The 123,991-nt window shown below is 38.1% G+C and overlaps 12 protein-coding genes across 12 annotated transcripts; 7 read left to right on the plus strand and 5 right to left on the minus strand.

The window, feature by feature from the left end:
• Positions 1-2,066: 2,066 nt before the first annotated feature.
• Positions 2,067-7,328, minus strand: mylpfa (myosin light chain, phosphorylatable, fast skeletal muscle a). Its single transcript, XM_053338538.1, has 7 exons — positions 7,256-7,328; positions 6,586-6,684; positions 5,155-5,230; positions 4,962-5,066; positions 3,839-3,917; positions 3,695-3,743; positions 2,067-2,502 (listed from the first exon to the last, which is right to left on the minus strand). The coding sequence occupies exons 1-7, from the start codon at positions 7,256-7,258 to the stop codon at positions 2,401-2,403; spliced, it is 513 nt and encodes a 170-aa protein (XP_053194513.1). The 5' UTR covers positions 7,259-7,328; the 3' UTR covers positions 2,067-2,400.
• Positions 7,329-12,766: 5,438 nt separating this feature from the next.
• pheta2 (PH domain containing endocytic trafficking adaptor 2) lies at positions 12,767-15,215 on the minus strand. The gene is made up of 3 exons (XM_053338532.1): positions 15,135-15,215; positions 14,758-15,061; positions 12,767-13,549 (listed from the first exon to the last, which is right to left on the minus strand). The coding sequence occupies exons 1-3, from the start codon at positions 15,213-15,215 to the stop codon at positions 13,134-13,136; spliced, it is 801 nt and encodes a 266-aa protein (XP_053194507.1). The 3' UTR covers positions 12,767-13,133.
• Positions 15,216-19,597: 4,382 nt separating this feature from the next.
• On the plus strand, positions 19,598-23,584 carry cd2bp2 (CD2 (cytoplasmic tail) binding protein 2). The gene is made up of 7 exons (XM_053338518.1): positions 19,598-19,640; positions 19,933-20,011; positions 21,099-21,228; positions 21,317-21,474; positions 21,562-22,150; positions 22,243-22,328; positions 23,332-23,584. Exons 2-7 carry the CDS (start codon positions 19,937-19,939, stop codon positions 23,440-23,442), a joined length of 1,149 nt encoding a protein of 382 aa, XP_053194493.1. The 5' UTR covers positions 19,598-19,640; positions 19,933-19,936; the 3' UTR covers positions 23,443-23,584.
• A 1,743-nt stretch (positions 23,585-25,327) lies between these two features.
• Positions 25,328-39,780, plus strand: prr14 (proline rich 14). The gene is made up of 11 exons (XM_053338486.1): positions 25,328-25,427; positions 27,117-27,145; positions 27,307-27,416; positions 28,622-28,793; positions 28,893-28,952; positions 29,585-29,625; positions 30,197-33,097; positions 33,198-33,342; positions 35,099-35,208; positions 37,034-37,102; positions 38,529-39,780. Exons 3-11 carry the CDS (start codon positions 27,319-27,321, stop codon positions 38,821-38,823), a joined length of 3,891 nt encoding a protein of 1,296 aa, XP_053194461.1. The 5' UTR covers positions 25,328-25,427; positions 27,117-27,145; positions 27,307-27,318; the 3' UTR covers positions 38,824-39,780.
• A 672-nt stretch (positions 39,781-40,452) lies between these two features.
• On the minus strand, positions 40,453-45,182 carry LOC128378953 (transmembrane protein 265-like). Its single transcript, XM_053338542.1, has 3 exons — positions 45,098-45,182; positions 42,273-42,505; positions 40,453-40,641 (listed from the first exon to the last, which is right to left on the minus strand). The coding sequence occupies exons 2-3, from the start codon at positions 42,501-42,503 to the stop codon at positions 40,489-40,491; spliced, it is 384 nt and encodes a 127-aa protein (XP_053194517.1). The 5' UTR covers positions 42,504-42,505; positions 45,098-45,182; the 3' UTR covers positions 40,453-40,488.
• A 4,282-nt stretch (positions 45,183-49,464) lies between these two features.
• rusf1 (RUS family member 1) lies at positions 49,465-55,221 on the plus strand. The gene is made up of 14 exons (XM_053338510.1): positions 49,465-49,694; positions 49,790-49,867; positions 51,149-51,263; positions 51,643-51,688; positions 52,152-52,184; positions 52,270-52,375; positions 53,209-53,310; positions 53,552-53,622; positions 53,720-53,904; positions 54,414-54,471; positions 54,555-54,619; positions 54,706-54,816; positions 54,909-54,974; positions 55,058-55,221. Exons 1-14 carry the CDS (start codon positions 49,545-49,547, stop codon positions 55,141-55,143), a joined length of 1,272 nt encoding a protein of 423 aa, XP_053194485.1. The 5' UTR covers positions 49,465-49,544; the 3' UTR covers positions 55,144-55,221.
• A 784-nt stretch (positions 55,222-56,005) lies between these two features.
• zgc:153292 (uncharacterized protein LOC100003014 homolog) lies at positions 56,006-61,178 on the plus strand. Its single transcript, XM_053338521.1, has 12 exons — positions 56,006-56,138; positions 57,263-57,464; positions 57,579-57,611; positions 57,981-58,099; positions 58,522-58,630; positions 58,904-58,936; positions 59,041-59,073; positions 59,174-59,407; positions 59,611-59,714; positions 59,851-60,016; positions 60,299-60,361; positions 60,552-61,178. Exons 1-11 carry the CDS (start codon positions 56,074-56,076, stop codon positions 60,341-60,343), a joined length of 1,143 nt encoding a protein of 380 aa, XP_053194496.1. The 5' UTR covers positions 56,006-56,073; the 3' UTR covers positions 60,344-60,361; positions 60,552-61,178.
• A 975-nt stretch (positions 61,179-62,153) lies between these two features.
• elob (elongin B) lies at positions 62,154-69,508 on the plus strand. The gene is made up of 4 exons (XM_053338543.1): positions 62,154-62,243; positions 65,254-65,388; positions 67,425-67,533; positions 67,741-69,508. The coding sequence occupies exons 1-4, from the start codon at positions 62,241-62,243 to the stop codon at positions 67,851-67,853; spliced, it is 360 nt and encodes a 119-aa protein (XP_053194518.1). The 5' UTR covers positions 62,154-62,240; the 3' UTR covers positions 67,854-69,508.
• A 1,528-nt stretch (positions 69,509-71,036) lies between these two features.
• Positions 71,037-73,324, plus strand: LOC128378924 (uncharacterized). Its single transcript, XM_053338509.1, has 3 exons — positions 71,037-71,444; positions 72,197-72,428; positions 72,554-73,324. Exons 1-3 carry the CDS (start codon positions 71,100-71,102, stop codon positions 73,294-73,296), a joined length of 1,320 nt encoding a protein of 439 aa, XP_053194484.1. The 5' UTR covers positions 71,037-71,099; the 3' UTR covers positions 73,297-73,324.
• A 2,187-nt stretch (positions 73,325-75,511) lies between these two features.
• si:dkey-66i24.7 (uncharacterized) lies at positions 75,512-77,374 on the minus strand. The gene is made up of 2 exons (XM_053338537.1): positions 77,238-77,374; positions 75,512-76,203 (listed from the first exon to the last, which is right to left on the minus strand). Exons 1-2 carry the CDS (start codon positions 77,329-77,331, stop codon positions 75,599-75,601), a joined length of 699 nt encoding a protein of 232 aa, XP_053194512.1. The 5' UTR covers positions 77,332-77,374; the 3' UTR covers positions 75,512-75,598.
• A 366-nt stretch (positions 77,375-77,740) lies between these two features.
• armc5 (armadillo repeat containing 5) lies at positions 77,741-86,501 on the plus strand. The gene is made up of 7 exons (XM_053338487.1): positions 77,741-78,658; positions 78,743-78,773; positions 78,890-79,000; positions 81,421-82,315; positions 82,423-83,189; positions 84,054-84,186; positions 84,435-86,501. Exons 1-7 carry the CDS (start codon positions 78,275-78,277, stop codon positions 85,834-85,836), a joined length of 3,723 nt encoding a protein of 1,240 aa, XP_053194462.1. The 5' UTR covers positions 77,741-78,274; the 3' UTR covers positions 85,837-86,501.
• Positions 86,502-87,984: 1,483 nt separating this feature from the next.
• LOC128378956 (cytochrome c oxidase subunit 6A, mitochondrial) lies at positions 87,985-89,492 on the minus strand. The gene is made up of 4 exons (XM_053338544.1): positions 89,337-89,492; positions 88,844-88,913; positions 88,343-88,485; positions 87,985-88,222 (listed from the first exon to the last, which is right to left on the minus strand). Exons 2-4 carry the CDS (start codon positions 88,911-88,913, stop codon positions 88,133-88,135), a joined length of 303 nt encoding a protein of 100 aa, XP_053194519.1. The 5' UTR covers positions 89,337-89,492; the 3' UTR covers positions 87,985-88,132.
• Positions 89,493-123,991: the final 34,499 nt, after the last annotated feature.

The following is a 123,991-nucleotide window of genomic DNA, read 5'->3' on the forward strand; positions in this document are numbered from 1 at the left end:
AATATAACACACAGTGACACTTCAGTATGTAGAAGTAGTGTATTTATAGTTATTAAAAGGTTTGTAACATAATCAAATGGTTGTAAATAGACAATCAATAAATCACACTTGATTTATATAGCACCTTTCATAAAGACTAGTGTAGAACAGATCAAGTGACAAAATTAAAAAAAGAATAACAAAGAACAAATTAAAGACCAAAATTGAGACCAATGCACACAAGAGAAAATAAGAATGTAGTAAACATATATGTATATATATATTATATAAAAGATGAAGTTTAATAAAAGCTGCACTAAATCTAGGTTAAGAAAGAGAATACAAAGACAGAAATGGTATAATAATAATATTAATAAAAAGCCATGACCTACTTTGATAATCAATTAATCACCAAATTCTCTGATTTGTAGCTTCTGAACTTTTTCTTAAATGACCGTTTGAATGCAGACTTTGACATGAAATTATGGAGCATTTTTATACACTATATTTGCTCAAGTTGATATCTCTTTATTATTGCTGCTTCTTCTTGAGGTCGTGTGTGTCTGATTATACAATAACATTTGATCATGTGACTGCTGATCATATTTATGGAGTCATTGTTATACATTAAATACAGTACTATGCAAAAGTCTGAGGCCTTAAGTACAATTTTAAGGTAATTTACTTGATTTTTTAAACTTCCACTCCTATACAAACTACATTTATTTCATTTTTAGAGTCACCTGATGGTAATTAAGCACATAAGTTTACTCCTTTTGTTGTTGTTTTTCATGTTTATTAATAAAATAGGGTCACTCTCTTAGCATCTTCATGTACTAATATATTCAATTTATTATCATTTTAGGGCAAGAAAAAACATATTTAAGCAGCTAAAACCATCATGTGTGGCATTCTGCTTGGAAATTGACTTAAATAATGAAAACATATTTGATGATAAGTGTGATATAATTGACCTGATGGCAATTAAGCACATTAGTTTACTCCTTTAGTTGTTATTTTTCATGTTCATTAATAAAATAGTGTCACTGTTAACATCTTTGTGTATTGTTGTACTACTCTTCTGACAAAAGATGGAAATATATTCAATTTATTATCATTTTAGGGCAAGAAAAATGAGCATATTCAACAATTTAAGCAGCTAAAAGCATCATTTGCTGCACTCTGCTTGGAAATTGACTTAAATTATGAATGAATGACCAAAATATGTGATATAATAAGTGTTAATATTCAACCCTGCAGGCTCTTGTTCCTACATGGAGGTGTAACAAGAAGCTCCACTAGATGTCGCTATATGTATATATATATATATGTGTGTGTGTGTGTGTGTGTGTGTGTGTGTTTTGGTTTTAGAGTGTGACTGTGTTTCCTCCCTTTAACCCCGCACAGAGCCACTGAACAGAGACGCTATTGTACAAAAAGGAAAAAAGAGATTTTATTCACAGTTTGTCCCTTTTTTTATTCTTTACAGAGGAAAGGCGAGGAAGAGTGGACACAGCTTATATAGAGAATAATAAAATAAAAATAAAAAGAGGTGATTTAACGGAGTCAGGAAGGAGAAGAGGGAAAGAAATCCGAAGAGTTGAATGTTTTCTTTCGGCTCTTTCCTCTCCTCCTCTCCTTCCTTATCTTTTTCTTTCTTTCTTTTTTTTAAAACTTTTCAATAGAAAAAAAGCTGTCGTCGCTTTAAGGAGACAACTTTTAAACTTTTAACCCCTCTCTCTCTCTTTCTCTCTCTCTCTCTTTCTCTCTCCATCTTTCTCTCTAACTTTGCAAATACTCTCCCTCCTCTCACCTCTTCTACACTTAAAAAAGAGGACATCTTCAGAATATGGAATGAAGCCCTCCTCATGTTTTCTGTCTTTATCTCTTCCTCTTCCTCCTCCTCCTCTTCCTCCTCTTCCTCGGATAATATTAATGATTGATGATGATGAAGAGAAGGAGAAGGAGGAAGAGGAGGAGGAGAGTTTTCAGTCACACAAACACCTCAGAGGTTGAAGTGATGAGGTCTCAAACAAGCAGACAGATATGCAGAGGAGGATGAAGAAAGAGGGAACAAAAGAAAAAGAAAGATAAAAGAAGAAGAAGAAAGAGAGAGCGGGAGAGAGGTGCTATGAGAAAAGTTTGTGGATAGAGATGATGTTACAGGATTTTTATTGAAAAACCATCGCTATATATTCCCCATAAGCAAACATAGAGCATCGGGCCTCGCGCGCGTGTCATTATGACACAGTCTCTGGTTCGAACGTGAGGCCGAGCACACGGAGGAGGGGGGAGAAGGGGGGGGCGCGTGGGGGGGTTTACACAGGAGGGTTGAGCATAGTGGAAGGAGGGGAGGGGGCAAAGGGGGAAGACAGAATAGCAAAAGGGATTTGATGTCTTTCTTTGTCTTCTTCTTTCTCTTTACTCCTCCTTCTCCTCTCCGTGTGTGATGACGTAGCAGATGTTCTTGTAGTCTACGTTGCCGGCGACATCTGGGGGGAAGGCGGCCCACATGTTCTTGATCTGAGGGAGAAGATGATGAAGGGGGTTATTATTTATTGGATATTGATCTATTGGTCAAGTTTTTATTCCCTTATTGTTAAAAGAAAGGTTCACAATTTTTCGAGACTGTCTTAAAACAACAGTCAGGAGCCCAAATGATCACTGACAGGTGGTTTTCTTCTTCCTCCTGTTCATATAAACCTTTAGATGATTCCTTCATAATGCACTTATGCATTACAAAAATGTATCTGATCCTAATATGAAGCTTCAGCCAACCATCTTTTTAGTGCCAAAGATTCTCTTTTTGTTACTATACTTCCACCACAGCTCAACAGGTAATCTGTTACCAGATCAAAGATCTACCTACTCTTAAAGAACAGGAAGAACAACAGTCAGGAGCCCAAATGAACATTGAAACATATGTTCTCTTGCTGTAATCATTCCTCCTGTTCATACTGACCATTAGAAGATCTCTTCATAATTAATTTACAGTTGTAAATGATGGAGGACAAAACCCAGTCCTCCTGCGCAAAAATGTATTTAAAAGTTTAATCTAATGCAGCTCAACAGGGAAACACTAAGAGGGAATTTGATGCTAAAAGGACTGTAAATGTGTCAGATATCCACTTGATATGATTAACTCACACTGCTGAAGCCTCATATAAGCTTCAGGTCAAGTTTTTTTTTTCTCAGTTCAACAATGTTTGGGCACCTGACTGTTATCTTAAGACACACTTAACAAACTGTGAACCTTTAGAAAACTCACTTCTAAGGCAGCTTATGTAACTAACTTAATCTTAATAAAAGTTCTGGCAACTAATAATCTTTATTTTAGATAATATACTGGAGAAGAAAAGTAGTATGTGATGTGCAAAACTGACATTTTTACTGAGGAATGAGGGCAAAACCTTTCACATTATCTTTACTCCAACATCAAGGAAGCTTTCATATTTAGATCCAAGAACAAAACTGACATAAAGACTAAGAAATTCACTTTATATCCTACTTAATTTCTCCTCCTTTTTGTAAAATATATTTAAAATCTTACAAATAAAAACTAGTCTGAGCTGCACATACTAAGAAATAAATCAATAAACTCATTCTGTATTTCTAAGCTTGTTAAATAAACTCATAACAGTAAATCTGCTCTATGTGTTGCAGTATATGTTGAATATTTCTTTGTATTTGTCCTTTAACAGCTGGGTGAGTTTACCTCCTCAGGGGTGAACCTGTCACACTGAGTGGTCAGAAGCTCCTCGAGGCTGGAAGAGAGCACACACATTTATGGAGTCAGTATCAAACTCATCCTACTTGGATATAGAGACCACATAAAATATGCTAAAAATAAAACGCTCACAATTCCTTCTTGATGGAACCGGTGGCCTCGGGGTCCAGGACCTTGAAGGCGCTAAGAATAACGTCCTCGGGATCAGCACCTGACGATGACGGAGGGACGAGGTAAATTAGCCATTACACAGACTGAGAAGTATTCAAAATAAGTAAAAATACTCCATTATATTTTATATTAATAAGTTAAAGTACTCAACATACAGATGAGTCACAATAAGTGCTGCATTATTATATTATTGGATCATTATTATTGATTTATTGATATATTTTAACTACTTTATGTTGTTCTTTGTATGTTATGTATATTAAAATGATTATAATAAACTGTCATGTAGCACTTTTTATACCCAAAGTTTAGATACAATTTTTGAAAATAGCTGGAAATTTACATCTGATTTAAGATTTCAAAGATTTAAGATCATATATAAACTTAAATAGTTTAAAATAAAGTCAAAAATATTGAATTACTGTTAAAGTAAAACATTAGTATTGAATATATATGTATTGTATATACTGTAACCTAATCTGTAACTTTTGCTGTAAATAAATATAATAAAATAAAATAAAAATACAACACTAAAAGTATAAAGTAGTATAAAATAAAAAGTATTGTATCTGTTTTGTTTATTTACAGCTATAAGTGTATTTTGTGTGTTTTTATGCTACTTTATACTTATATTACATTATAACATTACATTTTTTATATTTTCTTGTGTACTTTATTATATTTATTTACAGCTATAGGTGTATTTTATGTACATATTTTATGCTACTTTTCACTTTTATTACATTTCAGGGGGTTGTAATGTATTTTTGTTGTATTTTATTATATTTATTTATAGCTATAAGTATATTTGTACACTTGTGGTTGTACTTAGTTACTTTCCACAACTGCTGACTATCACTATCAGTACTTTTGTATTATAATCTATATTTTATTCTACATTTAATTCATTTAAAAAGAAAGGTTATTGTATCTAAATGTATTCAGACTCTCACTCAGCTGCTGCATCATCTACATTTCCTCCACGCTGAGTGTTATCTTATCCTGTCTTCAGCGGTTGATGTATGATGTAAGTAATTCAAAACAAATCCGAGCAATGAGAGCTGCTGAAAAGTGAGACACCCACCCTTCAGCTTCTCGCCGAACATGGTGAGGAAGACGGTGAAGTTGATGGGTCCGCTGGCCTCCTTGATCATGGCGTCCAGCTCCTCATTCTTCACGTTCAACTGGCCTGAATTCAAAAGACAGAGGGAGGGGAAGATCAGAAAAATGATAACACTGTGCTCTTCCTTGTGTTCTTTAATTGGTCTAAAACTCACCCATTGATGCCAGCACGTCCCTCAAGTCATCTTTGCTGATGATACCGTCTCTGTTCTGGTCAATGATTGTGAAAGCCTGAAGAGAAGGGAAGAGACGCCAGCAGCTGGGTTAATCACTTGAAGGATGCTTTTGGGATAAATGGAGGCATGCGGGCGTTTTTTTGGTCTACTAACGCAGCAGCTGCTTGTGGGTATCTTTAACACAGCGCTGTGCAAATGTTGTCAGAGGATATTGTGCAAGAAAGAGGCTGCACCCTAAAAGTCGGCCCTGGATTGTAGTGTCCTTGAGATGAATAAGGGGGCGAGCAGGGGAGCTGTGGAGGGGGGGTGCAAGTCTTTTCTTACATGTTAATTTGGGAAACTACATTAGGGAGCAGCTGTGTGATCTACCCCTGAAACTTACGTCTATGAAACTTAAGATAACCTCTTTGACTTGAGCTTGAACTCAAGTCTCTGACCTTTCCTGCCCACCTACTCACCCACCCATCATCCTGGCATTCAGTCGCTCACACACATATGCACACACACACATACATTTACCTCCCTCCAAGAGACACAAACACATTCCCCCCGCCGGCTATATTTCCATCTGTGCAAAGTGCTAAGATCACCCTAATCATCGTGTCATGCATTCCCTAAGTGGCACTCAAGACGCCTGTATCGCTTAACGCGGGAGGAATGTTTCCTCTATTCACAGTATACTATATCCCTTGGCTACGCTCTGATAACACACAGACACCATCATTATCCAATCTCTTGACAGCATGGCGGTATAAAATCAAAATTTCCTGACCTTTCTGAACTCTGGCACACACACACACACCGCTTTCAATTTATGCGTTTGGCTCTTTCTTTCTCTTCCTGTCAAACGTTCAGAGCGCACTTAGAGATAAAATGTCAGCTTTGGGAGCATGAAATGTATAAAAACTCCCCCTTCTCCCCTTCTCCCCTTCATATTCTTGTTTCTGTGTCACATGATCCCTTTGAAGTGTAGTTTGGACTGTCCCTGCTCCTCTGTGACAGCTGGAGGAGGTCAGAGGTGACAAAAATGTGGAGAGAGTTTCAGATGGTGTCAAAGATTTTTAGAGCTCCCCTCCTAATGACATTCTCATACTTATTAAATTGAGGAGATGAGAAGGAGTCGGGCAGGGTAGAGGAGGGGGAGTACGTTAAAATAGCAACGGTTGTGAAAATGGATCCAACCAAACCAAGAGCCACTTAACCAAACTCTAATTACGGTGACGGTATCCAAGATATTAAAACTAAAATTACACCCGGTTCTGAGGATCTACATCAGATCTCTCTACGTTTAACGATGCCGTGAATGATGCTCGTGTAGTAGACAAAAAAAAAAGGGGTGGTGTGTGGGAGGAGGTCTCCTGCAATGGAGCAATGGATGGAAGTGTTGCTGTTTTTCCAGAAAAACCTCACCTCCTTGTACTCCTGAATCTGGCTCTGCTCAAACATGGAGAACACATTGGAGGAGCCACCCTCTCCTGCTGCTGCCCTCCTCTTTGCCTTCTTTGGTGCCTGAGAGACGAAAACAAGGGGATAAAAACTTATGGTCAGCTTTGGCATCATTGTTGGATTAATTACACAAAGATTACAGAAGAATCTGGAGGAAATTAGTATGAATTTTGTGCAGCAAGGTAATGTTTAGCTTCTTTCCTGTACTATTAATCATCCCGTGATCCCTTTAGATTTTATCTTGTGATTTTTTGAGGAGGTCTTGACCCCCAAGTAGGGACTCTACCAGATCCCACAAGTTCAGGTGCAATCTTCAGGTGATATCACTACAAATATACAGGGGATCTTTTTGCATCTTTTACTCCAATCTGGCCCTGCAGATACTTGAATTATGCATGCAATCTCCTAATCTTCTAGACATTACCAGTTAATATCAATAATACATTACCCAACCCTAACCCTAACCCTAACCCCAAGCATCCTCAAAGAAATGCAGTAAATCCATGTTTTTAAAAATGTCCCAAAAGACTACTGGAAGTGATGATTTTTTAATGTCAAGCATGAAAAAAAAGTTTAATCCAATGAGGATGGTTTGATTCCAGTAGATGGATGCATGGGAACCCCCGGTACTCACCATCTTGAGACGGTTGAGGTTCGGATGGAAGGATCAAGAAAGAGAAGACAGTGTGAAGCCGCGTTAGACATACATCCCCGGGGGCTTATATACCCTCCTGCAAGCGGCCCAATCTAACTTTAGCCACAGCCTCAAGTTTGGATGGGAATAAAAAAGAGAGAGAGAGAGAGGGGAGAGAGAGAGAGAGAGAGAGAGAGAGAGAGAGAGAGAGAGAGAGAGAGAGAGAGAGAGAGAGAGAGAGAGAGGGAGGGAGAGAGAGAGGATGGTCAAGGATGATCTGATGGCAAAAGTGAAGGAGACAGAATGGTGGGAGCGGTGTATCACCTTACAGGAGATCAGAAATAGACCCAGGAGTCTTGGAATTAAGTAAACCTGATAGCTGAGGGACCACGCAGGAGGTTTTGCAGTCCCACGTGGACTAATAAGGACATTCAGGACATAGATGCTTGTTGGACCACTGGACAGTGTCTCTCCTTCTGTCCACCTCCGACCACAGCAGCCACTTGCACTTTATTTTTGGTTTGTGATGCCCATTGATGCAGCTTTTTTACCCTGTATGTGCACGGCTCAGCTCGCTTATTCCGAGTGTAAAGTTGTGACAAAGTGATGATGGTAATATCAAATTTGGCAGTTTCCCCTCGATGTAATGATGGAAGACGCTCTGAGGGAACATCATGTAAAAATGGAGTGAAAATCCTCCAAATCTCTTTACAGTATGGAAGAAAAAGCGGTTTGTTTGTTTTTATTAACTGGGTTAAAATAATAAATTTGTGCATGCTCACACAAATTTCTGTGTACATATATGTGTATATCTCTCGTGTCTTCTGTGATGCATTGATATAAATCAGGGGCGATTTATTAGACCCTTTTTTAGACCCTTGTCAGGGTTGCTCTAGCACCCCTAAATCTGATCTCAGTGCCCCTAAAAATAAACAATTATTGTATTTCTTTAACACTTCATATTCTGACTTTTAAGACAATTCTCATTAGGAGCTGAGCCCCCCTAAAGGTCTGATCCTACAATCTCCCCTGATATAAATGATTAATTTATTTATTAATTTTAATTTTTCTTTTCTTTTTTGTTTCATTTCTCTAATTATACTTCTCTTGTTCTACTCTATCATGATGATTTAGGAGTTATGTACCTATTACTTAACTAAATTAATGAAATAAAGTATAAAAACTAAGAAAATAACTATAATTTTACTTAAGGTTGCTTGAAAAAGTCAAAGTTTAAAGAAACCATTACTTAACTAAATTAATAAAATAAAGCATAAGAAATAACAATTTTACTTGTGGTTGCTTGAAAAAGTTAAAGTAAAAATACAGCTTTAAAGAAACTGTTGATACTTTTTAAGCCTTTAATTAACTGAATGATTTAAAAAAAATCTCTTCTATTACACCTGTTAAAAAAACTACTGCTCATCTTCATCATCATCATCATCATCATCATCATCAATAATGACTGATTTTAAGTTCATCATCCTTTATTGTGACTCAAAAAGTAAACTTTAAAAAAGAAGAATAATCAATCAATAAGTCAAACTTTATTTATATAGCACCTTACATACAGACAAGCATAGCTCAAAGTGCTTTACAGTTAGTTGACTGACAAGCTCATAATAATAAAGAACAAGTGACAAAATAAAAAAATACATAAGATAAATAAAAAAGGATTAAAAACAAGCCAAGAATAAGATTCAAAATAAATGAAAATTAAAATAAGAGTAAACTATTAATTAAATAAATATAAATATTAAAAAGAACTACTTTAGAAAATAGTCCACATAACATAAAACAGATCAAATCAATGTCATTTAGAATATATAATATATAAAGATAACACAGTTTTCCACAGATTCAATCTCTCAAATGTCAAAATGTTTTTTTTTCAAACTCAGACTGGTGAATATTATAATAAATACATATAATAAAGTCCTATTTTCTTATTTCTGTGTCCTATTTACAGTAGTAGTTTTCTCTCCTACTTTTTCACGTGAGGACAGGAGGCTGTCATCGTTAAATCAAAGACAGCATGCCAGACGAGTAAAAGCACCGTTAACCTCTGGCTACAAAGGTGTGTGTGTTTAGTGACTCTCAGTTATGTACATTTTCCCACCTGTTAACCCCCCCCCCCCCCCTTCCTCCTCCCTCCCTCCCTTCAACCCCCCTGCTTGCCCCCCCTCAACTCTCTTAAATATAAGGGGATTACTTGGCAGGGTGATGGCAGCAGGAATTCCCAGGAGAACTTAAAGGGGACAGCTGAGCTCGACCAAAATAGCTAAATAAACTGGACAGTCTGCCAGCGCGTCGGGGCCCTCGGAGCAAAATGCTTCCCTTCCTTTGTTTTTTCAGGTTTTTATATCCAAATTTAGCCCCCAGTTAATCTGTTTCATTAACAACTTTGTTAATCTTGTCTCATCTCGTCTCTCTTGGCTCTCCGGTCGTCACTGTTTGTGTTTCCACTGATCTCGTTCGCTCTGAAGGCCTCATGAGTCACGTCTCCCCCCTTTACTGGTTTCCACCCGAGCGGTAATTTGGATTAGACAGAGTTTTGTTTGTCTTAGGCGTCCTGGACATCCAGACCCCCCCCCCCCCCCCACACACACACACACGCCACCCACCCACCATCCGTCTGTTCCTGTTGACCTTTGACCCCTTGCTTTACTTGACTATCACCACCTCGTTGCTGCAGGAATGATATGTGTCTTTAAGGAAGAGCTTGTTTGCTCCTTGATGACATTTTGCAATTTTACTGTCATTTAAACTTCTCATATCAACATTAAGGTTTAAAGTATGTGTGTGAGCAATGGCTTTAAAGGGTAAAGCAACTAATTTTAACCTTTAACTCATCATATTCAAACACTAAATGTTGCTTCTGCTCCTTTGCCTAGCTTCCACATGAATGATTCAGTGGTTTAAACTATTAATTTAAAGGTTTATTTAAGCAGTCTGTCCCCTAATTTGGGAAATTAGTGCAAAGGTTTTGCATAAGAATTAAAAATGAATGAAATGAAAGAGATGATTATGACATTTTCTAAATTTTTATTGCATGTTTAAATGCAGTGGTGGAAGAAGTATTGAGATCCTTTACTTAAGTAAAAATACTTAAAGCAAAAAAAGTCAAAGTCCTGCATGAAAAAACCTATTTAACTAAAAGTGCATGAGTATTAGCAGCAAAATGTACCAAAAGTATTATCATCGTCTTTTGAACATTTATTAAAATGAAACCATGTGAGAAGTTTAGAGGGAAAAATCACTATTTGGTGGAGCTGTTAACAACTCAAAGACATCTGAAATGTGAGTCTGACTACACACTGCTTTTTGTAAAGACGTCAAAAGACATAAAGGTTGGAAAGCACTGGTTTCATCTTTAAAAGCTTGTTATATTATCCATTGTGTCAAATCTTCACCTGAAAAGTAACTAAAGCTGTCAGTAGAATATTTGAATAAATGTACTCAGCTAGTCCGCCACTGTTTAAATGCACCACACGCTCTTATGGGAGATTCGCTCCACTTATTTTCTATTCCTGTTATGAGTGACAAGTGATTCCTTAAAAGTATGAGAGCAAGCTGCGACATCTCAAACTCTTCACAGGTGTTTCAGCTGCTGCAGAATTTACAAGACAGTTGTAAAAAATTCCCAAAATGGTTTCACTTCACAATGTGTTTACAGGCTGCTATCATGAGCGTAAGTGCTTCCATACAGATGTGTGTACATTTCAGGGTCCGCTGCTGTAATGTGATAGGTCGTGCCACGCTCCTCTGAAGCCATCTATCACTTTTTAGATGATTGGTATGTCTGTCTGTAGGCTTGGGAATGTGGAGAAGCTCCCAGCTTGACCTACAGGAGGAGTTTCGGAAGTCACCCTTCAAGGAACTGACATGACACGGGAGATGTCAGAGTGTGTAACATATACTCTGGTATGTGTGATTACCTATACTACCATCAGGTTGCCCTGTTTTGTCATTCGATCCCTTCGAGGATAGGTTACATTGATCAACGTACAGTAAATTTACAGTTTAAAGGCCGATCAGATATCACCTTTTACTTTTGTCTGGCGCTGACAGATTGGGATTTAAATTGAAGGATAAAAGCTGCATGAACAATTTAATTATGAAGCTCATTACACTGAATTACAGTTTGTCACTGATTGTGTTGCTTTGTCTAATTAGCTCTGTAGAAATGAGACATATTGTAAAAACTCAAGCAAATGTGAGAGTAACTCAATTAAAGGCGCCTCGTTTTCTCAATCAGCGTGTCAGTTCTGACTCCAGCCGCATTCCTTTTGTCTCTCGCATACTTCCATCAATCACAGAGCTATTTCTGACTGAATCACACTGCTAAGATTACACTCTGTGAATCAGATCGCCCCGGCTCAGTTTCAGCTCACTTGTGCTCGCAGCGCCCTCTGCTGTTTACCATCCTCCACTGACCGACAGAGGAAGAGGCTGATGAGAGGCAGTGTGGAGCTACCAACATGACAAAAAAAACACTTCAAAAATGTGTAAATTCACAGGCATTTCATTGTTTTATGAAAAAAAGGAAAAATATATAAAATAAAACAGAACATTTCATGTAAAATTACACTTTTTTTATAGTGCATGAAGCAGTATTGCAGCATGATAAAGCAATATACTGTATTGTGACGCTTTATAAAGATCCTTTTCATGCTATAACAAGATATTTTTCAAGTTATTCTGAGATATTTGCTTATAATAATAATCTTCAACACAGCACTTCATCTCTTTATATCGCAAAACTTTCTTGTTATTTCACAAAATGAATTTTTTTTCTCGTTGGAAATTGATAAGTTGTTCAAAAAGAAACTTCTTTATGCCATTAAAACAATAAAAGGTTCCAATTAATACGTAACAAGAGATGATATTGTTGTTCTTGTTATTGTGTTCATCCGCTAGAAAAAGTGAAAAGTACTCTTTTTAACTTATACAGTCAATTAATATAATCAAATATGAGGAAGTTTTGTGATATAACAGGATTAACTGATGTGTTTTTACTTAGAATATGTTACACCTGCTAAACATCAGCATGTAAGCCTGCTCACATGACTCTTATTTGGCACCAGAGACGTCAACTAATGTGATAAATATGCCACATAATTGATTATAAGACAGTTTATGTCAACAGACTGATTTTATTTTTTCATGCAATGAAAAATATATAATACTCTTTACTTAATACTGCATCATAAAGCTTTCTTATGCCATATAGATTAAATTGTTTTTACACCACATCTGAATACAAAAGGGAATGCAATGCAATTAGCAGCAGGTATGCAGGTTCCAGTTAGCAGAGACTACATGAGAACAACAAACAGCTTTTTTTAAAACATTTTGACATGTCAGAGTATGACATTTTGATGTAGCTGCTTCAGTTTCAGATCCTGGTATTGTGCATTCTGGCTCACAGTGACGATTAAATAAAATGGAGCCATTGTTAATGTGATAAGAAACACTTGTGCTTTCACTATGACGAGTCCAAATGCTGTGACAAAAAGGCCTTTCTGCACACTATTTATTGTCTGAAGACCTCGTGTGCAAAAAGCGCAACACACCAGAGACACCAGCACTTCTCTATCTGCACTTCTGCACCTTTATGTGGAGATTTTTGTATCCCGTGGACTCTGTAAGGCCGTCTTGGCTCAAGCATATCAGTTTCTTTGTGAAATAAATCTAACATATGATGAAACTGAAACGGATTGTATGCAATGGGGGAATATTTAGCACATTTACAGATGTCTGGGTTTAGAAATCTGCGTTCTTAAATACAGTTTAACTCACAACAGAACAGGTTAAGTTCCCTTTTGACATACGTGAACCGCACCATTTCAGTTCCTCTTGAAACTGGCTGTTTTTTTCACCCCAGGTCGATGAGATCTCCATCACTCTGCTGCTCCTCTGTTTGTCGACTCTTCAACCACTCCTCTCTGGCTTTCTTCACTTCCTGGCCATAATATTCATGAAGTTTGCTGAACTCCTCAAGTGGATTAAAACCAACCAGAGGCCACTCGCCGTACAAAGGCGCCGGACCATTAAGTGGTGTGACATGAGCATTTCTCCTGTGCCACAGTTTGGGGGATTTTTTAGCAACCACCTTAGAGGGAATTGAACGTGGTTGTAAAACAGTGCTGGCGCTGAAGCTTCGCCCCTCCCTCACCACTGCTGTCGGCCCCTGCAAAGGGAGGAAGAGGCCCTGGTTCACCTGGGTTGTGGACTGTTTGAGGGTGCTGAGTGCAGAACTGGGACAAGATTCACCGTGTAGCTGTTTAGCTTCTGGAAAACAAGAGAAAAACACACATAATAATATATAATAAATATTATTTATACAGCACCTTTCATAAATAGTATGTATAAAGTAATACAATATAGAAAGAACAATTCCTAATGCAGGTAATAAGATAAAAAAGTAAAAGTAAACACATAAGAAACAGATTCAGAATATTCTAAGAAAAATGAGAGACAAAAACATGAGACCAAAGTTATTAAAAGCAGTGATGTGATGTGCATCCACAGTGAATATGATTATTACAATGGAGGTCAGCCACCACATCCTTAGAGAAATCTCATTTCCCATCACTGAGTATTTTACATCAAGCAGTGATCCCTTTCTCTATTGTTTGAACGTAACCTAAGTACATTTACTAACATACTGTAATTAAGTACCAATCTGAGTTTCCATTTCCATTGAGTATTTCCATTTTAAACTACTTGATATTTCTTCTGCTACATTTCTGAGGGAAATATTGTACTTATCCACCACTGCATTTTACAGCTTTTGTTACTTTTCCTTTGAAAATATTACATAAATGAACACATGATACGCTTATAAGAAATACAGCCTTTTTGTTGTGATCCCTTCTATTAAATCAGTGTGTATTTGTGGCCATGAGTTGTTAACATTTCCACCAAATAGTGTTTTTTCCCCTCTAAACTTCTCACATGGTTTCATTTCAACACATGTTTAAATGATCCAATATTTCAGCAGAAATCTAAGATTAGAGAAAAAGTCCAAAAACTGAAAACAGGTTTGTGTATCAGAACTTTGATTTTTTTTTCTTTCCCCTCCCATTTATCATCTCACCAGCCCTCACATTTATCTGCTGACCCTTTGGAGGGGCCCCACCCCTAGGTTGGGAACCACTGGATTAAACTAGCTAACTGTATATAAAGTAGTATAAACTAGCTAACTGTATATAAGTAGTGTAAACTAGCTAACTGTATATAAAGTAGTATAAACTAGCTAACTGTATATAAAGTAGTATAAACTAGCTAACTGTATATAAAGTAGTGTAAACTAGCTCCACCTCCAGCAGCTACAACAGTAACATGCTGCTCTAACACTGATGCTTCACTATTAATAATCTAATGATGTCATATATAATAATATATCAGTCAGAGGGACCAAACCACTACTTTTACTGTAATACTGCATACTACATCAGGCTCATAATTCAAAATCACAAAAATCTCTGTTAACACACCTTCATACTGCCTCCCCAGGTCTTTCATCAGCAGGGAGAGGTAACAGTGGCTGGCTGAGAGCAAAGCTTTCTCCCAGCTCTCTTGAGACTGGCGATCCACGGCAGCAAATCTGTATGTTTTGAGTCCAGGCCCTTCAAACACCAGGGAGAAGGAAAACTGTCCGTCAGTCTCCGAGCGTCGGACTGCACACCCTTCCAGGACGATGACCCCAAGCAGGTGTCGGTCAGCCGGTCGCTCCTGGTAGAAAAGCAGGTTTGCCTTCAGGACAAACCACCGCCGCTGGTAGGTGGCATTTCGCTCTTTCTGTGAAGCAACACGGCAGGATTATTACATTTTCTATCACATGAACGATTTCAAACTCCGTGTTTTTCCTCACCTTTTTAAAGAGATATCCTTCTTTATCTACTGGAGAGGTGCATGAAAGGTAATGGGTCAAAATCTTCTCATGGATCTTCATACCAACACCTGAAGAGAGAAATTCATCGTCAGCAAAAGATTGAAGAAACCTGTTTTTAAAAGATAACATCACAATTATTTGCACTTTGAGTCTCCTCCACTACATTTTAGAGAGACATACTATATGTTTTACTTTTACAGGTATAATGACAACACTTTTCAGAGTCAGACTTTGCAATAAAAAACATATGATACAGGCTTGATCTGGAAAGATAAAGTGTGGAGCACACAGTGACAATAAGAGCTTTTTAATAAGGTGTGGAAACTAATCTTTCCTTATAAAGTATGTCTTCATTAGAGCAAAAGGTATTATTTAGCTAATACGATAAGCTTATAAAACACAATGCATTGTTAAAGATGAATACAGCGGTTCCCATCTTTTACAGCTTTCTATAGTATCTGGGCCACCTTGTTACGTTTTGGATGTTCGTAAGTTGTTAGCAGGTCCACCAAAGAGAGATTTCCCCTTTTTAAAATCCTCAGATGGCTTCTCTTAATTAAATATTTGAAACCCAGACAGGTTTAATTATCCAAAAGTTTACAAAAACAGAGATATGTTTTATACATATTTATGTAGCAAAACTGTGTAGAAAGTTGTTTAAATCAACTCACCTTGACCAGCTTTAGAACTGAAATGCTTTATATATATTGATCAATCAGTATTAATGATCAAATAATGAAAATAATATACTTACATACTGTACATAAGTACAATTTTGAGGCAGTTATACTTTAAGTATTTCCATTTTATGCTACTTGATATTTTACTACTACCTTTCAGCTTTAGTTACTTTCATTTTTAAAAATACTACATAAAATAAGACACAATATATATCAGTAAATAACAGAATATATCAGTGACCATTTTCCAGCAAAATAAGTGCTTTTACTTTTGGTACTTTTTTGGCTGAAAATTGTTCCATTTTGTCTTGTTCGTTTGTTCGTCTGGTGAATGTGTGGAAAAGTGTACAAGATTTTAAATACAGACTGAATTAACAGAATTAAAACACAAATATTACAAGCTATATCTATAAATAAGCTATATGCAAACATGACAGCAATAAATCTTAGCAGCTAATACCAATTGAAACCTGCGTCATTCTGAATTTAGTACCCATATCATGAAGTTCTTGTGTAGTGACAGAACAGACAACAGTGACTCAGACTTACCTCTGCCAATCCTGAATCTCTCACAGGGTCACTTTACCCTCCCTAACACACAACATTACATCACATTATTATATTTCTTTTTGGTCCTCAAAACGTGAAGCCAATTGTTCTCTCTCTCTCTGTGGGGTTTCGACACATCCAGAACCAGACAATGTTTGAATCTATAGTTTCAGGTTACTACCACGGCTTCTCCCTTGGGTAGAAGAGGACGGACGAGTGTTGAAATATAAATAACTCGCCCCACTTCCTGGTAACAAAACCCTGACACATTATATTCTCTCTCCTCTACGCTTGAGTCTACCTTGAAGCTTGTGAATCGCACAGGGCCTTTACAGAGCAGTCGAAACCAACCCCCCCCCCCCCCCCCCCGCCTCCTCCCCAACAAGAATTTAGTGCTACCTGGAAGTGAGATGCTAAATGCTGACATTATCTAATTGCATCTGCCTTTCACTTCTGCATTTCTTGTTACTTTTCTTGATTTTACACAGGTTTTATTTTAACTTCTCATGGTGTGTAGTGCAAATGGCAGACGGTAGGCACCTCTCTTGAGATATAAACTTGTAAATATATATCTATAACAGCATAAGGTGCTGCTTTTTGTAGTATACTTGTGCACAGCTCTGCTCATGCTTCTCAAGAATAATGTTTGCATTAATACATTAAAAATATGTTCTTCTTCTTAACTCATGCCAGACCAGAGTGAAGTTACACGATCTCTTGCATGCTCCTCCGTTTCTTGGCTTATGTCTATTCCTGACGGTGTTTATCTTTTTAATCCAAATGGACCTCAAGGAATTTCTGATCTAAAAGAGTCCAAAGTGTAAAGACGCAGCCACAGGATCTTACCGTATATACTATAGGGCCCCTGGTACACAACATGTCCTTACAAGTGCTGATGTTAAACATAGATCAATTTAAGGCCTTATTCTAAAATGTAATTTTAGGTATTGCTGAAGTAATAACACTCATTACATATCATTAGAAATGTCTTAATGTCTTTTTTTGAAGATGAGCCAATTCTAACTAGGGCTGCATCTTCTGATTATTTTCATTGTCCATCAATCTGCTGATTATTTTTATTGATTGATCAATTGTTTAGTTGATAAGATGTAAAAATTTAAAGAAAGTGGGAAAATGCCCCATTGCAATTCCCATGACGTCCTCAAATTACCAGTTTCTTCCAACCAACAGTCCAGAAACACCAATATTTAATTTAGATTAATAAACAGAGAAAATCAGCAAATTCTCACACATGAGAAGCTGGAACTAAAGAACATTTTTGGCACTTTTGCTGAAAAAATGAATCGATTATCAAAAATGGTTGCTGACTATTTATCTGTTGATCAACAAATCAATTAATTGACTAATTGTTTCAGCTTGACTTAGGAAAAAAACATTCAGAAGTAGATATTCCTGAATTTACAGCATCATAGTTGAAATTTCAGCATTACTTAGACAGTTTTGAAAATTTTAGGACTGTGGAGGGTTTGCAACGTTCCTCCTCCAGCTGCAGAAAATTAAATTCACGTTTAGAGGATCAACAGACTCTTTCTACAACAGGTGGGACCCTTTTCATAATCAATCAGGATCATCTTTACTGGCCAAATATATTTAGACTGACAGGGAATTTGATTCCAGTAAACAAAATGACACAATAATCTTCAGAAGTAGACATAAATAAAGATTAAACACACGTGAAACTGTTTCTATGAACTGTAAATAGGATACAAATAGAGCAAAGAAGTGAGCAATACACAAACTAATGAGATAAATATTAAATGCCTTAAGAAATGATGTTATTTTGTATACATACAAGTATAGTAGGTGGTTATGTACAGTATATACAGCCTGTTCAGATATACCATAATGTGAAATGTATTGCACATTTTGTATTTAGTAATAAGTAAGTGCATAAGTAATGTGTAGGTACAGTGAGTATTATAGTGTTTCAGTGTTATTGCTCAGGACCACAGTGAGTTAACTGTTAATAAGTGTAACTGTGAGGGGGAGGAAACTGTTCCTGTGTCTGGTGGTTTTTGGTGTACAGTGGATCTGCAGCGCCTACCAGAGGGGAGAAGGTGGAACAGGTTATGTCCAGGGTGTCTGCAGTGATTTTCTCTGCCCGTCTCCTGACTCTGGAGGTGTACGGATCCTGGATGATCTTTTCAGTAGATCCGACTGTCCGATGTAGTCTCTAGTCGATCCAGAACCAGACAGCAGTGATGGATGTGCAGAGAACAGACTCGATGACTGCAGAGTAAAATTGGATCAGTAGCTCAGCTCCTGAGGCAGGTTGTACTTCCTGAGCTGCCGCAGGAAGTAGATCCTCCTGCTGAGCCTTTTTTTGATGACTATGTTGATACTTGACTCCCACATCATGTCCTGGTAGACTGTAGATCCTAGAAACCTGAAGGACTCCACAGCCGATACAGTGCTGATGAGTATGGCGGGGGGCTCCTACTGACGTCCGCTGTAATCTCCACAGTTTTTTTAAATCATCTTCAGCTCCTGTTCTATCACAGTTTGTAATCAATTATAGTTTTATCTATAGCCCTGATTTTACCTAGCTACAGTAGGCTAATATACATTATCTGTGGTTGGCCTGGAGATGCATCACTCAAAAAAACAGTCAGCCAATCACAGGAGGAGAGGAATGAGCAGTCACAAAACATCCCATCCCAGGCTGAGTGAGACAGAGAGGCAGCATCCACAGCTTTTACAGCTGTGACTAAGTGCTTTTTGACTATAGAATATGTAAATGATCATAAATAAACCACAAAAATTGGTCTTTGTCTGTTTATTAGAGATATTGGCCTATAACAGATATATTGGTATCTGTGTTCATGCCATCTGACATGTGCTGATAGTTTGGCTCTGGAGTCCAGGCTCTCTGTATGCAAGTGGTTGATATAAGTTGTTTTTATTTGACAAATTATTTGTTGTCCAATTTTTATTTGTTTTTGTTTTGTAACTGTGTTTGCTGCTGTCTTGGCCAGGTCTCCCTTGTAAACGAGATCTATAATCTCAATGGGACAAACCTGGTTAAATAAAGGCTAAATAAAATACATAAATAAAAAAATGTAAAGAAATTGGTCAAATTTGACCCTGAGCAGTATGTCAGGGTTAAAAGCCTGCATGTTAAAATCCTGCAGTCCCTCCACACACCACTTGATGGCGGTAAAGAGCCACGACGCCAAATAAAATACAGAAGAAGAATAACAAGCGAAGAAGAAACGAAAAACGGCCGTCGCTTTCAGTATGTTTTTCCCGCTATTTACGTTTTTATAAATATTATCGTATTAGTATAGCATAGTTTACACTCAAAAACAGCGTATAAAAGTTGTGTTGTAGTAGTTAACCAAACGTTATCTGGATTATTTAAATAAAAGCTCCACATGTCCTGCACGCTGCTGCTGAATGCTAACGTTTTTAGCCACAAAGCTAACGTGGTTTCTGTGTAAATATTCACAACATTAGAAATAAACCTGAAGATTTACGATTGCAGCTGACCTTATTTTGGATTGTGTCTCCCGTCTTTTTTTCTGTAGCACCATGCCGAAAAGAAAAGTGACATTTGAGGACGGTGCCGGTGATCTGGACCTGGAGGAAGAAGTCCCAAACAAGAAGGTAAACACTGCTCCACTGAGAGATAGTTGTTTATTAAAGAGAAATGGAGAACTGTGGAGCATCAGGAGAACATGTTGTGTTGTTAGTAGGATTAATGAGAGGTTATAGCTTCTAAAAAACCCCAAACCATGCCGTTTTATAGCAGCTTTCTGTCTTGTTTACTACTTAATTGACCTTTGCATAGTGTTCAGGGTCACATTTATTAACAAATGAGAGCTGTAAAAACACAATTTAAACGTGTTGTATTTATCATATTCTACAAAAATAATCTGTTAGATCATAAAATAGTGATTGTGGACGTCTTATTTTTCCGTAAGATAAATCAAACTGAAGGATTAATCAAACATTTTTTTTCTCAGCCATAATCATTCCTTCTGTTCATGCCGTGTTGGGGGAAATTAATTAGGATTTTTCTTCTTTCTTGTCCCTCAGATTTACCTTGCAGACTCTTGATAATGAGGGCTAAAATACAGGTTGCACCTTGTGGGAAACAGAGGCATAAAGAGCTAGTGGCATGTGTAAAAATGTGTGTTTTAGTGGTAATGGGACCTGCCATTAAAGAACGCGCCCAAATGAATACTGAAACAGGTTTTTCTTGCTGTAATCATTCTTCCTGTTCATACTGACCATTAGAAGATGCCCTCGTAATGCACTTTCAATGTAAGTGATGGGGGACAAAATCCACAGTCTCCTGTCTGTGAAAAAATGTGCTTAAAAGTTGATCTGAAGCCAAATGGGTCAAATCAAGTAGATATGTTTCAACGTTACAGTCTTTTAGTGCCAAAGTCCCTCTTTGTGTTACTATACTTCCACAACAGGGAAACACAAAGAGGGAATTTGATGCTAAAAAGACTGTAAATGTGGCAGATATCTTCTTGATGTGACTAACTCAGACTGTTGAAGCCTCATATAAGCTTCAGGTCAACTTTTCAATGCATTTTTAAACAAAATGACTGTGACCTGAGGCAGATTCTTGTCACATCATATTGTCACACATTGTCAATTACATGTTCTAGTTGCGTGCTTTGAACAGGTGCAGGATTGGACTCTTAACATTCTGCTTGTCTTTCTCTTCCTGTTGAACCAGACTTGTGAGGCTGTGAGCGGACCAGGCTCCAGGTTCAAGGGCAAACATTCCCTTGATAGTGACGAAGAGGATGAAGGCGAGGAAACACAGACCAGCAAATATGATATTTTGGCCAGTGATGATGTGGAAGGTATGCCCTGATATGAAGCATTATTTCTTGTGCACATATGATTTTTAATGTTCAAATTGTTTTGCCTAATACCAAACTTTTCCTCCAGGCCAAGAGGGGGCAACAATCGACTTTGACGAGGGAGTCTCTATTACACCTTTCAATCTTGATGAGGAGATGCAGGAAGGACACTTTGACTCAGAGGGAAACTATTTTGTCAAAAAGGAAGAACAGATTAGAGACAACTGGCTTGACAACATTGACTGGGTAAATTGCATTTTAAGGACTTTTTACTCCATATATGAACATTTTGTTCAAAACAATGTGGTATAATGTAAGTCTCCTTTTTTCCAGGTGAGAATAAAAGAGCAACCCTTCAAACAAAAGAAGAAAGGTCTTGGAGCCAAAAGGACGCGCAGAGCAGGTGATGAGGATGAAGCTGAGGAAGAGAAACAGAGAGAAGAGAAGCTGGCGAACAAAGATGATGAAGAAGAAGAGGAGGAGGAGGAGGAGATGGAGCCTGCAGAGGACCCCCTGGCATCCTACACACAGGATCAGCTCACCGAAGCTTTGATTGAACTGTTGCAACCTGGAGAGACGGTCACAGCGGCGCTCCGTCGGTTGGGAGGCCTCAGAGTACGGAAGAAGGGAAAGCTGAGGGAAGAGAGCAAACCCACAGAGGAGATGAAAAGGGATACAGAAAAGCTTGATAGGCTCACATCACTCGCTGACAGACTGGTTGCATCTGGGGTGTTTGGGATCTATCAGCAAACGTATGAAAAGCTGGCCTATTCACTGAAGAACAAGAGCAGCAAGAAGAAGAAGAAGGAGAAGAAATCCGGCGATGGTGAAGAACAAGATGAACTTGACATGTTTGGAGAGGAATTTGATGAGAAGTACACCGACACAGCGGAGGATAATGAGGACGAGGACGACGACAGAGGTTTCTGATTGTTACCTGTATTCCTGTTGTGGAGTCTTTTTTAAAATATCAAATATGTCTTTTTTTTAAATCCAATTTTGTCTTTTTCTCAGTGACCGAAGAAGTGATGTGGGAGTACAGATGGGAGAACGAGGATAAATCAGAAATCTACGGCCCCTTCACCAGCCAGCAGATGCAGGTATTGCCCTACAACAATTTAAAAAATCAGTTCTTTGAGTTTGTAGGTGACTTTTGTGAGATTTTGTCTGGGAATGCATGCATGCAAACTGTGGCTGTAAAAAGGGCAATCTACTATATTGTTGTTGTTTCAGCCTTCTAGTTTGGTAAGCAAATGTTAAAAATCACATGAAAGTGATATCCATCAGGGTGAAAGCAGCTAGTGGTGGACGTACTGGACTAATAAGAACTGAGTGTGTATTTTCTGTATAGAGACACAGTAAATCCACACTGTTGAACCAGTATAAGAGGAAGGGATTTACTGTCCTTGTACAGTAAATCCCTTCCTCATAAATTGGTCTCAGTTGAATTAACTGAGTTAAAACAGGAGCGTGATTGATGTGATCATTGTGTTCAAATGTGCACAAAATGTACCAAACCTATGATTAGCTTATGTGACAGTGTCGTCATAACAGCAGCACATTCAGAAACTAATCAAATACAAATCAAAGTTGTATTTAATTATTTTATTTAATGATTTTCTATGATGAATTTCAAGTGACCATAATATACTGTAATAATTTAAATCTGTACTGTAAATATTATTATTAATTTACTTTAATTATTACCTACATTGATTAAAAGTTATGTTTTATCACTGGGTGACACCTAAAAAAAAAAAAAGTTGTCATCACTATGTAGCGAGGAAGCAAGATGACAATAAATAAAGACATTTAGCAAATTCAGCAGTGGCCACTTTGATCATACTTAATTATGGCTGTTTTAAAACTGTGAGCACACTATAGATTCAAACAGAAAATAATAACTGTTATAGTAATTTTATTGGGTAATTTACACCATTTTGGATTTATAATGCGAATAAAATGTACCTGTAAAGTAAATCCCCCTCTGCTCCCATTACTAGTTGGTTTCAATTATTGCTGGGTTGCAGAAGGGGGGGGATTTTACCTTTTAACCTCAATCTCACCAGGTTGGTTTTAATCTTCTTACTGTCTGTTCTGCAGGGTTGGGTGGACGAAGGCTATTTCAGCAGTGGTGTTTACTGCAGGAGGTTAGACCAGGAGGGATCTCAGTTCTACAGCTCCAAGAGATTAGACTTTGAGCTCTACACATGATCGATAACCAGCATCGATTAAATGAATCATAATCATCACTTTGTCAGCATTCATGTTTCTCCTGTCTTCGTCTTTCCTGCCAAATCTATCATTTTCTGTACATTGTTTTTAAATAAATAAGTCATGTATGTGGTGTTGATTTAAGCCATTCTCCTTTCATTTTACTTTGAAGCTTAATTGCAGACTTGCACAGTGATAATACTTGTTTTACTGATTGCTGATTATACTTAAGCCATTATTTTATATACAGGCATTTATGACAGCGCTTCGGATCAGGTTTTACTGGCTTGGTTGGTTGATACCACTGGGTAATAGCTACTTTACATATACACACACTGATACACCAGTATTATCTCCCAGCACTTTTAAAAGGAAACAGCTATGCAATCCAATACGGCAGCTCTTCCTTACATTAAGACCTCATCAAAAAGTGAAAATATATAAGCTTCATAAAAACATTTCATAGCAGAGCTGTGTTGGGTTATGTTAGATTGCACAGGTGTTCCCAATAAGGTACTCGATGGGTGTGTTTTGTTATTTTAGAGTGTTTTGCATATACTCTAAATCTGGCTGAAGATAAACATCCACAATATAAACTGGACATAGTTGTAAGTGTTAAATATGGTTAGAGGTGACAAGGAAAATGCTGCTGTCTGTCTGCTGTCTCCACAGCTCAATATGCAAATATCCAACCATATTTAACTGTGAAATTGTGTACAGTGATGAAAGAAGCAATTCTTTCTTTTACTTAAGCAAAAGAAATACTGCATTATAAAAATACTCCTTTACAAGGAGTATCCCTGCTTAGGTAAAAATAGAGTAATGGTTGCAAAATTTATGTCAAATATTATGAGTATAAGTACTAAAATATGCAAAGAGTCTACATTATATTTACGGATACGGATACCAATTGAATACTTCATTTGACACCCATCATGTGAATAGGAGCATTACATTTCATAAAATGCCACCACTCCTCCACATCTTAATGTTTAGTCTTCAGATGAGTAACACTTTCAGACAATCACATGTCACCCTAAATGAAGAACACTTGCGTTGATGGGCTGATTGGTTGTGCGCAAGTCCATACAAATAGTCATATTTTCTAGCTCTGGGTGCACAAAGGATTGATTACAGGTATCATTTGACGAGAGGCGTTTTGATACTAATAGGTATAAATTTATTTCAGTGGATACCTTAAAGGTATTGAGTACCCAAACCAAGCCTTACACAGGGCCCCAAATTTCTGGTGCCACCCTTGGGTTGTGGGGCTGGACTGTGTGCATGCATACTGATATGAAACAAAACTGTGTGTGTGCAAAAAAGCAGAAAATAAATAGAGGTATAAAGACTGAACATGCAAAAAGACAGAATATATACTCACTGGACTCCTTATTAGGTGCACCTGTGCAATCTAATTCAATCCAATACAACAGCTCTGCTATAAATTCTTTATAGCTATAAATGCTTTATGTTTATTATCAAGGTCGTTGTAAATAAAAAATAAAAAAGTATTCACCCCTCTTGGTATTTTGCTTGTTTTATAGTTTTACAATATTGAATCAAAGAAGATTTAATGTGACTTTTTTTTTTAACAGTCAAGTAAAAGTACAAGTTCTCAGTAAACTGTACTTTCCACCACTGACGTCACACCCTTCGTTTAGCTGAAACCAACGTGGGGTCATTCGAGGATAAAAGAACGCGATGAAGCTCCGCCCTTCCTATTGGCTGGGCCGCTCACCATAACCTCATCGATGTCTTCTGTGATTGGATGGATTCTTCCAACGCTTTTCCGAGCGGTAAACTAACTCGGGCTGTGATTGGCCGAGGCGTCTCTCCGTCAGTTTGGATTTGTAGAAACCTAAACGGGTGCATATGCGGGTCGCTGCTGCTGTAGGGCGCCGTCCGTCCGTCCGGCGTGTCTTGTTTATTACGGTGAGGTCGGAATACAAACCCCCCCCCCACAGCCGGGCTAAACGCTTCTGGTAAGTTCGTTTAACATTATATAACTACAATAGCATCATTTGACCAAACTATAAGCTGACGAGGTGTTTAGTTTCTACTCAAAGACAGCGTTTAACCGTTAGGAAATATGACAGCTCCCGGCTACGACTACTACCTGGTGCACCACTGTAATGATACACACACTCGCCTTGTGTATGAATGTCGGCAAAACCTTAACGTTGTCCCAGTTACAGTAAAGCTCAAAATGTTAAAGTCACCCTCAGGTTTTTTTTTTATGGTAGCGTTTATACGAGTACGGACGTGTTAATATTGCTCGGCTAATATTTTATTTTCTCGTATAAAAGTTTGGATTTTAGGTGTTCATTCCAGCAAGTAAACGCCACCTTGTTTTTTTTGTTTTTTTTACACTCGATTGGAAAAAAAACATTTGCTATAAAATGTACACCTTTTCATTTTAAATCCCCCCCTTTTTAATGAGCTATCTTTAGCAGCGGTTTCTATGGTTATACGATGTAGCTAACTTTCCGTAAAATGTGACTGTAGCTCTGAGCAATACTGAAAAAAAATGGATAAAAACGATAATTGCTTGAAGATTGGAGACCAAGTGGCCTTTAGCCTTTTTTAAACCCTAAATCTGATCTCAGCACCCCTAAAAATAAATAAATAAATAAATAATAATTGTATTTATTTCCTAAAAAAATAAATATTATAATAATTATAATAAATTTGCCATGCATCATACAGCTTTAATTATTTTGTGAGCCTGTCTGTTAGACATAGGACAAACACTTATGCTTCAGGTTCAAATGGTTTTTATTTTAACAGGTTTAATGTATTTTGGATCGTTCTGTCATTAATATTGTTTCCCCCCAGGGTTCATTAACTATTCTCAGGCTCCTCTCTGTAGAAATCTGTGATTTTTTTTTTTTATTCTGAACCATTATTATTATACACTATAGTAGACTACTCAACTTAGTATTAATATTTATTGCTGTAATTTCTGTTATCCAGTCAAATGTGTAATTTAGCAGGGGGGGTTGAACACTTGCAGGGCATTGTATGTCATTGTATGTCTTATTCTTCTAGAATCGTCCCTGTTGGAGACAAAGGTGTTACGAATTTGTCTCTGAGCTAAGAATAATAATAATAATAATGATATAATGTTAGTTGTGATATTGTATTTATGAAAGTGGTTTCTTCAATTTACATGTGCATCATCGTTTCGACAGTGATTTATTTATTTTTTAAAAACAACAACAAAAAACGATTTATTCTCATTAGCAAATATTTTCTGGATGAATCAACTATTTGTTTGATCTACAAAAAGTCATAATATGGTTAAACATGACACATACAAACATAAAACCAGAAAAAATTAACATATAAGAAGCTTTAATCAGAGAATTTGGACTTCTTAACCCACATTAACTCAGAAAATGAGGTATAGTTTCATTTTAATGAAGATTGCTGACCATAATATATAATATCCATATGGGTAAAAATACGTGGTTAGAAGTTGGAATAATGTTGGATTAAAAAGTATAACACAGAATTGGGTGATGATTTATACCTTATGCTTTATAAACAGTCAATTTTGACCGAGGAGGACAGGAAGATAACAGGGAGGGTTAATTTATATAGTTGATATCTAATTAATTGACTAATTGTTGTAGCTTTAAATAACCAATAACTGTTATTCTTTATTGCAGAGTAAACCCCGTCCTCAAGAATAAAAAAAGTAAGTGAAGATTTAATTATTTTCAAAGGCTTATTTTAAAGTGTTTAATACTGATATGATATCCGGCATGTTTGTTCTTTTTTCCACTGTTATTTACAGAGAGAGAGAGACAGAGAAAGGGAAAGGGGATGTTGACTTATTCCTCTGACTTGCTCCCTCAGATAGTTTGCCCAATGGATGAAGATGCTATCCCCCCAAACCCTTTCTATAGTGCACCCCCCCACAGTGAACCTCCACCACCTCTCCTCTCCCTTTCCTCCATCACTCCCAGGTATAGTTCTCCTGGCACCATTTTTTTTTGTTGTGGTTCTTGCTTTTGGTCTATTTTTTCCCCCTCCTTGCTTTTTTTTGGCACAGACTTTTATTTTTTCTATCTTTTTATTTTTATGAGCTGTCTGATGCGTTGTTGAGGACTTGCAGACATTTTAGCCGACACCAGACCAGATATTAGTAAAAGAAAATTCTGTCATCGCAACAGCTTCAGGGGTCTAGTTTCATCAGGTGGAGTTGATCAAATATGATGTTGTCATCATGCATGGTGCAGATGTCTAATAACACTTAGTTCCTGTCCTGATATATAACAATAGCTTTAGTGTGTCCTGTCGCCAGCTGGAACGAGCAACATAAACTCTCTGACCTGCGATGTAGAAACCATTTAACATTCATTTTTAAATACTGGTAACATGTTTAAACAGCAAAAAGTTTCACTATGTTAAATGGATGCACCTGCACCCTTTAGTCACCTCAAAACCTTTGTAATAAATTCACAGAACATTTGGCAACAACTCGTAATGAGGGTGCAAAATTAACTCTTTAGTCCACTGACCAAATGTTGCAGAAACTCAATAGATTACCATTGTTTTATTTTATTTCGTTTTTTAGTAGGATAAACCCTTGAGATGTACCATCTCGTTTTCAATAGTGCCCTTAACAAAATATAACAAGGCAAAAACATTTAACAAAAAACTGTTGACAAAACAAACACATAATATCATAAAGACCAACAGAATATATTCAAAGAAACAAAACAAAATACAGCAAAAGCACAACAAACATACAGATACAGACAAGACAATAAAACCAGAAATAAACAATAGTAAAGCCTACAATTACAGCATAATAGACAGCAGGGACAAAAGATCATTCAGTATATAGTGTAAGTTTGGCTGGTGAGTGAATCCATTTGCATAATTTCAAACCAGCTTTTGCTTTGTGGCTTGTGCTGATTTTGTTCCCTGCTCTTAATGATCAGATTTAAGCAGATTTGGTGATCAGAAGTCTTATTTTAATCATGTATATTCCTGATTATGTTGCACCAGTATACAGTATGTTAGATATTGGTTCCAGTGCAAATATATTTCTATGATTCAAGACTGACGGTGTATATTTTCTTCTCTTCACTGTATCTGAAACAAAAATGCTGCTGCTGCTACTTTTGGGCTGATTGTTTTTCTGACATTTTGAAACGTTTCACAGCTGTGTGAATGATGGAATATCTGGCGGCGGCAGCAGAAAAAGAAGTCGTGTTCAAGGGATCAGAGCTCAGACTCCTAAAAAGAAGAGCGACAAGGACAGTAGCGCAGCTCAGAAACCAACCAGACAGGATTCGTCCCCCACAAAGAGACAGAGGGAGAGTGGGAACAGCATGGTAGTGGAGTGTAACTTTTAATGATATTGTTTAGACATTCATGAGTAATGAAATGAGTCACCGCTCACGCAAGCGTCTGTGCATCTGTCTGACTTGTAGGTGCAAGTACCACAGCCCAAGCAGCCGCGAGTTGAAAGCGCAAACTCACATGAAAAACAGGTCAGTCTTTTTTCTTTTCTTTTTTTTATTGCATTAAATATTCTCTGACGTCTGTCTGTCTGTCATCTCTCTTTGACCGCCTGTCTTCACGTCCTTGCTGGTGTGTGTTTTGTTTTTTTTCATGCAAGTTAAAGCTCTTGGTGTCTAATCTGTGCAGCAGCTGTACTGTACGAGTGTGTATGCCAACATTGAAGACCTGTACATTGAGCGGGGCGTGCGGGTTAATTGAGTGATTTAATCCTCCTTCACGGTCTGCTGCATCTGACACAGACAAGCAATCGAGTGTCTTAATATGACCCACTAAAGCTTTACAGTACGCTATTAATCTTTTATTGTTCCCTCTTTTTCTTTTATCATGCTAAATTGTAGAGGTGAACAAGTGCAAGTGGTATAGAATGCATAAGACTCAATGGGTGATCATGTTAATTGAGTGTCACTCATTTTAACTTCACTCACTGTAAATAAAAATGATTTTTAAAATCTTAATCTATTGGATAAAAGTCTTATTTTTGCAAGAGGGGAATGAATTAAATTGAGAAAAAATGGGAGTGGATAAATATGCAAAAATGCAGATTAATCATGAATGTGTGCTGCTTTATTTATTGAAATATTTATGCTTTTTTTTTTTGCAGGATGGATTTGATATTGGTGCAGCAGAAGATTGCCAAAATAAGTAAGTTTGATTGCTGTTTTTTTGCTCATTTAACCCTCACATACTGTTCATATTAGTCTCTACACACCATTAGTCATTAATAAATGTTTAATTTATCCACAATGAAGTGTATACTAGTTATAAAATATATAATTTTGCATTTTATTTTTGTATATTCAAAAATCAGTCACATTAGGAAAAGTCCACATAGAGGAAATGTGTATAAGGTGCTCAAATGTACAAATGGGTCAAAACAGTATGTAAGGGTTAATAATTTAGTTTGATATAAACGTTTCTGATTTAAACATTTTTAGTTATCTGGAAGAAACTGAAACTTTAGAATTTTGCAAACTTCAATTGTATTATCATATAAGGTTTAAAAGCAGATTAAATAAGGTTGACATAATGTGGTGAATTTTTTAAAGGTGTATTTAAAGTGCAGTCATGTTTCAGATCACATGTAATAGCAAACAATGAATGGAGGATATATATTTCAGCATTTCATATTCTTTTGAATTTGAGATAGTGACAGTTTCAGTTTTGTAATTCACTTACCCGAAAGGCTCATTTTCATTTTCTGTTTTCATTTTAGGCAAAATGATCAGAAAACCCCAAGAAAGATCCCGGACATAGTTGAGCAGTTAGCCGACAATACGACGCTGAATCACGACGCTACTAAATCTGACATAGACACAAGCGACGGACTGACTGAACAGACTGTTCTAAATACATCTGCTGCCAAAGGTTGGGTGATCGGCCCCTTGTTTCAGTCATTCAAATCAAAGATGGCCAGCTTCACAGAGATAGTTTTGACTCCAGTTAAGCTCTTCAGGGCTAATAGTCCTCCACCGTCCATGGAGCATCAACACAAACTGGAGGACTTTGTTGAGCCACAGACAGACATGCAGTCTGGAGGTGAAAGTTCAAAGCCAAGCAACACTTTTGTGCCAGAAGGACAAAATGAAAATGGAAATCTGGACCATAAAGTAAATCCGGAGAGTGCTTTATCTCAAACGAGGCTCTGTGATGGAGAAGGTGAACAAAAAAACAAGACTGTTGCTCTTTTACATTCTAGGAAATTAGCATTTGATGATGAATGTGCAATAACTGAGAATGAGACAAACTCTGTGCCTTTGCAACACAGTCCCTTAACCTGCCTTGTATCTGAGCAGGTGTCAGAACCTGTTGGGTCCGTTATTAGGTCCTCTTTCCTGTTACAGCCCTCCGTTGATGCAAGTGCCTCACATGAATCCCAGTTGGAAAGTGTTGTGGAGGAACAGAAAAGCACACTGCCTGCCCGGGTTAAACCACTGCCTAGAAGACGCGCAGGAAACAGATCTGAGTTTAAGAAAGTTGCCTCTAAGACTCTTATACTCGAAGTCACAAAGGAAGAGTCGGAGACTGGGGGGGAGCAGCTATTGCACCTTAATTCAGACAAATCTGATTCCGGTGATATCGATAAGACTTTGTCGTTATGTTCCTCGGCCTGTTACGCTCAGCCAGACACAGACTGGCTTCACCAGGACTCTGAGAAAACAGAGAGCGGCCGTTTAGTTCGACAAAGCCTCCGACAAAACCGCCAGAGTACCTTAAATAATTATGCTAATGAAGGCACTCTAACAAATCCCACTTTGGACACGCAACACCTCAACAACCTCGAATGTCAGCGTAGCACTGAAAGTTACCCAGCCACAGGTTTGGGGGGAACGAAGAGAACGGTGAAAGTGGACTGTCAATACCAAGACATGACGAAGAGGAAAAGGTTGACAGAGGACAAAAGAAATGGAGAGTTATTAAACGTGGCTTCAGACGCTGGCGAGGAGGAAATGCTGAAACCCGTTAGGAAAAGACAGGCAGCTACAACAAGAGGAAGTAGGAAAGGTAAAAATGGGCAAGAAACACTCGGTGCATTAAATGAAAAAGTATTACCCATGCAGACTGAATGTGTCTCTGATGCTGCAACTGTGTGCTCGCTGGTTAAAAGCAGTGAGAGCAATCAGAAAGGCGGCAGCAGCAGCAAGGCTAAACCAAGTGCTTCATGCAAAAGACCGAAGACAAAAACTGGTCTTGGTAAACCTGACGTAGACCTCGATGACAGAATGGATGTGGAAACCGCAGCGGGAGTCGCTTCTACAAAACAAGCCGAGCAGAAGCAGCTATCAGAAGTTGACGACCGTCTTTCGGATCTAAAAACACTCGAGAAATTAAACAAGTGCAGGAATATAAACAAGAAGCCACGGAAACAGAAATCACCGATCCAAGCAGCTACGACGACGTCAGACAGCGCTACCTCATCAGAACTGCCAGTGGAGTCGCTAGAGGTCACACTTGCAGATGTTAACGCCTCCCGGGACATCGAAAGAGACGAGACCTGGAAAACGGAGTCGAACCAGCCCACTAAGAGACTCCGAACAGATCGGAGAAGTCCGGCTACATTTTCTAGGTCACGTGGGGCCGAAGAGGCAAAGCAATGTAGCGATAGCCTTCACGTCCTAACCAAAGAGAGCCAGCCTAATGATGACAAAGTTAAAGTTTCTACAGACCCTGTTTATTTTGAAATGACGCCTTTTGAAAGTAATCAACCAGCTCTTTCACCCTCCGAAAGTAATTTAAACTGTTTTGTGAAATTAGAAAAATCACAGAATGTCGAAGATGGAAAAGAAATGAGTCCTGAACCCTCTAGCGTCTCTAGGTTAAGGTCCAGTGCGAGAAGGGTGAACAGTAAGCCGAGGAGAGTGGATAACCAAAGGAGGAAATGCAGGGTTTTATATAGCAGGACACGTGTAGGTGAAGAGGCGACAAACTCAGTCACCATGGAGGACGCAGACCTCTCTACGTCAGGTCTGCGACCGTCTGAAAAAACCAACAGCAGCTTTTCTAGGAGGTTGTTACGCAGCTACTCCTGCCCCGAAATCCCCTCACTCCGTTCCCATGACACACCGTGGATATCCCATCTTCACTCGCCGCAGCACAACAAGACTCACACATCGCACCATCACCACCACAATCATCATCATCACCATCATCATAACCACAACAACCACCATCACCAGTCCAGCACACACACTCCTTTCGTCCCTCACACTCACAAATCTCTGCAGCGGGCTCGTCGACACACCGTCTGCAGCGTGGAGGTGGAGCGGGAGATTGCCCCTCTCTGCCTTCGTAAGGAGGTGTACCCGTCCAGGAGATCCGCCCCATACGACGGCGTCTCCCAACACCTCTCTCCCAGTATCGCACTTTCTCCCAGCACTTCGTTCGCAGCTCTTGCTTCCTGTTTCCTTTCGAGCCCCCTGGCGTTCCTCTCCAAGAAAATCGATAACAGAGGAGCCGCAGCGAGCCCCGGCACTTCCACTCATACTATTTCCTCTCCCGCTGCCTCTGCCTCCTCCTCCTCTTCTTTGGCGTCTCCGCTGAGCTCCTCCACGTGGCACCATCCAGGATTCTTCCAAAGAGGCGACTCCTCTGGTGCCGCCATGGAATCAAGTAGCAGGTAACCCCTCTTTCTTCTTCTACCTGTAATAAAAAGGTGTTTTTAACTCATTGAAATGTGTCAGTGATGTGCTCATGTGAAGTCTTGGTTTGTTTTGCAGCAGGAGTCCGCTGGAGTGTAAGATCGAGAGACGACAACCGCTCGAGGAGGAGGAGGATGACGGCGAGGACACAAGCTCGTCCAGTCAGGAGTTTGAAGATGTCGGGATGAGAGAAGAAAAAGCTCTGTCCGATTCTGAAATCAAGGTATACATTATTTCACATAAAAACATCTCATACGACAGGTGTAACAAAACCTTAAATATATTTTACTTTTTTTAAAAAAAAGCTCATACAACTTTTTTTGTGTAATCTGCAATGAAGTGCACCAAAATGATTGCACTTTTACATTAGGTGTGATGTACATAATTTTATATATACCCTCTTTTGATTGTTTATTAGTCTAAAGAAGCAGTTCATTTAATGACATAAAAGCAGGGCTGCAACACACCATTATTTTCATTATCAATTAATCTGCAGATTATTTTCCCGATTAGTTTTTAGTCTCTGAGTTGTCAGAAAATAGTATGAAATGTGCATGATAATCTCCCACAGCTGAAGGAGACGTATTACAACAGTCAAAAACTCAGATATTTAATTTATTGTGACACATACAAGAGACAAAGCTTCACATTTGAAAAGCTGGAACCTGAGAACTTTTGGCATTTCTGTTTCAACCCTTAAACAGACAGCAGTAGAAAATGATATGTAAAAAATATAATTTGATGTTACCAGTTATCTCATTTGCAACTAAAGTATTGATATATTTAGGATTTTATGAGTTGTATCTGTATATAAGGTATAAAAATGGTCATAATGCTAAAAACTATTGAATGTTTTACTTGATAAAGTGATAAGTAGTGATACACTCTTGCTTTCCCTGATCATTAATATGACTTATACTAATTTCTAAACTGATTTTTATTATTTCTATCAAAGTATTGACCTAACACAATCTACCAATTCAAGGCACATACAATTAAACAACCACCTAAACCAGTCATGCTCCTAACAGGGTGTTAAAGATTATCAAAATAGTTGCTGATCAATGAGTTTCTTCTCATTAACTGACTAATTCATGCCGCTCTTAATTTTTATTGGTTTCAGTTGACTAACTCAGTCTAATAGAACAGCTCTACAATAAATCCCACCAGCGCTTATCATCTCATTTATATCAGTGAGAGCGAGTTAAACATTAGTAATATACTGCTCAATACTGTTTGTAGATTACTGAGATGAATCATATTGTTATGTTTGATGTGACACCAAATATGTAATTATGGGTCTTATGAATAAAACTGTCATGCATCACTTTTATTATAATGGGTGTTCCCACACACAGAGTTATAGTAGTACCGTAGTCTTGCAGTGTAATGAACAAACAATGAGGGCGATCGTTCTTGTTAAGGTCCTGTGATCTCGTTCGAGACGCATCGAAGAGAAACCTGAGACTGCAATGATCAGCTTTCTTTTTTTTACAGCTATCTTTTAAAGTTATTTCACAGAAACTCTCTGCTTCAGTTTCCACAGGAATAAAAAAAATGCGACTGCTTGTTGTCTGGTTCTTGCTTGCATATTTGTGTTATTTTTTTAACCGGGAACTGAATCTCTCGGGCTCAGTCAGGGGGTCGCTGGGGGGTCGCTGGGCAGTAAAGTCAGCTCTCATTCATAAGTTTTAGTCCATCGAGTCTCTGTGTTGAACACTTTTGTCATACTTTTTTGTCAATTATAAAAATATTAGGAACAAAGTGCTTTATTATATTCTGCAGCTTGAAATAAAAGCTTAATTAAACATTGTAAATCATTCATAGATTATATTTCAGCCTCTTAAAAAAATCTGATATTTCCATTTCCCAGATGGATCCAGGTTTCTATCACCTGGATTATACATCACTATACTATTTGTAGTTTGGTTATTACTATATGCTTTAATATAGTTAATTCACTTTTTTCATCATCTCAGGTGGTGAAAAAGCACGAAGAACGAGGAAAAGTGTCGTCCATCAGAATTCGGAAAACTTTACCCAAACCTCAGAACAACCTGACGCCGATGGGCCTCCCCAAGCCCATCAGGTACGTTTTCTTTCAGCGTGGAGGTTCAGTGCTAAAAGATCCACTCATTAGCTTTTCTGAGGTTTCAACCATATTTCATGGTCTTCATCAGCAACTGCACATGATATTATTTATACATTTATTTCTTTTGTGTGTTCCTACTATATTTCATTGAATCAATTGCTATTACTTATTCACTTACTGCTCATAAATGGGTCTATACTTCGTTATTTCTGTCTTATTGTAAACATATAAAAAATCAACATGTCAACTGATTATTTTTATTATCAATTTAAAGTTGTTGGTTATTTTATCGATTAATTGGTTAGTTGTTTGGTCTTTAAAATGCCAGAAAATGGTGAGTCTGCCCTACAACTCAATGATATTATTATACAAAAAAAAGAGAAATTACTCAGATTTGAGGAGCTTGAACCAGAGAATTTTGGCACTTTTCTTCCTAAAAACCCCAAAAGAAAAACAGGATTAGATCGAGGATAGTTGGTAAATGTAACTCTGTAAACCAGGTATACATGGCGAGTAACCACGATAAACTACCATAATTCCTTTGCTGCCATAAGGCTGAATAATAATGTCAAACTGAATATATTCTTTAGCACAAGAGGACAAACCAGTACAATGAGAGACATAACTATGATAGATAGATAGATAGATAGATAGATAGATAGATAGATACTTTTGTAGCAGTCCTTGGATTGAAAACAATAGAGTGTCTCGACTGGTGCGTTAGGTTTTCTTTTATTAAATCCACCAAATAGCAGGTGGACGTCAAGCAGCAACTTTAATTCATCGAGTCCTTACCGCACCGTGGAAACTGTATTGAAAACATACAACAACAAACATTTCACACACATGTTTTCACAGCGCACATCAATATTACATGAATGAAAGTTGATCTTTCACAGGAAATAGCTAGAGCTACATCCACACTTAAGACAACATAACACATAACACATCTCTAACTATCCAAAAGTAATTACTAAAAATACCCCCAAATTGTACTAAAGACAAATATATATGTAATGAATAATAATAAAATACTCCTGTGTGCAAAAAGTGCCTTGCAGTATCTAAAAAATATATGTATGTTATTCTATAGCCTATTTTTTAATACATGTTAGATAATATTCATATTGTTGGTTACCGAGTTTCTAAAAGGAGCTTTTCAGGTTGCTCGGAGATTCGGTAGATCACTATCTCTCACTCTGTGCAGCTGGGTCTGGGTGTGAACTCACTCTGCCATCGTTAACCACATTCACTCGTTTCAGTTTGACCTACTTTTCATTTTCAGTGAAAGTGACATTTCTGTGTCTCCTATCTGTCATGTAGCGACACCGACACGGACACATACAAGAACTCTCTTTTTTTAACAATTTAGATTATTATCTGTAGATAGCCTGAGCTCTGAATCAAGTATTGGTTTACTTTAGCAAGTTCACAGGAGATGTGAAGCAGCTGTTATCTGTTAGTGTCACCTGTGTGGCTGATAATTAACACTGGGATAAGTTACATAGATATGAGGTTAATAAGGTCTTTATAGATTTAACCTCTTGTCTCTTTGAGCCTTCAAATAAACAAACTCCTGCACTGATATTTAAATTAAGATATACCAGTTTATAATCAATAATCAGATCATTAATAAAAAAAGTCTTGTGCCTCTCGTTTGTAAGTAGGACAGTTTCTATCGGGTCACACTCTGACCTACCACTGAACGTGAATATATGTTGAAGTCAATAAACGTCTGTGATCTATAACACTCTGATCAATATACAGATTGATTGTAACTGTGTGTTGTGTTTTTTTCTCTCCTCTTTATGTTAAACGACAGGCTGAAAAAGAAGGAGTTCAGTTTGGAGGAAATTTACACCAATAAGAATTTCAGCAAACCCCCCGAAAGGTAAGTTTAATATTAAGCAACTTTTTTTTTTTTTCTTTCCCCTCTTTTTTAAAGAAATCTGCATTCACAAAATAATTGCACTTGTAAAATAAAGAATGAAATAACATATGAAATAACATTAAGAACAAATATACAACAGAACATGAAACAAGAATGTAATAAATGCATAAATAAAATAAAACAGAAGAAATAAAATAAGAAGAAAAAATGTAAAGATATATTTTTGACTAAGCTGTTTACAAGTCAACCAGATCAAACAGTTACTATTTATAACTTTAAGATGTTAAATGGTGCATATAGACACACAGACAGACACAAGGTATTTTGAAAACTCACAAATCTTTAACAAATATAAATACAGTCAAACAACATCATCATCACAGCTCCGTCACCTTTTCCCTTAAAGACTTTACAACAATAAAACATCTCTGACTTTGCACTGAGTCGTACATTTAAATCTTATTACAGGTCAGAGCTATATGTGGCTTTAAAAAGAAGTCAGAAAAACTTATTGCACTTTATTGCCCTTATAGATTATCAATACTATATTTATGTCTTCATTTGTTTTTAATTGTCTTAAATGTTCTTATGGCTCAGGGAGTGCTATCTTTATGTTGTTATATTGTTGTCTGACCTTCAATAAAATGACAATAAAGCTACTACTACTACTACTACTACTACTACTACTACTGTATTATTACTACTACTACTACTACTACTCTACTACTACTGTACTACTACTACTACTACTACTGTACTACTACTACTACTACTACTACTACTACTACTGTACTACTACTACTACTGTATTACTACACTGTACTACTACTACTGTACTACTACTACTGTACTACTACTACTGTACTACTACTACTACTACTACTACTACTACTACTACTACTAGTACTACTATATAAAGAGAGTCACAAACAAGACTAAAGGAAACTGTAGACACACAAGCACTGACACAGTACTTATAAAATATTGTGTTTTCATTTAAATTGTTGCTGCTAGTAGTGAAAAGAAAAATAAAGTTTGTCCAGAGGAAAGAAAATGTTTTTAAACTACATAAATCAAAAGCAGCTGCATCAGTTCACTTTTTTTCCTGTAAGTGCACAACAAGTCAAAATGATTCATCTGCAGGTGAATTTTTTTACTAGAAGATGACACCAGAGGAAAATGTTTTTACCTAAATACCTTCACTTTTTTTTACTGTTATTACACAAGAAGTACACCTCAAATTGTTACTGCTATTGTTTAAAAAAATTGATGCATCCAATAGCTCAAAAACTGCTGATATATTTAGATTTCTGGACTTTGTATTTGAATGAAAAAGTGATATTGGCGCATAATTAATAATCCATATCATAATAGACTTAATTAAATCACTGAAGTCATTGATTTTAATTTGTTTCTCGTGTTTCAGTCGCCTGGAGACGATATTCGAGGTGCCGCTCAGTCGCCGCAACGGCTCCGAGTCGTGGTTCAGCCAGAGGCGCGTCAAACGATTTCTGGAGTTCCTTGAAGTCGGCGAGGTCAGAAAACCAAAGAAGCCGCTCGTCGGTGTCGGAAAAACAGGGCTGTCGTCGACGTCCAGGACGAGACGAGGAGCTTTCCCGAAAGACGAGCGGTCCCTCATCGCACAAGACGTGGACTCGCTTCTCTGTGCCAAACTCGATCAGCTGAATTTGTGGTTGATGCACGATCAGAAAGACAGCTGACATTTGCCTCTCTCTCATGTGGCGACTATAAGGTAGCCATTAAAAAGAAAAAGAAAGAAAGAAAGAAAAACACTGCAAGAAATCATGCTGTCCGTCTGTTTGTATGACTTTCTTTTCTTTTCTTTTTTTTTCTAATGTATTTCCAACATGAAGATTCACACGTTTGAGTCTTCCAGCTCTTTGTCTCGGTCAGCACAATCAGTATATTTAAATGTTGTGGTGACAAGTTATTATTATTATTATTATTATTATTATTGAAGAATTACACTTTTTACTCTGTAGCATTTGTAGCCTGCAAGTTGAAGAACAATGCAACATTAATCCATACAACATAAATGTAAAGTTGATTCTAAAAAAAACAAACAGACACACAAACATGATGGTAAAGTCATGTCAAGTTTTTTTTTTTTTTTTTATTCACTATCAAACCTCAAACTTCTGCCGTCCATTTTCTTCTCCTCCCTCCTTCCCTCCTTCCCTCACTCGGACATTTTCAATCCGCAATAGCTGAAACAATCTAGAAACAAGTTGGCATTCATTTAACTAATTGTACAGGGTCATAACATTATTTTTTTGGTATATTCTCCGTTTCTTATCTCTCTCTCAAAAACTACCTAGAGTGTTTTTTTAAACAAAAACAAAAACGCACAATATCCCTGCAAATCAGCGGGATACTGCACCATTTATTTTTTTGATTTCAATCAAATGATGCAGAAATACAAATAATCATTTCTTTTGCACAGGTTTCATGTGAAAGAAAGAAATTCACATGAATATTAATGACCTTGCAGCATCATTGCAACTCATTTTTTTCTCTCTCTCTCTCTAAATATAAAGGCAGCTATTTTGTATTAAATGCTGAATTTAACTTAAAAACATGCCAGCAGGAGATTTTTGTAAATTCATTCACTTAACAAAAAAAAAAAAAAAAAAAACAACCATAAGAAAAAGTTTCTGTCCTTCGTAGCACAACGAACTGTCAGTTTATACTCCGCTCGGGACAGAGGCTTTTTAAATATCTGTTTATTTGTAACTTTCTAAGGCTGAAGAGGTTTTTTCTTTTTTGTTGTTGTTGTATGAAATGTATTAAAAATGTAATAGAAAGTATTTCTAATCAAGCGTGGAAGTGTCCAGAATCCACTTTTTCTTGTTGGTTTTTTTTACTACCTGTGGTTCTCATTGTGGTGTCAATATTTGTGCTTTTTTTGGGGAGTCATACCAAATTGTTAATGATGTTGCCTTAACTGTAAGATTTTTTTAAATGGATGTTTTGTAATTGGCGTAATTTGTAATCTATAATCTTTGCCGTTTTTTGTTTTTTTTGTTCATGTCGAGATGCTTCAAACAAACTCAGAGCACAAAAAGATGTTTTTTTTGTCATTTTATTATAAAAATGTTTTGTATAAAAGCACCATACATTTGACATTAATAAAGATAATATAGTAACGATACAAAATAATGCTTAACGTTTAAGAAGACATCGAGAACTGTAAACTTGGGGATAGCAGTCTTTTTTCTTTTTTTTTCTTCTTGTCTTTCATGTAACTTCCAGCCTCTCTTCTTGTCTTCACGGTTTGTGCAGCAGCTGATCGTCTCCAACAAACATCCGCAATCAGAAGCTACTGGTTGTGTTTCTAGTGTTTAGTTTTTCTTTTAAAGTCAGGCTCAGTCTTTAAAAGTGAGGAGGTACGAGATCAGCATCAGTAACAAGGGCGCTGAGACCAGAATGGAGATCCACACCACGATGGAGATGATGCCAAACTTTTTCGCCTGTTGTGAATACCTCTCAGCTAATGTTTTATCTCTTGTCGTCTTAGCCTGTAGAAGTAAGAAAAAAGACAATATATTGAGTTATTAGGGTTAAATAGTGCATTGATTAGTGATTGGTGATTGGTAGAACTGGTTGGTAGTCACTTTTTTTTTTAACTTTATTTAAATTCCTCCTAAGCTGTATCTTGAATAGAGGTTTCCCTTTCAATGGATAACGGAAACCTAAAGTGTCCGATAAGAATAGAGGTGGTCTTAAGCCAGGTTTATAGTACTGCGTCAACTCAACGTTATCGTGAACCTTTAGAACAGGGGTGTCAAACATGCAGCCCGTGGGCCAGAACTGGCCACCAAGGGGTCCAATTCGGCCCACTTTTCTTCCGGTCTTACTTCCTTCCTTCCATCTTTCCTTCCTTCCTTCCTTCCTTATTTCTGTCCTGTCTTCTTTTCCTACTTCTTGACTTCTCTTCCTTCCTTCCATCTGTCTTTCTTCCATCTTTCCTTCCTTCCATTTTTCTGTCCTGTCTTCTTTTCCTACTTCCTTCCTTCCTCCCTCCCTTCTTTTCTTCTTTTTTCAATCCACCTGTCTTTCTTCCCTTTCTTCCATCTTTCCTTCCTGTCTTGTTTTTTTCCATCCTTCCTTCCTTCTTGTTAATAATCCGGCCCACATCAGATCAAATTAGGCTGTATGTGGCCCTTGAATGAAAATGAGTTTGACACCTCTGCTTTAGAAGTTCTGCGTCGGGGTTTAATGACACTGCAATTCTTCACCAAACCACTAGGGGGTGTGCGGTTCCTGAAAGATTTATCGTGAAAGTCGAAACTGGAAAAGCCAAAATGCTGGAAATGATGCAGTGTGGACCAATCACAGCATGAATTGGACTCGGGATAAAATACGTCTTATAAATATTGGAACTCTGTAGCGCCTCCAATAGCTCAAAAGTAATAGAAACGTAAAAATGACAGATAGGAATGAAGTGGTCTTACTCTTCTTTAGTGGATTGTGATGTGTGGAGACCGTCAAATATGTCATATGCACTTGTGACAACCGTCCCCATCGTGGGGTTGATTGTCCCGTTGTTATTTTAATGGAGAAACTAAAACAATGGAGGCTATTCTTAAATACAACAACCTAACATATCAATAATATCATTTATCGCGATCATTTCTGGGACAGTATATCGTCCATCATAACCTAGTTATCGTGACAGGCCGAATGACCAACTTTTCTTTTTTGGATATCAATGGAGGTCTACAGCCCGGAGAAATAAAATATATAGGCCTAAGGATCTGCATAAACACACAGTACACAGTACTGACTGTAAGTAAACGTTTCCTTTAATACTTTAGAGATTTTTGGTTACAGATCTCCAGAATGACAAACGACCACGACCTGCCAGGAGTGCGTCAACTAAAGGTTAAATATCAGACACCATACGCAGTCCTACAATAAAAAAGTTTTAATAATATCATTTATCGCGATTATTTCTGAGACAACGTATCGTCCGATAAAAGTAGTTGAAAGTCTCATCTCACTCAAATTCAGAATATTTCAATACTGACCCTTTTTAACGGCGCCGTTTAGGGACCGACACCTAGTGAATGAATGCGACAACCAACCCTGTTCTCCACCGCATTTTAATTGACAGGTAAAAGAGGAAAAATCTGTAAAATAAATATACCTTTACTGAGTTTATTAAAGCTTTGATTCCGATGCAGGAGCATCCGCAGATGATGCTGCAGATGGCCAGTTTCCTGTGATGTTTGTCTTCGCAGCAGGACGCAGGGAAGCATGAAGGCATCCTGATCACTTGATGACGGGTATCGTTATTTTGTGCTTCGCCTGATTCAGCAACAATTTGCAACGGGACCTGTTCCTCCATCGCTACCTTTATCTGAGGTGAGTCTGACATTTCTGGGAAAAACAAAAAGACAAAGAAAGAGAGAGCAATTAATCTTAGAGTTTTTGTATATTTTGGTGTAAATGATCACCTATTTCTGTGTTAGACCCTTTTAGCAAACTTATTAACGAAGGTTTTACATTTATATTTAGAATTTATAGTCAATAAGCCCGATTTAAATGAAACTATTCTAAATTATTCCAGTGATTAATTATAAAGAAAGAGAGAGAGAGAGACAGTGCTCAAACTTAATGCCTTCCCGCCAAACGTGCAATTTATGTAAGTTTTTAATGACTTACTTAAAATGATGTCAGTGATTTATTTTAAAAAATGTCTCTTGATAGAGTTGTAAAGCTTTATGGGTATCTGAGCTGCTGATATATGGTCTTAACTTGGTTCACAGACTTGATAGGTTTGTTTGTTTTTTAAGATAAAGGGACTTTAATGAACTGGTTTCAACCTTTTATGGACAAACCCTGCTTTAGTCAATGTTTAGTTTATTGCAATTTAGGGTTACAGGTGAGTGTGATAACCAACTTTCTTGTGTGTTTTGTGTGGTCTTTTCAGGATTATGCAGAGATGGACGATCTCACAGTTGTTTTAAACTTTTCTGACTTCATCATATTGACATTGTGTCTGTTCATGCTCCTGCTGGCACACTCTTGGTATGATACCTCCTGCCAAAACAACACTGTGAACCTCGTTTTTCTTGTTTACACATATGAGCTAATCCTGATTGTGATTAAGCAGCTACGAAATAAAACTCACACCCAGAGTCATTGTTTGCTGAGGGTGTATAAGTATTGAAAAATGACCCTGAGTAAAAAAACCTGATCAGCTCGCACACATTTTCAACTCAAGTCTTAAAACAACAGTCAGGTGAACAACAACACTTTTTCCTCATTGTAATCATTCCTCCTGTTCATGCTGGCTATTAAAAGATCTCCTTCAAATGTGCTTTTCATCAGATTCATCATCAGATTATTAACAGTGAAGCATCAGTGTTAGAGCAGCATGTTACTGTTGTAGCTGCTGGAGGTGGAGCTAGTTTATACTACTTTATATACAGTTAGCTAGTTTATACTACTTTATATACAGTTAGCTAGTTTACACTACTTTATATACAGTTAGCTAGTTTATACTACTTTATATACAGTTAGCTAGTTTACACTACTTTATATACAGTTAGCTAGTTTAGTCCAGTGGTTCCCAACCTGGGGGTGAGGCCCCTCCAAAGGGTCAGCAGATAAATGTGAGGGGCGGTCAGATGAATAATGGGAGAGGAAAGAAGACACATTTTTTTGTCTAATCTTTGATTCTTGCTGAAAAATCACTATTTAGTGGAGCTGTTAACAACTCATAGACATCTGAAATGTGAGCCTGACTACACACTGCTTTTTGTAAAGATGTCAAAAAACAAAAAAGTTGACAATCTATAGTGTCAATGTTCATCTGAAAAGTAACTGAAGCTGTCAAATAAGTGTAGTGGTCGTAGAAAGTACAATATTTCCCTCTGAAATATAGAGGAGTGGAAGTATAAAGTAGCATCACATGGAAATACTCAAGTAAAGTACAAAAGTACCTCAAAACTGTACCGAAGTCAGTGTTCATTTGGACATCTGACTGAAGTTTTAGGACAGACGAGTAGAAGACCTTTAAATCTGACACTTTCATTATGACGATATACACTGGAATCAACCCGAGTTATATTTGGATGCCAATTCTGGTGTAAAAGGAAGTCTCCAGCCAATTGAAACTGATCTTCTTGTGTAATTTACTGTACACAATGCTGCTGCTGTGATTTATGGCGACAGATAGACAATCCCCCCTCAGTGCCTTTTGTTAAGTTTGTATTAATAGCTGATAAAAAGGTTTTTGTCTGAGCTGTACCTGCTACCATAATGTCTACAGCTCCCAGTTTTGTTTTTTTAAAATAATTGTCGCCTACTTGTCTTAACATGTTGAAGGAAATACTCAGATGTTTTCAGTCTTGCATGGGAACGTCAGTGTTTGGGGGTTTTTACAACATGAAACAGAAAGCACCCATTGAATGGCGTAGCATATGACACAATTTCAATTATTTCCTGTTGACTACAGAAAAGAAAAGAAAGCATTAGACACAATGTAATGTGTCCCCAGTGAACTCTACAAGAGATTAAAAAAAGAAAAAAAAGAGATCACACCCAAAAACCCCCTGCTTGTGAATTGATAGTTTTTTGGCAAGTTGTCACAAGGAAATAGTCTAATCTCTTGTTTTGATCAAAGAGCGGTATGCAACATACCAGCATATTCTCAATTGTTTGTCACTGTGAAAGCGTAACCAACAGAGAGTTTTGGAGACCGGGTGAAACCAGCCTTCAGTGTTTGGTGTTAGTTTCGTTGTGTAATATTAACACAAGTGGCCTGTGAATCATTTGTAGTGAAAACAACCTGAACGTGTCCTCAGATGTAGGAGCGTGTGAAAACATTAAATGTGTGATAAAACAAACAAAAAAGAAGAAATCTCACTCTTCTTATATTTGAATGAGCCAATAAAACCCAGATGTGACTCTTTAAACACAATTAAACCACATTTCAGAGTCGGATTCTTGATTAAAAGTACAAACCTGACACAAATGATCCAAATTTAAAGGCTTCTTTTGTATGGACTCCTCAGTTTCAACACACTCCAACAGGTGTCTTCTTCTTCTTCTTCTTCTTCTTCTTCTTTCTTTCTTTCTTTCTGTCTTTTTTAAAAACAGGATTACACTTTAAAACTTCTTCTTTTTTTATATGTGAAAGAGATTTCCTTCACGTGGTCAAATCCAAATACACACACACACACACTCTTCTGTCCTTGTAGTTGTAAGAGTCCAAACTGATAACAGATCCACAGCCAGCCTGTTTCTCCTTGAGCTATAAAAGTTGTTGAATGACATGACTGAGAGCGAGTAAGGGAGTTAAACTTGTGCAGAAACCTCCACGCCCATTTACTCTCCTCCTCCTCCTTTTCTCACTTCTCGCACCCTCCCACACATTTACCTAAAAAAAACCCAACTCTTAGGTCACTCGGTTACAGTAGTTCTCATATTCTCTTCCTTGGCAGGTTTCTTCATATCTTCATGAGTCACTGTGTCACAGACAGTGTTACAACCCCTTTTTTTTTTTTTTTTCACTGCTGTCCTGTTTCATGAGCCACATTCCTGAGAACTTGGGAAAGGTGTGTTAGCACTTGTCTCGCCTCGGGGGTTGAAACAGTCAAATCAGTAAACATGTTTTTGTTTTTTTATGCCTTTTAATCAGCTAATGTTGTGAATCCTTACTATTCTTCTCTGTGTCCAAGTGTTTCTATTCTCATACCACCTCTTTGCTCTATGACCCACTGATAAGAGATATTTGCCCCTCCATAGCTCAGTAATTGATCATTTTCTGCTCGCCTCCCTCCCCCACCCAGCTGACGTCACCCAACCAGCTGGATCTTTCCTCGTGACGACACAGAGCCTAGGAGGGATCGGCTGTGACTTCAATCCCATCGTCACGTCTTATTTCTAAATATGGGCAACAATAAACCGCACCTGTTTGGCATCACGGTTTCAAAGCTATAACCAGGGTTGGGAAGGTTGTTTTGGAAATGTAATTGGTTACAGATTACTAGTTAGCCTATTTAAAATGTAATAAGTAATCTAACTATTTCAATTACTTAATCAAAGTAATGTTATTTATTACATTTGATTACTTTTCTAATTTTCTAACCAATGTTTTCAGCTGTTAGGGTAAATGTTCCCATTAAGCACCAAAATCTAAGTTCAGGTGTTTTTCATGGATACTGACATGATTTAAAAGGGAGATCATTTCTTATAAAGCAACATTTATCTCATTTAAAATGAATTCATTAGTTCATGTAGATTTTGGAATATAAAATAAAGATATTTAATGAAAAAAGTCAAAAGTCTGTCATGGGCTTAATTGGTACTGTGACACCATTTAAGCCCATGTCTGCTCCAAATAAGCCCACATCATGATTTATTTATGATATATATATAAAAAATATTGATTTAAAAGAAATAAAGCAGCAATATATGTATTCAGTAACATGTTAAATATTAAAAAATGAGGAAAAAACCCTCCTGAGCAAAATCTTAAAGGTCTGACTTCAGATGTAACCCCCTTTGTAATCATCAACATTTTCATCAGTAACTGTAAATGAATTATTTCTCAGGAAATGTAATGGCTCACAGTTACATTTATTTGTAAATTACGTAATGTCATTATATGTAACTAGTTATTCCCCAACGCTGGTTATAATATAAACACTTCCTCATCCTCACTCAGCACGGTTTTAAATGATTTGTCTGTGAAGAGTCAGGACGAGTCAGAGCAAGACTGCGGAAAGGTCTTTTGATTTGTATCTGAACTCGGAGGCCGAAACAAAACAACCACAGCTATCAGATAAGACTCAGAGTCTGCACAGTAACAAAGTGATATGCATACCTCACCTTCATTCACACATATTAACCCTCCTGAGGAGGAAGGAGAGAAGGAAGGAAGGACAGGAGGATGGAATGAGGAAGGAAGGAAGAAAAGAGGTAGCTTAAAAGTAACGTAATAGGCTATTTTTGATACATCTATCTTTTTATTTACACCGGATTTCTATCTAATATTGTTCTCTAATTAAAATTGTACATTTTACAGTATTATTATGCTTTATTGTACATGTTGTTACTTTTATATTGTTATTTGTATTTATCTGTTGGTTCTGATATCCGATTGGAGATGAAGCTGCAGTTTTGTTCACAGAAACAATGACAGATATTCATAAGTGAGTTTATAATGATGCTATTTCCTCTTGATGTGTTACTCTAACATTTGTATCTGTAGTTTGTATGTGTGGCTGTTTAACATCATAGTTTCTTGTACAATACACTTTATTATAGGACACATATACAGTGAGTTTACAGCACCTCGTGTATATAACTGGTCTATAAACACACCAGGATGAAAAGCAGATGTAATGAAAGTTGTAATAAAGTGTCTACATTCAAGATAAAGAAGAAATATATTGACTGATAAGAACAATTGGTTTTGAAAAAGTTTTGATTTTTGATTTGTGAATATAACATTTGGTCAAAAATAATAGACAAACTAATTGAATATTTAGTGAATCCAAACAATAGATTTTTAAAGTTATGTAAAAAGAGGATATATATCAGCAGTAAAAACGTGATGGTTTACTCTACAGTTGTGTTTATACAATTTATTTATTATTTTGCCATTTAAAATATGTATGAGGGGAGAAATTATGCCTGTATAGAGACCATGATAAAAAAAAAAAAAAACAGCTTCATTTGGTCAATGTTGCTTTTATGCTCTTTTTTTAAATTAAAGGAAGCATACGTGAAAGCTATCACGTTATAACATGACATGCATCACGTTATAAGGTGCAACTCGTGTTTGAATGAGGAAGCTGTGTGCAGATCTCATTTCACACAATTGTGTTTAACCTTTAAACAGCCAGGAGTGGAAAATGACATCTAATATATATATATATATATATATTTACTTTGATGTTACTAGTTATTTCATTTCCACCTAAGTAAATATTTCCACAAATAATTTAAAAATATTTTGTATATTTTGGATTTTATGAGTGTATCTCCACCAGGATACGTTGCCCCTTATTAAGGTATAAAAAAAATTATGTCACGATTATTTTTATTACACATTTTTACTATTATTGTTCTGATTGTCTTTCTACTTATTATTTATTGTTCTTTATTCTTTTCTTATTGCTGCTCTTATATTCTATTTTGCTGTCCACTTGCTGCTGTAACAATGCAAATGTCTCCATTGTGGGACTAATAAAAGGAATATCTTATCTGATCTTATTTTAAGGCTGGATTAGTACCTCCAGGGGCAATTAATTATGAGCTGGGAGCAGGTACACTGCAATCAACCAAGTGCTGAAATACTGTCATTTCATCTCAAGGCGAGGTATGGCTCATGTATGGTAATATCAGATATAGACCTGTATATCACACACAACACATAATATTACTAAATGCACAGACAGAGTAATAGTTTTTACCCTTTACAGGTTCATCTTTCTTGCCTTTTTCTTGGCAAAGTCAGACATCAGGTGCTAAAAGTCACAAACTCAGACTTGAGCCATCAAAGAGAGCACAGAAATCCTCCTTAATGCAAATACGACTTTATTCGGTTACAGTCTGCGCTGTAACAAACTAACCACAGCACATTGTGACCTGTTGACCAATCGTCACCCAGCCGTCAAATTGACAAATATCAAGTCTTATGTCAAATCATAAGACTTGATTTTCTTAGAAATAGCTTTAAAAAAAAGTTTTCCATTTGAATCTCGTTTCCTGTATTTCTACATTTAGTGACAGCGGTGATACAAAATCCAGGCAATAATGAAGTTGGTTATAATGGTATTTTCTGCTAGAAAGTATAGTGTCACCTACCTAGACTGGACTGGATTATCTCAGAGAGGCCAAAGTATCTTTGAAACACAGTTTAAGTAATGTGAAAGCTGATTATTATTGGTGAAAATGCAATAAAGGCAGATTTCAGAGTTTTTTCATATGTGGACCACTTTAGACCATGCAGGAATAGATAGAAAACCAGTGATTGTCTGTGAAGAGAAGGCCATGCGGTTAAAAACTAATAAATAAAAACAAATTGAAAGTGGGGAGGAGACACAAAGTGGAAATGACGCCCCAGACTAACAGCATGTTATAACCACATATAGAGCCTCACTTCTAACAGATTAAAAGAAAAAATAATCACATCAGATAAAGGACATGATGTGTGCCCCTCTCCACACACCTGTAGCGGACCATTTCACGATATAGTGGTATTTGGAGCGCCTCTTTGTGACGCAATCATAGCCCCGCCTTCGAATCCCAGCGCACCAATCAGGACGCTCCAAGCCATGAAGGCGGAAAAACAACCCGGAAAAACAAAACAGAGGAGGACACGTCGGCTGTTTGCAGTAACACGCTCTCCTCAAACCAAATGGACTTTAACTGAATAATTCATATATAATTCAGCCCCGACATGGACGGAAGTGCAGGTGTAGTTTTGGCCACAGAGAGATATGGCCGAGCTGAGTCCTGGAAGTATTCAGTAAAAGATGGAGTGATGGAGAGGAGAAGAGAAGAGAGAGAGGGACAATCAAGAGGAAACTCTGTTATTGGAGTCTTTAAAGTAAGGGGTCTATAAGTGTTTCCATGCAGCTCCATACACAGTTAATACACTCCTCTCAGCTTGGTGTTTAAACATTTTAATATTTACTTTTTCAGAGTGTTTTTCTGCCTCAAGGATATCCAGAGAGTGTGAGTGAGGACTACCTGCAATACCAGTTCTGGGATACTGTTCAGGTACAGAAGATCAATGGTTTAAAGTAACTACATTTGATCAAATATTGTACTTTACTAGAATATCTTCATTTGATGCTACTTTATACTTCCACTCTGCTGCATTTCAGAGGGAAATATTGTACTTTCTACTCCACTACATTTATTTGACAGCTTTAGTTACTTTTCAGACGAAGATTTAACACAATGGATAATATAACAAGCTTTTAAAATACAACACATTGTTAAAGATGAAACCAGTGGTTACAACCCGGCCTACAGGAATCCTGGTGCAACATAAAGGAAGTTCATTGTTGTTCATTGTTCATCTACCAAGAACAATGAACAACAATGCATTTTGCAGCCCTTTTTAGGGGTTTTTATTTAAAATCCCTACCTTTGTCTCTCTAAAGAACTAAAGCTAAGCAACCTAAGCACAGAGAGACAAAGCACTAACCTAACAACTAATGGTAAACAAAAGTGCTGCCCACTCTGACCACTTGGGTTGATATTTCACATGAGCAGAACTTCCTACCACATTTTACACTGAAACATAACTGAAGGCAGATTGGTCGAAAGAGCCCACTGAAGCTGGGGGAAGCTGGCCATTAAAAACCACAAGTCTGAAGGTGGTACTCAATCAACTTCCTGGAACAATCTGTAGACTCACAGAGAGAGAGACTGACTACACTACAAAAAATACTCAGGCGACCTCTGGGTCATAACAACGTCTACAAAAAGCAGTGTGTAGTCGGGCTCACATTTCAGATGTCTATGAGTTGTTAACAGCTCCACCAAATAGTGATTTTTCCCTCTAAACTTCTCACATGGTTTCATTTCAATAAATGTTCAAATGATCCAATATTTCAGGGGGGGCCCCACTCCTAGGTTGGGAACCATTGGACTAAACTAGCTAACTGTATATAAAGTAGTATAAACTAGCTAACTGTGTATAAAGTAGTATAAACTAGCTCCACCTCCAGCAGCTACAACAGTAACATGCTGCTCTAACACTGATGCTTCACTATTAATAATCTAATGATGTTATATATAATAATATATCACTACTTTTACTGTAATACTGCATACTACATCACTCATAATACTGCAGTACTTTTAATGTAATACTGCATACTACATCACTCATAATACTGCAGTACTTTTACTTAAGTAGGATTTTCATGCAGGACTGTGACTTGTAAGGGAGTATATTAACATTTCTGTATTGGTACTTTTACTTCAGTAAATGTTCTGAATACTTCTTCTAGCACTGCATCAAACTGAAAGTCTCTCTTCTCCTCTTAGGCTTTCGCCAGCTCTCTGTCGGGGACTTTGGCCACTCAGGCGTCTCTTAAAGGTGTCGGGGTTGGAAACCAGGAGGCAACAGTCGCTGCGGCCACAGTCACCTGGTTATTAAGAGGTGATATATTAAAATATAACATAAATGACTCATTAATTGATGCAGTGAAAATTCAGGTTTATATATTTATTTCTCTAATTCATTTAAGAAAAAAACAAACAGATTTACAACACTGTTAAAGATTGTGTCTAAAAAGGGAAAATAGCATCAGCACAGCATTTCTCTTCCACTGCCAAATGTTGTTGAATTCATGATGTATTAAACTTAAGATAGCATGACAGTTTTAATGCCTCTGTTGGTGCCAAATATTTTTTCTGCAGGGGCTGAATTTGGCCCACGTGCCACTATTTTCCTACCTCTGCTGTACAAATACCATGAAGTTAATGGTTAGTGCTCTCCTGGCTAGCAGCAGAATAACAAACTAATATTTTCCACACAGATGGAACCGGCATGCTGGGGAGGATCCTCTTCGCCTGGAAGAAAGGGTGAGCTCATAATTCCAATAAAAGTTTTAGGAACTGATGAACAGAAACTCTGGATTTGTGCTACTTTGATTCACTGATGATAATTACTCTTTATAAGAGCTGTTAACATTCTGCAGAGTCGTTTTTAAAAATTCATCTTGGTAATTAAGTGTCAAAAAATACTGAAAAATTAACGTTATAATTTCACAGAGTTAAAGGTGAAATCTACAAATGTCCCGATTTGTCTGATCAGCAGCCCTAAACCCAAAGATGATCAATTTACTATCATATAGGACAAAGAAAACTATCAATTGATCACATTTTAGAGGCTGAAACCATCATACTTCTGCTTAAAAAATTACCAAACCAATTATTTGATTATCAAAATAGTTGTTGATCTACTTACTGATGATCAACTTATTAATAAATTGACTAATTATTGCAGCTCTGCTCTTTATAATCAACACATGTTTCTCTGTTTCAGGAGTAAATTGGACTCTGAGGCCAAAAAGTGGAGGTACGCATGGTGTCCAAAAACTTTAAATAATATGATGTTTATTGTGACAATCATAAAAAATGTTGATGTTTTTATTCGTCACCAGACTTTTCGCTGATGTTCTTAATGACATCGCCATGTTCATGGAAATATTGGCTCCATTCTTTTCTCCTTTCTTCACCATGATTGTTTGCACAGCAGGAATATTCAAGGTAAATAAATATTAATAACTCAAGCAAGATTTTTTTCAATATGGGATCCTTTTATTCTGATGTGTTGTGACTGAACAGACCTGGAAAGTAGGTTTAAAAAAAAAAAAAGTCTGCTTCACCACCCATTTTCCATTTTATCTCCCTTCTATCTTTTGTTGTTGTTACTATTTGCATTAATTAGCATAAGCAGAGATATGGGTGTAGATCACACTGCAGGAGTCAGACTACACACTTTAAAACCGTGATAGTAAAGTTGTCGTAAAGGTCCAATGAATTGATTACCAAAATTATAATTGCTAATTATTCTTTGGACAGATTAGACACAATTTTACCTAGATTGTTATGTATTTATTACTACACTTAAGTTGATTTAAAGGCCCTACAACTTTTTTCTCAATGAGCTTCTAACTATAAGGGATGATTTCCTGGTTAAAAATAGAAAATTCAGCTAAAAGTAAATCTGTTCAACCTTTTTAACATGAGATATTTCTATATTTCTATACATCTGAGCCTCTTCTCACTTTTGGAGTCATGTTTCAAGTTTGGAAAAAGTCTGATGTCATTCATTTCTGTGCACCATTAGGATTCAAGCAACATTTGACAATATGATGACAATTTGTGGTTGTTACTTAAAAAAAATCAGATCTGATCAAACCAGAATCCAGAAAGTCCCAATGAAGCATATTAAAACAGTTTTTTAAGTGTTAAACTCTTAATAAATAAAACATTGAAATTGTTGCTTATTTAGTTGGGAATATTTACTTCTTTGTAGAAATACTCAATATTTAAAACTTTAACACAATTTATTGCTCATATATATTTCCCTCCTCTAGTCCATCGTTGGCGTGGCGGGTGGAGCAACCAGAGCGGCTCTGACTGTTCATCAGGCTCGAAGAGACAACATGGCCGACATCTCCGCCAAAGATGGCAGTCAGGTACTTTTAGGATTTAACTGAAGCTGTTAGTTCATGATGGAGCAACACAAGCTGAACTCTGATATCTTGTGATTAATAAGATACAGAGGGACACTTTCTACCATTCATGTGCGCTTCTATATCTATTTCTATACTAAAATCATTAAAATACAATGGAATATTATCATTCATGTCTCTGAATGGTTGCTGCAAAAGGGTAAATTTCACTCTTATTTGCCTCCGTGTGTTTTATTTCCTGCAGGAGACTTTGGTGAATCTGGCTGGTCTGCTGGTCAGTTTGTTCCTCATTCCTCTTGTCACTGATAATCCAGCGTAAGTCGAATAAGAATCAAACATATGAGTAAATAAATAAATGAACTGTACTGGGAAAATCCACCTCCATTTCCCGCCTCTGTTTCTGCCCCCTCAGACTGACTCTCAGCCTCTTCTTCCTCTTCACCATCCTTCACCTCTTTGCCAACTACAAGGCCGTCCGCTCGGTTGTGATGGAAACGCTCAACGAGGCACGGCTCGCCATTGTGCTGCAGCAGTACCTGAATGACAGGCGGATCCTGAGTCCGCAGGAGGCCAATCTGAGAGAACCAGTTTTCTTAGGTAATAAAAGAGTCTGATTTTTATTTATATAGCCAAATATTAAAAATCACAAATATGTCTCAAGGGGTTTGTTTTACGACATACGACATAAGTATTATGAGCTTGGTGTAGTTAAAGTATTGCAGTCAAAGTAGTGGTTTGGTCCCTCTGGCTGATGACATCATTAGATTATTAATAGTGAAGCATCAGTGTTAGAGCAGCATGTTACTGTTGTAGCTGCTGGAGGTGGAACTAGTTTACACTACTTTATATACAGTTATCTAGTTTAGTATTTTAAAAGCTGGTTTTATTATCCATTGTGTCAAATCTTCATCTGAAAAGTAACTAAAGCTGTCAAATAAATGTAAGTAGAAGTAGAAGTACAATATTTCCCTCTGAAATGTAGAGGAGTGGAAGTATAGAGTAGCATTAATGGAAATACTCAAGTAAAGTACTTCAAAATCATCCCTAAGTTTTAATATATCTGTGCATTTAGAAATTATCAACCCTTTTTTTCACTTTTTTTCCAGAGTTCAGGAAAACAGTGCCAATCAAACTTGGTGTGAGGCTGCAGGAGGTTGTTCAAAGGTAATTTCACATGCATGTTATGCTTACATGATACAAAAATTAACACATTATAAAATATTGATGTAATTTGACTTATTTTGTAGTCCAGAGGAGCTTAATCTGGCTTTGAAGAACAACAGCAGTCCTCACCTCTTAGGAGTGAGAAACGGTATGTCAGGATGTGAATCCTTCCTCCTCACACATACATAAAATGTAAAGTTTGGATGTATTTTATCTTCTGTTTCTTTCTTTCAGGCTGTGTCTGTGTTTGTTTGGGACCAGACGCATCAGTACGAGATGAAATCAGAGCAATGTGCCAGGCTGTGTGGCTCCGCAGTATGTTGAGCCCTGAAACACTAAAACAAGGTGAGCATTTACCTCCATTCATTTTCTTCATTCACATTAACAGAAGTTACGTTATTTTTAGACATTTAACATCTTTATTCTGCTCTCTCAAGATCATTGGGAAAAGGTGCATGAGAGTCACAAGATGATGGAGACAATGTTCAATCAGTTTCTTAAAGGTGAGCACATACACAAACTGTTTTAACCCCTTCACAGGTCATGAGATTTATTTAATTTAATATGCTGCTAACTTCATTTACAGGTGTGGAAGCTGCAGGATGGGACATAAACCGAACTCTGCTGGACTGGGATGAGTGGAGGGTCGAGTGGAAAAGAAAAAGCAACTGAGCTGTGAAACATCTGCAGCTGTTTCTTATTGTTTATATAATTTTTGTTAAATGTTTATTAAACAATATTACTCTTGAAGGATTCATACTGTGTTTAAATCTCAATTGGTGTGATGAAAAATCTGTATATAATCTGTATATATTTCTATGGGGATATTTTAAGGGTTCATACAACCATAAAAAAAACATCTGGGCCTTAAAAGGTGCTTGAAAAAGAATCAAATCCAAATAAAGTCATGGAAATCGATTCCATATTATGGTGACCAAATGTTTTATCTTGTTTTGTTTTGTCTTTTATTGAGTTATATATCAAAGCACCCCCTCTCCCCTCCAGAAGCAGTGCTGCCTAGCGTGTGCCTATCAATAAAGACACCACAACATATTCCATATTGTCTATAAGGGGTTGTGAAACAAAAATAATGATAATGATGACTGCACAATTGCATCACTTTATTCCCAATTCAGTATATAATCTAAGCATTTTCTTGGAAAAGAAGTGCTTTTGATTTTGTTATTGACGGGCATAATGAAACTCAACGGGTCTTTGGTTAGGGTTTAACATGGTTTTTATTTGATTTTGCTCTTTACAAATAAAAATAAAATATAACTGACTGTCATTCCATGCATGTCCATGTGGTGGCGCTGTTGAGCCTCCATAACCCGTTAAAAAACGACGAAGAAGAACATCAAGTTAGCATAGCAGATATAAACATGAACACTTAAGGAAGAGAAGAAAGAAATACTGATAATAAAAAAAAAAGTATACTTCTTTATACTGTCTAAAACTTTATAATGATTTTAGACTTGCTTCGTCGTTACTCTACAAGCTTTTAAAACATGCTACGAGGTTGATGTTTTCTTACTGATAGCTCGAAGAACAACATTATTTGTAGTTTTTTTATACGAAATTTGAACCTAAATTGTGACTAAAATGGGGCGATATAAATGTGCCTACAACTGTGAAAGCTCCGGTGAAACTGACATGAAGTTTTTCAAGTGAGTATTAAGTGTGTCTGATCATTTTCTGATTCAAAACATAGCATGAGTTTCAATATGAATCACGTTTGCCTGGGATTTGCATTTGTGGCATCATGTTTTATTGTTTTAAAAAGACACCACATTAACTATCTTACATTAGTCTGCTTTCCTCATGTGCTGAGTTTATTTGTACAATGTAATATTACTAATTTATAGTCAGAAATGCAGTCGTTTTCATCAGACTTGGAAAGATACTGTCATAAAACAACATTGCAGTTTTATTCTGATTACTTAAACACTATCTTAGAAACCATGAGGCTATTTTTCAAAGCTCTACACACTAACCACAAAACCTTAACATCAAAACAACCAAACATACATCTATTATAAAAGCAAAAAACAATGATCTTGCAAAACTCTTCAAACTCTTTCAAAACTCGTGTTTTTACGTCAATACAGTCACACATAAACCATCATTTGAATAAACACACAAAACACCAACTACACATTGACAATATTAATGAAGGACACTTGTGACTTTTGCTTTTTTTCTGTGTGAAGGTATGTAATAAACACACATTTAACTTAGATTTGCATCTGCTTACATTACATATGACCCAGGTTGCGAAATAGCAGCCTGTGGGCTAAATTCGGCCCCTGCAAGCAAAAATATTTGGCCCTCTGACTATCATAGTTGATGTCAAAACTTTGACAAAGCTTGTTACATCTAATCCTGCCCCATACACCAGTAGAGGCATTAAAACTGTCATGCTATTTTAAGTTGAATAAACCTTCCAGAAATTAAAGTTTAATACATGAATTCAACTACTTTTGACAATGGAAGAGAAATATTGTGTTGAAGCCATTTTCCCCTTTACATCCAATGAAAAATTCTGAAAAAGGTGACTCCTGACATATGATAATATCCATTTCTAATGTCAATATAGAAATGTCTGGAGCTTTAATTCCAATGTACACGTTCTTTCTTGCTATTATTTATATAAAGTTGAATTGCCAATATGAAACAGTCAAAATATAGTCACTTTTAAATAAAGTTCACTGTCCTCCACTCAACATTAAATAGCACATATGAGGACTTTGGTTCTGTATTGTTTTAACAAGTTTTTTTTTTGTTTCTTCAGGTTTCCGCTGTACAACCAGAGAAAACTCAAGAGATGGCTCGTCAACATGAAGTGGAAGGACTGGACACCGTCTCGCTTCTCCGTGCTGTGCAGCAATCATTTTGAGGAGCAGTACATCGACAGGACGGGCAAATCTGTAACGCTTCGAGAAGACGCAGTTCCCACCATATTTTCATCCCCTGACAAGACACAGAAAAGGAAGGTTTGTATCTAGTTACTCGGTTTCAGTGGTAAAAACTCTTTAATGGTTCGGTGATATTCATTCACTAGATTAAAGGTTTCTTATGCAACTACGTTCTCTTTCTCCCTGCTTTAGGCTTCCATGAATCCAAGAAGTAAGAGATATAAGGTGAGCGCATACTATATATATACCTATACACATTACAGTTTTGCTATATTTAGCTAGTAGTCATTCATGGTCATATGGGCTCATCAGGAGGGCGGCCTTAAAGAGACAGAGGTTGAACTGAGGGGCTGCATAAAGAGCCATTTTAAGATAATAAGGAGTTGTTTTTTTTTATATCTCTGGCTCATGCAAAGCTACTCTAGAGGAGTCCGAGAATAAAAATAAAGAGGTGGAAATGAGCATGATAAGTTCTCTTTATAAATTAAGAATACGAACTGAAGCTTTTTTCAAGCTGTTCTTCACTGCAACGCCATGGAGTCAGCATACTTACTTACAGCCAGACTAAGTACTGTTTCCTTGTATTTTGAACAGTCAGCTGGTGCTAAAGCCTCACAGACGAATCCAACTCAGTCTCCAACGACCACTCCCACCAGAGCGAAGCGCAGCGTCTCGAACAAAGAGCCCAGCCAGACAGAGGAAGAGCCTGCGGGGTATGGTACTTTAAGACAGGAAAGCACCAGTCTTTATTTTACTGTTTTATGACCATTTTGTCATTAGGATTTTTTTTGTGGTCTTCTGCTCATGTTTCTTTAGTGTAAACAAACCACTGAATAACAAAACTAATTGATAAGAAAGTAATAGATTGGGTCCAAAGATTACACCAAAAAGAGTGGGAAATTCATAATAAAGCAGGTGTTTGCTACTAAATCACACACTCTGTCATTACAGAAGATGTATCAAACACACTTTTTCAGGTTTATATTTTTTATTCTGTGCTTTACTCGTACATCTTTTCATGATTTATAGTTCAAAAGACTCCTTATATATCTTACATATTGCAGAGAATAGACATATTCTCATTTGGGCTCTCGCCTCACTAATTTTTGTCTTTTTTTTTGTCATTTATCATCAGAGACAAAGACCCAAAAAAGTCAGACAAATGGAGGATTATAGTAGATGAGGGGCTGATGAAGATTGAGTCTTTTCCACATTTCTTCCATGGAGATTACTGCGTACCCCAGGCAAGTAGCTGCACACATAGACAGGATAAAAAGCAACACATGGTACAATAAAAAGACATTTGCATATGATTAGTGTTAAAAAAAAAACAAGCAGATATACATGTTGTGACAATACAAGCGTTTTTCATCACCAGACTTCAATCAGTGTTTTAGTAACTTGGAGTAACTTTAGAGATGTTTATATGTCATGAGGCTTGTGTTATCAGATGTTTACTATCAAATATAGTCATTTTAATATTTACATTGTGTGTAATTTTTCACATTCACCAACAGGATATTCAGTGGGCTCCAGATGATAATGTCAGTGTAAGTAGGCAGCATGATTTCAAACTATAATATTTTGTCTTTTATGTTTAACCTCTCTATTTTTAAGAGTTTTAATCAAATGCTCTCCTCTGTACTTTTTGCAGACAGACGGTAAAGATCCTGACAATGTAATAGAGGTACGACACAATCGCTTAAAAGTGTTGCAACAAAGCTACGTTAAATACAAACCAAAAGCTGACTTGGATTTTAAGTACGATCATGTTTTTGTGATGGCAGGTGAAAGAGCCATGGCAGTGGCTCGGTCTGGATGTCCGAGGACCTTTACCGCAAACGCAAAATGGACACAAATACATCTTGACGGTGACGGACTATCACTCCAAGTGGGTGGAAGCTGTACCAATGCAGATGTGCCTCCCTTCACATGTGGCAAAGCACGTCGCGGACATAATCGCCCACTTTGGATACCCGCTCCGAATCCTCTCCAGACTGCCGCATGACATAGTCCACAAAGTGAGTGCATGGCTGATTGAAGGGGTCATATCATTGAGAATAAAAGTGGACATTTCATACACATTTAAATACAAGTTTTGGAACTTTTGACATCTGACATCTTAACAGAAACTTCCCTCCCAAGAAAACTCACAGAGGAATATTGATAAATTGTTAGCCAGTGTCTGACCTGCATGTACTGTGTGAATATGTTCCCACTTTAGATTAACAGAGAACTGAAAGATCAGCTGAAGGTCACCCTGGCTCTCGTAGTTTATCATCAGCAGACGGGTACTGCAGATCTTATCACACAGCAGCTGATTGACAGGTCTGTACTTTATGTTATGAATGTATAAATGTACTTTACTATGTATTTTACTGTCACATTAATTATGATACTGTAAAATCTCTCATCATGCCTCCATGTAAATACTGTGATGTTTGTGTTTTCTGCTTCTCAACAGGATGGTGAGCGATCTCATAGAGGAGCACGCGGCCGACTGGGACGTCTACCTGCCCGCTAAGGTCTTCAGTCTGTGCTTCAAAGAGCATTCAGTGACTAAGCAGAGGCCTTTTTCAATGCTTTGCTGTAAAGGACTGGAGCCTGTACAGTCTCCCAGAGGACTAAATGTAAGTGATGAAAGGTTTGAATGTTTTAGTTTCGTTTTTATATGTAAAATGAGGTGTTTGTGAGGCTGTAGAAAAGCTAGGCTGCATTCCTGCAATCATTGGTAATGATGTGATAACGTGTATCTCATGATATTCTGTAATTTATTGTTATATTTTTGGGGGGTTTTTTGTTTCTCTTTTCTCCCTCCTTGAATCTTTTTATATTGTTTTAATGCTGTAAAGTGCATTGACACACTTTATATAAACTTATACCTTTGTGTTGTTGACCTCTTTGTCCTACAGTTTGTCTACTCTAAGATCCAAGAGAGTGCCTTCGTGATTAGATAGATATTTAAAGTGCATTTGGTAAGTTGAAACTTAAGTACATCCCATACATTAATATAATATTTTTATATTTTTCTGTGGTAAACAAATTTGTGGAATATTTAAGATGGGGTTTTTTTTGATGATTTTTGTTTTTCTTAAAGATAATAATGCATATTTGAGAATATTAAGTAATATACTATAATAATTTGGGCAAATGTTTTTGCTGCAGGGTTGGCCAGATTTGACCCACGGACCACTATTTGCCCACCCCTGGTGTACAGTTTGTGGCACCTGGCCTGATTTGAATGTGTCTCAGCTGCTGTGTTGATTCAGCTGTGCTGCTCACTACGGTGACAGCTGTTACCAGGCTGAGAGGCGGAAATGAAGTCCCCCCACATGAAAGATGCAGTCAGCAAAACGTAACACCTGTTTGTTTCATCGAGGAGAGAAAGAGAAAGACATGAAAGTTTACAGAGGGTCTTATGATGAACCTCTGTCCACTGTGGTCAAAAGGGATTTAATTCCACAGAACTGCACTGCTGCTGAGTGCTGAGCAATGAAGCTCCACCAGAATACTTTTAAGAAATAAAAGTCTTTGTTGAAATGTACTGGTTTGTTGAATCATGATTTTTTTTTTATCCTGACCCAAGTATGATTTTAAAGGTTGATTTAAATAATAATGCATTCACAGCGTCCACTTCTTGTTTTTGGCTTTGCTTTGATAGAGGTTTTTTTTTAAAAAGAAGAGTTCCTTACTTCATCCTACACCCATTTCAGACATCAAATGGTTATTATGATTGTTTATCTACAGTTGCTGTCATTTCTTTTTTGTTTTGTTTCACTGCCTACAGTATATATTTTATTTTAAAATGTTAAAAATAAATAAACTAAACTAAAATGATAAAATAGCCTTGTCCTAACAAACAAAATGTACTTATGGAAGAAAAAAAATCGCAATTTTATGGTCCAAGTGAGGATTCTATAAAATATGAAGATTACAACATGTTTGAATGGTATTTTTTGAATTTCGTAATAAACACAGGTCAAATTTGGACACTTACATATACGAAAATGTGTATCAGCTGCACTGAGTTGCCCTAGTGTATGAAATGAAGTGCGCTATATAAATAAAGTTGCCTTGCCCTTAATTTCCTCTGGGATTAATAAAGTATTTATCTTATCTTATGAAATATATATTAAAAAAAGGTTTTGAACTTTTCATTTAAGGTGACAAACAGGGGTGATTCTAGGATCAGACCTTTTGAGGGGCTCAGCTCCTTATGAGAATATGACATACAATGCCCTACACGTGTTCAAACCCCCTGCTAGATTACTCATTTGACTGGATAACGTAAATTACAATAATATTAATACATAGTAGAGTGGTATGTATCATAATAAAATAATGGTTCAGAATAAACAATCACAGATTTCTACAGAGAGGAGCCTGAGATAGTTAATGAACTCTGAGGGAAAGATTATATAAATGACAGAACTATCCAAATTACATTAAACCTGTTAAAATAAAACCATTTGAACCTGTAGCATAATTGTTTGTTCCATCTCTAAACAGAGAGGCTCGCAAAATAATTCAATTTTAAAGATAATTTTTAGGGGGGGGAAATACAATAATCATTTATTTATTTTTAGGGGTGCTGAGGTCAAATTTGGTGACAAATAGGGATACTGTTGCTAAAATGAACAGTGTGAATGGGGGATCACTTTGTGTTGACGCTGTAGTTATTACTACAGTCCAGCAGGGGGCGGTAACGCAGCAGTAGAATGACAGTAGAAACCCCCATTAAGCTGCTGCCCCCTGCTGGCTGCTCTGTGCGCTGCATGTGACTCTGCTCTGAGCTCTGCTGCAGCTTGGAGGCGTTTTTTTTTCTTCTTCTCTGTGTGCAACCAACCGCAAGAAATGGTGAGTGAGGAAAAACAGATACAGCTCACAATATAACCAGCCTGTTGACTCTCTCAATCTGTACTTTAATTAAACATTAAACCCCTTTTTTAATATATATATATGTGTGTAGACGCTGTTAAAATGTCCGCTGTCAGTAGCTTCATGTCTTTGTTGGTGTAGCTTTTACTTAAAACCTCACGTCGATTAGCGTCAATACAATTGGCTGAACATTGCTTTATAATGCAGAGATTGTATCCAGGTAGAAAAACACACGTTAAACCAGTGTTTTAATGAAGTGACAGCCAGGCTAACAAACTTTTTGTTTAGCTTTTTGATTCAACTGAGCAGCAGCAGCTAGCAGCAGAGAAGCTAACTAGCTCGAGTTGCTAACCCATAACCATCTGTGTGTTTGTGTGTGAAACAACACCATTAAGCATTTAAGGCTATTAAAAAAAACGTAAAGACTGGTGCCAACACAAGCTATGTGTTAAGTGCTCTGTAGCTTCACAGTTTCACCCCTTTTTAAGTTAAATTAAAGGAAGCTAACAGTGAAGCTAACAGTGCTAATGCAATGGTAGCAAGCTGCCGCACTGAGGGGCTTTAAACGATGCGGAAATTAAATGTGGGTAGAGATTGTTTTTTATTAACCTTAAAAATGCTATTTTCCCTCTTATTAAACTGACATCACTGTCAGATTTTGCATAAATTGCTGCTACATAGTTTAAAGCTACCATAAAGTGGCTATTACAGCTACTTTAACTAGGAGCTATATAATGTTACTACCTCATTTCTGTTAAAGGACAGGTTCCTAATTTTTCATGTGTGTGTCTTAAAACAGCAGTCAGGTGCTTACTCACTGTAATACTTCCTCTGCTGTTCATACTGGCTGTTACAAGATCCTCTAATAAAAATAGGGACTTAAAAGTTGGTGTGAAAGCTTGTATGAGGCTTCAACAGTCTGAGTTAGTCATGTCAAGTGGATATCTGACACATTTGCAGTCCTTTTAGCATCAAATTCCCTCTTTGTGTTTTCTCTGTTAAGCTGTGGTGGAAGTATAGTAACAAAAAGAAGGACTTTGGCACTAAAAAGACTATAACGTTGAAAGATATCTACTTGATTTGACTTATTTGGATGACAGAAGCTTCAGATCAACTTTTAAATCATTTTTTTTCTCCGAAAGCTTGTGGATTTTGTCCCCCATCACCTACTACTTTGTACTTTATATTATGAAGGGATCTTCTAATGGTCAGTATGGACAGGAGGAATGATTACAGCAAGAAAAACATGTTTTAAACATTTAGGCTCCTGGCTGTTGGTTTAAGAGGACTATTGTGGACAATTGTGAACCCATCTTATAGTATTTGTTTTGTGTTATATTTATGTGTGTGAAGATAATGATAATGTTAAATCACAAATGTCTAATGTTAGACTGTGTGTTGTGTACACAGGTTCCTTAGGTGGTATATCTTATATTTTTTAGATACAGTGGGACACCTTTTTACACACTGAGTATTTTATTATTATTTATTACATATATATTAAGGCTGGGTGATACGGGCAGAATCAAATATCACAATATTTTTTACCAAACACCTCTGTTGATACTTTGACAATAATGTAGGGATGACTGTTATAATATATATAATGATATAATGGATAAAGGCAGATTATAGAACAGTCTGTTAAGCTCAGAAAATTACATTTTTACTGTAATGCAGCCTTTAAAAACGGGAAAAGACAATACTTATTCCATATCACGAAATGGCGATATTTAAAATCTAAGACGATATTTATAAAATATTGATTTATAACCTAGCCCAAATATATGTACATTTATTAGTTTTATTAGTACAATTTTAGGATATTTTGTAGTAGTAACTTCTTAGGGTTTTTTCCCCATCCAGCATCTGTTGTTTTTGTTGGTTTTGCGTTATCGTGACACATTCAGATTGCAGGAAACAAAATCATCATGAACTGTCTTTGGGGCTTTGCTCGGGCATTTCCTTTTGTGTGGTTGGTTAGTGGTTCATGTGCTGTTGGTGTTATTAATTAAAAAAGAAAGAAAGAAACAGATTTCAGACATTCCTCATCTCATGCTCTCACTTTAATTGATCAGTGTTAACAAATGACTAGCTTTCATCTGCTGCTCATTCTCAGATTCCAGCTTCTTAAATGTGAATATTTTCTGGTTCATTTCAGTCTCAATGAAAACTGAGTATCTTTGGGTTGTGGACTGTTGGTCAGAATGTAAAAAATACACTTCAGGTTGTATGTTGGATTTTGGGAAACACTGATGAACATTTCCCACCATTTTCTAACATTTTATCAACCAAACAACTACTTGAAAAAAGTAATAAAAAAATATATATTTTAAGAAGAAAGTAGTAATATTTCACGAAAAAGTCGTAATAATCATAAAAAAGATGTTATATTTCATGAAAAAAGTTGTAATATTTCACAAAAATATCTTTATGGAGGCTTTATGGTGAAGACTTTCAGTAACAGTTTGTGTATAAATGTTTGTTTTTTACACCAAAATTAGTTTTATTCCCTTGTATTTTAGTATAGGATTAGAACTGCAGCTAACAATTATTTTCATTAAACTGTTGATTATTTATTCAATTAACCAATTAGTCATTTGGTCAATAAAGTGTCAATCACTGTATGTATTTTGTGTTTTGTCCACAATCCAAAGATATTCACTTTACTGTTAAAGAGGAAAGAAACTAACAAATATTCACATTTAGGAAGCTATAACAAGTTAATTTTGGCATTTTCAGTAGGAAGAAAAAAACAAAAGTCTTTGGGCTGATTAGAAATAAGACTCACTGCGTCCTCAATGTTTCTTTGGTGCATTCACACCTGTACTGACAGCTGTCCACCTGTGATCGGATGTATTTTAATGAAGTGTGAACAGGACCTCAAAAACACCTTTTTTACCAGCTAAACAGTCGAGTTTCTCTGATGTGAATATACATGAGCGTCATTGTTTCCTCACACACCTTTTGTCACTTTTTTCCCCTTCAGGACGTGTTTCTAATGATTCGACGTCACAAGACGACCATCTTCACAGATGCCAAAGAGTCCACCACAGTCTACGAGCTGAAGCGCATCGTGGAGGGTATCTTAAAGAGGCCACCTGAAGACCAGAGGCTTTATAAGGTAAAATAAATCACCTGGAACATTTTTCAGACCCAAAAAATAGCCCTGATAGGAGGCAAGTTATTCATGTGTCAGCAATAAATAAAATTCATATGATTATTTAGCAAAATCTAGTTAATTGTTAGGTTAAAGTTGTTCACATGGTGTGAGCTGTTTGTACACTGTCTGCTTATTAAAATATCTTAAAATATGTTTTTTTTTGGTTTGTTTTTAAAGAACAGAGTTGAAGGATTGTTTTGCTTTCTTAGTTTAGTTTATTGCAGTCATTAAACTCAAATAGGCAAGCATAAATAAAGTAGATTATCATGTTTTTATGTCCTTGTTTCTCGTCCTCCAGTAGAAATAGTGACAAGCCCAAATGGAAAAATAGTAAGTGAAAACAAATATAGGAATAAAGCTGTTTCAGATAACAACAGTTTTGCGGAGAGGTCGACCATATCAGCAATTTGAACCTCAATTACTACAATAAGCAAGTTATCTCAGATATTCTGTACTTTTGTTTTTGTCCCCATGATAAAACTCATCTTTCCAAATAAAAAACAGCTGTTATTTTAAATTTCTTTAATATTTCTCAAGTTTAAACACATCAAATCATAAAGACCTGCATCACATATTCAATATAGTTATCTACTCTTATTTAACTAATATAAAATCAGTTAGAAAAAAACAGCTTCATAAGGAGTTGTTCACCCACAGCAGCAGCTCAATATCACGGTGAACCTTTGACTCTTAACTTCAGATCTCCTCTGAGACACATGATGTTATTGTTTTTCATATATACATGCTGATGAAACATGTTTAGTTTAGAGCTATATCAAATATTCACAGCCATGCTTCAGCACTGTCTGATTAAACTCGGTGTAGCAGTGTGTGATATGACTATATAATATAAATTTGTCGTCTTTATCACATTTCTGTACACTTTTAAGTTGAGTTTAGCGTTTCTTTGACTTGTGTTAGAGTTTTGTGAGCATGATGCACTGATGATGGATCTTTTGTCATTTTGATGAAGTATCTTATTTCATCAGGTATTCAACTCACTACCTTTATTTAAAACAGACATATATCCAATTACTTTAATCCATTCAAAAGTTTCTTAATTGATTTTTCTAGAAAATTTGATGTTGTAATATAAGATTACATCCATCTCTGTCGTACAAAATGCAGGATTTTATATATTTTGCCAGCTTCTGTCAGCGTGTTTAAAGAGCCAAACACTAAGCTTGAACTGCAGCACTTTATAAACTTTTATTTTAGAGGAAAACATGTATTCTTCATAATAGAGTCCTCACTGATGTCACAAAACTTGCTGCACATGTGTGATATGACAATATATATGTGTCTACTTTATCACATTAAACTACATTGTTAATATCAGGTTAGCATCTCTTTGATTTATGGGCACGACTGCTGATAGATTTTTGGAAATTCTTTTTGGTCATTTTGATGAAGTATCTTAATTTATCAGGTATTAAACTAACTGGATTTACTTAAAACAGTCTGTCTAAATATTTTTAATCCATCAGTAGTTTATGCTAATGGATTTTTTCAGAAAATGTTATGCAAATGTTATTGCAATATGACATAACATCCATTTCTGTTGTAGAAGATGCAGGATTTTAATTAATCCATGTTGAGTGCTAAAAAGTCAAAAGCTCAGATAGGACTGCAGCCTTTAATTCACCTAAAAGTGGCACTTTTAAACTTTCTAACTTAGAGGAAGACCAGTATTCTTCATAACAAAATCCTCACTGATTTCACAAAACTTACTATACTATGTCCTAACTCTTCAAACAACCTCGGACATTATCTCTGAACGGGCTGATAAATGAAATGTGAGATAATATAAGAAATTCAAATTGACTGAATATACCCTCTGTACAGACAAAAATAAATGTGCAAAGGGCAGGAAATCTGAGTGACATTACGTGCAATGTTCCTGGCATTTACATGATATGTGCAAAAAATGAAAAAACAATGCTGTGAGAACATCTGGCTCTAAACTTCTTTGTTTTTTGTTTGTTTTTCTTCTCCAGGATGACGTGCTGCTTAACGACAGTCAAACTCTTGGAAATTGTGGCTTTACAAATCAAACGGCCCGACCCCAGGCCCCGGCCACAGTGGGATTAGCTTTCCGTCTGGGTGGTAAATAATTAATAAATTCACCTTTAATTTCACCAGGCTTTTAGTTTTTATGATAGTCTCGGCTGAGCTGAGCTGATTTTTAAACTCTCAGCTCTGAGCTTTTTGTGCTTTAATTTACTTTCAGTTCCTCTGTTGACACAAACTCACTTCTCTTTCTCCTTCTCTATCTCTCTCTTGTCGCCTTCTGTCTTCTGTCGTTCCCCTCAGATGATTCATTCGAGCAGCTGAGGATCGAGTCCTTCTCCACTCCCCCAGAGCTTCCTGACGTCATGAAGCCCCAGGACTCGGGCAGCACAGCCAACGAACAGGCTGTACAGTGAGGAGGAGACAGAGAGAGAGAAAGAGGGGCGGGGGGAAAGAAGAAGAAGAAAAAACAAAAAAAACCAAGAGGGACACGAATAGGGGGGGTCGGAGAGGGAGGACGCACCAGAGAGAGAGGGGAGGGGAGGAGAGGGGAGGAGGGGATTTTGAATTTTTTTTGGGAAGCAATGCCTTCAGCGGTTGTGGACGACAGATCTTCAACTGGGCACAAACAGTTACAAAAACACGGATTCCCCCTTTTTTTGTTGTATATGTGAGAAGGGGCGGGTGGTTCATTTATCCCGAAAACCGGTGAACGCATGCTAGAATAACAAAAGAAAAAAAAAAAAAAAAATTGATTTCACACAAGACCCTTCAGTGATTACCTGACGGACTTGTCACAACACTGTCAGTCATCCATGGGATTTGGTAAAGGCTGAACATAAAGAATTGTACCTCGTATTTAATTAATTCTAGTCTTTATTTGGGGGTAAGGTTAATGCCGCCTTACTTATGTTTTTTCTTTTCTTTTTGTTTTTTTTTTTTCTTTTTAAATTTTGCTGGCTTAAATGTGGGAGTTGATAAAGGTGTGACATTTTTAGGCTTTTTATGTTTTTGTGTGTGTGTTTCTTTATTAAACTATTACTAGGATTTAACCTTTTTTTTGTGGGTCCTCTGCCTCGGGATATGTGCGTGTGTGGCGACGATAGCTAGGGAGTTTGTGAATTTCTAAGTTACTATCTGTATTTCAATTTCAAGAACTCTTTTTGAACAGACTGAAATAATTATAATTATAAAAAATATATAGATACAACTTGTTTTGGCAAGAAGATCCAGCATTAAAAAAAAAAAGAGATGAGCATTTCCCGGTACTTTTACTTATCAGTAGTCGTAGTTTTCATATAGCTGCTTACAGACATTACTGAGACTGAACGCACTCACTCACTCAGTTTTGTGGGTATCTCCAACACACGTGACGCTGGCGTGGACCTGGTGTTGAAAATGGCAAAAAAATGACTGACATTAGTAGAGCAACAATCAAAAAAAAAAAAAAAAAAAGGATTAGCAGTAATTATTGGTCATTTTTTACCTCGCTAACAAAACGTAGGAACTAACCAACCTTTCCTTCTCCAGTGTTTGATTGTAGCACATGACATCTCAGAGGCCTAAAAGTGTTTATATTGAGCGGAAAGTTAAACAGGTTGTTTGTGGGATGAGTGCCTGTAATCGGCAGGCTGCACATTTTGACCCTTCATTACCCCCCCCCCCCCCTCCTCCTTTGCCCCCTCCCCAAAAATCACTGCCCCATTTAGTTTTAGCTCATGCTGCTGCGTGTGTGTGTTGTATTATACACCATTAAAACCTTAAACACATAGTTTTCCTATAAAAAAAAACAATTTAAAGAGGAGAATCAGAAACAAACTCATCTGCACATCAAAACTGAAAGCATAACACGGGATCTCATGATCACAAAAACGACAATTAAAACAAAGAAGAAGAAGAAGCCCTCCATTGTTCACTACAGGGGAGAAGATATTCTGACCTAGGGGTGTTGAATGAAATTGTTGACACATTGAGGCGTAAAAAAACAAAGCATTTGCAAATCGAGGCTGTTAAACAGTGATCAACAAGTTGCACTTGTAACTGATTTAACATTAAAAACAACTGTTTTTCACCTGTGTGCACTGAAGTTGTTTGTTTTGTATGTTTATGCAATCAGTGATAAACATATTGGAATAATTTAATATGTTTACACACACTTAGACACAGTTTGAGCAACACTGACAGGCTTTTCCTTTTCTGCTGATTAAAAGTCACTCATACAATCATGTAAGCTACAGAAGTTGATGAACAATGACAACAAATTCAGTAAGATCTATTTATATAATATACACTCACTGGCCACTTTATTAGGTGCACCTGTGCAATCTAATTCAATCCAATACAACAGCTCTGCTTTAAAGTCTACATATTTGAAGCTTATACATTTTCAGTTTTTGTTGACAAGGTGATCATTCTACCTTATGTTTATTACTGAGGTTATAGTGGGTGATGATGGTGGTTTGCATTAAGTTGACTGGTGTTCCTAATATTTTGTCCACGCCATTAACATACATGAGGGGCGAAATATTAGGAACCCCAGTCAAGTATGCCACCACCACTTAGTATGACCTCAGTAATAAACAGTAGAATTATCTTTAAAATGTTGAATTTATAGCAGAGCTGTTGTATTCATTGAATTAGATTGCACAAGTGTACCTAATGAAGTGGCCAGTGACTGTATAATGATTGTAAACGCATACAGTTGGATCATTTGGGGTGGTGTGCGTCATTGCTGAGGTATGCTGAGTAGAGGGGCAACAATCAATCAACTGCCAACTATTACATTAACTATTTTGAAAAAAAGTGAGGAAAAAAAAGCCTAATTTTCTGGTTTCCTTCTCAATTGTGAATATTTTCTGGTTCCTTTAGTTTTTAAACAACCGTAAACTGAATATCTTTGGGGTTGTGTACAAAACGAGACATTTGATGACTTCACCTTTGGCTTTGAGAAACAATGATCTGATATATTTCACCTTTTTTTTACACCAAATCACTGCAGTTAATGGAGATAATTAACAAAGTAATCAACAATGAAAATAACTTAGTTTCAGCCCTTTAAAAAGTTGTGAGGTAACAATTTGCCTCATAATTTCTGAGATGATTATGATGAATTAAGCAATTATAATTTAAAAAAGATAGATTAATTTAATGTTGATCACGTAATTGTTGATCTAAATTCAATAAAGTAAAAATAGCTAACCCTAACCTTGCTTACAATCTATTTCAAAAACACTTTAAACCACTGTAGCAAACGTTGACAGTACGTGCTCGTTGTTCCTGAACGTCTCAGAGAAATCACTGAACTTTCCGACAGCACCTGAAGGCAGCAAACGTTACCCTTAGATTTAGCAAAATCTCGCGACGTTATCTCTTTATTGTGCGCTCTGTGCAAAATAATAATTTTGAAATTATGTGACATTATATAGTTAAGGATTAGTTGGGTCTATAGACGAAAAACACTTGGTTAGGGTTAGAATTCTTTTTTATATATTTTATTTTGAGTTAAAATTAAAACTCTCGCGAGATTTGTTTGAGGCGAATCGCAGGTCTAGGCACGACCCGGCTGTAATAGCATTTAGAGGCGGTGCAGCGACAAAATAATGGCTCCTGTAGTTTGCTAGGTTAAAATAAAGGGTCTAATTGATTCACCTGCAGCAGCACACATGGACGTCAGTGAATATGTGTTATCTGCAGGCCGAGCCGTGCTGGACATTGTGGAGCGGGAGTGGCAGCCTCTGTCCCCTGCTGAGCTGGAGCAGAGACTTGACCAGGCTGTGGAGGAGATCCTGGAGGCTGAGCTGATCACTAAACTCAAAACTCAACCTCCTGCTCCTGCTCCTTCTTCTTCTTCTTCTTCTTCTTCTGCTGCTGCTCCTATATACGTTCAGTTACTGCAGGATGAAACTAATGTGCAGCCACAAGTTTCACACACGACCCCATCATCCAGTCCTGCTGCAGAGGAGGAGAGCAGAGAGCAGCTGGAGCCTGCAGACACAGCTGCTGTCAAGGTAAATAAACACCTCTGAGACCGTCAAATACGTTTATGCACCTTAATAGATAATTTACTGATGCATAATTGATCATTTGCACCATTATTTAAAGGACAGCTTCACTAATTGTTCATGTCTGTCTCAAAACATCTGTTCATACTGGTTATTAAAAGATCTCCTTCAAATGTGCTTTAGTGCAAGTGATGGAGGACAAAATCCACAGTGGCATTTAAAAGTTGGTGTGAAGCTTATATGAGGCTTCAGCAGTCTGAGTTAGTCATACCAAGTGGATATCTGACACATTTACAGTCTTTTGTTTCCCCTGTTGAGCTGTGATAGAAGTATAGTAACAAAAAGAGGGATTTTGGCACTAAAAAGACTGTAACGTTTAAAGATATCTACTTGATTTGACTCATTTGGGTGGCTGAAACTTCATATTAGCTTCAGATCAACTTTTAATAGGCTACAGTTTTGCACCGAAGGAGGTCTGTGGATTTCTTGTCAAACCAAAACTTCAAAACCTGAAGATATAAGTTTACAATAAATACATATTAAAAGGTGCGACACAAAAAATGGACTCCAATTACCTTTAAGATAAGAGTTGATTAATAATTTTCACCTCTAAATATTTGTTACTGTAACTTTTATGGATTATTTTCAGCTTTGGGCCCAGTGTTCATGGTGCAATTTGACCTTAAATACAAGTTAAATCTACAAACTAACTGATGTTGGAAACTGTAAAATCATTTTCTCCTTTTTTCATCCATCAGTACATCGCTGATCTGCTTCAAAACTCCAAATCCAGGGCTCGCATGGCTGGACGTGCTCGCTTGTCTCTGTCTCACACCGTCCTGCTGTCCCTCACACTGCTCTCCGAGCGCGTCAGCTACCGCTGCGTGTCCCGTCGTTTCCGCCTGGAGAAAGGAAACATCCACCGGATCTTCTTCTCTTTCTGTGAGCGAGTCAACATGCTGCAGGAGAGGCTGATCAGATGGCCAGACGGTGGGTTGATTTCAGTGTTTTTTTTTAAATTATTTTATTGGAAGATCCTGTCAATGTGAATGATATCAGTGTAAAATGAGAGTTGAAAATGATAAATGTGGGTTTATTTAATCTCTATTCTTCAGGCAGAGAGGCTGTAGACGTCCTGCTTCCACTTTCCAGTCTGCTGGGAAAAGAAAGGGAGCAAGAAGAAGAGGAGCAAACTGTCCCTCAGGTCTTGGGAGTGCTGGGATTCACCCGGATCCCCATCCGCCTGCCTATAGGGAAACATGACGTGGAGAGTGCAGTACCTGAGGTGAAGAGGATGAAGAAGGAAGCTCATCCCGACTCCTGGCTCAACCTCGAGGTTGTGTGTGACTGTAAAGGCCGTTTCCTCCACTGCAGCGTCAGTAAAGGATCAGATCTGGACAGAGGTGGCGCTGTGAGAAATGAACTCAAACAGCATCCAGAGCTGATGCCCGTTGGCTCCTGCCTGGTGGCCCAAGCCGGATACCCACTCACCGCTCAGATTTTAACACCCTACACAGGAAGTCGCGGACTGAGAGAGGAGCTCTTTAACAAAACTCTGGAGGCACATTTTCACATCCTGGATCAGGCCGTTGCCAACCTGAGAGCCAGATTTCAAAGACTCAGGTATTTGGATATCGGGAACTACGATCGAGCCCGAGCTGTGGTGCTGACCGCCTGCGTGCTGCACAATGTGTTTTTGGATATGGGAGAAATAGTTCAAGGAGAGGTTGAGAGAGAGGAAGTCATGAGTCAAGAGGGAGAGGTGGAGGTGGAGGAAGAGGAAGAGGATGAGGGTGTGCGCAGACGTGACGACATCGCAGACTTTCTGTTTAAAAACTTTGATTCTGAAAACACGTGATGATGCTTGATGATTTTTGTTGTCGGAGAATATAATTTGTATAAGATAAAAGTTTATTTTAACAAAAATCTCTTAATCGTCTGAGTGTGTTTGCACATACACTTCACCACAGTCAGATAATGGCTATATATTTGTTGTTAAAGCATTTAGATTATGTGACATAACGATCATTCTTATGGTTAGTTTGCCATAACAGGGATAGAAGTTCGTTATAGGGTATTTTAATTAATTGGAGTGGACATAGAGTTTCCATTTTTAACTTTTAACAGCTGCAGCCAATTTCACTTCCACTTTTAAAATGTACTAAAAATCAATATGTAACTACACCAAATATATTTTAAAGGCGAAATATACAACATTCAGCCCCAGATCACTTAATTGTCGGAGTGTGTCTGTAGATACACATCACCAAAATCAGATAAAAGGTGGATAACTGGTTCAGTTTTGAGGGTTAGGGCTAGGGTTAGGGTTGGGGAGATAATAATATATGATAGATGATTTTTTTTTAATTGATTGAAGTAGACAGAGAGTTTCCATTTTTAACTTTAACAGCTGCAGCCAGTTTCAATTCTTCTTTTAAAATGTACTTTAAAAAAAAGAGAAATCACCACATTGACTAGACTTTATATAAAGGTGCATTACACCATATTCATCCCCACTAGATGTCACACAAGCACCTCAGATCAAAAAAATGCAGGTGTCATTTACTAATAGTGGCATCTAATAAAACAGAAAGTTCACAAAACTCACATCAAATTGTATCTGTAATATGATTCATTAGAAATGTGTGAATCAGCTGACATGTTGAAAATGGCTGCGGGGAGGACAGCGAAGGACTCACAAAGCACACAGAGAAGCTCAGACAACACATTTAGAGGGAAGTGTGACTTAATTCACAGCATCAGGAAACTATTACTTCACTTTATCTTTATATAGTAAATAGTTGTTTGCTGACATCTAATTGAGCTAAATGTTGTATATTACATCTTTAAGATTGATGCATTTAGTTGAAGTTGGTTTTGATTAACTTTTGTGTCGTCCTCCCGGGTCAAATTGACCCCGACTTCTATCTTCCCTTCTTTCCTTCCTTCCATCTGTCCTTCCTCCCTCCCTCCTTCTCTCTTTCTTTCCTTCCCTCCTTCTCTTTCTTTCCTCCCCTACCTTCCTTCTTTCCTCTGTCCTTCTTTCTCCTACCTTCCTTTTTTCTTTCTCCCTCCCTCCCTTCCTTCTGTCCTTCCTCCCTCCTTCTTTCCTTTCTTCATCCCTTCCTCCCTTCTTTCCTTCCTTCATCCCTTCCTCCCTTCCCCCCTCCTTGTTTCCTCCCTTCTTCCTCCTTTCCTTCCATGACTCGAGGTCAACAGGAGGGTTAACTACCACTGGCATATATGTCTCTAATATTCTGTCCACCACCAAATATGTAAGAACAGAGCTGGACAAACATTTAGAAAAGTAGTTTTTATTTATTACAAGGCAAAACATATTTAAGTTGTTCATACTGTCTGATAACATAACACACAGTATATTAATAATGTACTAACAGTAGTACACAGCTATGAATACCTGCATTCATGTATTTATAACACTGTATCACCACGTCATGATTGCCTTCATACAAAACATGCTCCACTCTTGCATAGACTGCTCACATTTAATATCAATCACTGGTACAATGATGGAAGGATGCCTCTATTAATATTATATAGAAGTAATATTTTAGTGTGCTTTTTACTCTCCGATCATAATTAACTTTTCTAGAGCTGCAACGATTAGTCAATTGTCACAAAATCGGCAACTTTTTAAAGCAGAATAATAATTTTAGTTTGTTTTTTTTAAGCAAATATGACAAAAATGTGTTGGTTTGGTTTGTTAAATGTGATGATTTAATGATTTGCTGTGTCTTTCATGATAGTAAACTTAACATTTTAAGTTTCGGACTGTTAGTTGGACCAAAAAAAGAACATTTTGTAGACAAAATGATTGATTGATGATGAAAATAATTATTATCTATTAGTTTTGGTATAAAAATAAGTGATGATTTCAAGTACTGGGAGATGTACAGAAAAGGATAAACCATTAAATGATATGTGGTCTGTTTTTTAGTGTAAACAAGTGCTGCCCATTCCTCACAGAGTTCAGACTGGCCAAATTATTCTAAAAACTGTAACAATAAAAAAATGTGCTAACACGACCAAAGAGTGTTAAAAATGTGCTTCAACAGTTTTCTTCGTGCAGTATCAGAAAAGTTTTTGGTAACAGCAAAACGGCACAAATCAAAAGTCTAGATCTGCTTCACGTCTCCAGTCTAGGGTCCGTCTTTGGGCGTCTGTGTGCTGTTCTTCTGAGCCAGGCTGGAGATGGCCTGGGCCAAGTTGTTGATGGCATCTATCTTCCTCTCCTCCAGAGCTTTCTGCTGGGCCCACATGTTCATCTTCCTCTCCTGCAGCTCCATGTACAGCTGCAGGATGTCCTGCGGAGGCCGCGAGGAGCAGGGAGCGGCTGTCATGGGAGGCGTGGGGAGGATCGGGGTGAATCTTTTGCTGGCGATGGCCTTGCCCACTCTCGTCCCGCTGAGCTTGGCCTGCCGCTGCGCTTCGATCTCCTCCCGGCTCTTGCCCAGGACCTCGTGCATGGCCTTGAAGAACTCCCAGTGGACGCTGGTCGCTCCCAGCCTCTTGGCCCTCTCTGCGTTCTTCCTGTACGTGGCCAGCATGTTTCTCCACTTGAGGTCACACTCGTAAGCCTTCACGGTGACGTCAATGACCTCGGACTCCCTCAGTTTGGCGTTCACCCTCACTGCCACCATCTCCCAAAGTTTCTTTTTCTTGCACACTGGCTGGTCGAAAGCCTGATCCATCTCCAGCCGAATGTTGACAAGGTGCCATGTGGCCTGCAGGGTCCATATAAACTCTAGAGGGGGAAATAAAAGGGGGGAGAATATCACTGACAGTGGTGGAAGACGTACTGAAATCCTTTTCTTTAGTAAAAGTACAAATACATCAATTTAAAAATACTCCATTACAAGTAAAAGTCCCACATGAAAAACCCTACTTAAGGTAAAAAAGCACTAAAGTATTAGTAATGCAATGTAGTACTGAAGTAAAAGTACTGTAGTATTATGAGTGATGTAGTATGCAGTATTACAGTAAAAGTAGTGATATATTATTATATATGACATCATTAGATTATTAATAGTGAAGCATCAGTGTTAAAGCAGCATGTTACTGTTGTAGCTGCTGGAGGTGGAGCTAGTTTATACTACTTTATATACAGTTAGCTAGTTTACACTACTTTATATACAGTTAGCTAGTTTAGTCCAGTGGTTCCCAACCTAGGGGCGGGGCCCCTCCAAAGGGTCAGCAGATAAATGTGAGGGCTGGTGAGATGATTAATGGGAGAGGAAAGAAGACAAAACAAAGACAGATAGTGAAATATTGGATCAACAACTCATCTGAAATGTGAGCCTGACTACACACTGCTTTTCGTAAGACATCCACTGGTTTCATCTTTAACAATGTGTTGTATTTTAAAAGCTTGTTATATTATCCATTGTGTCAAATCTTCATCTGAAAAGTAACTAAAGCTGTCAAATAAATGTAGTGGAGTAGAAAGTACAATATTTCCGTCTGAAATGTAGTGGAGTGGAAGTATAAAGTAGCATTAATATAAAATACTTAAATACCTTAAAATTAGTGCAGTACTTGAGTAAATGTACTTAGTTACTTTCCACCTCTTGGTAATTGGTTGTTATATTTATGACCTTGCACTGAACCTGCACACTTTGACACAGCCTGTGCAATAAAAACACCTATTTTAAAGCCACCAGATAGACGCAAATAAATATAGTAATCCATTTATTTGATGCAGAGCCTGCGCACTCATCAGGCCCTCCTCGCTGCATGCGGTGACTGGATGAAATCTAACTTCAGGCTGCGACTACTCACCTGTTTTTGATTTATCAGCGTCCACACTGGACACCACCGTCTCCTTTCCCTCCACCTCAGTACTCTGTATCACAATTGTTTCGATCACCTCCATGCTTTGCTAAATCACCACCATTACTGTTAAAAGTTGTTTATTTATAATCGGCGTATCTACCGTGGACTTTAACAACCCTCTCAGCATCGAGTAAAACGATGAAAATAGCAACGTCGCTAGGCAGCTTGGGAATTGTAGTCCTTTACGGTTAAGACGAGCGTTCTTTTGATTAGTCGAGCCGCGCTAATAGAACTACAATCCCTAACCGCCGCGACGTGCTCGACGGAAGCTTCACGTTTCAACCGCCACGGGGAATGTAGTTTTTTAAATCGAGGAAACGCGTTCTAGAAGACGACAAGCAGCGACTTTCTGAACTACAACTCCCACCATCTACCTCGCCGACCCTCCTCTTCACTCCGTGCTCCCTCCCTCGACCGCCCCCTGTTTTTGTTGTTTGGCTAAAGATGGCGTTAGCGGCTAACACAGGCGATTGCTTTTTTGTTGCACCAAAATTAGTGGGCCAGTGGTGTCAAAACATTGAACAAACAGAGCTTTGATTCGTCATTTGATGTGCAAACATGTGTTGTGTTGAGCAAGTACACGTCCATTACGCAGAATAACGCGTGGTCGGCCTCCTCACGATGTAGGCCTGTTTTTTGGTAAGGGAGTGGACCGAAGCTGGTGGGACTCCATTTCCCAGAAGGCACCGCGGCATCAGGTGGTACAACTTTACTTTTCCATGCTGGTATCTGTAGTTCTGACCACACCACTGTGTTATTTGTGTGGAAACTTTTTTGTTTTGAAAAAATATGAATGAACACAGTAAAGTCACATTTCACCAGCTGAGTTATTTAGTTGATTAATTGAAACAGAGAGAAAAAAAAGGACATGTTTGATTTGTTAGTGTTTCACTGGCAGCCTCCAGGGATGCTCAAGAGTGTGTGTAGTGTTTTTGTTTGCTGAAAGGAAGAATATTGAGATTAGTGAGCCAGGCAGAGACACCATGGCTGCATCACCTGTGCAAAGTGACTGGAAACAATCTCGAGCACACGCCAAGGAGGGGCACCCATCATCACCCGAGTCCTCTCTGACCTGGTGCTTGAGTCACCTCTCCAAACCTCGATCAGGGGCCGAACATGGCAAGGCAGACTCAGGCGGTGGCAGAGAGATGGATAAGAGGTCCAGGGTCTCTCAGTGGAGAGCCCTGGTTGCCATCCGGACGCAGCACATCAAGGGTGACAAGGCCGGCATCGCCCGATTCAGAACTCGAGGTGGTCTTCGGCCCCTGGTGGACCTGCTAGGGCACCCAGAGTGCTCCAGGAAAACTTTGGACCTGGCTCTCAGCATCCTGGCCAACTGCTGCACTGAGCTGGAGACACGCATAGAGGTGAGATGAACTGAATAATTAAAAATATATTGAAAACTGATTTAATCTTTAAATTGCTCATAACTGAACCGTCTTCCACTACAGGTTCGTAAGCTGGATGGAATAAACGTCGTAGGTAAGTGAAATCATCCACTCATGTGACTTTTTATGACAAAAGCCAGAATTCGCAATCATTTTATCACATTTTAAAACATTTAATCCTAAAAAAAAAAATATTCTTGACTTTCTCAGTGGACATCCTGAAGAGAAATGTTGCCCTGGAGACCGTCCAGAACCGAGCAGCCCGAGCTTTGGGAAACTTGGCGATGGATCCAGAGAGCTCAGCACTCATCCACTCTGCCGGTAAGTGAGAGGAGGGAAATGGTAGCGCGTATCACTACATCAGTTTTTTAGTTGGCTGTTTTTTTTTTTCCTGCATTTAGAAATGAGAAGCAGCTTTAATGCTTTTTGCAGCAGAATTAAATAAAATTTATAATAAGTTATATTTTTTCTTTTCTTTTCACTGGAAAGAAACACTGATTTATGGGCAGGCTTTACGATGTTGGCACTCAGATATTTTCAGTTTAAATTAAAATGTTTTTGATTTTATAAATTGACAATGCAGATACTGGATTTTGGCTTTCTAACCTGTTATATATAGACATTGTTATATATAAATTCATACATTTTTATAGTTGAGGGTAAGGCAACTAAAGATTATTTTAATTATCTGTTAATCTGATTATTTTCTAAATTAGTTTGTTAGTTGTTCGGTCCATAAAATGTCAGAAAATGGTTAAAAATTTAGATCACTGTTTCCCAAAGCCCAAAATTACACCTTCAAATGCCTTGTTTTGTCTGGAATAAGAGAATTTATACTTTTTTTTTCCTTAAACAATGACTCAAAATGATTAGGCAGTTATCAAAATAGTTTGCAATTAATTTAATAGTTGGCAGCTAATCAATAAATGGACTAATCTTTGCAGCTGTAGTTGGACATCCTGTCGGCCAACATCCCTCCCTCCATACATTTCATGTGTCTTCACAGTCAAACTTTGTAATAAAGCCAAAAAAAAGCCTAAAAATAATCTTAAATATTCTTGATACATGAAGTGATCCATCCAGCTGTTCACATTATAATTCATTACCAGTGGATGAGAGGGACAGGTGTGCAGAAACTTGCCAAGTGGTCCAAATGTGTTGAATATCTTATCTCTTTATAAGAAACTTGAATAAGGAGAGTTTAGTTAGAAATTTGGCGATGAGACTCCAACAATGTGAAAAATCTACATAAAGCGTAGGGAGATAGGAAGAAAGGACATGATCCCCCTGAAGTCTAAATGCTGCGGCTGGTGGTGGTGGTGGAGCGAGGCCAGTAGGTGGAAACTTTTGGACGAGTCTCCCTGGATACCACAGAGGTCATGGTGTTGACGGCTGGTTTGTGTAATAATAGGTCAGAGTAACAAGTTAGAGCATCTAGAGAGCTCAGATGTGGTGACGGCCGAATTATGAATGAAGCGGTTTTTGACAGTGTGGGAAAGCAGAGGTTTCTAGTAGGGCTGGGCGATTATGGCAAAAATCAAAATCACGATTAATTGAACTTTTAACCTCGCTTCCACCCTTGATGAACAATTATGTATTTTCACAGTTTCTATTTTAGCACATGACTATCTTTAGGGAGTGAAAATAATGATGTTTTAAGGTGTGACGCTGTGGTTAAAGATCATGGTTTGGGTAAAAATGATCACTGGAGAAAAGTTTTCAAATTCCTTAAAGATATGCAACCTTTGCTGTCATGGCAACAGTGAACACCACGATTACTTGACATGAGCAAGATTAAGTCGAGTTTCTAAATGTTGGTTTCGATTATTTTTCGATTAATTACCCAGCCCTAGTTTCTAGGGTTGGGTACCTTTCATATTTGACCTGGTGTTCGGTATCGGTACGCAACAGTGCTTCATTTCGGTACTTTACTCTAAATCTGTAATCTGTAATCTGTAATGTAAGTATCAACCCAAAAAGTCCCAAAATCCTTACTTTAAAATATTTTGCCTACTTATTTTCAACATTTTAAAAATAATATAAAAGTATGAAAATATGAACATTTAATAATACACATTAATTATTACACCTCTCCAACAAAGGTAAAGATCAATACAACACACACACAAAAAGAATAAAGATGTAAATAAATATGAAGGGTGCAATTATTAGAAAGAAAATAAAAAAAGTAAACATATAAAACATATATAATGTGCAAAATATATATAAAAATATATTCACATAGGTTATTTAGCCTTTATGAACCATATTTCTTCTAAACATATTTCTTCATATGTGTTTCTGTTGTTAACACTGTTTTCCCACAATGCATCTGTGTAGCTGTAGCGCTGTTATAGTTACACATTGTGACACCATGACTGAGTTTAGTAGGTGTTATGACGTTCATGAGATTTCTCTATAAACGCCAGCACAGGTTACTGGTGGTATTGCACCCATGAGCAAAGTATAAATAGTTTCAGGGCAGAGATATAATAATCTGCTCTGTCATGCACTCAGCTCGTGTGTTCCTCTGCAGAGCTATGCGTCTGAATGTACCGAAATTAGGCACCGTTTAATTTGATGTAAGTCAATACTCGGTAGTACTGACATAATTCGGTCGGTACTATTAAAAGTGCGGACCTCGGTACCCAACCCTAGAGGTGACAGAGATAAATAGACTACAGTTGGAAATGTCTATTCATATTACCATTAATCAGTTCTTCTTTCTTTTTCCTACACAGGTGGCGTTGCTCTCCTCCTCCTCTGTGTGTCTCTCTCCTCTGCCCCCTCGTCCCCCACCGCTGCTCCCCCCAAAGACCCCTGCCCTAAACTGGAGTGTGCTCAGTCAGCCGCTCGAGCTCTCCTCTACCTCTCCGACACGCCCTCCAACCGCCTGGCGCTGCTCACCCAAGGGACCGTATCTGCCCTCGCCCCCCTCATCGCTCCGGAGTACCCCCAGGGGCTGAGGCGGGCGGCGCTCAGGACCATCCATGAGCTGACCCGGAGCTGCGGTGTCGAGTGTGCCAGGGAGGTGTCGCGTTCTGGGGTCCTGGCTCAGCTCGGTGTCATGGCGTCGGGGGAGTCCGGTAAACCTTTCGAGGAGCTGGCACTGAAAACTTTGGCCAACATGTGCTCCCAAGGCTGCCTGCGCCCTCTTGTGGGGTCACTCGGGGTCATTCAGAAATTCACAGAGGAGGTGAAGAGAGACCCGCTGAAGTCTGGAGTCTTCCTCAAGGCGCTGTGCTTGTGCTGTAAGGAAGCCGTCAACCGGGCTAAGGTGAAGGAGAGCGGCGGACTGGAGGCGTTAATCAGCTTTTTGGCCGCCCACAAGAGTCACCCCCTTTCCCGGCTGGCTATTCTTGCCTGTGTGGACTTTGTGTTCGATGAGACGGCCATGGAGCAGTTGCAGGAGTTAGGGCTGGTCCCTCTGCTTGTTGCCCGACTCGTCGAGCTCACCAGAGGGGAGGAGCAACCCCCCGAGAAGATGGACGTAAGCATCACCTCCAGCATGTCTCCCACTGAGCTTCTCTCCTCAACATGTTTCGACTCTTTCGATTTCCCCCCACCCGAGGGGTACAAGAAGGAGGAGGCGGGTCGGGAGCAAGGTCTGTGCTCATCGAGCTTTTTAAGTCTCAGGTATGTAAAATGAAGAGTTCAGGTTTCTTTAATTTATCTGAATGAACTTTTTATTATTCTTTATCATTCTTCTCTTTTAAAGCTGATGGTCTTTTTTGTTTCCTCAGGTCCTGGTTGGTGTCCGAGGGTTTGATCTCTTCTGAGGGAGACCTGCTCGATTCCCCGGGCGGTGTTGATGGGGAATGGGCAAGTCTTCAGATCCAACCGTCTTCATCCCCTCAAACCTCCTCCCCAAACCCTGACTCACACCCCTCTCTTAAAAACTCTTCTCCTCCCAACCCCGCTCCCTCTTCTGCTTCTAAAAAAGTAGCTCAGCCCTCTTGCGTGCCCCAGCTGTCATCCCCGGGGAAAGTAGTCACCGATCCGCCTCCCTCCAGTCCCCAAATCCAGCCCGCCTCCTCCACCGTCTCCTCTCCCACTAAAACACCAGTTTCTCCATCAAAGTTCACATCCCCGCACAGAAGGAGGCAGCGGGCTCACTCCTCAGTCTGTTTATCAAAAGTCACTCTTGACACCCCTCCCTCTGCCTCCCGCTCCATGGCGTACCACCACCCTTACCACCCTGAACCCTGGACGCCGGAGTCTCCCATCCTGCTGCTGCTTTCTCGCTTCTCCCACGCCACGGACCCGAGTGCCGCTCTGGTTAACTCGGGCATCATGTCCGGCCTGCTGTACTACCTCACCCAGCACCAGGACCCCAGCAGCAGGTGCTTCCGCATGCTGTGCCGGCTGAGCTGCAACCCCAACTGTTTGCAGTCGCTGGTCCGGACCGGCTCCGTGGCGCTGATTCGCCACCATCTCTGCCAGAGGGAGCGGGGATCGGAGGGAGAGAGGAGGCAGACGGACCGAGTGAAAGCTAAAGTTAGACAACTGGGTAAGAGAAAGAAGATCATAGTGAGGGTTGCAGGTTGATTTCATGGTAACTTTTGAGGAGCGTTATTCAACCTGTAAACTTCATAGTTTCTTTAAAATAACAGTTTCAACAAAGATAAACAGTTACATATTGCCTTATTGAAGTTATAGATAATGTATATTTGATTAATCTTCTTTTATTATAATTAATATTAGTGAGTAAATCATGAAATCCAGTTATTTTGCCAAGAGTAATTACCCAGAAGTAGTTAGAATAATTAAAAGCAACATTTGTAATGGACTGTTTTAGGGCTACAATTGACAACCACTTTCATTATTAATTAATCCTCCCATATTTTCTCTATTAATTGTTTTAATGTCCAAAAATTGTGATAAATACCAGTTATAATTTCTTACTGCCCTCAGCGATGCCTTAAAATATGTTATTTTGTCTAATAAACAGTCCAAAGTCCAAACACATTATGGATGTGACAAATAAAAAAAGACTATTTAAAGTTAGAGATAATAAAAATTTGATTAATCTTCTATTACATTGGTGTGTAAATCATTAAATATAATTCTTTTGCCAAGACTAATTACCAGGAATTAGCTTAAATATTAAATTAAACTATTCGTCATTTTTAGGGCTGCAGTTAACAACCATTTTCACTGTTGATTAATCTGGCCATTATTGTTATATTAATTAATCATGATATACATGACACATAAAAAGTGTCAAATTTCGCTAATGCAACCAGCTTAAAAAATGACTGAAGCGATTATCGTAGTTGCTCATTAATTTTCTGTCAATCACCTAATCAATTAAACTATTCATTGCAGCCCTTTGATATATAAGAGAAGTTTATAATTGTGACTGTCCTCGTAGGTTTGGCTCTTCTCAGTAATCTGCGGGTCCAGTGTGAGTCTGGATTCGGCTCGGGAGTTCTCGCTCATGTGATGCTTTCCGGCTCCGAGTCAGACAAGATGAACTGCGCTCTGTCTCTGCCGTTAATCAGCAGGTGAGTCGTAAAGGTGTAGAAATATGAGATCTGTCAGGTTTTAAGACTGAAAAGTGTAGGAATGTTGTAAAATCAGCTTTTTTTGTCCTCATAATAGTCTCAAGGGCCTTTAAAGATTTTACTGAGTTAATGCTTTTTAATTTACTTGATCTTACAAAGAAACTAAATATTCTCAGGTTTACTTTCAGACAGATGATTAAGATAATCAATCAAATATGAGTTTTATAAATCCTCTTTTCCTTCGACAGCAACAAGCCCCTGTTGAAGAAGCTCCTCCTGGACAGCGGCGGTCTGCTCTTGGCTCTGCAGCCCCTCTGCTGCGATGACGATGACATGGATGAAGACCACCCCGCTGAAAGTGGGAGGTTCCTTTCCGATTGGTTTAACTTACCCCATTCAGCTCTGACCTCTCAGCCCCACTCGCTGTACCTCTCTCTCCTGATTGGATGTCTCTCTAACCTGACGGGAGGCGTCAAAGCGGACCTCGACAAAAGACATGTCAACCCGGTTAAAACACAGACGGTCGCTAAAAGCGACGCTGCTTCACCCCCTCCTTCGAAAAAGGCTCGACTAGTAGACGTCTGTCCTTACGGTGAGTCAGACTTTGACCTCCTGCTGCTGCTGGACGACGGCACCGAGATCCCGGCCAACAGGGAGGCTGTAGCAGGGGTGGAGGGCACGGACGGGGTCGGCTCTGAGTACTTCAGGGCTCTGCTGAGAGGCGGATTCGGAGAGGCTCAGGGTGACGTGGAGGAAGCCATCCACATTAAAGATGTTAGCACAGGTATGTTGCTACCGGTGCTGCATTACCTGCACGGGTGTCGCCTCACAAACGACACGGAAACAACAAAAGAAGGGGGTGATGGAGAGAAGAGAGGACACTGTCAGATTTTGAACACACTGGTCCTTGAAGGGCTGGATTTCTGCAAAAAGGAGACGGGGGAGCACCCGGCTTTCCAGAAAACACGTCTAGGCGAGGTGATGACCGGAGCGTGCAGATTCTTGGTGACGGAGCTGCAGAGAGAGTTAGAGGATCTCTGCGTGTCTCTTCTCCTGTCCTGCTCCACCAAGGCTGCTAGTCGAGCTGCATCAGCTCCCACGGAGGACAACGCCGACAAGGACGCATCTAAAATGGACCAAGAATGTCTCGAGTCCGCCGAGGAGAACCTGGCCAATCGAACATCCGAGTTGGAGTTGAGTGGCTTAGAGGCACAAACGGAAAATCTACCGGGACAGACGAAGAAACCAAACAGTTTCCTACATCAAACAGACAGTAAAAAAAGCTCTGCGGCTAGTCGAAAGGCTAGCAGGGAACTCAGTCTTTCTACGGACCTGAAGGACGCCCCGGTGTCCAGATCAAGCTCACTCACTCCAGAAGAGCTGAGACCAAAGAACTTGACGAGAAGTTCAGCACAGGGCGGGATGCTGGCTGCTCTCCTCCCTCAGATATACTGGTTTTCCCAGCGGTACAGCTACCCAGCGCTGGGTCGGGCCTGCTTGTCTCTGCTGCTGGGCTGTCAGGACTGTCCTCGGCCCTTCTCCTCCTCCTCCCTCGCCAGGGAATGCCTTCGCAGACTCGCCAGAGAGGCCGACTGCACGGACGCTCTGAAACAGGACCTGCTGAGTCTGGCCACGGCCGCTCTGAGCTGAGCTGATGAAACGTGGAGTGATGTGATTGATATGAATTCAGAGGGCACAGATCAGACTCAGAGTCGACTTGGGGAGCTTGTTATAAGCCTCTCAAAAAGATGCCATTGTTATAATTTTATTAAATGTCTAATATAGTACAAAGTGCAGGTTATAACAGTGGCATCATTACCTGAAAAACATGCTGTATGAATTTCTTCGGCACTAACAAGAATGTTGATTTATTTTCATAATTTCAAAGCCTGAATTTTTATTTTAGTTTGTAGCCTGTCACAGCATGACATAATGGTGTTAATTTACTGTTGTTTAACTTCTAATGACATTTGTATTGTGATTTTTCTTTTCTTCTTTTTTTTTTTGAAGGGAGGGCAGGGAGACGAGTGTCAGCAAATGTGTACATTGCATTTGATAAATGTAATTAATTTAGCTGGAAGAACTGGAATTATCAGGTTTGGTCTAGGAGCCAGTTGTTTATTTTGTACATACATAGAGATAATATGAAATAGCCTGATATACAGTGTAGATTTCACCTGTCGCATATCAATTTATGCCAACTGAATATATAAATTTATGCCACTTAATACGTTGTTGGAGCTTCACTTTGCCTTCAGTTTTTTTTTCTTGTTTGATTTTTGGATCCAGAAACAGATTTTCTACACATTGATCAGAGCACATATCTTCAGGTAATGTCAGTCTGTTATATTATTTCAATCCAACAGAGAGATAAATGTCTCAAAACTGTTGAATTCAGAATTTAGTGAATGAATCGTTATAACTTTTCATTTTCAGGAGTCCAACACCTAGCATAGGGCGGCAGGGCGGCAGGGTGGTGCAGTGTAACATAAAGGTTAATTGGAGACTCTTAATTGCCCGTAGGTGTGAATGGTTGTCTGTTTAATCTGTTAGCCCTGTGATGGACTGGAGACCTGTCCAGTGTGTACCTCACCTTTTACCCAATGACACCTGGCATGCTGCTAATTATTACTAAATGTTTTTTGCATTTTAAAGGATAAAGCTGCAGAGATTCAATCAAATCACATAAAAATACAAAAACTAAAAAAGTCTCTCAATACTCTCCAACTTCCATCATTTCTTCCTACTGAAAAATATAGGTTACACATATGTAATTTAATTCCTTTTTAAAACAACCACTTTAGTTTTTATACCAAATATTCCCCAAAAAAGAGAAAAATATGCATTTTTTGGGGATTATTTTGAGCTGCGGATTTATACACGTTTGGCCCTTTAGTGAGTATTTACTACAGTGTCAAGAAGCTCCTGAGTCAACTTCTGTTTTATCAGTCAAATCACTTCCTGTTTTGTTTTTTATAGCTGCGTCATTATACACAAACACACACATGATAACATGACAAACAAAACTATACAAAGTCAACGGACAGGTCAATGCAGAGGAGCACGGGGCTCATTTCTTTTTCATCTCTTACCTCTGGTCTTGAACGTTAGTGATGATGCCCAAACCGCTTTTCAAAGACGCTGATACAGCTACGACTCCTCAGCTGACAGGAGAGACGCTCTTTAGTGCACTGTAGGGTTTTATAGCTGAACTACTAACAGGATGCACAACCTTTTTTTCATCTCTTTAAGACGAAAAGTGATGTTGAACAAAGGCATTAAAATGTGAGTTTTAAAGGTAAAACATGACACACATCTGCAGATATGTCAAGCAAATGACAAATTAATACACTAATATTGACCCCCTCCTCTAATTGCCCTCACAGTTAATGCATTTATCTGAAAGTCAGACTCTGAATATCTTAAATTTGGGTCCCCAGTATTTACAGCAACAAGACAGCATGTGTGGGACTGACTCAAATTTAACTACAGTGCCCATGATCATTGTAAAGAAGGGGTATGCTGCAGCAGTGTGGCACATTAACAGTTGGAGGTCTGTGGCATCAAAGAATAAACAACTAACATCAGGCTTTGACTAAACTAACATTAATGTTTTTTTAACTTTTTTATGGGATTTATTGACAATAGGGAAACACATAATATCAGCAAAGTTATCCTTTAAAGCCCCAGTGTGCAGGATTTGAACATTTCTAGCATTGATGACCCTTATTGGGAGTAAAAGAAGACACCACACATAAATTGCACGCTACTCTGAATTAAAGGAACAAGAAATGGCACTCATTGTAAGAGAGCATAAAGTGGTTTTATTCCCATCTGAGTGCACCGCTTGATGGCGATGCTACTTCGCCTCCGCCTCGGTCAGTATAATTAAGTCAAGCAGGCTGCAGACTGGAGTTTAAGGAGTAGAGAAATGTGACTGGTCCCCTCAGTGGTGGGAGCCCTCGTAGCCTTCGGGCAGAGCATTGGTGTGAGGGTTGTGGAACAGGCTGTGGTTTCCATCGCCCCAGGGGAATTTCTACAAGGAGACATGTTAGCAAATTAGTAAAGTAAAATCTTTACATTCACTGAAGACCATTCCTATTTAAATAATGTTTTTTTTGCAGAGTTCTGAAAAAGTGGGTAAAATGAGCTTCACCTTGGTGCGGACGCGCAGGTGAGGATATGGCACAAACTCTGGTGCGCCATGCGAGTGAGCCTGCATCTTCATGTAGGCGTTGGCCATGCAGACACCAACACCAGGTAAGGCCAGCACCCAGGTCAGTATCTTCCAGGTCCTTGCTGTGGAAAACAATTAGTTAAAAAACCAACAAAACACATGACTAAAGCACTAAAATAAATCCAAATATGTGTGTGTGTGTGTGTGTGTGTGTGTGTGTTTGTGTGTGTCGAATGCAAACATAAATTTAGAGCAGCTGTCGTGCATTGGAGTCCATACTGATGATTAAAACTGATTATCTGCCAAACAGCGTGAATGTGCAGGACGGCTGCCAGCTCTGCAGACATTTCAGTTAATGTTCAACAGTAGACTCTGAGGCGTTGTTGTTTTTTTTTGTTTTTGCTTTTTCGTATATGCATATAGCAAGTCTGAATTTGGCTAATATGACAGATGAGATAGACACAGGAAAGCCACACTGACCTCCTCCCTCATGGCTCGCATGCGACGCAGCGGCAAACACCCGACGAGTGGCCAAAGCAGACAGAGACATCTGCAGAGTTTATAGATAGTAATGTTTAATCACACCTGCATAAACATACACGATGAATATAAAAACACAAGTGACCACACACTTCAGTGTTATGTCACATCAAAGAAGCGTAAGGAGATTAAAATGACCTATGCTGCTGTATTTGCATGTCAAGGGGGACTTCTGTAACCTTTGTACAGACCCAAGATACACAACACACCAACAGAAATAACAACAAGTGATCTGAAGATAACTTGTATGCAAGAATCTGATATTTGTGATCAAATAATTAGCAGATAATATCATTTATATACCTGAAAACTTTACAAATAAACACCTACAGTACAGTAAGGGTTGAACCTGGGCCTACTGCTGTTGCTGCATATCAGAGTACTACTAATCTAGCTAAAATGTAAAAAATGAGTAAATTATGGTAAAACTTACTGTTCTTCAGGTAGGCAATATTATATATGCTTTATTTTCCTCTTCTTATTTCTCTGGTGTAATCGTTGCTCATTTAATTTCTTCCTCTTCTCAGCTTGTTTGTCCTTCAGTCTGTCCTGAGCTGAACTCTGTGTGTCAGACTCCTCCCTATTTCAATCTGTCCCTGCGCCAAGAAACTTTATATTTGGGCAAGTGCAAAGGCGGGCAGATAAGTGACGAAGAGGAAGAGGATGGGGAGGGGGAGGAGGTGTGTGGGTGCCGTGGAGGACATTCAGCCTATATTAAAAAAAATGCAATCAGAGCAGAGCGCTTATTAATCCTCATTAATAGCCTCTTAAGTTAATGGAGAAGGCTGATTAATATAATCAGTGTGCCAGCTTTCACTTTTGGTTTCAGGTTGTTCAGTCCTCACTGTCGTTCTTTATAAACTCCTGGAGTTCAGCTGCAGGTCACAGGTGCAACATGACGTCACTCTATTTACATTTTTACGATTACTTCATCACCAAAGGCTGTAAATCCTCCTTGTTTTTCCTTCCAAATCAGATTAACAATGACATCGTAATGTGAAAAATATAAGCCAATGAGGCCAATGTTATTACTCAAAGGCAAGTCCTCTGGGATTCAGATCTCTTATATGAAAAAAAGACTTAAAAGTTAAAGTATTTATAAGTGTAGTAGATCACAGGCTTCTAGGCTTTCTTCAGTCTTTGTCATATGATATTAACAGTATAAACAGTTTCCTGTTGTAACAACATGTCCAGTTTCATAAGAAAGGAAGTTGGTTTGTCATAAAGAGAGAAAATATACGCTATTAGAATATACTGACAAAAAATTACATCGCTGTTAAATGTATCTGTTTTGTTTTTTTTAAACCAAGATGTGCATAATCTTTAAGTCCGTCTTAAAATAACAGTCAGGAGCCCAAATTAATATTAAAAGATGTTTGTCTTGCTGTGATCATTTCTCCTGTTCATACTGAAGGTCTCTTCATAATGCACTTAAAATGTAAGTGATAAGGGACAAAACCCACAGACCTCCTTCTGTGCAAGGATGGCATGTAGGCATGTATGTAAAAGTTGATCTGAAGCTAATATGAAGCTTCAGCTGTCAAACAACAACATTACAGTCTTTTTAGTGCCAAAGTTCCTCTTTTTGTTACTATACTTCCACCACAGCTCAACAGAGGAAACACAAAGAGGGAATCTGATGCTAAAAAGACTGTAAATGTGTCAGATATGACTAACTCAGACTACTGAAGCCTCATATAAGCTTCACATCTACTTTTAAATGACTGTGTGCATTGTGTCCTACGTCCATTACATTGAAAGCACATGTTAAGGGGATCTTTTAATAGTCAGTATGAACAGGAGGAATTATTAAAGCAAGGAAAACCTCTTTCACCGTTGGTATGGATACCTGACTGCTATTTTAAGACACACTTGAAGGATTTGAGAACTTGTCCTCTTATACAAACTATCCACCAGATGGGGCAGTGCTGCTATGAGGAAGCTGTCCTTAAAGCACTCTGCTTGTCCTTTCAGTCAGTTGTGTTAAACAGGCTTACTTCTGCATTTAAGTTCCTTCCCACTTGGTTAATTTTTGTACTAAGTTCATTATTTAGATTGCAGAAATAACCCTGTATAACCTGTATGTTGAGTCAGTTATTTAGATGCTCTTCTGAATTTAGTATTAAGTTGGAAAGAGTTGAGTCCACTGAACAACATATAAAGTTCAATAAATTTTAATAAGATACAAAATCCAGCAGTCATGATGTGCCAAAGTAGGTTTTCATATCTTTATTTTCCCATTGGGTGTACTCAGAAGAACAGCAGCAACAACTTACTGCACCAAACTGCTTTGCACATGACGAAATATCTATGTAGAGTTTATATACAAATGTAGAAATAAACACAGAGACAAAAAAGGCAGTGTAGCCACCACTTCTTTCAGTGGTTATTCTCGATTTTCACGCCGTTAGTGATGCCTTTGTCGTCTCGGTCTGGACAGTTTCGTGCTGTAGTGCAAACAGCAGCCGGAGCCAGCAGTGATGTCAGTCTGTCATGCAAGCAGCAGCCAGTCTGAACGTCTAGCACTTGTGTTATTGTGGGCAGAGGAAACACACACCATCTCAGCACAGACATGTACTGGAGGACAGACACGTGGAGGTATGCGTGTGCTGCAGGTGTGCAGCTGGAAGTCCGACCTGCGGACATGTTATTTAGGTCACTGAATCTCCTTTTAACATGTGTTTGAATGCATGTGTTGAATAAGAAGCAGAAACAGAAATGTATGCAATATAGAAGTTTCTAAACCCTTAGCAAGTGATCTAATTTTAGGTTTTGAATTAATTAATCATCCTTTGTTGGAAGTGCTCGCTGGTTTGTCTTACTTCTCAGATTAACAGTGACATCTGAGGAATTTAAGCCATTGAGGCCAATGTTATTACCTCAATGGCAAATCTTGTGGGAATGACATCTCTTGTACAAAAATGATATAAAAGTTGTATTTCTAATGGCTTTCCAGACTTTTTTGAGGATTTGACTGTCATATGTAAAAACAAATGTCAGTTCTGTGTAATAACATATTCATATTTTCTTGTTAGAAAACGTATTTTTGTAAGAAAACTTGCTGATCTGATGTTTTAATAGGAAAATGTTGCTGTCACTGTTAAATGTATCAGTATTTTTGGTAGACCTACATTCAAATAATCTACAAACGTAGTCATTGAAACATAAAAATCACTCAAATCTGAGCTTGAAGATTTTCACATATATAATAGCATATGTTTGTACTCTCTGTACTTCAGTATTTTGACCCACAATTTAATGAAGCCGGTTATCTCTTTAATTCTCAGCTTTATATTTACAGTATAAGTATTCAAAAAATGTGGGGCACTTACAGTAATTACACAGTATAGGAGAAGAGGTGGTAAAATAAGATATATAACAAGTAGCCTGTAGTGCTGTATATTATTTTTAGCCATAGTGGAAGGGCTGCGGGATGACAGAATCAATCAGTTCATGGTCCCTGGCCAAACTTCACTGAAATACTTCAACATAAAGACATCCATTGTTCCCAGACAACTTTTACTTTTTAGGTTGACATTTGGTGACATTGGTTTTCAGACTCAGCATCTTTTCCCCATGAGGAATTGTCTGAGCTTTGGTGATCCTCTAATTTATCCTCAATGGCACCATCATCAGGACATTTGTTTTATTTCTCCAGTCCTTCAGTTTATGAATAAGTAGATTAGCTCCTGCTCTGAAATGTGAGGCCAATGCAGAAGTGTCTTAAACTTGCCTTCTTTCTAATGGCCAGCAGGGGGCGACTACACCGACTCCAAAGAGAAGTCAAATTGTATGGAAGTCTATTGGACAATTACCCTCCTTCTCACTTGATTTTGTACCTCAGTAAACATTTTCCCTTTTGAATTTTTGGTTTCAATCGCTAGTTTCTACTCTTCAACGATTGTTTTAATTAATAAGTGGCTAACGTTGATTAACCGCAGATTCACAGAGTACAGGCTTAGCGGTGTGTTTTCAGTTAATGGAAGTGAATTTTGCATTTTGGTCACCTTAAACACTAATTCAGCATTTGGTTGTACTACAAGATACTCTAAAGAGTCACATATTCAGTTTTTCTGGTAAATACATTTTGTTTTTATGGTTTTAGGCCTGTGGTTCACTAGCGAAAATTAGCATGCATCATGCTAACCAAGCTAGCAGTAGGTCCAGCTCCACTCCACAAGATTATGTATTTGTTCCAGTGGTTAATTATATTCAGTTGCTTCTATCTAAAGACAAAAATGTCCAAAAAAGCTTTAAAAAGAAGAGTTAATTGCATTTACTTTAAATGGACATCATTTACAACTCTTCATATTCTTAGTAAGTACATTTATTTAATTTATTTGATCATTTATTGAAACTTTTCTGGTACAGAATACAAACTCCACACTAGACTCTACATCTCATTACAAATAAACTATACAATGAAAATACACCAGAATATACTTATTTTAAATAACAATAAATCATAAATCAACTTTACGATTACATAAAACATCCTTTGTTGACTAGGATTTAAAGTGATAAAATTATCACCTCTACGTTCAACCTCCAGTTTAATGCCACCGTCTTGACAGCAGTGAATCTGTGTGTCCTCCAGCGTTTTCACACCCGGGCACGAGAGAGAAAAGACACACAGATTTACAAGGAAAAGACAGGACAGACTGTCTCAAATGGCACAGGCTGCTTTCAGTCCTGTCCAACATCACACACACTTACTGCATCGCATACAATCCACAGTTGTCTTTCTCTTGGCACGAAGGACACAGACAGGAGTGTGTGGGTTTGCAGAGTTGTACTCACCTGAACTCAGTTTACGCACGTTTTTTATTTGCATAACACAGTTTACTCACATTTTAGGATGACCTAATGCTACAGTATATGCTATAAATTAATAGGTGGTGTCAAACTGATTATAACAGTAAGCTAATATAATACTTTCTGGAGAATAACCAGTATAAATGTATGATTTTAGAGATCATAGTGTACCCAGCTTTGTATTTACACATCTGTACAGTATGTGTCTGTTTTGTGCACTTTGCTGTGATGAGTCTGCAGTGTTTCCTCCGGCTGCTGTGCGTCTACACCCACTGATGGAAATGCCGCACTTCATCAGGCTCTGGTAGAAAACCTGCTGAATCGGTTCATTCTGTACGTGGTTATCCATCATGCTGGTGACAAACGGACTGCTGTGTTCAATACTGGACAGACGCTCAGGAGACACTCGGCTAACATAGAAAGCCTCTGAAGAATAAAGGAAAGCTATAAGTCCTCAATTTAAATTGTGTTTAAAGCTACACGTGAATGGTAAAACAATTAATTGAAAACTACCACAATTAAATACAGTAAAACTGAACATACTGTCGATTGAGATCAGACAAGTCTTATAGATAAGTGTCTTTAAAAAAACTTTTGACAGTGTAACCACATTTTATTCCCTGCTATTTGGACTGTTTGTTAATTATTTTTTCTGTTAAGCACTTTATAACTCTACTAAGAAAAGTGCTATAGAAGTAAAATGTATTATAACTATTATTATATACAGAGTCCACAGCAGGCCTACTGTACACTAGTCTACAGATTCACATAATCTTGCTACCAGCCGCACAGCTGTATGTGAACTGACTGGTTGTGACTAATTTGTTGCACAAAGCATGGTGGGATACCTGGCGGCGTGGACCAAGCTCATGGTGCGACAAAAGGGCAGGGGCAAGTTCAAAAATTCAAATGGTGCTCAAATCAAGACAGCCAATCAAGCTGCAGGACAGGCAACTCTCTGAACAGTGGTGTGTATTGGCGGTGTGACCGATGCTGCAGGGTGGATATGACTTTATATGAATAGGCAGTTTACAGTTTACAATTCTCGTTTTGCATATCTGACTGCTGGACCGTTTTAGCCCAAAATAGTCAAAATACCACCTGTACGTTAACGGTAAGCTAGATAGCAACTCAGGACTCTATTCTTTCTGTTATTTCTCTTTGGTCTCCTTTTTCCTCCCATCTCTGTACATTTATAAAGCAGATTCATAAAGCTTTAAGGATATATGCACATTTTTAATTGGACGTTGGAAGCGTTGACTCATTTTTGCATCTATATATTTACTTTTTATGTAATTGCTTCACATCTAAAAATCACTTTCATTTTGTCTGAACATACAATAAAATTAAAATGAGTAAAATATTGTCAAAGCTACTATACAATATTGTATTATCAACACATTAGCCTTCATTAGGGCACAGATGAAAGGATTAGATTATTCTGAAACATTATAATTACAAACATTTGTAGTTTTTAACATTTACCAGCAGACAGTACAACAAAACTGCATGTAGACAGTAGCGACTATTACAGAGTGGGCCTGATAAAAACTGTTCAACTGCAAATCACATAAAATATAATTATACAATAAACTATACTGCAATAGTTTTAATATAGTAGAGCTTCATTTAATGTATAGTTACTAGCTCACTACACTTTACAAATAGCTTGCCCAACACTGCTTGTGTAATAGGTTGACTGAGACAGATTCTACCTTTGGGATAACTTTGGCTGCAGGCGTTTGAACAAACTATGAAGACTCAGGATCCACCATCAATATTGTGCTAGGCGGACTGAGCTGACGGGGGATTTGGAGCAATGTGCACCACACATTACTCTACAGTGGAAACTTCCATACACTCTGCATCACATCTGCAGGACCTGTACAGACTACAGAGCTGCTTGTCCTGTAGGTGGAAAGAGATTCTCTTTTATCTGCAGTCTGATATAGAAAGTAAATCAGATAAGACAAGTTTTGTCAGTTAGTCGAGTTATTTTCAATTCGATCTAATCAGTGGAAGAACCTGAAATATTGACAATGTTTTGTTTCATTCCATTCTCTCCTGTGCGGGAAATGATTCCCCTACTAATCTCTACAACAATCTCATTTAACTCCCATTTCCTTTAAAACCTTTGTACAGACATGGAAACCAGTTGTCTTTTAAACTGGTTGGTTTACATTCTGACCAGCTGATATGAATCGATGCAGCATACAGAGCAGAGCTGTTAGTTATTATCTGATCTGACAACATCAGCTCGTTGTGTATTTCTGTTAACCCTCCTGTTGTCCTTGGATCAGTCAACAGGCATTAACTCAAAAATGAAGTACAGTTTCATTTAAATTAGGCCTACTGACTATAATTTCCAAAGAATATGTGTAATACATGGTAATAAATTGGTAATAAATTGGAATGAAGTTGGCTAAAAAGGTCTAACACAGAGTGGGATGACCTTATGCTTCACAAACAGGTCAATTTTAATCCAGGAGGATTAAAGTTGCACAGTCGACAGGAAGACAACATGAGGGTTAACTGGGGTCCAATTTAATAATTTATTCAGGTTATGAAAGGATAAGGCTTATGTTATTTTAATCTTTCTCTAGCCTAACCCTAACCCTAACCCATCTTAAGTGGCTACGAAGGGTGGCAATGTCGGTGTGTTCGGTCAGTCCGCCATCACAGTCCACACTGAAGTATCTCAACGACTATTTGATAGATTCGCATGAAATTTGGCAAAGACATTCACTCTTTTCATCGGATCAAAATTTCAATTTGTTCAATTTGGTTGACAATCAAATACTTGCAAAATCCACAACATTCCTATCTGCCTTGTACTTTGCGTTTATTGCTTATTAGAAAGTGTTATCATGCCAACAGATAGATAGATAGACAGATAGATAGATAGATAGATAGATAGATAGATACTTTACAGATCCTTCACAGGAAATTGCTTGGTTTACAGCACCACACTTAAGAGAGCCAAAATCACATAGAAACACATCTCAGACAACCCAATGGAAAAAAACTAAAAGCTTATAAACTTACAATAAAGTCACAGTAAAGTCAATTCCATGTGTGGTGGTGAATTTTCACTTTTGGATCAGCATGTTATCAACTTCATTACAAGCGTGTTAGTATCCTGATGTTAGCATTTAGCTCAAGTACAGAGAGGTGCGGCCTCACAGAGTTGGCTGTAACTCTAAGTCTTTGTATTTATATGCCTTACAAGGCTACAGAATAGGCTATGACTTTTATTTAGCTACAGCCAAGAATAACTTATGTCTTCTAACATAAACATACAAGAGTCATACAGGTAATTGCTGTTTATTTGTTGCTAACAACCTAACATCTGAGGTAGGATATGTTGTATATCACTAAAATGGACCCTGACAGGCTACCTCACATTTGGACTGGTGTTAGTCTGGCAGGACAGCCTGTTTCCCCTCGGTCTCTCCGTCCAGACTTTTCACTTCAGTCCTTAGGCAAGTTTACCCACACAACACCTTCCACCTCTTGGCGCTCTCTAACCGAAAAAGCCACCCTCAAGTTCACATTAAGAGGTTGTTTTGAATAATGGTGAAGTCCAACCTCAATCACAGACTTCCTCCGTTTACTAAATTTGGTGTCTGTACGGCTTTGGCTCAGAGAGTGATTTATTATAAGCAGATTTTAACATCAGAGCTTCGCTACACTCTCTGACCTAACCTGCTCAGCCAGACGCAAGTTTCAACCCGAAACACCTGCATGAAGATTTGTGCCAGCAGGATCGCTCTGTAGGTCTTTGTGTTCTTCCACCAATTTGGATACGCTACATGGGGCTGAACACTAATATTAAGCCCTGTGTGGAGGTGGCCAACAGTGCCTTACAAGCTGGAAGAAGAAGACCATAAATCCACCAATAAACACAACACAAAACTTTGGATTAAAATGTTTATTTTACCAGCGAAAAACTGTTCATTAGAGCAGCAAACTGTTTATTTTGTTGTTCATGAGTTCATTAAGCTGCTAAATTCACTTGAGGTTATGCAGATTTCCAACCTCCTGATGAAATTGCCTTTTTTGCAGACATTAGGATCCATTTTCAGTTATTTGTTCATTTTTCATTTTACACCTCTGACCACCAAATTGGAGCATGGGTATTTGGAAGTAATTGGTATACAGTACAATAGGAAGTCAATGTGTTGCCACTGTTGCCAGATAAGAGTATATTTTTTAACTGTGCTTTCCATTGTGTCTCAGTATATTTATCCCCATATTTGTGGTTTTCTACTCTCTGTGGAACATTTTGGTTTATTTTAAGCAAGAGGGAAACAATGCCCCATCTTAACAGTAACTGACGAGCTGCATCCAGCTGTGTAATACATATTTTGTCTAATATTTCTTTTTTTATTATTATTCAATTGTTTTCATATAGCGCCACATCTCTACAAAAAGGCTTTTTCTCATAGAGCAGGTCTAGACCATACTCTTTAATAATTTAATTTAAAGAGACCCAGCATTCCCACATGAGCAAGCACTTGGCGACAGCGGCAAGTAAAACCGCTCCTTTAACGGGAAGAAACCTCAAGCAGAACCGGGCCCTAGGTGGGCGGCCATCTGCCTTGACCGGGATAATAATATTTCCCAGAAATGATATTGGTATAACTTTAATGGCACTAAATGTAACAGTGAATGATTCTGGATCTGCACATTGCATCAATTGATGTCTAAGACCGTGATGCAATGTTTGGCATATCGCATATTACCTCACAATCTTCCTAATGACGACATATATGACATTTAAATAGAAAGTCACATCAATTATTTGCAGATTTGCATAGAATATTTGAATAATGCCTTATACAATATAAGCTTTGGCAGTACTTTCTTTTGCAGGTATGAAGCACCACAGCATAAGGTTAAATTTCACATTTCAACACACTATCTTTAGATATCAGGGAAGCCAGCCTGCTAGCTATTTTAAGAAGAAAGTTTAAAATGTACTTCTCCACTTTTGCCTTTAACAGTGATGTTTGAATAGATTTTATATATTCTACTTATTCAATGTTTTAGCTACCTTTACTATTTTAAAATTATTACTATGTTTATTTTCCTGGCTCTTTTAATGTGAAGCACTTGGTGTATGTACTTCCTTTTGTTGTAAAGCACGTTGAGCTACATTTTTAATATACAATACATTTCCTATATATTTGCTTCTGAAACATGCGAAAAGGGCAATGAGAGTCACATTATTAAGCGAGAAAGCTGCCATAAATGGGTAGAGTTGATGAAAATGTTTTATGTCTTTATTGGGAATAAAATGGTCTGCTTCATAGGACGATATGAAGTAATGTCTACTAATAGGCGTACTTTTGAAAAACATAATCCTGAGTTAACTGTGAGCCAACATCTTGCTAACCAGCCTGTTATATAGATTGAAATCCATGAATTCTCACGTCTTTCGTCATTTAAAGGACACATAAGGACAGCACACGAGCACACACACACACACACACTCAATGTAATTTGTAAGTATACATTGGGGCACACAGTGTTTCTAATACAACAGACCACAGTGAAGCTACCAGATGTGTCTCCACAGATGCTCTTGCTGTTTTCTGGGTAAATGAGGCACCACCTCACCTCACTCTATCTTACCTTTTGACAACCATCAGCCCCTTCTTCTCGAGCGCTGTGACATGTCATCTTGAAAAATCTCCTCATGGATCTTAATCTGTGTTTTTATCTTCTTATAATACACCTCTCAAACCTTTGGACAGATGATAAATGTTTACAGGTGAATCATGGGTGAAGGGATGGATTCTTACCGTTCGTGAGTCAGACGTGGGTTATGTTATTGTCTTACGCTCAGTACCACCAGGGGAGACGATGTGGTGGTCTGCACGTGTGTGACTTCAGTTTTCCCTGCAGTGGCACAAGAAAACACAACGGGCCTCTTTCAAAGCATGACCATCGTACTGTATGCGGTTCTCCAGTCAGACGCTTTGCAGTAAGTAAGACGTAAACTTTAACATTACATTAAGAAATGGCTGTAAGACAAAGGACCTCACACACTATAGGATATGAGAACAAGCCTGGAGCTTATATATGGGCTAATGCTTCTTGTACACAGTCTCAACAGAGTGTATGAGTAGTAACACACTAGAGCACACTGACAGTCTGTTTTAACTATGGAAACTGCCTTATATGACACTTTAATTGAGGTGATTGCCTGCAGGACCATTTACAGATTTCCTTATTAAACATTTAACGTTGCATGCTTTTCACGAAACTGTACAGTAGACACACACACATTAAGTAATGTTTCCTCCACAGTTTCCAGTGCACTTCTTTTCATCTGGATATTTACACTCTTTAAATAGTTTCTTGTTTTGCTTGCACTCATTCTTTACCCCACTTCTTGTTTTTTAGGAGGTGTTTGCTCAGTTAAAAAAAACTGCAAGAAAAACAGGTTCAACACATCTGTCAAGACCTCATTTTCGTAAATCATAAGTTTCCTGTTTTCACTTGTATGTTTATTACTGAAATAGGGATAGGGACAGTGTATTTGCATTATTTAGACTGTCTGTGTGTATGAGCTCCTAACTATTCCTGATGTTTCTCAATCCTTACAAGAATATGATTATGCAGAAAACATTGTTGTGTATGTCACCCGGTTAACAGTGTAGTAATTGGCAGAAAAGTCAGACAGACACAGAGAAAACACTGGCTGTTTGCTCTGTTTTTTTCTTCTTCTTTGCTCTCTTTTTTACTGAGAAGAATTTCCTGTTTTGCTTATTTTCTTCTGAAGGGACTTTTGAAAGCAAATGCATGGCTGTTCCTTCATTTGTTGCTCAAACAAAAAGAGTTTGATGTAATTAAATGAGGTTAGACCAGCATTAAATAATCAGATAGAGCTCTGAATTGGGCCTTCAGATGTCCACCTCCACCCAGTTGAATGTTTGAGCTTCACTGTGCAGAGTGATGTATGTGCAGAGTTTGACACTAGAAAGCTGTTTTCACATTCATCTGCTGAAGTTTCTCTGTGCTCACTTTAATCTCTTACAACCCCATTTTTTTGTCCACATGCCCTAAAAAATAATGTGACCCAAAAATACAAGGTCTTGGTGTCTCAAAGTTACAGAGGCTGAAGTGTCACACGGTGTAGTTTAACAAGTTAAAGCTGAGCTGAGTTAACTTGACGTTCACGTGCGAGCAGGTTTTGTGACATCACATATAGTTTGCAGGCCAACCGTGTGATGTGGAAACGTGAAACCTCGAGTGCACAAACGGAGTGAATGGACTTTTCAGGAAAGTTGGAGACATCTTATGTCCAGCTGTAACTGTCCAACTTTTGAAATGAAAAATAATTTGCATTTTTCTTCAAATTCTTGATTTTCAATGAATGACAAGAAGACTTTTTAACTTTTTTTTATGACTAATCTGTTAAGTGGACACCTCCAAACACACAAAAAACTATATTAAACACAAATAATTAAAAGAAAGATTCAAAGCAGACTATTTTCATATACCTTAAAACTAGACATTTGATAAAAACTCTAAAAAGTTTATGTTTTCAAGGTGCAACAGACCTATAAGAGAGCATTGGGCACTGTGGAAGAAGAGAAGATCCCCTTACTGTATGTGTGTAATCTGGGATCTGCTGATGGAAATGGACCAAAGTGGGCCTTTGACTTTGCCCAATCAGACCAGTGTGAGTGTGCAGAGGGCAGGACTGGTCAGTGGGAGTGTATCAAAGAGAAAACCATATATAGGACATCAACATGCTTTAAAAATCCATCCGTCCCTGAGCTGGTCTCTCTGCTTCCCAGTTTTGTTTTTTTTTGTTACCTGGTGTCCTCCATCATGCTGTTTCAAGCTCTGCTGCAGACCTCGCTGGTCCTCTGGATGGCTCAGCAAACTCTGCAAGGCGGTAAGAAAAATGTGGGATTTTATGGGCTAATTATGAAAAGACAGAACACTGGTTGTGTATTAAAACAATACACAGATTTAAGAAGTGTTCAGTTTCTGTCAAATTTGAGATTATACATTTGACAGGTTTTTAAACTTCAGATTCCCTCTTAATTTCTGCTCTGCTATTTTAAGGCAAGGCAATTACGTTTGTATAGCACATTTAAACAACATGGCAACTCAAACTGCTTTGCATACTATGTAAAAGGCACCAAGATGAAATGTAAAAGCAACTTCAAAAGTCAATATAGTCAATATGAAAGCCAATATAAAAAGAGGAATATAGTCAATATAAAAGTCAGTATAAAAAAGTCAATATAAGAAAAGTCAATATAGTGAATATAAAAAGACATTTAAATACAACTAAAGTCTTAAATTGGACATGAAAATAACATAATAGAATAAAACAGATAAAAGAGGACAATAAAAGTTACAATTTAGTGTAAGATGTTAATCAAAAGCCTCAAATTTGATTTAATCAAAGGCAGCAGCAAACAGAGAAATGATGCCCAATCACTTAAAATGATCAGTTTTAATCTTAACACAGATATTATTCCCCTTTGTTTGAGTTTACTCAATTCAGCTTATTGCTTAAAAACGATAAAACCATCAGGTTAAAATGATAATATTGCGAAAACTGGAATATTTGTTGAAATTATTGGTCCTTCTTATTCTGCATCAACTAGTTTTATTGGTAATTCTGCATTTAGCCATAGTTATATTGAATCCCAGTTATGCCTGTAGATGTCACGGTAAATAGTTTTAATTTGAGGTAACACATTTATCAAAGAGCTTACGTAATGGCAGATGACAAAAGCAGCTGTCAAAGCTCTGATGGATCGGTGCCTTCAGTGAGTCACTCTCACTCACTTGTTAAATATCGTGTGTGTGAGATTGAGGGAGAGAAAAAAAAAGTACTGGACCGGTGTGGGGCTGTGTGAGCTCCAGGCATCAGTGATCTCGCCAAGTCACTGCGGTCTATATCATCTAATTTCTTTGGATCACAGGATGCGATGAAAAGGTGGCATAGGCAGGCGAGATTTGACGACCAATTGTGAGATTAGCTAACTGACTCCACACAGTTCATAGTTATTTTGTCTCATCCTCAATCCATCAATGGACGTCTGTTTCTCTGCCGTCATGTTGGCCAGTCGGAGGCAGCAGTCATGAAACACTATGGTGACATTTGTTTCTCAAAGGTCTTAACTTACTGAAGGTAGCATTTCAGGAGGTATCCGGTGAAAAGGCCTCAAAGTAAAGTTAATTAAAAAGATATTAAAGTTATTCCCACTTGCTGCAACACCTTGTCTTATAGGTTTTTCGGTTCAGCTACATTATTTCTTCATTATGTGGAAAACTATTAAAGTGAACAGGAATCTAACAGTAACAGCTTAGATTTCACTAATCAAAGACAAACATTTAATACATTTTTAAAAAACAAATGCATATATGGGCAAATGCATATTCCTTGTTCATGCTGTACTTTTAAACTTTACTTTATGTTTGTTTTATACACTTTGAATTAATTTTTTTGGTTAAATTTAATTTGATTTAATTATTTTTAACACTGTAAGAATCTTTATAAGTCTTTACAGGTCTGTTATGTTGCATGAGCCATTTCACATAATATCACATGATCATTTTTGGCATTTTGATAACTTTAAAGAACAAATCGTCATTAATTTTAATATCACTAACTGTAATATTTTCTCTTTCTTTTCAGGGGTTAAGCCTCAGGGTGTAGGCTATGGGAGAATGCTGCCAAGCAGAGGTATGGAAATAGTTTTTATATAGTTTATAAAGTGTTTTTGTCCTTATGAACTTATAATTCAATATCTTTGAAGGTCATCGAGCTACATTTAAAGGTGTGTGAAAGATTAGCTTGGAAGGTTAGCTAAACCACGTAGACTTCAAGCTAACGGAGTTGGAAGTCTGTCATTATCTCTTTGTTTTTTGTGTCTATGTTTAGTAGAGCTGCCACAATTGTTCAGTAAATAAATGAAATGTGGACTTTTAGATTGACTAAGAATTATTTTGGTAGTCGATAAATCACTCGGAGTATTCTTTTAAGCAGCACAGAGATTGAAAAGTGGCTGATAGTAGCTGTTATGCCACCAGTGGTTCAGTGGTAAGCTGCTTTCCAATACTGGTTCCTGGCATGTGGCACTTAAAAAGGGCTTAGCTACTTTTATTAAGTGACTGTCACATGCTAATAGACGTAGCCTTAGCTAACATGGCTACTGTTAGCCGAGCTACTGTAGCAAGTCTGACTAATTCATAACAGAAATTTAGAACCAACTAACCAAATTGCCCCCACTCCTCCACATGTTAATGATTAGATTTTTATACAAATGTATTTTGAAAGTCTTTAAATTATTAATATTTAACTCTTTCGTTGATCAGCTGTGAGCAAGTCTGTACAAATAGTCATATTTTCTATCTCTGGGTGCAAAAAGGCAGGTATGGATATCGTATTGCAGGGTTTGATGGGAGATGTTTCGATACTACTTGCTATCGATTTATTTCAGTTGATACCTGAAAGGTATTGAGTACTAATACCCAACCCTACATGCATATGTCATATTAGTTACTGGTGGATATCAATGTTTCTTTGACCGTTTTCTACCGTGTTGTGGTATTTTCTCATTGTGATATATCTTTTGATAATCTGAAATGACAATCTTTGTATTTATTTATTACAGCTGATATAGTTTGATTGTAAATTACTGCATAACTCACTATAAATCCAGCACCATATACCATTTTCTAGCAACATACCACTCCTAATCCACCATCATAAACCATGATCACCAGCGACATACCACTCTAGGGATCGGCATATCCTGCTGAACCACTATTGGCATACCATCAACCAATTTTTGTTCTTAGAGTCACTCAAAAAGTGTCCTAATGATCTGATTCCAGCCTCTCACATGTGAATATTTTCTGTTTTTTATAGTCCTTTATGTCAGTAAACTGAAGAGACATACAGACATTTGAGGACTTATGACATTTTTCTGATATAACAAGAAAAAAGTCAACAGTTAAATTGATAATGAAAATGATTGTTGGATCCAGTCATAATGTGTATTATTTTCCCTTCAGGTGTTGGCATTGGAGTAAAACCTGGAGGTCAGTCTTTTTCTCAGCATGCATTAACCATTACACCCCTTGGTTTACTAATTTCTAAAGTCCAAATATGTGTAATTAAAAAATAATGTTACAAATCAATACAAATGAGCACTTTCTTTGACTGAATTGTGGATGCAGTATTATCTATATTAATATAAAATGTTCACTCTTCACTTCATTTTACATGGAAATAGACAGATTTCTATTGTTAGTATTCAGGATGCAATGAGAGTACATGTTTCTTGCTTGAACTTTTGACTGGTGTAATAAACTCACTGACTTTTTTCTATAGCTGGTCCCCTTGGAGCATTGGGGAGCCGATATGGCAGCAAAGCAATGAAGACTGGAAGTATGTTTAATATTTTCTGCAGGCAGACTGATGTTATATTAGTTTCTCATCATATACTGTAAGTAATGTTTACATTTTTCCCTTTTCTTCTTCTTCTTCTTCAAAAAAAAAATCTTAGTGGGACGTTATCCAGCGGTCCAGCCCGGTGTTGGTAAGTTGTCAAGGAGCAAATCTTTACACATGAATAATGCATGCTGCAGTATTAGTTTATATATACTGCAGCCAATAAGACAAGTGGCAAAAGATGTTTAATGTTTAATAAAAATACAGCAACAAAATCTAAAGTTATATAATGACCATGACCACGATTGATCTTTGAAAAGAGGCAGAGACTTTCACTTTTTACTTGGGTAAAGTTTTCATTCCTTCCTCCATTTGCTAGACCTTTGCTAGAAACCTTTCGCAGCTTAATATTTGGACATTTCGTTAGACCTCTATCAGACACAGACCAAGTGGACTCAAAGGCAGAGACAGGACACAGGGATGAAGAGTTCTCAAGTTGTTTAATTCAGTCCAAAAGTCAGAAACCAGGAAGTCCAAAATCACAGGGCAGAAGTACAAAATCACTCGGCAGAAACTCGGAATCCAAAAGGCAAAAACTGGTCAATAACACTAATAATCTAAATTGAGATAACGCTGGAACTCTGACAGGAAACTGACGATCTGGCACAGAAAGGAAAGAGCACACCACATATATACACTGGGTAACGAGGCACAGGTGAAACACATTAGGTGAAGGGAGGCAAACAGGAGGGTAGGAAGTTAGACAAGACATACCAAAATAAAACAGGAAGTAGACAAGACAAAAAACTAACAAACCAAAATACATCACAAAACTACCGGGCCCTGACAACCTCCGCTCCACTCCCTGCTAAGACGAAAAAAATGGGTTAACATAGCAATCCATCCCCCTAAAGAAAAACCAAAAACAACACAACAGACTTCAGCTAAAAACTTACAAATATATAGTTTCTTGTACAAAAGTTTAAAGGAGTACAAGCTTGAGAAGTAAAATAAAAAATAACACTAAAACTGGGTCAAAACAACCCCTTTTAGTGTTGGTGCTACATCGACCCAAGCTGGTTATGATTTAAAAACTCCTCTTCTTTGTAATGCTGCAACAGAGAACCAACTCTTTTATCACAAGTCTGAATGATGATCATTTTTGACAGACTTTAATGTTCAACAATAATGTAAAATGTATTACTTTCATCGTTTCCACAGGAGGGGGTTACAGATCTCTTGGATTAGGAGCCAGAGCGAATGGATATTTACCCCAGGGAGGCAACGGTACATCGATATAACTGCTTATCAAATCCTCACAACCTACTTTATTTTTTATTATCTTCCCTTGATGGCTGTTGTAGATTACTTATTCACTCCATGTGGATAATTAAATGTAATAAAACACCAAATAATTGAGATTTGACTATATATCTTTCTCCTGATTGCAGGCGGCAGTCTTGGCACAGGAATGGGTTTGGGGACTGGACTTGCAAATGGACTGGGACTGGGCATGGGCCAGGGCCAGGGCCAGGGCCAGGGCCAGGGAGGAAAACGTGGTGAGACTGGCATATTTTAAAGAAAATATAATCTACTTGATGTATTGATTTATATTCTATATACATATTGATGCGGAATCAACACATTCAACACTTCAGTGAGTGTAGATGCCTGCTGAATCCTCAAAAGCCAAAATCACAAGCAGGACAGCACTTCATTGAAATGTTTATTCATGCGCATGCCTGAATAAATATTTTATACAGATAGTCCTAAGTAACCAAACTTACTGGACAAGATGTTTAAAGAATATTTTATTGACCCACTGCTATGTGAAAAACTTCCATCTGCCATGAGTGTGATATTAAAAGCCCTGAGACCTATTTTCTCAATTAGCCTCTTACTTTACTAAATAAAGGGCCGGTTCCCAAATGTTCAAATGTGCCCTAAAATAACATTTAGGAGCCCAAATGGACATTGAAGCATGTTTTTCTTGTTGTAATCATTCCTCCTGTTCATACGGACCATTAGAAGATCCCTTCATAATGTGTTTACAGTGTAAGTGATGAGAGACAAAATCCACAGTCCTCCTTCTGTGCAAAAAATGTATTTAAAAGTTTATCTGAAGCTAATAACGAAGCTTCAGATAAACTCCAAATGAGTCAAATCAAGTAACTTACTTAACTTACTATACTTCCTCCACAGCGAAACACAAAGAGGGAATTTAATGCTAAAAGTGTGGCAGATATCCACTTGATTGCTGAAGCCTCATATAAGCTTTTTGGGCCTCATCACTTACATTGAAATCAGATTTGAAGGGAGTCTTTGAATAGGGGGAATATTTACAGAGAAGAAAACCTATTTTAGTGTTAATATGGACACCTGACTGCTGTTTTAACCCTCCTGTTGTCCTCGAGACAAGGAAGGAAGTAAGGAAGGGAGGAAGAAGGAAGGAAAGGAGGGAGGAAGGAAGGAAGGACGGAGGGAAGGAGGGAGGGAGGGAAGGAAGGAAGGAAGGAAGGAAGGGAGGAAGGAGGGAGGGAGGGAGGAAAGGAAGGAAGGAGGGAGGGAGGAAAGAAGGACAGAAGGAAGGAAGGAAGGAGGGAGGGAGGAAGGAAAGAAGGACAGAAGAAAGGAAGGAAGGAAGGAAGGAAGTCAAAACAGACGTGGGTCAGTTTGACCCGGGAGGATGACACAAAGGTTAAGACACACTTTAAAATTATGAAACTTTCCTTTAAAGACAATAGTCAACATTAGTACAGTTTGAGTTATTCCACACGATAGATCTCACTGTATTTGTGTCTGTGTTTTTCTTACTGGCTTGAACAGGGGCGCTTAGAAAAAGGTGATGTCATGTATTTCTGCGCACCAATCAAAGTTGAGCAATACTCAAATCCAAATCTGATAATCTGACAGTTGTGGGTTTATTGTCTCATGTCTCGAGACCACAGTCAATTAAATCTGATCAAATTACACCCACGCAGCTCTGATCAAACAGATTAGCTAATAACTACTATTTGAATATATTAGAGAAACAATCAAAGGTATAAAAACAGATTTTCGGGGGATTTACGCAGCACTGCCTAACACTGCCTGAGTCTGTCACAAGCTGTTCACAGTTGTGTTCACACATAGCAGGTGAAATATTTACTCTACAGTTTCCTACAAGAGCAGGAAACAGTTGAGGCTACATAAAAGGTGTTAAACCACTTAGACAGAGACATGAAACTTGTGCAACAGATTTCAGGGGGATTTATGTTATTATGTTCTTGTTCTGTGTCTTTATACTTAACTGTTATGAAATCTGACAAGGATTTATGGTATTGTGTGTTAATAACATTACACTAAAGCAGATAATAGTCAAAAAGGTAAAAGTTACATGTGATTATGTTGCAATTTAAATGATCAGTGTAATAGTTTAGGTGAAAAGAAACAAGGATAAAGACAAATCACATCAAACATTTGAGCTTCAGCTGTTTAAATCCTTGCAAATAAAAGTTAACTGTCTTTTTTTGTGACTTTCAGGTTATGGTGGAGGCGCTGGCACCCTGCCAGGTAAATATTTATCTGATTTTTCCCACAATTTTCTGACTGTTTACCCACATGAGAGCACATGCAACTAATTACCCTCTTCTGTGATCTCTCTGCTTGACACTCATTGTCATTGTCTGTGAGAGCGATATAAGGGCAGATTGCACCTCAGTAAAATAAATGATGTGTCCTTGTAAAACAGAGGAAAAAACCCCAAGGCACTAGCTAGTAATGTAATCTAAGTGCTTGTCAGATGTAAAGATTTGTTCCATGTCCTTTTGAACTTTATTTTTTTGCCAGGATACGGAGCGCTCGCTGGCATTGGCTATCCTGGAGCGCGACCAGGTAAGTGATGAATCATGTCTCATCTCATTCTTTATTTCATTCAGCTCAGATTTGTATGCAGGAGGGTGTATGGGCTTATGGCCCATCACTCCTAACCATGAATGACAGCCTCAGACTTACAGTATGCTGTCTGTCACGGTTACACATCAGGTTGATCCCAGAAGAGATGATAATGATAATGACATTGTTTAATCCATGAGGTCAGGTCCAACATATTTCTTCAATATAACTGCTTGTCGTGTTTCACTGAACTGAGCCTGGAGGTGATCATAGGTTTGGTCATGTGTGTGTGTCCGTGTATGTATCTGTCCACAGCTAATCTCTCATACTACTGAACTCATCTACCTAATTTTTTCTGCATATTTATGACTGAACTCTTAAGGAGCTCTCGTGGTTGCAGTGATTCACAATTGTTAAAAAACAAAAAACCACCTTATTTTATTACGTGTTTCATATTTCATTCATATATTTCATTAACTGCTGACTCCTCACTCCTTTTAACTGGCTGGTAGAGGCTCTTGCAAAAAGGCATTTCCAGCAATCGTCCAGGCTAAAAACAAGTCTGCTGCAGGCCACATCTGCAGCTTAAGAATTGGCATCCATAGAAAAGTTTGGTCTCATCTGCAACCAGAACATTTGCAGATTAATTTCCTAATACAGTATGCTATGATCCATTAAAGTTTAGCATGATACAAGATGAATAAATACCCATTTTTATTAGCTTCAGAGCCATTCTGACTCTAAGGGAGGTGGAAGGGACAAATTAATGAGTTTCAACTTTTGGGAGTGGAGAGGGAGGTAGAGAGGGTTTTTATTTTGTGTGGTGTAGATAACAGATAACAATGTTTAAATTGAGAAGTTTGGACTTATTGTCCCATTTACCGTTAGCTTATTAAGTGTATACAGCTAGGCAAACCCGTGAGGATGCTCGGTTATAATACCATTACACTATTCAATGCAAGGAAAACTAAGAGTACACATACTCCCAGACACATCTAGTGGAGATCTGCACTTTACTGAATGCACCTTTCTAGTTTTATCTTGTTCTTCATCGTCACAGTCACTGTTTTAAACACTGGACATCATGTCAGCCTGTGAGTTTCTCCATCAGTTGGGTGATATCAGTGACAGCCCCCTTATCTACTATCACAAAATCGATTTAGGACTGTTTGTAGACAAAGATGAACAATCGTGAAAGAAACGTGGGAAAATCTTTGGTCATCAATCCACAAGAGTGCTCTTAGATCTCACAATGAGACAAATGGACCGATGTCCAATGTGGAGCTTTGGCGACCAAAGACAGTCAAAATTCGGTACAAATTCTCAATATGGCTGCTGCTAGGACCCGCGCCAACAAACAAACCAGTCAGAATACAACTAGAAATGACACTCTCAGCAGTATTTTGATTAAAAGTTATGGGGGAAAACACAAAAACCAAAGTGACGCAGGTGAAAATAAAGAAGTTTGTGTGGCTTTTCTGCATTTTCAAAGCATCAAAGCTGCAGACAGATCACACAAATTGATGACATGCCTCTGCTTTCATATTCTTTTACCTTTTTACATCGTAGCGCTATGATTCACCTGCACATTTAGCACACAACCTGAAATGCTCATATTGATATTGTCCAGTCTGACAAGATTTTATCAAAGGCATCTCGTACATCCTTGTGACATCAAACGTATACGATCATTGTTGCACAGTCACCAATGAAAACTTGGTAAAACCTTAACTTAACAGTTTTCTGTTTGTTAGTTCACATCTGTCTTAATATTTTGTCTTTTAAGGATTCATTCTTTGGGCTTTTCTCAGTGTCAGTGTAGACTGAGTTACCAGCCAGGCCACTCCAGCATCTGTTGTTGTCTTTATTCTGTGTTGTGTTTGTCTGTAACCTCTGTGAGTTTTGCGTCTTCTTCACTGATATTATGTTCATATCGATTTTTGTATGCATGCATGATGATTATCGAACATTAACCGTCAGCTCAGCTTTGTGAGCACAGGACAGATTCCCAAATTTTATGTTTGACTGTGTTTGTGTATCAGTATTTCATCAGTTCTGCATGTTGCATTAGTACCAAACTCCTATTGCCACAATCAGAGTTAAACAATCAGCATTAATGAGGGTTAAAGTGTGTGGATTACTCAGTGCTGTGTTTCCTAACAGCTGAAGCAGCTACTGGAAAATAGGATATGTAGACTAAATACACTTTAACTTGATTATAATAGGATTATCTAGAATTTTGCGCTCATATTTGATTCATTAGGCCACAAACCAAGTCACTCACACTCTCGCTGTTCTTTTTTTTTGGGCTGTTACATTTTTAAAATCTACTACCATATGCTGGTCACAGTTCTGGTCCACAATAATTGGCTTATAGCATGCATGCAAATGTCTGCAGGTAATGAGTGAAACTGCATTTTAAAAGTGGAATTATTTAAATCTACTGGAAAATATTATTCCCTTTTAAAGCCGTTTCTGCTTCCATGCCTCCTCAGTGTTTTTACTAAGCTTTATCTATCAGTTGTCTTTGTCCTGTACTCAGAGGTGGGAAGTAACGAAGTATTTCTACTTCGTTACTGTACTTAAGTAGATTTTCCAGGTATCTGACAACTTTTTACTTTTACTCCCTACATTTGAACACAAACATCTGTACTTTCTACTCCTCACATTGTCAAAACAGGCTCGTTACTTGTTTCTACTTTGGTGACATTATAAAAAGAAGACATGACGTGCAAATAGGCGATAGAAAACCAATCTTTTTTTTTTTTGGAGTGTGCACTCCGTGTCGCCCCCGGTAAGATGCCGCCCTGGACGACTGCTCATATCAAACTCGCTACTGGATGGAAAGTCCAACAATGTGTGCAGACAGTGCAGGAATATGACAGCAGTAGGAAGACTCCTACCTTACTCATGCAAGCTGTGCATCGTGCATAGTTTACAGAGGTTGATTATTACGCCAATTTGTGACCGTGAGTGAGTCAGTGAGGAACACTTAACGTGATTACAAAAATGAACGCGTTAATTGCCATGCGATTAAGGGCCGAGCATAACGCATTAACGCTGACAGCCCTAATATATTATATATATTATATATTTAGATATATTCTGTCTGAAATTTGGCTTGCAGCAGAACTAGACCATGTCCAGTGATTTTTTTTGTTGTTAACAAAAAAGGAAAACTATCCTATTTTGTGTGCCGAGAACTTTTTTCGTTTTTGCTGAGTTATCAAGGGAGGTATTGTGTATCATTGACGGTAAAAAGTCATTTGTACTTTTGTACTTCAGTATGTTTCAGAGCATGTACTTTTTTACTTTTATTTCAATCAGTACTTCTACTTAAGTACAGAATGTGTGTACTTTTGCCACCTCTGCCTGCACTGTAACATTGGTATGTTTTATGCCATTGCAAGATCAATGACGTCTTGTCTTCATGGCATAATTTGTGTTTTGATGCTGTGACTCAGTGTAGGATTATGTATTTCTCTCCACTCTGTAGCTTCAATTGTGTGTCGTCTCTTTGTCGTGTCAGACTCTAATTATGGTGGTAATTCTGTCCTTTCAAACTGGGCTAATTTCATGCCATAATGGATTTTATGTCGTCTCTGATCGGTCTTGAAGTACTTCTCTTTGAGTACTTCTTACTCTGAGTATGATGTGTTATATTGCAATCAAAGCTCTGATACACACATCAGTAACTTGTCTGTCAATTCAAACACAGAGCTTTAAATATATGTTTGCCACTGGCCACTACAGTCTGCTGTTCACCCTTAAAGAAACACCACCAAGGAGGCATGACTGCATTGCATAATGATATTTCTCTACCAGGTATGTCTGCAGCAGATATGGGTGGATCGGAGATGGCCGCTCTGGGCCAGGCTGTTCAAGATCTGAAGAGAGCAAAAAGCAGAGTGTTTGGTTCCTTGTTCCTTGGAAAACAAGACAGAACTCAAGACAACATGAGGAGAGGTGGTATACTTCCCACCAATCCTGAATTACAGCCTGGAACTGGCTTTAGACCTGCTGTACAGTCACCTGGACCAGCGACATTTCCTGATAAACAGGGTAAAAGTCTTGGTCTGGGTGTTGCACCAGCACAAGGACAAGGAATTTATCCATTTGGAGTCCCAAAAAGAAAAGGCACACCAAGTCATGGAGCCACACTGGCCGCTGGAGGTGTACGACAGCCGCAGCCTGGTGACGAAGACATCATCAGAAATCAAGGTATTCCCAGAAACTATGATCCATCTGTTCAACAAGGTCAGCAAACCAAAAACTGTGGATCCACTCGACATTTGTCAGATGAATTAGAAAAGTACCGTCAGCTGTTGGCTTCAGAAGCACAGAGGACTCAGGGTTCAGTGTCTCAGCCTCGTTCCGGTGAGGACAGCAGACATCTTGGTCTTGCTCCTCAAGCACAAGGTGAAGAAGCATATCGACTTTCACAGAGTCAAGATGCCAGAACCGATATATTCTCTCTTCCACTGGGTCAGAAAACCGGAGTTTATTCATCTCCTACAGCAGACAGGCAGGGTGTCGAACACCTTAGGCTTGCAGGTAAAGACTCAGGTGGGCTCAGTGGGACTGTAGTTGCAGAAAACCTTAATCATGGTGCTGCAAATCCTCAAGTACAAAGAGTGGAAAGCGATGTACCGGTGATCCCTGGTGAAAGTGGAACCAAAAGTTTAGGCGTTGCCACAGCAGGAGGGCAAAAGGAGACAAAAGGCCCTTTCAATGCTGAACACGATGGCAGAGAGCCAAAAGCTCTCAGTATCCCAGAGCAGGCTGGGAGGAATACCCAGGGAACAAGTAAGAAAAAAGCTTTGTATTTTTCAACCATCTCAGTTCCTTTGTGTTTGTCATATTTGTCTTTTTTTTTTCGTGGTCCAGTCTTGAGATCCACATCGTATTCATCTCCTGAATTATGCTTTTATTATTTCCCTCTGAATCACCCCAAGTATTTTTATAGGACCTCTAACTAAAGATTCCTTATTTACACACTTTGCTGAGACATTATCCCTTCAGCTGACTCTACTATTCACACATTTACACTTAGACATGGCATGTGTCTCGGACATCTTGGATAAAAAGCCAATATAAAAAAAAAACACAAGGAAATGCAACCAAGAAACATCGGAAGTGAATCACCATCTAAGTAATGTATGGTGAGCAAATGCTTCTCAGTTTTGTCTCATCCATGTAAGTTGGTAGGGTGGAAACACTACCAGTCGTTTTGCAGGTGATAATAATGACTCCAAAGACTTAGCGTGCACAGTATACCGCATGAAAACAAGTCCAATAGAAAATTAACATAGAAACCTGATTTCCAAGATAGCTCAGTCATTTCTTTTCTGATTATTTTTAGTTCTCTGGCCACAGATTGTACACCTGCTCTCTCTCTCTGTGGAGTATTTCCTTGTTTTGCTGTAAAATTCTTGGTAACAGGATGTTTGTGTGGCTTCTGACTAGACGTTGAGGTGCTCAAAGTAATGACCTATGTGTCTGTCATTTGTGTTTGTGGCCAGATAGCTTAACATTTTTTCGCTTTCACTGTAAACCATTTTCTTTAGGTATTTTTGGCAGATGGTAAACAGCTAAAGTTGCACCTTTTTGGACTGGAGTATGTTAGTGATTACTCAGATATGTGCTTAGCATGAGAAAACCAAGACAAACACAACAGGACGTCTTACTTGGCCGATGGAGATGCACACAATTAAATAGTCAGTTGTATTCACACAGCCCAAATATAACAAATTTGGCCCAGACACTCTGTTCTTAGTCTAGGTTAAAGTGTAAATGAACTGTTATCTGGATATTTATCTGGATATTACTCTCATGTAAACATATGAAGGGCAAGGAAACCATGAAATACAGCCTTTACTTGTTCTATGATCTTGTAATAGTTGATTTAGTTGTATTGGATCAGGTTATAATTAGCTAAATATAAATCATTGCATTGTTTATGTGAGTAATATTTACGATAGATGCAGCCGTTAAGTTTTCATCGTCTTTTTGAACAAGTTAAAATGGACTCAGTGTCCCATATTAACCTGTTCATTAGGTTTTTGGATTTATCTTCCTGTGCATGGGCGCTTTGAGGCCTGTTTGCATGTTTGTGTTGAGTTGGTGCTGCTGTTATGCTTTAAGCCATGATTAAGACATCAGTACTCTCACTTACATTATAATGCTTGAAGCTGCAGTATGTGGATTATGCTTGTCTGTATTTTGCAGCGTTTCTAAGCTTTGATCAGTTAAAACATAACTCTCTTCACATCTTCAGGATGTGGTAATGGAGCTTGAGTTGAAATCGATGCTGAAGATTGAAATGGCAATCGATTGCCTGTCTGAATATCTTAATAAAATTGTTGTGGTTTCCAGTTCATGGGCCAGCAGCTGGAGTGAGCAGTGGCTTCAGAAATGATAAAAGTGTTGCCTGGATGTGTGCTGCTCGGCATGCTGAGTGGTGTCCTTATTTAATTTCACCTTTGCATGAACGGAGAGCTGTAGCAATCATCAAGCCTTAACTACTGTGAGGTTTAAGTCTCTGACAGATCCCTAATTAGAATAATTTAAAGTTTTCTGGTATCCAAGAAATGAATAGAGAGCATCAGTTTCCAGGCCTGTAACATCACCAGATTGAGCATGTGACTTTAGAAACTAAATAGATTATTATTAGTGAATATTTTAGGTCATTACATTAAGGTCATTAAGTTCAAGTGCTGCAGCTGCAAACAGGAATGAAAAAAACAACAGCTGCTAATCTCTCATGAAATCTCTCTCGCTACTTTGCTCTGTATTTAACGTTTAAAGTGAAAGTGATAGTCCAACAGTCGGTTTTGAATTGTTGTGGTAAGAATAGAAACAGTAACTCAGTAAGTATGATACTTGGTTATTGGTTTCTTATTTAAAATTTAACAGAATTTGTTTTGCAGCTCTGTCTCTTTTTACTGATTGTAATATTCGTGTATGGTCCCAAACTTTCACAAACCTCATGGCTGCAAACGCTACTGGACATATTATATAAACCTTTTTTTGTGCTATTTTGCAGGTCTATGGGTGATAATAATGAATCCAAATACTTGCACAATATATTGCTTTAAAATATGCATGTAAGTGTCACTTGTAGAAGCTTAAATCTCAATGCAGCTCAGACTTTTTTTACTGGTTGTTGTAGTTCTCCGGCCACAGCTGTGTCTCACTGCTCATGAGCATTTCCTTTTTCTGTTGAAAAATATAGTTCTTGGTAACAGGATGTTTGTGGCTTCTGAAATTCTGAGAGTAGTAACCTTTTTCCTACCTCTGTTAGTTCTGTGTACTCTCCCTGTAATTGTGCAAAGGATGTTTTTTTTTTTAAATGAGGAAATTCTTGTTACAAAGCTTGAATTTCTCCTTTAAGCCACAAACAATAACTTAACGCTACTGTCCTTTGTTCAGTTGTCTATGGAGGATTAATCACTAATACTTTAAGCTTTGAATTATGCAGCTTTTTTCTGTATTTGCTTAGGACTGATTCTAGCTGATGATCTCTTAATCACAGATCTGGTTTTCCAGACAAAGAGCTTCAGATCTGTGTTATTAAGGAAAATCTAGATTTGTCTTCATCCCATTTCAAATGTAATTTTATAATGATCGAAGCATGTTAAACAAACTGGGGTTAATTTAATAAGAAAGTGATCCTGAATCTGTAGTTCCTCTTACAATCAAATATCTCCAATACTATCTCAGTATTTCATTGAGAGTCTGTCTGGTTTACCTATGATTCATCTACTGTGTTTCAGTTGTGCTTTGTAGGAAGATGGAAAGTAAGAGTGAGATAGATGAAAGAAAGAAATAACATTTTTATATTCTGGTATAATGTTGGATATCTATGTTGAACATTGTCAGAGGTACAAAACTTGAGGTGAACATACAGTATATAAAAATACTCCCTGAGAGTCACGCTTGGTATGCAAAGTTATCTCTACTTCCCCATCGGACTAGCGTCAGATTGTTTGCAGATGCCTCCAAAGGGCCGTTGCACAGCAGCCTTTGTTGCTTTGGTTGTTTTCTCAACGGCCACTTGCATATTTTGAATCAGACTCAGGTTTAAACATATACTGATGCATTTAAAAAGGTTAAATTTCAAGTAAAGAATGTAAAAATGAAATGAAATCTGACTATTATTGTTTGTTTAAATGGCTCATTGGGCTCATTGGGAGGGGGGCCTTAAAGACACATCAGCTAAAATGGCCTGTTACAGACAGAGGCTGAACTAAGCGGCTGCATAAGGGAATTTTATTAACCTTTGGGCGGCTGTGGCTCAGGAGGTAGAGCGGTCGTCCTCCAATTGAAAGATTGCTGGCTTGATTCCCGGCTGCTACTGTCCACATGTCGATGTGTCCTTGGGCAAGACACTTAACCCCAAATTGCTCCCGTTGCTGAGCCAACGGTGTATGAATAACTTCCTCCTTATAAGCAGGTTGGTACCCTGTGTGGTAGCCGCCATCAGTGTATGAATGAGTTGTAATTTAAAGCGCTTTGAGTGGTCGTAAAGACTAGAAAGGCGCTATATAAGTACAGTTCATATATTTTATTTTACCTCGAAAGATCATTGAGGAGGAAACCTCATTTACAATGGTGTCGAGATTCAGATTAAACAGCAACAAGAAAACAACGCAACAATATATGGTAGGTAAATAGTAGAAAAGATTACAATGAAGATACAATCAATTAAAACAAGGTCTGAAATAAGGCCTTTGAACAGTTGTAGTTTGTGGATTTGTATATGTCCCCTTTAAGAGATGATTGGGTGTTGCGTTTTTTAAGGATTTAGTAGTCTCACTATCCAGTGGAGAAACCATCCAACCCTGATGTTTATGTGTTGAACACTCTGCTTACAGGAAACACCAAGAAACACCTGAATGAGAAGAAGGGAAAATATGTCCGAGCTGAATCATGTGTTTGAAATAGGATTTTGATTTAACCTTGATGTGATGTTTGGTTTTCTTTCTACTTAGATCTGCACAGTCGTCAAGCCAAGAGCAGAATTACGTGATCAATAGCTATTAATTTTTAAAACAAAGTCAGGGATTGTGTCGCTCTGGCCCGCAGCCAATCACAGGAGGATTTTGCTGATCTTGTGTTGTCTTCCTCTACAGGCTTTATCGGTGGAGCGGGACCCTACCCAGGAGGAGCAGGCCTGGGCGCCGGGGGCTACGGACCAGGTAACATTGTACAACACAGTCGAGATAACAGTCCTCCTTAGCAGATGTTTAGATGTCGATGTGGATTTAAACTACCTGTGTAGTAAAGGATTTCCATGCACTGCTCACAGGTTTGGGACAGGGAGCATACCTCGGTGGCGCAGCTGGAAAACTCGGAGGTAAGCATGTACATTTTCTTCCACTTGTCTTTTCTTTGTTTTGATTGAAGGATTACTCTTTTTGCACCATGTACTTACTTCAAACTCTTCCTCTCTCTCTCTCTCTGTCTCTCTCTCTCTAAAATGAATCTTAGCTGCTGCTCTCGGACAGGGTGGATATCCACATGGTGCTGGCGGGAAGTCAAACGGTAAAGTATATATATATAAAATATTATAATTATTCCGTCTCTATATCATCCCTTTGTTACTTCTCCCTCATTTTTTTGCTCTGACGCGTATGCAAATGTGGAGCCTCGCCTGAAAACACAGGCTTCAAAAGATAAGCCACCTGAATTTTAATGTTTCGGGGGTTAAAACTCAGCAGCTACTTACTGCTACTTTGCCTTGTAAATTAATCATCTGCTTGTGAGTGCTCATTAGTTAACAAAAAAAAAAAAAAAAAAAAAAAAAGGTGTGCATTTTCACCCTGTCTTAAAGGTCACAGGAGTAGCTGCTTCTGCTTCTGTATGCGATGAACAATTGATTTTAAAAAAGTAGAAAACAAACAACAGCACCAAAGGATTACACTCAAAACCATTTCATTTATCCTGAAATTGTTCCTCTGTGAATCCCCTTTTTTCCTTTTTTCCTTTTTCTATGCATGGAAATCAATGTTCTGTTGAAGCTTAAGAGCCAGCCACATTTCATATTTATCTCTATTCATGTGTTCAGCTCAACAAATACAAAAGCAGTGAGAGTATGTTGTGAATGTGTGTTATCACAGGCTACGGTGAGGGAGTAACAGGATACCACGGAGCAGGAAATGGCTTTGGTGAGTGGCAGCTTATCAATATGTGCATAAAAATTCAAATCCTAACAGTCAAACTGTGAACTGTGTGAGTGAAGAAGGTAACCTAACATACAGTTTAACCTTCGTGTCGCCCTCCCAGGTCAAATTGACCCCGTCTGTTTTGACTGTTCCTTCTTTCCTCCCTTCCTTCTTTTCTTTCCTGCCTTCTTTCCTCCCTCCTAACTCGAACCCTTCCTCTTTTCCTTTCTCCCTCCCTCCCTCCTACCTTCCTTCCTTACGTTGTTCCTCTGTCCTTCCTCCCTTCCTTCTTTGCTTTCCTGCCTTCCTTCCTTCCTCCCTCCTTTTCTTTCTTCCTTCCTTCCCTCCTTCCTCCCTCCCTCATTTCCTTCCTTCTTCCCTCCTTTCCTTCCTTCGTCCTCCCTCCCCTCCTTCCTTCCTTGACTCAAGGACAACAGGAGGGTTAAACTGGAGAGCCAAAACTTTAACCTTGAAGCATGAATTGTCTGCCTGAAATCACTGAGGGTCGTTCTTCATTCTGTTTGGTGTCAGAGTGAATCGGCATCAAAGCCGTCACTGACAGGAGTGATGATGCTCAGTGATGACGGGCCGATCCTTTGTGTGTTTTTGTGCTGCTGTTATTACTCTAGGTGGAGACTCTTTTTTCCCCTTTTGGTAGTTGGTACAGTACAGTCAGAAATCTTGAATACAGCATGGCCTCAGAAATAAGATTGAGTTTTTAGATATAGATATGATCTTTAAAATCCCTGTGCACAGTCAATCACGGAGACAGTCAACAACTAACAACACTGCACACTGAATTGACTTCACTGTGACTCTATTTGGAGTGAACAACGCAATACGCCTGTAGCTTCTTCAATAGCCAATGACCAACAACAATAGCCTAGTACACAAAATACACCCGGTGAATATTACACTCCACCAAGAATTACAGCGTTTTACACAATATAAACTTAATTGGAAAAAAATGAATGCATGAAGAGTTTATTTTGGGGATCCATTATAAAAAAGCCCAAAACTTAACAATTTGTGTCGGTATGCAACTGATAAAACATCACTGTACATGTTTACACAAATCCATTTTACACAATACAATACATACTGTCAATGACCCAAAAAAAGGAAACGCCTGTCCTGTGCAATCCATAAAATAACCACAGTACAAAAGAACAAAGAAAAGAGGAAATTGTACTCTAAATGTAAGAAAAGACATGATCATTTGGAGTGGCTTGGTAGCTAAATGGTTACCACTCATGGAACATAATGGCAACGTCCCTGCAGGTCAACCCCCGCCCCCCCCCCCTCTCTTTCCCTGTTTCCTGCCAGGCCCTCTGCCACCTGCTATCAAAATAAAGGCAAAAAGCCCAAAAATAAATAATTAAAAAAAGAAGAAAGATATGATTTTTGAAATGTTTTAACATCTTGCCCCTCCTCTCAACAGGTTATGGGAATGGGAATGGACATGGGAATGGTTATGCCGATCCTTATGGAACTGGTGAGTACGGTCTAAAACACAAACAAAGTGAGAAAAGATGAATCTTTAAAAAGTCATTAGCGCACAGAGACGTAATTATAATGCTAATTAGACCTATGTTTCAGGGCACGGTTACCCTTCAGAGTTAGCTGATGTTGCTGAGAACAAAGCAGGGAAGAGTAAAGGTAACAATTTCAAGGCGTTATGGGGCTGCTGAAACCCATAACAGCTGACGGTACTAACCTGTAAATGCTTAACCTGCGAATAAAAAAAAATAAGAGGCCCTCAGGAAATAAACACTTCCCCTGCTGAACACGTCCAGTGTGGTCCCGTGTCCACTGGGTGTAGCTGTTGTCTCTTATTCATCGAAACTGACCAGTTGGGTCTGGTGGTTTCTGACTCACTGCTCCTATAGATGCTTATCTGACACATTTTATTTAAAGGTGTGAATTAGTTCAACAATGAATCAACATCGTCTGACATTCATTTTTATGTTTCTCTGAATTTCTAGCTCTCGGTACAGGAGCCTACGCTGGACACCCCCAGGGAGCGTACGGTAAGAGATTTAAGGTTCGAGCAGCATCAGGGACAACAGCTAATGTGTGTTCCTCTGGCTGCCATAAAGAGTCACAAATGCACTAAAAACAGGATCAAATAGAAAGGAATGAGAGTTTGAAGGCCTCCATTAAAGCTGCAGAGTCCAATTAAACTAGTGGATAAAAGATATAAAAGATATGAAGAGTGTGTAAAGTTTGATTATCTAATATAAAAAGCTGCGTAATTCCAATCCAATGCCACAGCAAAGTAAAAAAGGTCAAATCAACCATATGTGTCTACAAAATCTCAGCCAATGAAGGGGCTTTTTCTTGAGAAACCAACAGATGAGCTGGAGGGAAAAACTTCACTCCTCCACCGCTCTGTGAAAAAAAACGTTTTCCGTGGTGTTAGAAAACTTGTCACTGAGGCATCTCTTTCCCCTCTTTTTAGGAGGGCTTGGTACCGGACTGGACGCAACTGCTGGTAAATATGGTGAGCATGAGCAGACGTGACCTCATATTTCTGTTTCACTATATTAGTCAGGTCCTTTCCATGGATGAGTCAGACTTGAGCTAAGCTGGTTTATTGGTATATGCCGGTGAAAAGATAGAAAAAGAAGAGAAGAGATTTAAGTCGGTTTGTCCATCTGATCTTTTTTTTTTTTTTTTTTTTGTGCTGCAGGAGGAGGAGCTGGTCATGCTCCTTACGGTGGCGCTCCAGTGATTCCCACTGGACTGGAAGGTAAAGCGCCGTACATCATCTCAACTTTGCACCCTTAATCTCTGTAATTTAGAGTCATTATAGTGAGTTGCATGATAAGAAGTTCTGCCACTGAAAACACTCTTTACTGCCAGGCTAGTAGGTGGCATTGGAATTAAAATCAAGCAGCTACTAAAATATTCTGAGTGGAAATGATTGCCGACTTCTTTGGGCCTACCTGAACCTGATGAGTTCAATTCTTCTTCTATGGTGACGTTTAACTCGTCTTTTGCAGTGTCGCCTCCCTCGATGGGCTGACCTCAGCGTCCTCTCTTCCATCGCCAAACTATGCACTAAGCTCAGCGTTGGTTTTAGTTTATACAGTTCAGTAGAGCTGCAGTGATTTGTCAATTGTTTTAACCCTTTACATACTGTTCGGGGTCTAATTTGACCCATTTTGAGGTTTGATGTGATTACTTTTAGCCAGAAATGTGACCCATTGTAATGTGACCCAAAAAATGGAAATAATCTAACTTTTTAAAAACCTTTTTGTTCAGGCTATATACATTTTTATCTATTCACATGTAAAATAAGTCACTGAACTGGTTATGTTATGGTTATGTGTAACATTGGACCAGTATATATGATGTGACTGTAAGTGTTTTTTTCTCCATCACAAAAAGCGTAAACTCTCTCAGCTCTCTTAAAGCTTTATTAAGGATTGATGACTAGTTTATTAACGACTGACAAGGTGTTCTTGAATGATGTTGTAGTTCAGAAATTATGTACAGACACTAATTATGAGAGGATACTATGAACAGTGTGTAAGGGTTAAGGGATTTTTCTAAAATTTCAAGACAGAAATTGAGTAATGGATGGTGCGTAGGAGAAAAATGCAATCAAAAAACGAAAGAAAAAGCTCCCACACACTGTTTCACTCACTGCTATTTGTGTTATTGAGTCACAACAGACAGACTGAAACTTTGTGACTCAATCAAAGAAGCAGTAAGTGAGATAGTGTTCGGGAGCTTTTTTGATATTTTGAAGCAAAGACAAAAATACAATATTCTTCTAATCCCGCTTCTTAGAATAATTTCTTGTTGTTATACTTCTCTAGGACAGGGAACTGAGAGTCTTTTGCTCGTGGACTGTTGGTTGGGACAAAACAACACATTTAAAGTTGCATCTTGGGTTTTAGGAAACAAGCACCAAACAACCAATCAACTAATTGGCAAAATCACTGACAAATGAATCAATAATGAAAATACTAATTAGTTGCAGCCCTTTAAATACACGCAGAAAGAAGATAGATGGGCCTAATCTAGTATGAGGTGTAACGCGACTAGAGTGTAGGAGGGGGGTGGTGTGGTATTGATAAAGATAGGAACTGTTTGGGTTGAGACCGTGATGACAGTCTTGCACCTAAACTAACTGAAACCAGCACAGTGCTCAGTTCTCGTTGCAAAAAGGACGGCGAGTCCTGCAAGCAAAAGAACACCCACCCCCCACGTTCTTTTCTCACTAATGCACTCAGCATATGATGTGGCCTGGGAGGAGGTGGTGTCATAAGGCTAGGTGACAACAAATATGTTTCCCAGCACCACCTGTGACATGACATCAGCTAACTGTCAATGGTAAACTGGATCCTGCTATGAGTTAAAAACTGGGGTAATGGTTAAAGATTTAAATCAATTGTAATTTTAGATAATCAGGACACATTTGGATGTATTGTTCATGTGAGATTAAATAAAGTCCTTACAATGCTATGCAACACAATAAACCAAATAAACCCAACACCCCCATTCACCCCCACTTTGGGCTCTCATTGGTTAAAAATAATTAACTCCAATAACAAAACTCAACACCAAACAAAAACTCTTGTTTTAGTTTTAACACATTGCATGTGACTAAATACTGATTTTGCAAATATTTGATGTGTATGTCATCCCTCTAGGTGAAGTTGGCTACCCTTATGGTGCTCAGCAGCTCAGCTCTGTCGGTGAAGGCGCCAAAACCGCCAGCAAACATGGTACGTGTGAGTGAATGTGTGAAGTATGAAGTGTGAGAAACTGTTATGGAAAAAATTCAGT

This window comes from Scomber japonicus, chromosome 18 (assembly GCF_027409825.1).
Source record: "Scomber japonicus isolate fScoJap1 chromosome 18, fScoJap1.pri, whole genome shotgun sequence".
NCBI classification, from domain to species: domain Eukaryota; kingdom Metazoa; phylum Chordata; class Actinopteri; order Scombriformes; family Scombridae; genus Scomber; species Scomber japonicus.

Coding starts and splice junctions, on each gene's coding strand:
- mylpfa (XM_053338538.1), bottom strand. Junction 5,231..6,585: donor AGATTCAGGAGTACAAGGAG/GTGAGGTTTTTC, acceptor CCTTCTCTTCAG/GCTTTCACAATCATTGACCA. Junction 3,744..3,838: donor GGTTCCATCAAGAAGGAATT/GTGAGCGTTTTA, acceptor GCTCTCTTCCAG/CCTCGAGGAGCTTCTGACCA.
- pheta2 (XM_053338532.1), bottom strand. CDS start 15,215: ATGAAGATCCATGAGAAGATTTTGACCCATTACCTTTCATGCACCTCT. Junction 15,062..15,134: donor AAGGATATCTCTTTAAAAAG/GTGAGGAAAAAC, acceptor GTTGCTTCACAG/AAAGAGCGAAATGCCACCTA. Junction 13,550..14,757: donor CCTGGGGAGGCAGTATGAAG/GTGTGTTAACAG, acceptor CTTGTTTTCCAG/AAGCTAAACAGCTACACGGT.
- cd2bp2 (XM_053338518.1), top strand. CDS start 19,937: ATGCCGAAAAGAAAAGTGACATTTGAGGACGGTGCCGGTGATCTGGAC. Junction 22,151..22,242: donor GGACGAGGACGACGACAGAG/GTTTCTGATTGT, acceptor TCTTTTTCTCAG/TGACCGAAGAAGTGATGTGG. Junction 22,329..23,331: donor TCACCAGCCAGCAGATGCAG/GTATTGCCCTAC, acceptor TCTGTTCTGCAG/GGTTGGGTGGACGAAGGCTA.
- prr14 (XM_053338486.1), top strand. CDS start 27,319: ATGGATGAAGATGCTATCCCCCCAAACCCTTTCTATAGTGCACCCCCC. Junction 28,794..28,892: donor GGGAGAGTGGGAACAGCATG/GTAGTGGAGTGT, acceptor TCTGACTTGTAG/GTGCAAGTACCACAGCCCAA. Junction 28,953..29,584: donor CAAACTCACATGAAAAACAG/GTCAGTCTTTTT, acceptor TTTTTTTTGCAG/GATGGATTTGATATTGGTGC.
- LOC128378953 (XM_053338542.1), bottom strand. CDS start 42,503: ATGTCAGACTCACCTCAGATAAAGGTAGCGATGGAGGAACAGGTCCCG. Junction 40,642..42,272: donor CTTTAATAAACTCAGTAAAG/GTATATTTATTT, acceptor TTACTTCTACAG/GCTAAGACGACAAGAGATAA.
- rusf1 (XM_053338510.1), top strand. CDS start 49,545: ATGGACGGAAGTGCAGGTGTAGTTTTGGCCACAGAGAGATATGGCCGA. Junction 52,376..53,208: donor GCACAGCAGGAATATTCAAG/GTAAATAAATAT, acceptor TCCCTCCTCTAG/TCCATCGTTGGCGTGGCGGG. Junction 54,472..54,554: donor CTGCAGGAGGTTGTTCAAAG/GTAATTTCACAT, acceptor CTTATTTTGTAG/TCCAGAGGAGCTTAATCTGG.
- zgc:153292 (XM_053338521.1), top strand. CDS start 56,074: ATGGGGCGATATAAATGTGCCTACAACTGTGAAAGCTCCGGTGAAACT. Junction 57,612..57,980: donor CAAGAAGTAAGAGATATAAG/GTGAGCGCATAC, acceptor TATTTTGAACAG/TCAGCTGGTGCTAAAGCCTC. Junction 58,100..58,521: donor ACAGAGGAAGAGCCTGCGGG/GTATGGTACTTT, acceptor ATTTATCATCAG/AGACAAAGACCCAAAAAAGT.
- elob (XM_053338543.1), top strand. Junction 65,389..67,424: donor AAGACCAGAGGCTTTATAAG/GTAAAATAAATC, acceptor TTTCTTCTCCAG/GATGACGTGCTGCTTAACGA. Junction 67,534..67,740: donor ATTAGCTTTCCGTCTGGGTG/GTAAATAATTAA, acceptor CGTTCCCCTCAG/ATGATTCATTCGAGCAGCTG.
- LOC128378924 (XM_053338509.1), top strand. CDS start 71,100: ATGGACGTCAGTGAATATGTGTTATCTGCAGGCCGAGCCGTGCTGGAC. Junction 71,445..72,196: donor CAGACACAGCTGCTGTCAAG/GTAAATAAACAC, acceptor TTCATCCATCAG/TACATCGCTGATCTGCTTCA. Junction 72,429..72,553: donor GCTGATCAGATGGCCAGACG/GTGGGTTGATTT, acceptor TCTATTCTTCAG/GCAGAGAGGCTGTAGACGTC.
- si:dkey-66i24.7 (XM_053338537.1), bottom strand. CDS start 77,331: ATGGAGGTGATCGAAACAATTGTGATACAGAGTACTGAGGTGGAGGGA. Junction 76,204..77,237: donor CGCTGATAAATCAAAAACAG/GTGAGTAGTCGC, acceptor TTCCCCCTCTAG/AGTTTATATGGACCCTGCAG.
- armc5 (XM_053338487.1), top strand. CDS start 78,275: ATGGCTGCATCACCTGTGCAAAGTGACTGGAAACAATCTCGAGCACAC. Junction 78,774..78,889: donor GGATGGAATAAACGTCGTAG/GTAAGTGAAATC, acceptor TGACTTTCTCAG/TGGACATCCTGAAGAGAAAT. Junction 83,190..84,053: donor AGCTAAAGTTAGACAACTGG/GTAAGAGAAAGA, acceptor CTGTCCTCGTAG/GTTTGGCTCTTCTCAGTAAT.
- LOC128378956 (XM_053338544.1), bottom strand. CDS start 88,913: ATGTCTCTGTCTGCTTTGGCCACTCGTCGGGTGTTTGCCGCTGCGTCG. Junction 88,486..88,843: donor TGCGAGCCATGAGGGAGGAG/GTCAGTGTGGCT, acceptor TGTTTTCCACAG/CAAGGACCTGGAAGATACTG. Junction 88,223..88,342: donor ACCTGCGCGTCCGCACCAAG/GTGAAGCTCATT, acceptor GTCTCCTTGTAG/AAATTCCCCTGGGGCGATGG.